The 112,124-nt window shown below is 52.9% G+C and overlaps 7 protein-coding genes and 1 long non-coding RNA gene across 8 annotated transcripts; 3 read left to right on the top strand and 5 right to left on the bottom strand.

The window, feature by feature from the left end:
- Positions 1–20,204: 20,204 nt before the first annotated feature.
- On the bottom strand, positions 20,205–21,132 carry LOC109249155 (putative methyltransferase-like protein 7A). The gene is given in 2 exon segments (XM_053895705.1): positions 20,205–20,717; positions 20,720–21,132. Coding segments are annotated over 2 exon segments (654 nt in total). The 5' UTR covers positions 20,910–21,132; the 3' UTR covers positions 20,205–20,253.
- Positions 21,133–26,811: 5,679 nt separating this feature from the next.
- On the top strand, positions 26,812–41,172 carry KRT7 (keratin 7). The gene is made up of 9 exons (XM_019419452.2): positions 26,812–27,248; positions 28,708–28,919; positions 31,026–31,086; positions 32,293–32,388; positions 34,095–34,259; positions 35,233–35,358; positions 37,573–37,793; positions 40,399–40,433; positions 40,836–41,172. Exons 1-9 carry the CDS (start codon positions 26,919–26,921, stop codon positions 41,000–41,002), a joined length of 1,413 nt encoding a protein of 470 aa, XP_019274997.1. The 5' UTR covers positions 26,812–26,918; the 3' UTR covers positions 41,003–41,172.
- A 1,262-nt stretch (positions 41,173–42,434) lies between these two features.
- Positions 42,435–48,442, bottom strand: LOC109249146 (keratin, type II cuticular Hb1-like). The gene is made up of 9 exons (XM_019419442.2): positions 47,797–48,442; positions 46,847–47,055; positions 46,156–46,216; positions 45,098–45,193; positions 44,682–44,846; positions 44,285–44,410; positions 43,811–44,031; positions 43,629–43,660; positions 42,435–43,143 (listed from the first exon to the last, which is right to left on the bottom strand). Exons 1-9 carry the CDS (start codon positions 48,355–48,357, stop codon positions 42,968–42,970), a joined length of 1,647 nt encoding a protein of 548 aa, XP_019274987.2. The 5' UTR covers positions 48,358–48,442; the 3' UTR covers positions 42,435–42,967.
- Positions 48,443–53,047: 4,605 nt separating this feature from the next.
- Positions 53,048–60,820, bottom strand: LOC109249159 (uncharacterized). The gene is made up of 3 exons (XR_002072462.2): positions 60,362–60,820; positions 56,610–56,783; positions 53,048–53,940 (listed from the first exon to the last, which is right to left on the bottom strand). It is a non-coding gene; the product is annotated as an uncharacterized LOC109249159 (long non-coding RNA).
- Positions 60,821–60,985: 165 nt separating this feature from the next.
- LOC109249294 (keratin, type II cuticular Hb1-like) lies at positions 60,986–65,931 on the top strand. Its single transcript, XM_053895338.1, has 6 exons — positions 60,986–61,008; positions 61,259–61,397; positions 62,010–62,135; positions 63,683–63,903; positions 64,884–64,915; positions 65,432–65,931. The coding sequence occupies exons 1-6, from the start codon at positions 60,986–60,988 to the stop codon at positions 65,593–65,595; spliced, it is 705 nt and encodes a 234-aa protein (XP_053751313.1). The 3' UTR covers positions 65,596–65,931.
- A 4,968-nt stretch (positions 65,932–70,899) lies between these two features.
- Positions 70,900–76,412, bottom strand: LOC109249148 (keratin, type II cuticular Hb1). The gene is made up of 9 exons (XM_019419446.2): positions 75,998–76,412; positions 75,048–75,256; positions 74,199–74,259; positions 73,350–73,445; positions 72,969–73,133; positions 72,569–72,694; positions 72,095–72,315; positions 71,800–71,831; positions 70,900–71,501 (listed from the first exon to the last, which is right to left on the bottom strand). Exons 1-9 carry the CDS (start codon positions 76,364–76,366, stop codon positions 71,257–71,259), a joined length of 1,524 nt encoding a protein of 507 aa, XP_019274991.2. The 5' UTR covers positions 76,367–76,412; the 3' UTR covers positions 70,900–71,256.
- An 8,913-nt stretch (positions 76,413–85,325) lies between these two features.
- On the top strand, positions 85,326–92,175 carry LOC109249141 (keratin, type II cuticular Hb6). The gene is made up of 9 exons (XM_053895704.1): positions 85,326–85,755; positions 86,497–86,705; positions 87,494–87,554; positions 88,308–88,403; positions 88,620–88,784; positions 89,061–89,186; positions 89,440–89,660; positions 91,265–91,296; positions 91,428–92,175. The coding sequence occupies exons 1-9, from the start codon at positions 85,387–85,389 to the stop codon at positions 91,586–91,588; spliced, it is 1,440 nt and encodes a 479-aa protein (XP_053751679.1). The 5' UTR covers positions 85,326–85,386; the 3' UTR covers positions 91,589–92,175.
- A 6,702-nt stretch (positions 92,176–98,877) lies between these two features.
- LOC109249152 (keratin, type II microfibrillar, component 7C) lies at positions 98,878–105,798 on the bottom strand. Its single transcript, XM_019419451.2, has 9 exons — positions 105,338–105,798; positions 103,566–103,774; positions 102,444–102,504; positions 102,218–102,313; positions 101,467–101,631; positions 101,066–101,191; positions 100,592–100,812; positions 99,878–99,909; positions 98,878–99,398 (listed from the first exon to the last, which is right to left on the bottom strand). Exons 1-9 carry the CDS (start codon positions 105,719–105,721, stop codon positions 99,211–99,213), a joined length of 1,482 nt encoding a protein of 493 aa, XP_019274996.2. The 5' UTR covers positions 105,722–105,798; the 3' UTR covers positions 98,878–99,210.
- Between the last annotated feature and the right edge of the window lie 6,326 nt (positions 105,799–112,124).

Below are 112,124 nucleotides of genomic sequence, written 5' to 3'. Positions count from 1 at the left end.
TGGTCTCTGAAGGTTTGCAGTGCTCTGGAGGGAGAAGCTTCCCTTGAGGAAGAGCGGACCCCTGCCAGGTTCTCCCCGGAGACTCCTGCTCTGATGCAACCTTATCTGGGGCCTCTCTGGCAATCAAGGCAGGAACTTGGACTTGGGGAGAAGCTGCTGATTTTTGAGAATTTCGTTGCTTCTCAAGAGAAACAAGTTGCAGGAAGAGAGATGTGACTTCGATTCTAGAGCTTTTCTTGGCACTTCTGTAGGGCAGGGACTCATATCCCGGCAAAATGGGCTTAATTAACAGAGAGAGGGACTCACAGCTAGTGATGACTGTGGAATATGAAGCTTTCTGAGAACGTTTGCAAAGCAACACATAAACCAAGGACAACTGAACACAAGGAAAACTCTGGTCTAATTGCCAAGGGGACGCGGAATAAGCGGTGGTAAGAGCTGGGTGGGGTTGGCTGGGGAAAGCTTCCCAGAGTGGAGTGAGGGGTGTGTGTTGACCAGGCTCGGGAGGGACAAGGCTTTCCTTGGGGTGCGGGCAGGCAGGGGGAGCAGCAAGCGCCTCGCATCCCAGCAGCATCATTATTCTGGAACCTGCCAGTCCCTAGGAGCCGTGCCCCAGAGCCTTGGCTCAGTGACCTGCTACCCTGAGAATTTGCCCTGCCTCCTGGGTGGGGATTGTCCGGCCTCACGCCTGCCCAGCCCACCTGGGGCCACTTGGAAATGACAAGGAAATATGGTGCGGCCTTGAGCCAGGTTCTCTCTCCGGGAGTGTGGCCCAGGTCTGCCTGGCTGTCTTCCCTTGGGATGTCTGGGGAGAGAGATGAGGGGGAAGCATGGAGCCCCTGGGGAGGCGGAGGGGGATTCTGAGAAGTGCAGGGGGTGCTTAATCAGGCCTGCTGCCTCCTTCTCAGGGGGGCCAGGGTGTTAATGGGGAGATAGCAGGCCCACAGTCAACCTGTCTCCATGCTCGGCTGCTTTGGGGCTGGGCCTGGGCCTGGGCCTGGGCCTGGGGCAGTGTAGAGAAGTACCAAGTTCACAGAGCTCCTGAGCAGGAGAAGCCCTCAGTCCAGCCCCTTCCTTTACAGAGAGGGACTGGAGGGCAGGGGTGGGGAGGGGAGGATGGACTGGTGTGTGTGTGTGTGGGAGGGAGGGGGGATGAGGACACAGCCAGGATTGGAGGGAGGGTGCTGTCATGGTTTTCGGGGGTTCCCTGGAAGGTGGCTGGCACATCTCAGCCCACAGTGCAAGGTGGGGGCCGCGGTACAGCTGGGCACTGGCACTGGTGTGGTGTTTGAGGAGGGAGAGGGGCAAACCCTGGAGGAGATGGGGCAGAGAAGAAGGGCCGAGCTGCTGGAAGGTGGGGGGCTGGGTAGGAGCTCCCTGGTTGGGGGTGGGGGAGGCATGGGCAGGGGGCCCGGGCTGAGATGACAGTGAGGTGGGGAGCAGAACGAGTACCCTGAGGGACAGAGCTCTGGGCCCAGGTTGAGGGCTTCACCTTGGAATCAAGAGGCAAATGGAGCCTCTGGTGGTCCAGAGCCCCTGGTGACCCTTCACCCCTGGGATGGAATCAGGAAGGCCAAGGCCTGGGCTTACCACCAGGTGTCCCCCTGCTGCCTTCCACGGGCTGCCGCCTATCCAGCTGAGGCTGGGCGGAGGGCATTTCGACCTCAGTCATGGATTTTGTGGATTTTGCGGTGGGTGGAGGGGAGCTATGGGGAAGGAGTGACTGAGGATCAAGACACGGGAGAACACGGGACCGAGTTCCTGCCCAGTCCTCACCTCTAAGGACGCCCCGAAACTGGGACAGAGGCATCTACTTGGGGCTTCATAGTCACTTTATAAACTCGCACTTAGCCTCAGGAATGATAGGATTTGGCCATTCATCTCCCGCCCAACAAACTCCATGCTTTAAAACAGTGGCATCCCGCCCGGGGGCCAGCAGTTGGGGGCAGGGAGATGCTGAAAGAGATGCTAAGGGAGAGACTGACGCTTGGGGAAGAAGAGGGAGCCTCTCCTCCCCGTATCCGTTGGTCTAGGGGATTGCGCAGTGGGAGGGGGCCTGGGAGGAGGAGCTTGGACTATGGGTCACTAGCCAACTGCCGCACACGGAGGCCGGAGGGACCTGGCGTTGGAGCCCTTCGGGGACAGCCCTGTTGTTGGCCCTCGCAGCCTTCCCGCCTTCTTGTCCTTGGGCTCTGTGCCCAGGCCCTGCCATCAGCACCTGCTCCCTGAGCCAGCGCCTGGCAGGCACAGCCATGAGATCATGGGGTGGGGTAAGCTGGCAGGTTCCTGATCTTCACTGGAGCTGTGGCAGGTGCATGGCGGAGCCCTGGGCCCGGCGCCTCCGTAATCTCCCTCCTGGCCCCATCCCCTTGCAGGGAGGCGGCTTCTCCCAACAGCCAGTGTAGTCTCGTCCGCCTCTGTCCTCAGACTCCAACAGAGGCGGAACACCGGCTTGTGCCTTGTCATGAAGGCTTGAGGTTAGACTTCAAGAAGGACTTCCTATTCAAGAGCCGGGCAAGTGGGACAAGGGAAGGAGTTCAAATTCAGGACGCGTGTCAGCAATAAGTGTAGCACTCTTCATTCGGGGCTCATTCTGCGCTTGTTTGGGGGGCTCTGCGCTACGTGCTTTGTGGGCAGCACTGTGGCCTTCACCATGACACCGTAGGACCTGGAAACTCAGGCTACAGCTTTCACCGCCAGTAAGTGAAGGAGCTGGTACTTGCACTCAAGTTTCCGGCCTTTTGATAAATCACAAGCATCCAGGGAGTGGGGCTCCCGAGGGCTCATTCATTCTTCACTGAGCGTTCAGGGGTGAGTGAGACGGGGTTCTCGAGGGCAAGACTGGGAGGTCAAACAGGCAGGAAAGATAAGAGGTGAGTGCACATTCCAGAGGGTGGAAGTCAGCCACGCAGAGGTGGGTGGGCCTGTTTCTGTTTGGCGCCTCTTGAGTCAGAAAGGAAGCAAATGCATCAGAATTGCAGCTCTAGGGAGGAGGGCGAGGCAGCGAGATCTTTGGCTTCCAGAGCTCCCTGTCATCGGCACATGAGGGACATGTTCTCTGGACAGTGGGAGAAGTCGGAAGGGCTCAGTTTGGATGTGGGGAGATGGGCGACCTGACATGGGGGTCTTAGTGCAGATGCTTGTGTGTGTGTGTGTGTGTGTACACACACGCGCGTGTCCGCAGTCTCTAGTGATGCACCTGCTGCCCCTGCTGACTCGGAGCCCTCCCGTGGCATCTCTTCTACCACAGACACTCCAGGAAGAGCGTTCTGGAACATAGTCTGTACTTGGGTGCAACGCTGTCTTGACTGGGGACCCTTCTTGTTCCCCAAATGTCCTTCAGCTTATTCTAGTCCTGATACCCCCTCCCTTACTCCCAGGAAGTTTTCTCTGTCCCTTCGTCAACGATCCCCATTTTCTTCCCCTTTCCTAAGGATAAACTGGGGTCCAGGCTTTTAGCTACTGGTGGGCAGAGCACCCAATTCCGCCTTGACTCATTCACCCCTCTGTTCCAGGACTGGACTCACTGTGGGGAGCCCAGACATGCTTAGAGCACGGATTCATTCATGGAGAAGGGGGATACAGGGACAGCTCCCGGTGTGTAACTGGGACCAGCCCTCCGGTGTGTCCTTTCAGGTGCCATGTTGGCTGCTGGCTCCTGCTTGAACTTGGTGTCCAAGTCTGTGCCCCACGTCAGTGAGTCTGGTGTTAGATCCTGTGTTTTGAGGCCCAGTGGCAACACACACAGTCAGAATCCTAAGATGACTGGGCCTGGTGGGACTCTGGAGACCACCAAGGCTCATCAGTCTTTCATTTACAGAGAAGGCATCTCCCAGAGAGGGAAGGGCCTTGTCCAACATCACAGAGTCGTTTGTGGGACACATTGGGTGTCCTGGCCCCCATGCCACTACTCTTGCCACCATGTCACATTGCCTTCTTAATCTTGACACCCCTTACTCTACCTCTCTCTCTCTTTTAAGGCTTTTTTAAAAAGTCTATTTATTTATTTTGAAAAAGAAGAAGAGAGAGAGAGAGCATGAGTGCATGTGTATATGCATGCCAGCAGGGGAGAGGCAGAGAGAGAGAGAGAGAGAGAGAGAGAGAAAGAGGGAGAAGAATCCCCAGCAGGCTCTGCACTGTCAGCACGGAGCCCCATGTGGGGCTCGATCTCATGAACCGTGAGATCATGACCTGAGCAGAAATCAAGAGTCAGATGCTTAACGGACTGGGCCTTCCAGACGCTCTCTCTCCCTCTCTTTTTTCTCTTGCCCTTATACTTTTCTTACACTGTTCTCTCTAAAGTTAGCCCATCTGTCTCCTGCCATTCCTCAAGGCCTGGCCTGGTCCCCTCCACTCTGGAATTCACCTGATCTCTCTCCTCTACTTTCTTCTGCCCCATTAGCAGCACGTCCTGCTAATTCCCATTCCCTAATTGTCTGTAACACAAATTAATGCTTTATTACTTGATGCTCTAATGACCTGGGTTCTAAGCAACCGTGTGACCTTGGGCTAGTTACTTAGCCTTCTTAATCCTCTGTTTTCTCATCTGTAAAATGGGACAAGCATTTGAGCTTGCGTGAATAGCAGAAGCAAGCTTGGGGGGCTCGACTTGGAAAAAGTCCAGATAGAAATCTGAGGTGTGGTGGGTGTGGGCGGGGTGACGGCAGAAAGGCAGGCAGGGGCCAGGTTGTGGGGCACCTCGGCTGGGATAGGTTATGCTATTGGCAGTGAGGAGTCCTTGAGGCTTTTCTGGACCCCCCCCCACCAGCTAGAGTTTGGGGTGGCCATGAATTGGGGTGGATGGAAACACAGAGGCTTTGAAGTTGGCCGACCTGGATTTGCATTTCGGCCCTCCCACTGGTTAGGTGTGTTGCCTAACCAGGGTGATTGCTAGAGCTCTCTCAGGTTCCTTTTCCAATCTGCAAAAATAAGGAGGATGCTACACCATAGACTTGTGGGAAAGAGTAGGTGCAAAAACATCTATAAATTGCTTAGCGTGGAGTCTTGTACTTAGTAAGTGCTTAATGAGAAGTAGCCATTAGAACTGTGGGCTGTCGTCATCCAACAGCACCCGTCTGCCCGCATCTTGGCCTGGCCTTGTCGCTGGGTCTGTCTGGGCCCAGGGTGACGGGCTCATTCCTCATTTGCCAGCCGGGAAGCTTCCCAAGGGTGGGGCCTGAGTGCGTCATCTCCCTGCTCTGGCAGCTCCAGAGAGTGAAGCGGGGGAGAGCTCTTGAGAACAAGGTGATGTTGCCCTTTGGAGCCCCTAGGGGGGGCTCTGCAGAGGCCCAGAGACCTGCCGGCAGGTGGTGGGAGGGGAGTCTCAGGCGGTCTTGGCCACCCACCATAGTGTCCCAGAGGATCGAGGCGTGCAGGGAGCTTTGTGTTGATGAGATGTGCACCCAACTTTCTCACTGTCCAGCCAACTGTCCCGGGCATAGACCTCAGGGCCTCCGGCACTGCAGTGGGCCTGTGAGGAGGGGCAGGCTTAGTGCCCAGAGAGGGAGCATGGGAGGGGGGAGGGCAAGAGGAAAGTGGCTGCCGGTTACCCACCCCCCTGAGCATCTCCTTGGCCTGCGCTGGTGGAGAGGGGCGCCACAAACACCATCATTGAAACAGAGTCTAACCATTATTACACAAAACTTATAAAACACCTACTAAGTGCTGAGCAGTGTGCCAGGGGCTGAGGACAATCGTTTGGCAAAGATTGGGTGGGTCCTGCCTGCATAGAGCGGGACTCAGAAAGGCATTCAGAGGGGGAGCACGGCGGGCTACAGGAGCTGTGAAGGCTGCCCTCGAACCCCCCAGAATGGTGATGTGAGGCTGTGTGGAGTAAGGCTTAGTGGAGCCTTGCAGACTGAGCTGGGGGACCTGAAAGCATTTGTGTGGCTGGAGGGCCCTGGGGGGAGTTGGGCTGGGAGTGGGTAGAGATGAGGCCAGAAAGTGACCCAGCAGTCTTGGCGACCACATTGAGGAGTGTGTACTGTGTCTCAAGGGTAGGTGGGAGCCACTGAAGGCTTTTTAGGCCAGGGAGAGCTGTGGTCAGATGCAGGGTCTGCAGTGCTACGGGAATGGGGAAGGATGGGGTGATCCGACTTCAGGTTTCATGGAGGGAGGATTGAGGAGTGGGTATGGATCTGGGGGCGGGGGCTGAGCCAGGCTGTGACCCTGAGGCAGGGAGCCAGAGCTGGAGGAAGAGCAGGCCAGGGTCCCCACCATGGCCTTGACTCTATCACCTCTCCCCTGTAAGCCTCAAAGGCTGGTTTGTTCCACAGGCCCTTAGATAAGACAGGTCGCTTCTCAAAACCTTAGTGTTCTCATCTGAGACATGGAGAGTGGGGCAACTTTCTCCCTGCCACTTGGAGTAGCCGATTAAGAACACGCTTTCTCTACCTGGGCCTGGTTCCAGGGCACAGAAACCGGAAGGGGAAGAGCCCATGGACAAACAGGCCTCCGCTGGCCACACAATGGCTGGGGGTGGGCTCTGGGCATGCTCACTAAGCTCTCGGAGTGCCCTGGGAGGGGCCTGGGGCACGTCCAAAGTGAAAAGCAGTGGACGCGGTCCTGGCTGAGGCCTCCTTCTCTCCTTGCGGCCTCAACTGCTCTCTCATTACCCAGGCTCCCAGGGCTGGGAGGATGGGGAAGATGGGGTGACAGTTTAGGCACCTGGACTCGCCTAGCTCCGAAAGTCTCCAAATCTCTGCAATTTACTGCTCCTCTTCTGACTCCGCAGAAGCAGAAATCGGAGGGAAGGGACCCACCCAGAGCAGACCAATGGTATTCGGACGATAAGAAGAACTTCCAGCTCCATCTCAGGGGTCCCTGCTTTCTCCCCACCCCGGGGGAGCCGCTGAGTGAGTGAGGTCGAGAGATGCCCTGACCCAGTGCCCCCGCCTCTGCCCTCCTGGGGCATCTGCCACTCGTGTTTCCTTGGAGGTTGTCCTCACATGGGCCTGGGGCAGAATGCAGCCCCCCAGGGGGGATGCTGCTGGCAGGGCGAGGTGGACGGTGGTCTTGTCTGACTAGCCCAGGAGAGGGGAAAGGGAGGCCTGCCAGGACGGCTCCTGGTTCTGGAAAAGGCACTCTCTCAGGCTCCTCGTGCCATCTCTGCGAATCCTCTTTCCACTTTTCTTCTTCCTCTTCTCTCCCACAGCCCTCCTTACTCCTCTCTCTCTGGTTTCCTTTCTAGCTCCCTCTATTTCACTCTTCTTCCCCTTATCCTTCCCCTGGCTCCTCAGTCCCCTCCACACCTCCTCTTCCCTTTCTCATCTCCTCCTGTTCCCCTGGGCTCAATTCCACTCACTTGCCCCCCCTCCCCCCCACTCTCCCCTTCCCGAGTTCAAGCTGTCTATTCCTTTCTCTTGGAGCCCCCTGCCCATCTTGGCAGGAGGTCATCCCAGATAATGCAGGGAATCAGGCTGTCTTCTCTCCAGAATGTCCCCCTTCTCCTGAAGACTAGCAGGCCGCCTGCAGCCCCACGGTGCCACCTGCTGCCTCAGGCCAGCAGGAGGACTGTGCCCTAGGCGAGCTCTCCCCCTTTGGAGCTCCCGTCTGTGGCAGCGGCCCCTGCAGGCGAGGTTGGGGATCACGGCTTCCTGCCAGCTTCAGCTCCCTCACTCCTCCTGTTCACAACCCAGGAATCCCAAAGTCCACACGTGTGTGTCCAGGGTGCACATGAGTGTGGGAATCGTGTGCGGAACACAGGGCATAACATGTCATTCATTCATGCAGAAAACGGGCAGAAATCCATCCATCCCCTCCCCCCCCCCCCCACCTCCAGGATACCAATGAAATGTGGCAGTACGTGGTACATGGTACATACTCAGGACATGACAGGGATCTCCTCCCTGATTGCCGACAGCCGCCCTGAGTCCCTTCCACAGCTACCCCTGGACTAGCTATGAGTCAGCTACTGCTGGGCAGCAGGAATCCCCAGGTTCCCATTCTGGAGGCATGAGTCAGGCCCAGTTTGGGGAGGAGAAAGGTCACACTGGGGTCAGATGCTGGACCCAGGCAGGAGCAGACACGCGCCTGGCTGCCACCTTATCACGATGGGATGGGATATATGTGATGTCCGTTGCCAGTAACTGGGTCCCAAGGGCTGGGAGGGTAAGGTCCTGGGGCTGAACTGAGCACCCCTACCTCTGTGGGCTGATGGTGTTGTTGACTTGGGCTCTGTGATATGCAGATGCTTTTCAGATAGAACCGCCTGAAAAGGGCCCAGCCAAGTCCTAGAAGGCATTGTGTTCATTGTTGCTGTTGCTGCTCCTGGGGGCAGAACCCCTAGCCCTGGGGATGGGCCCAGCCTGAGGACACCCTCACTGCCCTCAGAGCTCCCAAATCCAGCTCGCCAGATCTGAAGCTCCATCTTGGTTCCTTGAGAACCTCTCTCCTTTATCTAGATTCTAGCAGTTTCCAGTCAGGGCCCATTGAGCTTTCTTCAGGCTTTCGGGAATATCTATGATGGGGAAAGCCTACTTTCAACTCCCTCCTATACTCCTGATTCTGGGCAGGGGATCTGTCCTTCCTTGTTGCAGCAAACTGACCATTCAGCACAACGGACAGCGACCCACGTGGGTGGGCCATGGTGGGGAGGCGGGTCTGTGAGCCTAGCAGTAGTCAATATTTTAGCCATGCTATTCTATCCCCAGTGTCAGCTTCTTATCTCCAAGAGCCAGAACATACTGGTTTCTTAGGGCAGCTAACTATCCATCTCTCAGTAATTATTATTATTATTATTATTATTTTTAATATATGAAATTTATTGTCAAATTGGTTTCCATACAACACCCAGTGCTCATCCCAAAAGATGCCCTCTTCAATACCCATCACCCACCCCCCCTCCCTCCCACCTCCCATCAACCCTCAGTTTGTTCTCAGTTTTTAAGAGTCTCTTATGCTTTGGCTCTCTCCCACTCTAACCTCTTTTTTTCTTTTTCCTTCCCCTCCCCCATGGGTTTCTGTTAAGTTTCTCAGGATCCATATAAGAGTGAAAACATATGGTATCTGTCTTTCTCTGTATGGCTTATTTCACGTAGCATCACAATCTCCAGTTCCGTCCATGTTGCTACAAAGGGCCATATTTCATTTTCTCATTGCCACGTAGTACTCCATTGTGTATATAAACCACAATTTCTTTATCCATTCATCAGTTGATGGACATTTAGGCTCTTTCCATAATTTGGCTATTGTTGAGAGTCCTGCTATAAACATTGGGGTACAAGTGCCCCTATGCATCAGTACTCCTGTATCCCTTGGGTAGATTCCTAGCAGTGCTATTGCTGGGTCATAGGGTAGATCTATTTTTAATTTTTTGAGGAACCTCCACACTGTTTTCCAGAGCGACTGACCCAGTTTGCATTCCCACCAGCAGTGCAAGAGGGTTCCCGTTTCTCCACATCCTCTCCAGCATCTATAGTCTCCTGATTTGTTCATTTTGGCCACTCTGACTGGCGTGAGGTGATATCTGAGTATGGTTTTGATTTGTATTTCCCTGATGAGGAGCGACGTTGAGCATCTTTTCATGTGCCTGTTGGCCATCCGGATGTCTTCTTTAGAGAAGTGTCTATTCATGTTTTCTGCCCATTTCTTCACTGGATTATTTGTTTTTCGGGTGTGGAGTTTGGTGAGCTCTTTATAGATTTTGGATACTATCCCTTTGTCCGATATGTCATTTGCAAATACTTTTTCCCATTCCATTGGTTGCCTTTCAGTTTTGTTGATTGTTTCCTTTGCTGTGCAGAAGCTTTTTATCTTCATGAGGTTCCAATAGTTCATCTTTGCTTTTAATTCCCTTGCCTTTGGGGATGTGTCAAGTAAGAAATTGCTGCGGCTGCATCTCTCAGTAATTAAACACACGATTCTAGCCATTCACATACACGGATTAGCATGAGGTGCCCTAGAGAGCCTTCGCAGGCAGAAAAATGGTGGGAAGTGGTGTAGTGATTTGATTGATCTCTGCCACCCCAACATGAAGAAAGTCAGTTAAAACACATACAGGCAGGAAAAAAAAAATCATTCCTTGAACACCTGCTGTGGACCAGCCCTTGTTAGGGACTGGGAGGGAGTGGGAAGAGTGCAACATGAGGTTGTCCTTGCATTCTTCTGGCCTTATGGTGGCTCACAGTTGCACCGAAGAGGTACGCATCAACAAACACGTATTTCTTTCCCATTTATGAAATTTGCAGAACTATTTCTGGGAAATTATCAAACCTGTTAAAGACATGCAAAAATGAAGTGGCAGCTTTGCTGGGTGGAAAGGAAAAAACCCGCCTAAATCCTGCGTGACTAGCGTCTGGAATGCCTGCTTTCAGGGAAGCCCTCTCCTGGTTCCCCTGGCTGCTGCACCAGCAGGGCCTCTGCCTGCTCCTGCTGGGGACACAACCCAGGGAAATGGCACAGAGGTCCAAGGACAACAGAATTTGATGACTTTATGGATTAAATACATACTGATGTGTCAACAGTGTGACGATACCAGAAATCAAAGGTTATATTCTCTCTCCACTCTCCCTCACTATCTCCCCTTCTCTTCCTTGGGCTCCTCATTCTCCGAGCCTTTGGGGCTTTATAGGATGAGCTTAGTCCTAGTAGGGTGTGGAAAGAATCCTGGCTTGCTTCCTCTCCTATCCCAAACCCTAGAGGCCATAGCTTCTAACATCCTCCTGAATGGTCAGTACTGAGTTTCCTTGCATAAACCATGGCTCAAGCTGCCATTCCAGCCCTCCCCAGCCCTACCTCCAGTCTGATCCTCTGGACAGAGAACTGTTTGCCCATCCCACGCCTGGCAGCCTGACCCAGACCGTCAAGATGAACAGGTTTGGCAGATCAAACTGGCTACAGTCTTTGTTTTTCGCGAGATAAAGCGTCAGAGTTTTGGCCACAGCTGAAATAAACTTTTGCATTTATTTTCTTTGGAATCATTTTTAATGTATGGAAAAGCAAGAATAGTACAAAGAAACAAATTTTTTGGTCATTTGAGAGTTAGTTGCTGACCTGATGTCTCCTTACTCCCAACTACTTTAATGTGTATCTTCTACAAACAAGGACATTCTCTCTCTCTCTCTCACTTAGCCACATTACAGCCATCAAAATCAGGAGATTAACATGGATACATCACTGCCATCTGATCCTGAGACCCTATTCGAGTTTTACCAGTTGTCCCAATAACGTCCTTTTTAGCAAAAGGATGCCATTCAAAATCAGGCCTTAGTGTATTTGGTTGTCAGTCTTCTTGGTCCCTTTCAGTCTGGAATAGTTCCTGAGTCTTGATTTTCATGACCTTGACACTTCTGAGGATGATAAGCCAGCTATTTTGTAGAAGGTCCCTTGGTTTGGGTTTGTCTGATGTCTTGTCGTGATTAGACTTGTGTTATGCCTTTTTGGCAGGAGTATCGCAGAAGTGATAGGTGCTGAATTCTATCACGCAGTGCACGATTTCAATTTATTCCATTTCTGGTGATGTTGACTTTTTTTTTTAATATTAAAAAACCTTTTAAATTTTTTTTTATTTTTGAGAGACAGAGACAGAGCATGAGCAAGGGAGGGGCAGAGAGAGAAGGAGACACAGAATCCGAAGCAGGCTCCAGGCTCAGAGCTGTCAGCATAGAGCCCGATGCGGGGCTCAAACCCACAAACTCCAAGATTATGACCTGAGCCGAAGTTGGACGCTTAACTGACTGAGCCACCCGAGGCCTCCCTGGTGATGTTAACTTTGATGACTGTCTTCCAGTTTCCACCACTGTAAGTTACTTTTTTCCTCTTTGTATTTAAAATGCACTTTGTGAAGGAGCACCTGGGTGGTTCAGTTGGTTAAGCGTCTGACTTCGGCCTAGGTCATGATCTCACTGTTCCAGAGTTTGAGCTCTGCGTCAGGCTCTGTGCTGACAGTTCAGAGCCTGGAGTCTGTTTCAGATTCTGTGTCTCCCTCTTTCTGTGTCTCCCTCTCTCTCTGCCCTTTCCTTGCTCGCACTCTGTCTCTGTCTCAAAAATAAATATAAAAATTTTTTAATGTTTTTATTTCATTTTTGAGAGAGAGAGAGAGAGGGAGAGAGAGAGAGAGAGAGAGAGAGAGAGACAGAGTGTGAGTGGAGGAGGGGCAGAGAGAGAGAGAGAGAGAGAGAGAATCCAAAGCAGGCTCTAGGCTCTGAGCTGTCAGCACAGAGTCTGATGCGGGGCTCAAACTCACTGACCATGAGATCATGACTGGAGCTGAAGTCAGACGCTCAACTGACTGAACCACCCAGGTGCCCCTAAAAAAATTTTTGTTTTAATCCCCTCCATTCTTGAAACACTTCCTAACTTTCTGGATGAAGATAATCTTGAAACATTTTGTGACATCTTTGCTGCCGGCACTGGAATTAGCCATTTCTCCAAGGAACTTTGGTTTCCTTTGTGGGGGGAATGGTATTTAGAAATCATGATCTGGGCTGATGGCTTTTGAAATCTTGTCCATGAGTTTTTGACCCTTAAGACAGGAATGAGTGTGCCTTCAAGCTCCAACATTCTAGACCAACATTCTAGATCAGTGATTCTAAACTTGTTCAGGTAGTGGACAATGTGGAGATAAAGAGACTTTTTTTAAAAATGAAATTTATTGTCAAATTGGTTTCCATACAACACCCAGTGCTCATCCCAACAGGTGCTCTCCTCGTTGCCCATCACCCACTTTCCCCTCCCCCCACCCCCATCAACTGATAAAGAGACTTAATGGAAATATATGATATATAGAGTAAACATAATATTTTATAAAATCTAAAACATCATCAATGGAGAAAGTAAGGGACTATATGTATATATATGCATATGCGTATATGTATACACACATATACAGTTTAAATCTATGTAGTTTCTTTTTTTAAGTCTATTGTGATTTAAAAAATTTTTTTTAAGTGTATTTATTTATTTTGAGAGAGAAGAAGAGCAGGGAGGGGCAGAGAGAGAGAGAGAGAGAGAGTAAGACAGAGAGAGAGAATCCCAAGCAGGCTCTGCACTGTCAGTGCAGATCCCAACGTGGGGCTCGAACCCACCAATTGTGAGATCCTGACCTGAGCCGATGTCGGACGCATAACCAACTGAGCCACCTAGGCACCCCAAAATCTATGTATTTTCATGTATTTGTCTATCTTGAAAGTCATGAGCACGCTTATACCTTCAATCTGAATCTCAGTACCGCATGGTTCATTCTAGTTTCCTTCTTCCAGCATTCCTTTGTGTACAACCAATCTCCCCTCGCAGCCACTGTCCTCAGCACAGATGTCTTCTGTGTTGGGACAAGAAACTCCCCCAAGAAACCTTGGCCTGGATGCCTGCTTTCCCACCTAGTAGCTTTGGAATTGGATTAGGCGGGAAGAAAGGAAGCCCTCTCCTGGTTCCCCTGGCTACTGCACCAGCAGGGCCCCTGCCTGCTCCTGCTGGGAACACAACCCTAATCTCTTTTCTTTGTTCCCTCAGACCTAGTTATGGTAGCTGCTTCCCCTTGGGCCCGTCCCGTCATATCTCTTTTTACCCTTTCAAGTGCCCGGTCAACACTCTACACCGGGTTAACAATTCTTTACATTGAGTTCTCTCTGTTCAAATAGTGTGACTGCTGTCTCCTTATTGGAGCCTGACTGACAGAGGTGGGCCTTGAGCCCTGATGCGCAGAGGCTCATGGGGTGCCTACGTACTTTCTCCCCATGTCAGTGTATGTGGAGATAGCGGGAAGAGATAGCTCCCTGCCAGTGGGCCTGTGGGAGCTGCAATGTTGGCCAAGAGAAGGCAGCCCCTTCCAGAGCATTCTGGGTCTCTCTTGTTAGGTTTCAAACAGGAAGTGTCTAGCTGGGCTGAAGGACTGTTGACTGGAGAAATTCCAGCTGGAACGTTTGGCGGCTGTATGTTCCTTGAAGTCAAGGGCATCTCCTGGAGACAGGAATCTATTGAAAAGAGTCTGTCCTCATAAATTTACACAAAAATTTTGTGTTTGATGCATTCAATGGTTACACAACAACTTTCATGTCAACTTTTTTTTTTTTTTACAGATTTTAAATAAAACGTTTATGTTTGACAGAGATAGAGAGGGAGAGAGGGAGAACACGAGTGGGGGAGGGGCAGAGAGAGGGAGAGGGCGAGAATCCCGAGTAGGACTCCATCCATGAACCATGAGATCATGACCTGAGCTGAAACCAAGAGCTGGACACTTAACCAACTGAGCCACCCAGGCTCTCCTCCTGTCAATTGTTTTTAATAAACATTAGTGAGCACCAAATTAAGGTCAGATGCTATGCCAGACAATGGGGATGTGCAGATAGAGTCACCAGTCCTTAGGCCCTAAGATCCCGCTGTCTACTTGTGGGAGACACTCGGGTAAAGAAACCGACAGCTTCCAGTTAAATCTGGCAGATTGAACACACATATTTAACTCTGCTCCCTTCTGAAACCCACGACACTGAGGTGAGGTTTGTTTATTTTAAAAACTGAGGGGCACCTGGGTGGCTCAGTTGGTAAGCATTTGACTTTTCATCTCAGCTCAGGTCATGATCTCACAGTTCGTGAGTTCGAGCCCCGCATCGAGCTCTGCACTGATGGCGTGGAGCCTGCTTGGGATTCTGTCTCTCTTCTCTGCCCCTCCCCCACTTGTGCTCACTCTCTCTCTCTTAAAGTAAATAAATAAACATAAATAATTAAAACAAATAAAAATTTAGATGTTGTTGTTTTGAAAATGAGAATTGGTTTTGACACGATATATTATGGATCAATTCGTGCGTAGTATGCATTTCAGGTTTCCTCATGCACAATTTTGTCTGTGAGGAACGTGGATGAACACAGCAAACTGCACCCAGTCTAACTGGGTCGTGTAGGAATAACAAAATGCGTACAACTCTAACATCTATCCAGTGCCGCCCACCCACACCAGGTGGGACCACCCTTCACTGGACTTCAGATAACCTTCCTCTCGCGGGTAACTTGCAGTAACCTCACCATAGCTAACAAGCTGCAACCCTTCCCATGCCCACGTCCACAAGCCAACTGAGTCTCTTTCCAGGTAAAATGCCTAATTTATTGTAGTCTTTATGTGTTTCTTAACCATTTCGTATGTGTAAAACCGTGCTACCATTTTCATTAGGTTCTTATCTTTTTTTAACGTGTCACTGATGAAATTTTTAAGTATTGTGCTCCGAACCCTATTTTTTCCCTCATAAGCCCTGTGGTCATGTTGCAGGGTTTTGCACGGTGGGGTGTTTTTTAGGAATGCTTATGTTGTGTTATAGCAGAACCGATTACACATAAGACCGAGAAAACAGCAAAGGAGATGATTGTAGAATGCTTCTGGAAGCCAGAAAGTAGAACAAATCGTAACTGACTGTGAGATAATACAAAAAAAAAATGTGTATTGCTCTCTGATCCCAGTTTCCAGCACAGAATTCCTAAAACCCTTGTAAATTTCTAAGGGACAAGAACATTAGGACAGCTCCTAAGCCCTTGTAAATTCTGTTAAAAAATTTTTTTTAAATGTTTATTTATTTTTTAGAGAGAGAGAGAGAGAGAGACAGAGCACGAGTGGGGGAGGGACAGAGAGAGAGGGAGACACAGAACCCAAAGCAGGCTCCAGGCTCCGAGCTGTCAGCACAGAGCCCGAAGTGGGGCTTGAACCCACGAACCGTGAGATCATGACCTGAGCCGAAGTCGGGCACTCAACTGACTGAGCCACTCAGGCGCCCCAAATTCTTAAGTGATAAGAGCACTAGGGAGCATCTTTTATTCTATTGAGGCGACTCTGGATGGGCTCCCGGATGGCTGCTTGATGGGGGCTGACCACAAAACCGAGCATGATTAGAAACTTGCAATTTTCAGCCTCACCCCTGTCCTCTAGAGAGGGGAGAGGGGCTGGAAATGGACTTAATAATTGATCGTGTTTATGTGAGGAAGCCTCCATAAAATCCTAATAGTCAGGGTTTGGGGGGACTCCCACGTTGGTGGACATATTCACTTACTGGGAGGGTGACATACCCCAACCCTATAGGGACAGAAGCTCCTGGACTCAGGACCCTCCCAGACTTTGCCCTTTGCCCTATCTGGTTGTTCATACATATCTTTTATCACATCCTTTTTTTTTTTTAATGTTTTTATTTATTTTTGAGACAGAGGGAGACAGAGCGCGAGTTGGGGAGGGGCAGAGAGAGAGGGAGACACAGAATCCAAAGCAGGCTCCAGGCTCCGAGCTGTCAGCACAGAGCCCGATGTGGGGCTCGAACCCACAAACCGTGAGATCATGACCTGAGCCGAAGTCGGACGTTTAACTGACTGAGCCACCCAGGTGCCCCTATCACATCATTTAATAACCTGGTAAACATAAGTGTTTCCTTTAGTTCTGTGAGCCATTCTGGCAAATTGAATCCAGGGAGGGGGCCGTGGAAGCCTCAGATCTCTGAAGAGGGGCAGCCTGGTAGGACCGAGCCCTTAGCCTGTGGGAGCTGACACCATCTCAAGTCTAGATAGGGTCAGAATGGAGTTAGGTCACAGGACACCTAGCTGGTGTCACAGAATTGCATTGTATGGGAAAGACTCCCACACCCTGTGACTGGAAGTGTCAGAAGTGAAGTGCTCTGTGTGAGTAGTAAAGGGGACATGCAGGAGGAGAACTGTAAGTTTTTTTAAACACACTAATTAAGGCAAACAAGTTGAATGTTGAGCCAGTGGTGGGAAAGAAGAGGGCTACACAGGAAGCAAAGGAGGAACCAGAGGCTGGGTAGAAGCTTATTTGCCCAGCAGGGCCAAGACCCCCTCCACCCCCGAGGCATCTCAGTGAGTAGATCCACTCCTTCAGGGCAAGGAAAGGACTCAGCCCTGGCCACTGTGCAAAAGATCTGGGGAGAAGCCCCCTAAACCTACTGACAGTGGTCGCCCTAGCGAGGACCCACTGTGCCTGAGCTGGGACAAAACTGCCCTTATCTGTTCATACCCGGAGCCCCCGGAGAACCTAGAAGCTCTCTCCAGTTTTCAGGCAAGGAGAAATGTCTACCTGCCCCTTCGCTGCCAGCCTGAAGAGACAACACCGATGTGCACAATCAGAATCAGTGCCTCCTACTGGGGAAAATGGGAAGGGAACAAATAGAACTTGAAAACAATGTGCCCCCACAGAAATACTTCTTTTTTTTTTTAAGTTTATTTATTTATTTATTATAGTAATCTCTACATGTGGGGCTTGAACTCACAACCCCAAAATCAAGAGTTGCATTCTCCTCTGGGGCGCCTGGGTGGCTCAGTCAGTTACGCAACTGACTTCGGCTCAGGTCGTGATCTCATGGTTCGTGAGTTAGAGCCCTGCGTCTGGCTCTGTGCTGACATCTTAGGGCTTGGAGCCTGCTTCAGATTCTGTGTCTCCCTCTCTCTCTGTCCCTCCCCTGTTCATTCTCTGTCTCTCTCTGTCTCTCAAAAATAAATAAACATTGACAAATTTTTTCTTAAAAATTAAAAAAAAAAAAAAGGAGTTGCATTTTCCTCTGACTGAGCCAGCCAGGTGCCTGCCCCCAACGGAAATGCTTCTTCTTCTTTTTTTTTAATGTTTATTTTTGGGAGAGAGAGGCAGAATGTGAGTGGGGGAAGGGTAAAGAGAGAGGGAGACCCAATCTGAAGCAGGGTCCAGGCTCTGAGCTGTCAGTACAGAGCCCATCGTGGGGCTCGAACTCACAGATCACCAGATCATGACCTGAGCCGAAGTAGGATGCTTAACTGACTGAGCCACTCAGGCACTCCAGAAATACTTCTTTTTAAAAAAATTAAAAAAATTTATTTATTTAGTTTTGAGAGAGCAAGGGAGAAAACACAAGCAGGGGAGAGGCAGAGAGAGAGGGAGAGAGAAAATCCCAAGCAGGCTCCGCACTGACAGCGTGGGGCTCAAACTCATCAACCGTGAGATCACGACCTGAGCGTAAACCAAGAGTCAGGCGCTTAACCGACTGAGTCACACAGGCACCCCTCAAAAGAAATACTTTTATGAGGATTCAACCGCATATTGCTAAGAATGGTCTGGGACTAAGAAAGAGGTCTTGGCAATTAAGAAAAAATCTTGAGTTTAAAATTCAATAGAGAAAATGAAAAGTAGAACAAATATTGCTGAGTGACAGGTGAAGTCTTCTGGGAGATCAAATGGGGGAGCTATCTTACAATATGGAATACAAACATGAAGAAAATGGAAATTATGAGTGTAAAGATAAATGCGAGGATGCCAAAGCTAGGGGGATCTTCTATCTGAATGGCAGCTGTTCCAGAAGAAGAGAAAAGAACAAATAGAAAAGAACTAATAAAGACAGAAACAGGAGAAGAAAAACTTCTCTGAGCTAAAAGAAAGACTTGAGTATTAATGTAAAAACTGTTCTTTGAATGCCTAGCAAGATTAGTACAAACAAGATATATACCTAATCATTTCCTGGTGAATTCTCAGGACTTAAAAAAAAAAGAAAGAAAGAAAAAGAGGAAAAAAAAAACCAAAATGAGAATCCTAAAAGTCTCCCTCCATAAAAACAACAAACAATAAACACAGGTGACCTGAAATGGAAAGAGAAAGAGAATCAGACTATCGTCTGCAACTTGAAAATCCTCAGGCTCATGGGACAATGCTCCCTTACCACTTCTGGGGGAAAAGACTCAGATTCACAAATCTTGGCCAAAATATTATGTAAGCATGAGGGAGGAGACATTTTTCAGACCTTGCAAGGATGTCTCTGTGAACTGTTTCTCAAGAAACAACTCAAGAAGGTAGTTAAGACAAATGAAAATTAAATTTGAAAAAACACAAAATAACCTCAAGGTAGAGAAAGGCAAAGAGAATGGGAAACAGTGGAGAGCAGTAAATCGACTAAAATCTGTAGCAAATAAATGGATGAGATAAACAGATTCTAAGCTATGTTCTATATTAGCAAAGATCTTTGAAACAGGACACAAGGGGGAAAACTTTTAGTAATAGGTTGAACCTGAAGTTGCAGATTATTTCAAAAATTTTTAATGTTTATTTATTTTTGAGAGGGGGGAAAGAGAGAGAGAGAGAGAGAGAGAGAGAGAACGAGCAGGGGAGGGGCAGAGACTGAAGGAGACACAGAATCCGAAGCAGGTTCCAGGCTCTGAGCTGTCAGTACAGAGCCCGATGCTGGGGCTCGAACTCACAAACCATGAGATCATGACCTGAGCCAAACCAGATGCTCAACCGACTGAGCCACCCAGGTGCCCCAGAATGTAAAGTTACAGATTATTTCAACCAAGCCTCAGCTATGGGATGGAGACACTGATGGGGTCAAGAGCAAAGAGGGGAGGAGGGTAGGGAATTAAAGAGTTAGGGGTCCGGGATCAGGGAGAGGGATTTAGGCAAATAAAGGAGAACTTGCATTCCTCCCCCCTCTCCATGTTCTTCTTTGATTTTTTGAATTCTCTTGAACAGTTGGGATGCACTAATTAATTGCCTTCATAATTAAAGACCATGGAGTAAGAAACACTGAAAAGTTAACAGTGTTCAAAGGTGTAAGGTGAGGCCATGTCTCTAGAGAAACTGCTTTCCCCAATTCTTCCTTTCTTTCCCAAGGTAGTTTTTTCACAAACAAAAAATGACTGACCAGAAAAAAGGCTAGGCCATGGTATGCACATAACTCCCGAGGCCCCAAAGTAGAAACCGAACATGCTCCATAAATAAAGATAGCTATCTGCATCCTTGCAAGTTCTCCTTTGTTGGAGAAGGGCTATGTTCTGGCATGCCCTGTGGGGGGTTCATTGTTCTCATCTTTAGAAGACCGAACTCTGTGATAGGACTTGGAAGACACCAGAGCAGTGGCACGGGGAGAAGCTCTCTGGCCTAGTTCTTCTTAACCTAGAGGTTAACGTGCCTGAAGTTTAGTTGTGTCTCTGCCATTTCTGTGAGCTATGTGCCTTTGTGCAAGTCGTTTGACCTCTCTGAGATGAATCGATCACTCCAGAAATACTGGGTTGCTGCACATAGTCAACATTCTCCAAATGTTTGTTGAATAAATAAGTGAATAAATGCGTGGCTCAGTTGGTTAAGCATCCTACTTCGGCTCAGGTCATGAGCTTGCGGTTCGTGGGTTCCAGCCCTGCATTGGGCTCTGTGCTGATGGCTCAGAGCCTGGAGTCTGCTTCAGATTCTTGTCTCCCTTTCTCTCTGCCCTTCTGCTGCTCTCTCTGTGTCTCTCTGTGTGTCTCAAAAATAAATAAACATTAAAAAAAAAGTAGGTGAATAAATGAATGAGTGAAGGGACTTGCCTAAGGTCACCCTCAGTGGGAGCTGTGCCTGAAGCCCATAGGTATCCAGCCTTGCTCACAGTGAAGATGGCTCTCCTCCACCTCCTCCTCACTCACCGGCCTCAGCACTCGGCACACCTCCTGGAGGATCTGCTCCTGGTTCTGCACGGAGCACAGGACCAGGGTGCAGACCACCACATCCATGGAGCCATCGGCCACCTGCTGCATGTTCTCCCCCGCAGCCACCACGAAGCGCTCGAACTGCAGGTGTCGGTTCTCGGCGACGCTCTTGATCAAGAACTTCTCAAAGTTGGGGTTGGGGTCGATACAAGTCACCCTGCATCCAGCCGGGTAGAACTTGAAGTTGGCCCCGGTGCCGCAGCCCACTTCCAGCAGAGAGAGCTTCCCGGAGGGGCCCGCAAACTCCGGCAGGTTGCTGAAGAGCTCGCGCTTCTTGCTTGTCATCTGTTCATTGTACATCACGGTGAACTTCTCGAGAAGTAGGGGAACCATTTTTTGCATATCTGGTTCCACAAGCCCAGAAGGTTCAGCAGGAACATGGGAAATAGATGTACCAGGATGCAACAGCCTGAGAGAGAAGGTGGCTGAGGACTCTTGGTGTGCAGGAAAGAGAGCACAAACCCCGGGGATGGAGGAGGAGAGCAGGGTGGGGGCAGTGGCACCACCATGGGTAACGTAAGACCCTGCAGACACCCCCAGTAGCACAGAGTTAGCAAATGAGGGATAAACCCAGAAAGGGGGTGTCTCAAGTCCTAATGTTCTGGGGCTCCTACCAGAAAAGAGAGGATAGGAATCTCCAAGAGCATGGCAATGGCCATCTGTCACAATAACTTCAACATCGGCAACAACTCGCATACACCGAGTCTTTAAGTACGTTTTCTAACACTCTCTTCTTCACTACTTAAAAGAACCCATGAGACAGGCACTATTCACTTCCCATCTTATAGAAGAAGCAGCTGAGCCCCACAGAGGTGAACTACAAGGTTGTGCAGCTGGGAAATGACAGTCCAAGAGAAACCAGAAGGCCACGCTGGTGTTGTGTGGTTTCCACTAAGACCGCTGATCTCTTTTAGGGGAGTAACTTCTGACGGAGACCAGAGAGAGTACATGCATAGGGTGATCATGTGGAGAGGATTGGGACAGAACGACCTCACAAAATGTTGTTTTTTGTCACCCCTGGAGGCAGAAATAGCCATTCTCATCGTCTGTAGAAACTTCTCTGGACTAGCCTCCTCTGCCCACCTTTGAGTATCTATCCATATCCTTGCCCATCCTTAGCTCCTTCCTGCCATACAGAGGTGTTTCTCCTCTGAGCCAGGCTGGCCCCATCCGGTAAAGCCAAAACCCTAATTAATTAGCTACCGCCCCCCCCCCCCCCATCTTTAACATCTCTCCTTATGGTCTCTCTCCTTTTCCCCCACCAGCCTGCATCATCAAGTCTTTCCATCCCATGGGAATCCTTTCCTTTACCTCACTTTCCATGCAAGCCAACCCCCCCCCCTTACTTTCTCTTACTGTCAAACTGCATGAGACATTGTAGTGGGTACTCATTGTTCCCACTCCCTCGCCCCATTCAAACTGCAGCCTGCTGACACCTGTCTTCTGCCCCCACAACCCCACTGAAGTGCATGCAGACAGATGGAAAGACAGGCAGAGGGAGAGGAGAATGAGAGGGTGACAGTATTAAGAAGTGGTGACCAAAGAATAGAATGCTCTAGCTGAGGAGGTGAGAGAGGCTGGTGTCCTGGTGGAGAGACTGTCTGTCCTCAGAGCCTGGAGGGAGGAAGAAAAAGGTGGGTGGGGAGGTAAGTTTGGGCAGGGGAGTGAAGGTAAGAGGTTTTTACCAGATGGCCTGATTTTCTCAGTGAAGAAGAATGCTACGTTACTTTGTTGAAGATAAGGGGGGAGGGGGGAGGACACGAAGAGAGTGGAGAAGCTTTGCCATAGCAACTAGGAGGACTGGAAAAGCTTGTTGACCCAAAGCAGAGAGAGGGGCCCAGTAGCAGAGAGGATGTGGCTGAGCCTGGGGACTGTGAGTTGGTGGTGACACCACATCTTGATGGTATGGTCTTCACAGATGTTCTACAGTTTGGAACTCAAGCAGGATTCAGCGTTTAGGGTGAGCGGGGCTCAGCCGGGCTAGGGGTTCAGGTGGAGGAGGCTGAACAGAGTCAGGCCTCAGAGACTGAGGGGTCTGAGAGGTCCAACCTGGACAGAAAGTCTCAAGGAGGGTAGTGGGTGGGGAGAAAACAATAATGGGGTTCAGGCCTGGGGATGCTGGAGAGGCTGAAGAACCCAGCTGCTGAGTGAGATAGCTATGATCAGTCCCATAGAGTGAGGGCAGACTCTCCAAGAGATGGAGCAGTTTAGGGTCTAGAGCGTGGCCACGGGCAGAGACAAGAGGAAAAGTTTGGATGGGAACATCACTGGAATTGAGGATTTAAGGAACGGTCAGGGTGAGATGCTGGGCAGGTTATTACCTGGAGAGTGGGGGTGCCAGGCTGGAGAGGAGCCCCGGGAGCCAGGTGTCAGAGTCCCTGGTGAGTGTGAGGGAGTGGCCAGGAGGTCAGGAGGTGACTGTGGGGACAGCAGGGGCCAGCCACAGGGGAGGGGGTAGACGTGGTGTAGCTGGACAGCATGAGCCTCTTGGGTTTTAAAAAACTGCAGTGATCTGTGCCACCAATATATAAAGGCAAAAGCTCAATCAGCATAGAAAGGATTTTTTTCCCAGTAAATAGCACCTTTTGAATGTACACAGCTTAACCCACCGAATCTCTTCCCACTAATGGGCATTTGTGTTGTTGCCTGTTTTTCGCTGATGGAAACCAAGGGCAGCAGAGACCACGTGTGTGCACTTTTGGTGAGAGCATCTGTAGGATAAATTCTTGGCGGTGGGTGTACTTGGTCAAGGACAAGTGTACTCATTTTATTTGTTTGGTTGATTGAGGTAAGCACAAATGGCTTTAACTTTGAGAGCTATGCCAACTTGCTCTCCAAAGAGGATGCGCCAGTGGGTGATCCCATGAACGAGGGACAAGGCCACATGCTCGCCATCACCGTTACCAAGTTTTGCAGCCTGACAATGTGACGGGGGCATGTGACTTTCCGTATGTTATTCTTATTGTATTTCTTTAATCTGAGTGAGGTGGAGCATTTTGTTTTTCATATTTGCTATTTTCTTCCTTCCTTTCCTTCCCTTCCCTTTCCTTTCCTTCCCTCTCCTCCCCTCCCCTCCCCTCCCCTCCCCTTCCCCTTCCTTCCTTCCTTCCTTCCTTCATTCCTTCCTTCCTTCCTCCCTTCTCCCTCCCTCCCTCCCTCCCTCTCTCTCTCTTTCTTTCTTTCTTTCTTTCTTTTTCCTTTCTCCCTTTCTTTCTTTCTTTTCTTTGTAAGTAATCTAGTGGTTCAACTGCCAGAGTTCAGATCCTGGATTTTCGACATCTTAGCTGTGTGACATTGACCCATTTTCTTAAACTTGTTGTGCTTCTGTCCCCTCTCTTAAAATGGGGACGATGACATTGGGCTGAGGAGCTGTTGTGAGAACTTCAAGGGTGAACAGATGCTGTGTGCTTAGGACAGCGCCAGGCACCTGTAGATTAAGTACCCTGTGCACACTGCCAGCTCATATTATGTGCGTCTGTTACCCACTTTCCTGCTGCGTTGGCTTTTTTTTTTTTTTTTTTACAGGTTCACATAGTCAGGAAAGTAGCCTGTTGGCTGTCATTTATGTTGCTTTCTTGCCTTTCGGTATTTGATTTAAAAAAAAAAAGTATTACATTCCGTGCAGACATGATAAATATTTTTCTTTTTTTTTGTTACGATCGCAAACATTTGCATTCCAAGCTAATGAAAACTGATCATGCCTTTTTTTCTTCTTTAGGAATCAGAGGCTGTGTTTCCAGGGGATGGATGGTGAGCAATGGCTCTGAAAGTGCAGCCAGGAGCCAAAAGAACGTCTCCACCGCCTCCGCCTCAGCCTCCGTGGAGAAGAGCAGCTCATTCCTCCTGCGGGGCAGAGGGGGGGAGCTGCAGCACCACAGTGTCCCCCACCCTCCGCGGGTTTAGTGCAGCCAAACCACTTGCTGGTTCCTAGCTCTCCAGAGGCTCGGTGGGAAGCCAGGCCGGGAGGGAGGGGGCCACTGAGTGTGTGCTTGGTGGGTGTGCTTGGTGTGCTGCGCAGGGAAGGGCCGACTAGGAAAGGCTTCGGGGATTATCTTGTCTTAAGATTCTGCCCCAAATGTCCTAAGGAAGGTCTGTGAAGCCGGCAGAGCCATGGGCTGCGGTGGGAGACTCCGTTCAGATGGCCCGCCGTGCTGTGCACTCGTGTAGGCCGGAATGCGCTCGGCAGCCTCTCGGTGTGGACGGCTCCTCAGGAAGCCGTCCAGAGGGTGCTTATGTGTGCAGCCTGGCACGGAGTGCGCTTGCGGTGCCGGCCTGGAGATGCAGAGGTGGGGGGAGACAGGTGGGCAGGGCTGGAGCTGCTGGGAATACTTCAGGGAGGGGTTGGGGAGGCTGAGGGGTGGATCCGCCAAGCCTTCTTTGAATGTCCTCCCAGCTCCCTCTTGCCATGGAACGCTGGGGTTTCTTCTCTGGTGTAGAAACCATGCTCAGGGAGGGGCAGTGACTTATCCAAGGTCACGAGGCAGGTCACCGGCAGTGTTCTGGTTTGCAAAGATCTCTCAGGCCAGGCTCTACGGGAGAAGTGCAAGGGTGGCTGGGAGCAGGTCCCGTGGGGGCTGCAGGTGGGAGGGGGCAGGAAGGGTTGCAGACCATAGGTGGGGGCCGAGGGGTAGGAGCCTGGGGTGGGAGGTAGCGGGGGAAAAAGAGTTGAGAATGAACCTTGAGGGGTAAGGAAGCGGGAGTGTGTGTGTGTGTGTGTGTGTGTGTGTGTGTGTGTGTATCTGTGTGTGTATGAGTGACAGGGTATGTGTGTGAGCGTGTGGAAAGGAAACAGTTGGTCTCTTTAGCCTGCTTGGGGGTGGGGGCTGGGGGCGAGTGGGCTCCCCACGACGGCAAATATCACAAGGCCAGGAATTCTGTGTGTTCTTCAAACTACAGCTTCCAGGTTACGACTCTCTCTCCCAGACATACACACACACACACCCCATAGCAGAGTCAACCGGAGGTCTCCCTGGGCATCCCTCTGCCTCTGGCCTGAGCTGTCCCAACACCAACACAGAGGAGAGGGAGGGCGGGGGGCGTGAGCCTCTACTGAGAGGGGCTGAGTAGGGGCTGCTGCAAGGTCAGCTTCACTGGAAATCCTTATCTAACTGAAGTGAAAAGCAGGAAGGACATTCCATTCCCACCCTCCTCCACCCAGGATGGCCCCGAGGGCTTGGTCTGAGGTGACAAGCTGGTGGGCTCACTGGGGAGGGGCTGGAGGCCTGTCAGCTGTCTCTTCCAAAGGCTCCTTAGGTGGCCCCTCTAGCTGAACCGGGTCTGGGGAGAATGAGGGCGGGGCCGTACAGAGGGTGCGTGGCAAGCGTGGCTGGAGGCTCCGAGAAACGAAGCCTCTGGAGCCGTCTCTGTCCAGTGCCCCCTGTTCCAGCGCCGTGTTTCTCCCCAACTTGGGCTGGGTCTGACGCTGCTGGGACTTGTTTGGTGGGCGACACGATGAGAGCGGGGGACCTTTAAACAGGAAAATGGCAGCAGTGGAAGATGGGGAGGAGTGTTTGCGTGCAAACACAAACAAGCACGCTCACAGACCTGCCTATAGAAGTGTGCAATTGTGTGTCCACAGACACCCTGCCACATGCTGAAGACAGACTTCCACCTGTACAGGAACGTTGAGACACACACACACACACACACACACACACACACACACACGTCTCAGGTGAGCACACAGAGAAGCCCAGTGGCCTGCAGGTCTGTACACACAGAAGTGTAGACATCCACAAAGTGTCCCAACTACACGCAGGTGTCCCCTTCCTCTCCAGGGACAAAATAAGTGGATAGGAAAGTGACTTAGGGGTAGGGGGAAGCCCGGCCCCAAGGGGACCATTCCCACAGTGTCTCTGGGCTTCAGGTGCCCACTGGAGTGAGGAGAGGGACCAGAAGAGGGGTCGTGCCCCACTTGGCCTACTTTCTATATGGTGGACTTGCCGGGGAAACCAGCCAGGCCAGGGCACCTTGGGGTCAGATTACTCAAGAACTGAGCTGATCCCTCAAGGAGGAACTGAACTTGGGGGTTGGAGGCTGTCAGGGAATGCCTTTCTGGAATGCCTGGGGTGGGGAGCTGGGGGCTGACTCCCGGACTAGAACTTTTTGCCCACCCCTTCCCCCAGTCTTTTACGGCTTGATCTCTCTGCTCTGGCCTCAGGAATCTTGCCCAAGCCTCCTCCCGGAACACTGAACTTGTTTCAGATCTGCTCAGACGGCGGTCTCCCTCCTGCCACTCTGTAGGTCAGCCCGCATCCGGGGCTCTGGGGGTCTATGGCCCTGCGCCCCACTTGGGAGCTTCCGGCTTGGGCCCCAAAGCCCGGCCAGGGCGGAGAGCGGAAGCGTGGCCCGGGGAGGGGCCCGGCGGGCAGCGAAGGGTGGCCGGCGGCCAGCCCCGCCCCTACCTGTGTAAGCCGATCCGCCACCGGAGCCTAGCGGATAAAAGCGACCCGGCCTCGGGAGGTCAGAGAGTTCGGCTCCCTCGCGCCCGCCGCTAGGTCCAGCCCGGTCCAGCCAACATGTCCATCCACTTAAGCTCCCAGGTCTTCAGCTCGCGCTCCGCCGCCTTCCCGGGTCGCGGCGCCCAGGTGCGCCTGAGCTCCGTGCGCCCCGGCGGCGGTGCCTTCAGCAGCAGCAGCCTCTACGGCCTGGGCACCACGCGGGCGCGTGTGCCCGTGCGCTCCACCCACGGGGGCCCGGTGGGCGCCGGCATCCGCGAAGTCACCATCAATCAGAGCCTGCTGGTCCCGCTGCGGATGGACATCGACCCCACCATCCAGCAGGTGCGCCAGGAGGAGCGCGAGCAGATCAAGACCCTCAACAACAAGTTCGCCTCCTTCATCGACAAGGTGAGTCGCCGTACCCGGCCCCAAGCCACGCTCCGGGCCACAGCAGCCACCCCAGCCCAGCCCGCGCGCGGGCCAGGCGCCCGGAGGCCTGGCGTGTTCTCTTTCCGCCACTATCGGAAACCTTTCTCTTTCTCGTGAAGCCTGTGGCTGTTTTTCCCCTTCAGTCTCCAAGCCTCCTCTTCCAGAGAGCTGCCCAAAGCGCCCTGCGTTTTCTTCCCAGGATGTGTGCTTGAGTCTGTCAGGCAGCCGCGGCTGGCGGCGCTGGCGCGTCTGTGAGTGGGCTGCTGGCTTCTTGGGCTGATTCAGGTGGGGAGCTCCAGAGGCCAGGGCCAGGAGTTTCTCTGAGAGGGGGCTGTGTGGCGTCAGAGATGGGGTAGGGGTGATACACTGTTCCCAGCTGAGGAGGTCCTCCCTCCTCCTACTGCTTCTGCTGGGGCAGATGCTGAAAATCAAGGGCTGGAGGGAGGGAGGGAGGCTCCCTGACGTACCTGCCCACTTACCCGGTCCTCCAGACTCCCTTTGGTGGTGGAAGGGAGGCCCTTGGAGAGAGCCCATTTGGGCCCCCCCGTGGGGGTGGGGAGCACACTGAGAGGCCCTGGGGAAGGGCCATTTGGAAGCGTTTTTTCCTGGCTGTTTGGGTCCCACTGGGTTGGGGGAGGGAGTGGGGGAGAGAGAGTGATCGTTGGCAAGGAGAGGAGCAGACTTGACTGGAGGGTCTAGGAAGGGAGCGATGTAGGGCTGGATCAGGAACTAAGGGCTAGCCTAGCTGGACCCCTCTGGCCAGGGCCTCCTGCCTCCCGGGTATAGACCAGACCTTCCCTCCCTTGTTTGGCTGTAGTTCTCTCCTTTCCCCGCCCCCATGCCCTCTCCTTCATCATTCACAAGTATACGTCCTTAAGGTTCTCCTGAAGCCTCCCCAGGCCCGGAATCCTCCCCTGCTGTTGAGCGGTTCTACCTTTCTGTCTGTAGCCCCCCAGGTCCTGCTGCTCCGAGTTGCTAGTTTTGGGGAGGTTGCTTCCCACTCCCAGGCACACTGGAAGCATCCAAGGGGACTTTTGGACCCCAAGCTGAGCATCTAGTAGGTGCTCATTTTGTAGTACCCTGTCCTGAGATCTTGGAAGAAAGGGGAGGCAGAGAGAGGATACTGAGGGAGGTGGCCCAGGACAGACAGGGAGGGGGCAACCCTTCAGGGACGGTGGGGGGAAAGATCATCTGTAGTGTGGCAGGGAACATAGGTGGGAGGGGACACCTTGGTGACCGGGTAGCCCTGACCCCTGGGTCAGGCTTTAAGACACGTAAGACAGAGAGCCCTGGAGGAGGGGACCAAGGGCTGGGGTCCCTGGCTGGGGGAACGGCCCGTGGGAGCCTGGGCTGTGTGGGGTGGGCAGAGACCCTCCCAAGCCCAGTGTGGGCAGCACGGCCTGCCCCTCATGAGCTTCCTCCTCTGTTTTACTCTCAGGTGCGGTTTCTGGAACAGCAGAATAAGCTGCTAGAGACCAAGTGGACCCTGCTGCAGGAGCAGAGGTCGGCCAAGAGCAGTGGCCTCCCCAGCATCTTTGAGACGCACATTGCTGGCCTGCGGAGGCAGCTTGAGGGGCTGCAGCTCGAAGGAGGCCGCCTGGAGGTGGAGCTGCGGAACGTGCAGGACGCGGTAGAAGACTTCAAGAACAAGTACTGACCCCAGTGTGGTGTGCCCTGGTTGGGGCGGGGGGTGGGGGCGTGCACCCGTCATCGGCTGATCCTCAGCAGGCCTTCTCTGGGCTTAGGGGTCAAGTGTGTAGCCGCTCAGTACAGCAACCCTTGAAGGGAAGGCTTTGACCGACACATTCCCTGTCTCTTCGTTCCTCTCTTTGTTCCTGGGGGCTGTTTCCAACTTACTCCCAGGGAAATATCCCCGCTCAGCCCTGACCCGCGCTGTTCTCTCTGGGTGCCTGACCAAGGCTCCAGGAGAGGGTAGGACAGAGGTGTCCTGTGACTGGTGTGCTTCAGAACGTGTGCGACCCTCACAGAATGTTCTAGAAAAGCTCCTCTGTTTCGGTGAGGAGTTAGACACCAGAGAGATTCAGGGTCCTGATGGAGATCATGTGGCAGGTCACTGGGAGAGCTGGGACTTGAATGTCGGGCCCCTGACTCCCAGGAGGAGACACAGAGCCGACTTGGGGCTGAAAGAAGCAAGGAGAGGGAGGGATCGTTGTGAGCCATGGGAGGGTTGCAGAGGCTGAGGGGTGGCTCTGGTCAGCGCAGGAACCAGAGAGGAGGCTGTGGTGGGGCGGGGGCGGGGGGGTCGGCGGTGGGCAGGGCTTGCAGGGACCTGGAAGACTGGGGGTTTAAGGACAAGCCTTTGAGGTGCCCACTGAATTCTCTTTTGTCACCGAATGGAAACCGAAGCCAGAGGCTTGGGCTGGGCCCCACCCTAGCATACTTGCCCAGTGGTGCTGGGAGTAGTGAGTGAGTTCTGTGCTCTGCCCTGGAGGTGCATGACTAAGCCGAGCAGGGCCACTGGCTGTGACCGGAGGTAGAACAAACAAAAAGGCCTCTGTGGAGGGTGCCCACTCCCCTACTTCCCTAGAGCGACAGCCTAGAGCGACAGTCAACAGCAATAATCCCACAGCAGGTGGAGACAGACAGGTGCAGGGCAACCAGCAAGCCTCTGTTGTCATGTGTGTGTGTGTGTGTGTGTGTGTGTGTGTGTGTGTGTATTTGCACGCGCTGACATATACCCTCACTCCAGAGCCTACATGCCAGGTTGAGCTCAGGACTGGGGCCCAGGGAGGCCTGGAAAGGGCACATGGAAGGGCCCAGTGAGCTCCGATTTGTGCGCCCTCTGCTCTCAGTGGCATGGTGCTGAGGCAAGAGTGAACAGATGGCCTTCAGGATATTTCCACAACTATTCTATAGAACCTCAGGGAGCGGGGCGCTGGGGGTCTGGGCTCCTGGAGGGGCCTGCTTGCTCCCCATCATAGCTGCCCTGCTGCCCTCCTGTAGCCCTCGGGCCCTGCTGAGTTCCGGTTTCTGACACCTTTTTTAAAAAGTTTCCAAATAAATGCTGGGTCAGGCTCCAGTGCTCTCTTGCTCTGTGTCCTGAATTGCCAGTGTCCTCCTATGGGTGGGGCTGGCCTCTTGGAACAAGGAGGGATGGGGGGGTTGCCCTGTGGGAGTAGGGTTGGCGCCAGACCACCTAGCTGGGGCCTGGTTCTTCCCCAGAACTTGGCTGCACCCTCTTCCTGATTTCATAAATTGCCTCCGCTTCAGGCTCCTTCTTTGCCTCCTGAGGGTGGGATTAGGCAGTGGTTAGGGCATGGGCCTGGAGTCAGACTGCCTGGGTTTAAGTCTGGGCTTTGCCACTTAGCAGCTTAGTGACTGGACAGATTATGTCCCGCTCTGTGCCTCCTGCTGATCGTGGTACCATTGTTACAGGGTTGTCGTGAGGGTTAAGTGAGCTAATCCGTGGGAAGCACCTAACAGCGCAGGCCCCATTTAAAGGGTCCCTAAGCATGGCTATGACTATTGCTTTTTTGCTCCTAGATTGTGCAGTTTTTGTCCTTTACTTTATATACATTTCCTCCTCTCCCTCCTTTCATCCTGCGTGGAGATTCCTAGCCTTAGGAATAGCTATAAGGGAAAGTCAGGGACATTTGGTTTCACAGCTGACACCCAATTTCCCAGGCGTGTCATTAAGGAGGGGTGAAGCCAATGCAGGGCAGAGTTCCACACCTGGAGAGGAGGGGGGACAGAGGCAAAGCTGCACCCACACCACACACCCTCCTTCTCCTGCAGGTACGAAGATGAAATTAACCGTCGCACGGCTGCTGAGAATGAGTTCGTGGTGCTGAAAAAGGTGAGGGGGCAGACAGGCTGGTGTGGGGGGCATTGTCTGAAAACACATGGGCCAGGGGACCACGTGGCCCTCTCACCTGAGCAGCCAGCCAGTAGGGACCTGTGGCCAAAGTCTGGCCTGAGTACTGGAAGAAGGGAGTGATGAGCCTGGAAAAGGACAGATCTGGAAGCCAGGGCCTCATAGCACAGTCCGTCCTGTGTACTTGTGTATGTGTTTGTGTGCACGTCTGGTGAGTCACTAGACTTGTTTTTGGCCTCGAGGGGTTAGAGCTAAGACCAAAAGATGGAGGTTAGAAGGGGAGATTTCAAGCCCAAATAGGGAAGTGCTCTATCACAGTCAGAACTTTTCATGACAGACAAAGGTTGGCAAATGGCAGGGCTGAAATATTTGCTGAAGGAATGCGACGGGCTGCCTGAGGCAGAGCGATCTCCCTGTCCCTGGAGAAGTGCAAGCCAAGGTTAGAAGGCCTTAGGAATATCTTACAAGGGCTTGATTTCAGATCCTGATTCAGTCCACTCTCTGGGCAACTGTGTTCACGGCCCACCCACGTGAAGACAACCTACCCCAGGGTGCTGGGCCTTTCAAGATTTAGGAGCTTTGGGGATGAATAAAAGCGAGCCTTACCCACGGGAGTTTGGGCACAGGAATGTGTGGCTCCCCAGTGTCACCTGGGCTTGCACTGTTACCTGTGGCTTACCTGTATCACAGTCACCTAAGCTGCGTTTAGGCTGGAGGTCCTCCACATCTACGAGCCTTATCTTGGAGTCTAGATGATTTTGTGCTCTTCTATTTCATAAGAAGTTGAGGCTCACGGAGTTGAGGTGGTTTGTGCAAAGTCACATGGCTAGTAGGTGGTAGAGCCAGGGCTGTGTCCAAACCACCAGTCAGGAGCTGGGAGAGTGCTAGGTTTGGGGCTGGGGGCTGCTTTGGGCTTCTGGTGCCGGGAAGGCAGACACCGGTATGGTGCCTGGAATGATGCATGGAAATGATGTTCCTCACGCAGCCTGGGAGGGCCCAGTAGAGGAGACGTCCTGTGGCCAGGTCACACGGCCTGGAGAACTGCTATGTTTCTTGGCAGTGCCCTGGTGTTTGACCCTGTGGGTTGGACAGAGCTGGCTTGCTCCCATCCCGGCTAAATGGTCCGTGTATGAAGCCATGGTGTCTCTCTACCCCTTCTTGCCACCCCCCCCCCTCCTCGCCCCCCAGGACGTGGACACTGCCTACATGAATAAGGTGGAGTTGGAGGCCAAGTTGGATGCCCTGAATGACGAGATCAACTTCTTCAAGACCCTCTATGAGACGGTAAGGACCTTGGATATGGGAGACGTGTCATGTCTTCCATGTCTTAATCAAGGGGTTTACCCCCTGCCTCTGGGCCGTCTTGGTGTGTGTTGAGTGTGTGTGTAGGACTTATCCTCTTCTTTAACTTTTCTGGATTCAGGAATCCATGGTGGGCAGGGAGTTTAGGAGGGGCTGAGGGTAGCAGAGCAGGGTGGGGTCAGTTAGGATTGGCCTTCTAGAAACATGGGATGACCATTTGTTAGGAGGGGTGTTGGGAGGGGTTGGAAGGAACCAGGAGAATGTCTAGGGAATCCTGGGCTGTGATGGAGTTCAGAGGTGGGCTGGGTGGGGTGGGCAGGGGGTCCTGAGTCAGGAGAGACTGTGGTGCCTAGGAGTTTACGCCCGGAGGGACTGGATGGGTGGCCCCCAAGAACAGGCCACTGTCTACCCCTGTGGTCTCATTCTCTCCTTCTTCCCCTGCCATGGGCTTTCAATTCTTTTTCCACTTGGGGATTTAGAAACTCTCCATTCCTATCAGTGAGAATCTCTGGCCTTCAGCAGAAGATAGGATGGCCAGTCATCTGGCAGGGCTGGTCTGCGACTTTATTATATATGAGGTTAATTATAGACCACTTCTCAACTCCTTTCAGTCTAGCTTTTGTGAACGTCCAGCCTCCATTAGCCCCTCAGTGAATTTCCACGTGTGTTAATGCAGGGGCTGGCTCCTTGGGGTTTCCTTCGGGCATTCTGATCTCTGTGCAGCCCTTCATACGTCTGTTGCATGTTATATATATGTACGTCTATGTACGCATGCGTGCCTACGTATACGTATATGTGTAGTTAATTATTTTCCTCTCATCATGAAAGAAGTACATGCTCATGGCCAAAAATCCAGAAAATTGAGTAAAGCACAAAACAGGTCATTTATCTGTGCTCTTATCATCTTGGTACCTACCTTCTCAGACTTTGCGAACTGTGCCTATACACACAGAGAGATACAGAAATATATATTTCATTTTATTTTTATTTTTTAATGTTTTTATTTATTTTTGAGACAGAGAGAGACAGAGCACGAGCAGGGGAGGGGCATAAAGACAGGGAGACACAGAATCCAAAGCAGACTCCAGGCTCTGAGTGGTCAGCATGGAGCCCGACGTGGGGCTCAAACTCACGAACTGGGAGATCATGACCTGAGCCGAAGTCAGACGCCCAACTGACTGAGCCACCCAGGCGCCCCTAGACATATGTATTTTAAATAAAAACAGGAGTGTATTTTTTTTTCATGTAATGGTGTACCATAGCTATAAGTACAGCCATATCATCCGTTTTGAAGGCTGGAGAGAGTTCCGTTATTGGGTGGGATATTTTATTTTACCCACACCCCCTAGTGATCCACTTCATGACCGAGCTCCTGCCACAGCAGAGCTCCCAGAAGGAGACATTACCGTTGACCACATTCTGTCGCTTCTCTATTGGCTGTGATCCCACCAGACTCTTTTGTTGAGAAGTTACTAATGGGCTCTCTGGGTTGCCACGGGTGGGCGGACTATTTAGCACGTGCTGGGTCTGTGTCCCCTCGCTGCCTGGTGACCCACACCCACTTTGCCTTCCTCTCCCTCTTCTCCCTTTGCCTTCCTCTAGTGTGGCAGTGGGGGGGTCCCAGGATGGGTTGTGGGAACAGGGTGGGGTCATGCCCCAAGTCCTGACATTCTGTCTGGTCCCGGCAGGAGTTGGCAGAGTTGCAGTCCCAGATCTCGGACACGTCCGTGGTCCTGTCCATGGACAACAGCCGCTCCCTGGACCTGGATGGCATCATCGCCGAGGTCAAGGCCCAGTACGAGGAAATCACCAGCCGCAGCCGGGCTGAGGCCGAGGCCTGGTACCAGACCAAGGTGTGAGGCTGCTGAGGGTACTCTTTCCTTCCTGGCAGGATCCTCGGTGTCAGCTTCCCTTACTCCTCACCTGTCTCCAAGCCTCTGGGCCTGGGTCCCACTGTCCTGGCAGGCACCAGTGTTAAGTCTAAGGTACTCTCCAGTGCCTTGGGAAGAAGAAGATGTGAAGGCCAAGTCCCTCCCCAGGAAGAGATCCCAGCCTGATGGGGGGACAGGGCAGAGGAACCTGAAGCACAGAGAGGTTAAGTAATTTGCCTAACTCCACACAGCTAGTAGATGCAAGAGTAGGGACTAGATCCTGGGCCCTAGGCTTCCAGACCGGGGAGGTTTAATCATTGCACATGCCGTGTGGAGGCAGGGCGGCTGACTGTGCAGGTGCTGAGGGAGTGTGCTGGGGTAAACCAGTGTTCTAGAAGAGGGAGCCTGAGGCAGCATGTAAGAGCAGCAGAGGGATGTCTCTGCTGAGATAGGGAATCATCCGTGGGACATAGGTGAGAGCACAGGCATGCCAACAAGGTGACCTGGGTTCAGACTTGCCGTGTGATCCTTGGGCAGTGGCTCCCACTCTCCAGGACTCATTCTTCCCATCTGTAAAATGGGTGGTGCTGATGTTTTTAATAAGTGTGTTTTTAATAGGGGTTTGTTTAACGGGTGAGGATCTCAGACTTCTAGTGATTCTCTGGCACTTGGGACATGATGGGGATGGGTGGAGGCCCAGGACCAATGGCGGTGGGCCCCAGGGAGCCCTCCTCGCCCTTCCTGTCCTGACTGGGAGGAAAGCAAACCTCTGCTATACCCCCCTGCTTGCTGGCAGGGCGTGAAGATTGCTGGGGGTCAGACCGTGGCTTCCTGGGAAGATAAGCTAGGAGGTTTTATCACTCAGAACCTTGGGCCTTCAGTGGATGGGACAAAAGATGAGTTCCCTGTAATCGCTGACCACCCCCTCACCGTACATCTCTGTGTGGCCCTCCAGTTTGAGACCCTCCAGGCCCAGGCTGGGAAGCACAGGGACGACCTCCGGAATACCCGGAATGAGATTGCAGAGATGAGCCGTGCCATCCAGAGGCTGCAGGCTGAGATCGACAGCATTAAGAACCAGGTGGGAACAAGCCCTCCTCCCTGCTCCTTCCTGTTTCTTGGGGCGCGTGAAGGGCAGCCATCTGAGAATGGGGAGCAGGAGGCTCTCCCAGCCCGAAGCTGGTGCAGCTCAAGTCTCACGAGCCCGTGAGATCTCGAGGGCCCTTGTGAGATCTCCAGGAGAGAATGTTCATGGCCAGGTCCTGGCTCAGGCCAAAGGGAGGAGAAGAGTCCTAGCTGGGCACAGAGCCTGTGGAGGGAGCCTCAGACTTCCCAGCCCGAGAAAAACCATCATTCGTTACCAAATTCGTTACCAAATTGGTACTCTCCTTGCACCTCTCTCCAGGTGCAACGTGCTGTACCTGGGAGCTTGCAATCTGCAGGGATTCATGGGACCCAGGCCAGCAGATACCCTTAGTGTGGCTCACAAGGTCCTGTCCCTCACTTCCTACCACTGCCTCTCACCGTGCTCCAGCCACACTAGCCTGCTTCTTGTATCTTGTGTTCGCCAGACACGTTCAGGCTTCAGGGCCTTTGCACTTGGTGTTCCCTCCGCGTGGAACGTGGCTCTCCTAGCTCAGCACGTGGCCACCTCTTCGTCATCCCTGGGGTCTTGGACATAAGTCCTCTTTTCAGAGGTGGCTTCCTCAACCACCAGCCACTCTGTCAGCAATGTGTCTGAAGCTTCCTGAAGCATCTATCACTATCTGAAGTTTTCTGTCTTATTAATTAAGTAGTTGGCAGTCCCCTACCCTCACTGAAATATAAATAATGCCTGGAGAGCAGGACCCTATTTGTCTGACTCACTGCTCCTTCTCAGCACGGGCTGGGGCAGAGGCTTCCCATGATGACAGGCTAAAGGGAGGATGTGTAGCCGGCAAGGGGCAGATGTTGAGGAGCCGGTGGACGGGGGTGGGGTCCAGGCCCTGGCCAAGGTGTGGGGATAGACAGGGCATCGAAGCCTCAGCAGGTGTCTGCAGTGGGGAGGCAGGGGAGGTAATCGGTGCTGCAGCTCCAGAGAGCTCATTTCCAGCTGAGCTGGGGGGGATGGGATGTGCGGGTGATTTACCCAGACATGCCCACCCCTTGGAGCCCTGAAGGCCACTTCACCTGAGGGTGGAGGCTGCCTCCTGGCACAGATGCAGGACTGTGCATCACTGGTGAAGCAAGGCGGCTTCCAGGCCAGGAATAACGTGTGGTGGTTTCCCAAACCCTGCCACATCTGGTTCTCCTCTTGTCCAACAGGGCAGAGCCAGGCCCTGGAGTTGGGGTGACCACCATCGAGGGGCCCAGAGGGGGCGGTATGGCCCTGACCAAGGGGGCACCAGTGTGGACATGAGAGGGTCTCCCGGGAGGATCAGAGGATGGGGAAGGCTGGCAGGGAGGCAGAGCTCACTGGAGACAAGGGAGGGTCCGAGGCAGGGAGTGGCCGGTAAGAGGCAGGGCGAGTGCTGGGCTGCTGGGTAGGGGAGGGAGTGGCAGCTCTCTGAGCTGCACGAGAGGAGGCCCAGGACTAGATAGGTTCCTGGGGCAAGGACTAGCTGCAAACAGAAGGAATGTTCATTCATGCTGGGCCAGAAGTGGCATCTGTCGCTTGGATCCATTGTGGATCCGACCAACCTGGCCAAAACCAGGGGGGCTGTTGATCAGACATTTTAGGTCTGGGGTTCCAAGCAGTGTCTCTCTGCTCCAAGTCCCCCTGTTTCTGGGCCTGTTTTGAAGATGGTTTTTGTTCTTGCCAGCTGCCTGAAATTTGGGGACTCAACGAAGATCCTGTGGCTTTGGATCTCCTCCAGCTGGGGACTGGGGGGATGGGCACGTGTAAATCCTAATAGCATTTATTATTTTCTAAAAATTTTTTAACGTTTACTTATTTCAGAGAGAGAGACAGAGAGACAGAGCATGAGCAGGGGTGGGGCAGAGTGAGAGAGGGAGACACAGATTCCGAAGCAGGCTCCATGCCCTGAGCTGTCCGCAGAGAGCCCGATGTGGGGCTCGAACTCACAAACTGTGAGATCATGACCTGAGCCGAAGTCAGACGCGCAACAAGACTGAGTCACCCAGGCGCCCTGACAGAGCCCATGTATTTAATCCTTGGGATTCCCGGGTGCTGGGGGAGTAGGCTGGTGCCAGGAAAGCCACTGTGAGTGAGTTGCCCTGGAGCTGGCCGGGGAGGCAGGGAGGCAGTGACTGGCGAGGCCTGTCCCCCAGCTCACAGCTGCACTATCGCTTAAAGTGTGCCAAGCTGGAGGCTGCCATTGCAGAAGCCGAAGAACATGGGGAGCTGGCCCTCAAGGATGCGCGTGCCAAGAAGGAGGAGCTGGAGGCCGCCCTGCAGCGGGCCAAGCAGGACATGGCCCGGCAGCTGCGAGAGTACCAGGAGCTCATGAACGTCAAGATAGCTCTGGACATCGAGATTGCCACCTACCGCAAGCTGCTGGAGGGCGAGGAGAGCCGGTGAGGTCACAGAGGCCAGGAAGGGGATCCTTCTGGGGCTCAGTGGGGACTGGGGCTTGCCATTCATTCGTCCGCAGACATTTCCTGTGTACTCTTTTCTGCAAGGCACGGGGCGGGGGGCGGGAAGTGCAGGGAGGGTATAGCTGATGCTTGCTTCTTTGCCCCTGATGAGATGACCTGGCAGTAGGAAAGACCACGTGGTGTAATGCTCAATGAGAAAGTTGGAATAATAACAGCCACTTCATATGTGTGGCCAGGGTCATCTTATTTGACCCTCACAACACATTCAGGTAAGCAGGGCAGGTACTGTTTCTAGTTTACCGAGGGGAAACTGCGGTTCGGTTTTATGACTTGAGGGGGCAAGTCAGGTGTGCAGTCACGCTCTGCTGATTCCTGGTCCAAGCCTCGTCCATGATGCCAGGGTGCTTCTCACTGCATAATTGAGTGCCAAGTCACAGGATATTGACTGAATGTCATGGGGTCCCCGAGATATTTGCATACCTGCTGCCAGAGAGCAGGCCGGGCTGGGTTAGTGTTACAGGAATTCTTCGTGAAAGACTTGGAACCTATGTCCGTGAAGTTGGGCCTTCGTTCTCACCTTGATGGGTTGGTCGATTCATTCAGTCAATTTGCAAGGCTTTAGAGTTGTGCCTTGGGCGAAGGCTAGGGTTTGGAGAGGGTGAGAGGGAACAGCGTGGGCCAAGTCTTGGAAGTAGGACTCATCATGGCTTGCCTTATTGGAAGCCAGCACGGAGATAAGTAATATGTAAGACGCGCTTCTGCCCTTGGGGAGCTTGTACATGGGCCGAGAAGACCAAACATTTGCAGAGGAAGTACCTAGAGACCACTCACTTGCATTGGTAAAATGCTGAATTTACACAAACTTTTTCTTTTGGGAGCATTATTCTGGAGGGGCTGGAGAGAGAGGCTGGAGGATGAATGGAATGGAGAGGAAGGAATTGGAGAATGAGAGAGTGCTAGGGTAGAGTGCCTGGAGGCAGGGAAGAGGAAGAGAAGAAGCATGGTTAAGGATATGAGTCGGGGAAGGAGAGGAGGAAGGGTCTCTGCCATTACAGTTGACCCGTAACCTACCTGGGTTGGCACCCAGGCTTTGTGGGAAGAGGAATTGAACACCAAAGGCCTCTGGGAAGAGAGAGCAGCTGATCTGGGGCACAGGGCACCTCCAGAGCCCAACTCTCCCAGCTATGATGCCTGTCTCTGCACCCTTCTCCACCACAGGAGCAGGGACAGCACTCTCTTGGGAACACATACCGTGGGTCTCTTTTCCTCATATAGCCAGAGGTGGGGACCCTTAGAATGGGGCCTGATCCTTTTCCTTCCGTGGGCAGACGAGCAGGCTGAAGGTCAGGGATGGTGAGTGACATGGCCAAGGTTACGTGGAGAGTGGAAACGTGCCCCCTTGAAAGCCTAATCTCAGTGTCGGTTGCTACCATCGGGGCTTAGATCCTGGTTCTCTGAGAGGAAACGGTCCTCTCTCCACTCTTAGGAGACATGGAGAGGGACTCCTTGTTTTTTTTGTTTTTGTTTATCCCTTAACCCCTCGACTCTTCCCAGGGGCAGGTCTAGGATTTGTGGTCTTAGGAACTCATGTACTTTGGGGTGCCTTCTTTTAAGAATACAGAGTTACAAATACACAATTGCACAAAAACAAATATTTAGTTAGGATGAGAAAAGAAAAATCACACGAATCGCTAGTCTTAGACATTCAGGTCTCTTCCTTCTGAGTTCTTCAGGCATGGCACCAGAAACTGTTTCATGAAATCACTGCCTAATTGCAACCTGGCTTCCCTCCCCACCCACAACTGTTAGCAACTCCCAGCGCTTGAAGGGCCCAGTTGAGCAAGGGGCCTGGAAGCTTCCTGGCATATCCTTTTCTTGAACTTGGCCTTTGCTCCGCCCCCTTCCTGGACTTGGGGGTGATGAGGCCAGCTGGGCTCTCCTCACTCCTTCTACCAAAGTGAGGTCTCCCCTCCCCACTGCAGAGTAAACTCAACCCTAAGGCCAAGGGCTTGGTGACAATGGAGTGAGTCACAAAACAAACACATCGTCCAGCTGTCTCCCTTGGCTTTTCTATTTCCAGTATAGGCTGCTTAAAGCCATCCCGACCACCTTCTGCTCCGTCCTCCGTCCCTGCCTCAGCGACCCTTGTGAAATCTCCAATTCACTAATTATTTCAATACAGACTGAGCAATTACTACATGTCAGACTTCACACAAGGGGCCAGAGATCCAAGAATCAATAAGCCACAACCCGCTTTGAGGATTTTATGATTTGGTTAGGGGAGGCAGCTGTCTTCATAAATAATAACAGTTCCCATCCACCGAGTCCTGTGTGCCCAGGGCTCTAGGTAAATGATATTATTAAGCCTTCACAAACAAGTCTGAGGTTGGGACTAAGTTGACCCCAGTTTAGAAGTGAGAAAATGGAGGCTCTGAGACATTGCCCAAGGTCACGTAGCCTTCCGCAGTGGGGACAGAGGAAGGAATACCGGTCCTGCCTGGTGCCTGGATGGAGGGGCCTGGGACTGCTTCCTCCAGCTCTGAGGAAAGAGTCACTCTCACAGGTCTCTCTCCTCTGCCCCCAGGTTGGCCGGAGATGGAGTAGGAGCTGTGAACATCTGTAAGTCCTTGGCTGTGGCCATTTCCTGCGCTGTCCGGGCTAGATTGGGTCTTACAGGATAGCACATGGGCTTGAGGGCCTGGCCTTGTCTGGGACAGGAGCTTCTTTCCCTCACCAGCTTTTAGCAGGTGCCCTGAGGCTCCCAGCCAGTCGGGCTCAATGGCCCAGGGAAGCCCTGCAAGAGGGCAGAGTGGGGCGGGGGAAACCCGTGGTGCATTGTCCCTTGCATGGTCCCAGGCTCCTTCTGGGCCTGCTGGAAGAGGGTGGTGGGGGGTGGGGTCAGGCAGTGGGGAGGGGGAGGGGCAGGTACTGCAGGAGGGGAGGGTGGAGTGAGGGGTGGGGCCTCAGGTGGTGGGCCGGTGCTGATGAGCCCTCCTCCCGTTTCTCTCCTTTCTCTCACAGCCGTGGTGAACTCCACCGGTGGAGGTGGCAGCGGGCTGGCCGGGCTGGCCTTCAGGGGAACCATGGGCAGCAATGCCCTGAGCTTTTCGAGCGGCGGAGGGCCCGGGGCCATCAAGTCCTATTCCACCAGGACCTCAGCCACCACCCACAGGAGCGTCCGAAAATGAGCTCTGCTGTGTGGAGACCCACAGCCCTGCCCCCCCTCCCCCCCAAGGTCACAGGAGGACTCCCATCACGGGTCCCAAGAGGGCCAGGCAGTCTGAAAAGTGATGTCAGAATAGCTTCCAATAAAGCAGCCTTTCGGAAGCCAGGGTGAGCCCCATCCTGGCCCCTGGGATCCTGGCTTCATCAGCTGGTTGGGGAGGCATGGGGAGGAAGGGGCCCCAGAGAGGATGGCGTCTGCTGTGAACACGGAGAAGCCACTTGTGCAGGTGACTGGGAAAGCACACTGGTGACCTGGTGGTGGTGCTCTGAGGGGCGTGGCTCTTAGCCGGTGTGAGGCCTTGGCCTCCTCCCAGGGCTGGGACTGAGTCCAGCTCCTCTCCTGAAGCCCAGAAACATCCCAGGAAGTCTGGCTCTGCCAGGAAGTGGGCGTTGAAGCCTTCTCCTGCTGGGAGAGTGGAGGGCTGTTTGCACACCCCCACCCCCATGCCCTGTGCTGCCAGAGTTCATTCCTTGCTGTGAGAAGGCCCAGACATTCAGCTGCCGCAGGCCTGGGTTTCAGATGCACCAGCCAGCTCGCGCCCTTGGCCCTTGCTGGTGCTGGGTCTGCCCGGCCCTCAGGTCCTGGACGGGCTCTCTGGGTCTGGGATTCTGTGCGGGTGATGATGGCAGTGGGAGGAGGCCTGTGTGTGTTTGGGAGGGGGAGGGGTTAGGAGTCCCAGAATCTGGACCCCCTGGCAGGAGGCTCTGTGCCTGGGCGGTGGCTTGTGTGTGTATCTGGCTCCCTGGTGGGGGGAGGGGCATCTGTGTGTCAGCTGCTCCATAAGAGCATCTCTGTGTCTGGGGTCGGGGGTCTGTGTGTCTGTACACATGTGGGGGTGTTTTTAGGGTCTATGGGGATATCTGTTCCTGCAACAGCACATATGATGGATGGTGGGGAGGGGGTAGTGGGGAGGTCTCTTGTGTCTAGGACACCTGGGGGGTGATGGCGGTGTATATGGGGGGGCTATCAAGAGAGTGTTGGTTTCTGGGGGAGGAGGAGTCTATATTCGATGCCACGGTCAGGAATTTTCATATATTGAGGTGGGGGTGGGACAGGGAGTGGGGGAAGTGGACTGTTGGTGTCCCGCCGTGAGTGATAAGGTGCCCTCCTACAGGTGTCAGGAGAGCCGGGCCCTGCCCCTCCTGGCTGTCTCCTCCTGGTTGCCTTTCTCTCCCTTTGCTTCCAGCTCTTTCTCACGCTGTCTGGGTATTTGGGGCTAACGGCCAGCCCTCTGCAGCCTTCAGGAAGTGTGAATGTGGCACTCGGGCAGGGTGCCTCCCAGATAGTCCTCTTTCCCCTTTGGCTGTGAACAGCTTCTCCGTCAGCCTCTGAGGGGCCCAAACCGGGCTGGACGTCCCCATGTGTAGGCACAGACAGGAGCTTTTCTGAGAGCATTATGTATGATCCATGAGCTTTATTGGCAATGTGGACACTAAGCACGAAGGGGAGGGAGCCCAGGCGGCCGCCAAGAGATGTCCTTGTGAAGCCGAGGCCTCAGTCACTGCCAGGGTTTGGAAGGCAGGGGAGGCCCAGTGGAATAGAGGCACGTCCACAGCCCAGGGGACCTGGGACCAATCTGTGCCTTAGAAGCCACAGGTTTTTGTGCCAGGCCAGCTCCCAGAGCAGCCCGAGCAGGTCAGGATTGGCTCCCTGCCTAAGGCTGCTTGGAAGGCAGGCATTTAGACTCCTGGGGCCAGCTGGGCAGGGAGGCCGGCCCTCTCCGGAAGGAATCCGCCCCCCTCCCCAAGAGCAAGAGCGAAGGAGGGGGAGAAGGCGGAGAAGTTGCAAGAAGATAAGGTTGCAGGGTGGACGGGTCAGGCCCGCAGGTTCTCCAAGCCCTTCCGCTTCAAGCCCCAGGGCTAGGGCTGCTCCGGGACCCGCCGCTGGAGGTAGGGGTGAGAGCCGAGTATTTACACGGCGGGAGGCGCTACGCGAACCGCACCAAGGAGCTGCCGCTGCACTTCTGGCCGCAGGGCGCGCACATTCCGGTGCTCACCGCCAGGTTCCCGCTGCAGGGGGCGCTGCACGCGCTGCCGGTCACTGGCCGCGAGCCGGACACGCAGAGGTCCCCGCAGACGACCCCGCCCCGGGAGCTGCTGACGCCTGCGGGAGGAGAGAAGGGCTTAGTCCCTGTGCGAGGTCTACTGGCTCTTGCTCAGAGCGCCCCCCTTCATTTCTATTCCTCTCTTCCCCCCTTCTCCCCAACACCTTCACCCCTGGGCACTCTTTCCTGCATTCAGGCTGCAAGTGTCCTTGATAAACCGTGCTCCCAGGCCCTCCCTGTGGGCAGAAATAGTTTTTTAACTCATAATCATTCACTGCCACACTCCCTCCTTCCTTTCAGGGTTTCAAACTATGGCCTGTGTTGGCCTCCTATATTTGTAAATAAAGTTTTATCGGAAGCAAGCCATATGTACTCCTTAGGTATTGCTTATGGCTGTAGCCGCTTTCACATTGCAGTGACAGAGTCCAGGAGTTGAGACAGAGTCTGGATGGCTCACAAGCCTTAATATCTGGCCCTTGAAGAAAAAGTTTGCCCAGAGGAACCCCAAGCCCTCAGTTCAGAACCCACAGCGTAGATTACTTACAGACATTTATAGCACCAACGCCTTCACACAACCTTGTGGGGAGAGCAGAGACAAAAATTAGTTCTGACCCCCACATAATCTGGATGCAAATTAGATGCAAATGATATGCAAATATGTTCCTGGCTCAAAGCACAGTGTGGGGGAGACTGAAGACATATTCTCCCCACGGGTGTGGTTCTCACCTCTGCTCCTCGCCCTCCAGCAGCCGCCTGTAGGTGGCGATCTCGATGTCCAGGCCCAGCTTGGAGTTCATCACCTCCTGGTACTCCTTGACCAGGCAGGCCATGTCCTGCTTGGCCTTCTGCAGGGCGGCCTCCAGCTCGGCCAGCTTGCAGCGGGCGTCGCTCAGGGCCGCCTCGCCCTGCTGCTCAGCCTGGGTCACCGCGGTCTCCAGCTTGGTGTTCTGGAGCCCAGGAGAGAACAGAATGGGTTATGGTCCTGGGTGTCTCGGTCCATTTCCCTCATGTGTCCAGTCTCTCCCCTCCCCCAGCTGGGGACACCCCAAGAACAGGCCTCTCCCCTTCATTAATGGAGTCCCCCTGAGGGACCACAACCAGGGACATGAGCCATGCAAATGGGCTGGATCATGAATGGTGAGAGCCAGTCGGGGCACACACTGCCTGTGTGGCCCTGGGGAGGCCCCAGGCGACCCGTACCTGACACTTGGCATTCTCGACCTCGGCGGTCAGCCTCTGGATCATGCGGTTCAGCTCGTTGATCTCCTCCTTGGTGCGGCGCAGGGTCTCCCCGTGCCGGATCACCGTGGCCTTCATCTCCTCGCACTGGGGGGGGGGGGGGGAAGCAGAGGTGCTCCTGAGCTCAGGATGCAGTTTCCCTCCCATTCAGACACCACAGATGGTCGGGAGGTTGTACAGTGCTCAGCCTGTGCAACTATACATGGCAGCCCTGCCCAGCGATTATAACTTGAGAGCTGTGTGGCATTCTGTTACTATCCCACGGGATCAGAAACTCCAGAAAAAGAGGCCTTCTTAATAAATACTTGGCTTCCCTCGTGCTGCCATGTCTAAGAGACAGGTGTCCTGTGCCCCTCACCTTGCTGCGGTACCAGGACTCGGCCTCAGCCCGGCTGCGGCTGGCGATGTCGTCGTACTGAGCCTTGATCTCGGCCACAATGCAGTCCATGTTCAGGTCCCGGCTGTTGTCCATCTTGACGATGACCGAGGTGTCTGAGATGTGGGCATGGAGAACGCGGATCTCCTGCAGATGGTGGGGAACCTGTTTACACCACAGCCTCACCCACCACAGTGTGGACCCAGTCATCTCAGCCCTTACCTGGTCTCCACCCCAGTTCCCACTACAGCCTCATGGACTGCAGCCCCCTTGCCCCAGCCCAAATCCCTGGCCAACCCCCCCTCCCCCGACTGCCCAGGGATCCCTGGTCAGTCCCAAGCCCCAGCCCCCTCTTCTAGGCTGGCTGCTTCTTTTCCATTTGGACCACGGCCCCTCACCTCCTCATACAGGCGCCGCAGGAAGTTGATCTCCTCAGTCAGGGCCTCTGCGTTGGCCTCCAGGTCTGACTTGCGGAGGTAGGCACAGTCCACGTCCTGAAGGGGAGAGGGTGTCAAAGGAGTCTTACTGGAAAGGCAACACAGGGCTTCCCCCCCGCTGCCCCCCGCTCCCAGGAGGGCACCCCATCAGGCTGGACAAACTCCCTGGAGACCTTCCTTAGCTGCTCATCCTAGTGCCTCGTATCATGGCCTTGTTGAAGTCCTTTCTACAGTCAGAGGGCTCAGAAGCAGGTTTGGGGAAGGGAGTGGGATTATGAGGTTTCCAGGCACTTTCTCCGCTACCTACCCAAAAGAAAACTCCAGAATCCACACCTTGCATTATCACTGAAACTTAGGCTCTGCAGCAAAATGGGTCGGCTCTAATGATGCCCCAGCCCTTTCTGCCCTGACACCTCATGGAAAGAAATCTAGATCTGTGGTCAGAAGAAGAGGTCTTAGGGATCAATTCTGCCTCTTCCAAGCCAGGGCAACTCAGGGTAAGACCCTTGACCTCTGTGCCTCACTTTCCTCACAGCAACCCTTGCCTTCCTCCTATGGAGGTGGTTGCAAGGACCTGGTGGGAGTCCACATGATGGCATTTGTGGCGAATCAAGTCTAAGAGGTGAGGGACGATACACCGTTCACGCCAGCACTTCACAGCTGTTGGCGGCCTCAGGATGTGGCCATCCCCTAGCATTGGTGTGCTCTTTCATCCACAGTATTTAGCAATGCCTGCTCTCTGGCAGGCACAGGGCAGAAAGATGCGGGAAGCCATCGGCCAGATGGGGGTTACCTCCGATGGAGGAATAGGGTGCCCTGCTTGAAGCAGGCAGTGTATGTACTCCAATGTCCGGGGCCACCTGGGGAGTGCTGGGGTGCTGGGGGGGGGAAGGAAATAGGGGAGGGGTTGCGCTAGGCGATTCTGGGGGAGTCGCTCAGCCTCTCTGAATTCCTGAGTGCTCCCTCCTGCCTCTGCCCTGCTTTCTGAGTTGTGGGACAAGTATTCTGGAGTCACTCGCCTTCTTCAGGGCCACAAATTCATTCTCGGCGGTGGCCCTTAGTGCCACCTCCTCTTCATACCTGGAGACAAAGGGCACAAGTTTCAGTGGCCAGAACTTTAATAGTCTGGGCTTTGAAGAGGGGGGAAAAAAAGAGAGAATGAAGGCCCAGACAAACATATTCCAGGAACTGGATCTTTTGGAGGTAGTCACAGAATCACAGAGTGTTGGACTAGAAGGGATCTGTCCATCCCATTCTTTGGGGCTCTCAATCCACTCCGTCACCCAATGCTCTTCCTGTTTTAGGGACTCTCATTCCTGATGTGGGCGCACGCGTGCAGTTTTGTAGGCTTTCTCTCTGTTTCTGGGCTGTAACTCCCGGCGGGGGTGGGGGCAGGAACCCCACACTAGTTCTGGTTCCCCCCCTTGCCTCCCCGCTCAGGGCCTAACACAGCACCTGCAGCATCGAGTAGATGTCAATAAACGTTTGTTGAATTAAGGAAATAAACCCACGCTGATGAGGTAGCTGGAGCCCCTCCCAGTCTCTCCGGGGTTTAAACTCCCAACCGGGAAAAGAAAAGTCTCCCTCATCAGGCTCCCGGTCACTGTCTTCTTCCTACTGGAAAGTTCCTCTGGTGCTGTAGCCCAAATCTATCCTGCTCTGACTTCATCCCATTTCGTTTCTTGAGACTATCCTCCGGGCCGCACTCACTTCTTCTTGTAGCCCTCCAGCACCTCCTGCACGTGGTTGAGCTCCGAGGCCAGCCTCCCGCTGTCGGCCTCCACGCACTCGGCCTCCCGCCTCAGCGTCTCGATGTAGCCCTCGAACAGGGGCTCCAGGTTGCTCTCGCAGCACTTGCGGTTCTGGTAGAACTGCCACTTGGTCTCCAGAAGCTTGTTCTGCTGCTCCAGGAAGCGCACCTGCATTCAGGGTGTGGGGAGGGGTCAGACGGCTCTTGGTGTCCCGAAGCCAATTTGGGGTGGGGCTGGGGTGATTGCTTTAGGGGCAAACTCCCAACCCCGGAGCTCAGCAGAGCTTGGCAGAGATGGGCAGTGGGAGACAAGGTGACTCCTGGATTTCCCTCCTGTGATCTCTGTCTGGATTTTCTCACTCAGGGATGGGAGCAAGGGGCTGGGCAAGGTCAGCGTCTGCTCTCAGGTAAAGGGAGTTCTCCAGACCTGGTGAGTCCAGGTGGCATGTGTATTCTGGAGGCAGGTAGAGGTCTCCGGTTGGCCTCTGGCTCCCCCTGTCTCAGTGCCCAGCCTGAGTGCTGAGCATGGGTGGGCTACAGGAAGGGTGTGATCAAGGACAGCCACCCACTGGCTCACCCTGCGGGCCTCTTCCTATTTCTTGTGTCCATTTTGGTGTCTGTGTGTGTGCATGTTCTGCCCTCTTCCTCTGACAGGCCAGTTCCAAGCCTGTCCTTGTGTCTCCGTGGGGACCTGCCTGTCTGGACAGAGGTTGCGTATAATGGCAACACTATCAAATCAGGAGCCTCCGCTCTGTATCCTGATGTCCTTGGTCCTCATGTGGCCTGGGTGTGTGTCCATTTCGTCCATGAGAGCGGGAGCTCACCTGGACCTCCTGTCTCCTGCCCCTGACTGTCTTCAGCCTAGCCCAGGAATCGAGGGCTCCGGAAGGGTGTGATCAAGGACACCCACCTTGTCGATGAAGGCAGCGAACCTGCTGTTGAGACACTTGATCTGCTCCTTCTCCTCGTGCTTCACGCACTGCGCATTGGGGTCGATCTCCAGGTTGAGGGGCGTGAGGAGGCTCTCGTTGACGGACACGCTGGTGATGCAGGGCGGGCTGGGACCGCACACGCCGCCGGAGCGGTAGCCGAAGGTGCGGCCGCAGGAGCCGGCGCGGAAGCCGCCGCAGACGCTGTGGCTTCCGAAGCCGCCGGTGAGGCCGCGGTAGCAGGAGATGCCGCGGTAGGGGGCGGCGGTGATGCAGCAGCGGCCGGGCCGGGGCCCGCAGGCCGAGGCGCAGCTGAAGGCGCGGACCCCGCAGGGGGCGGCGAGGCCGTTGGAGAGGCAGGACATGGTGCGGCGGTGGCGGCGGCGGCGGGTGGCTGGAGCCTGGGGCCCGCGCTGCGCCTTATATCGCGGCCCACTGGGCCGGCGGGAGCGCGCGGCCAACGCGTTTACGAGCTTGGAGGTCGGCCCGCGCGCCTCGTCGAGGCGGGAATCAAAGCGGGCCGGGCCGCCGGCCGCCTCCATAAAACGGCTTCACCTCCCGCCCGAGCTTTATGGGGCCGGGAAACGCCTGGTCACCTTTGCGGGCCGTGCGCCGCGGCCTCGGGGCGCCCCCCTCTGCGCCCCTCGGCTGGGACTGGGTCCCGGAGGCGCTGGATCTTCACGGGCTCCATTCCGGGGCTGGTGGGGGAGCGAGTATGTGCGTCGAAGGGGAGGGGTCTCTGAAGCCGGTCTTACAGATTCTTGTCATGACTTTGGACAAGTGAATAACCTTTCGGAGCCTCAGTTTCCTCTTGTGCGAGTTAGGAGTAATAAATAGTACCCATCTGCAAGCTCTTGGGAGGACCTAAGGAGGTAATGGACAGGAAAGCGTTTAGGGCCCTACCTAGCACTTAATAAGAGCTCCATAAATGTTTGTTTATTTGCTTGTTCTGTTTATTCTACCATTGTTATTTTGCCATTCATCCTATGTCCCTTTGGGCAAAAACTTTCCCTTCTCTGTTGCTCAGAACTCAGCTCATGGCTCCTTTCCTAGTAAGTGTGGGGCCCCCACTCCCTAGTCCCCCACATTGCTTCCTGTACCCCTCTCCACTCTCCTGGGGGTCGGTTCAGGCAGTTGCATTAAAGGAGTGCCTCCAGTGTGTGAGGGCTTTTATGATGCATTTTTTTATCTTTACCCTCGGGCATCCTTCCAAGGTCAGTATTATTGTGCCCATTTACCTGATTGGGAAGGTGAGCTCAGAGTGGTCCAGTGGCTTAAGGTCAAGCGCAGAAAGCTCTATGGAGGAGGGGATTCAGAATCTGAAAGGAGGCTTCCAGCCCTCCTCCATGCCAGCCCCTCGGAGGTCTGAGTCTTTGGGGGCTCAGTGAGGGTTGCGTTCTTCTCCTAGGAGGGAGCCCAGGCTTCTAGGCTTTGGGCTCTTAGAAAAATAGGCCCAATCCAAAACCTTCCCCTCAACTGGGGCTTGGTCATGGCCACCAATTCTAGAAAGCCATAGCCCATTATAATGGAAGTTAATTATATGTCCAATTATGAGCAGGGGAAACTAGAATGTGAACTCAGCAGGCAGCATTAAAGAAAAGCATGCAAATCATCCTTAGCTTCCTTTGCTTTTAAATATAAGTTGTTATTATGCAAAGGGTAATTAAATCCTGGAACCCAAGAGGTGTTCCTGGCCAGCTCTGACTGGTGTTGGGCTGTCTGGCAACCCATTTTTAGAGAGTGCCCCTCTGCCCCCTCTGCCCCCTCTGCTGTCTTTCCCAACACTCTTGTGGGTCTGAATCGCTTTGGTCTAGACTTGACTTTGCAGGGCTTCTGCCTAACCTTAGAGCTGTCCTCTGGGTGGGGGGTGGGGTGGGGTGGGGGGTGGGGTGGGGTGGAGGTGGGGGTCCAACTCCAGTGTCTTATGCTTCCACTCCCAGCTTTAGCTAGGGTTGCCAGTAGTGTTACTGACGGCTTCGGTACAGGTAGTTCTACTCCAGTTTTTTCCAGGGAATGGTAGTATTGGACACGTCTTCCCTTGGTGTCTCCCTCACAAGAAGAAACGGACTTACCCTGAAGCATGGAGGATTTCTTTAATTTATTAATTAAAAAAGGTTTTTTTCAATGCATATTTATTTTAGAGAGAGAGAGAGAGAGAGAGAGAGAGAGAGACAGAGTGCGAGTGGGGGAGGGGCAGAAAGACAGAGGGAGACCACAGAATTGGAAGTGGGCTCCAGGCTCTGAGCTGTCAGCACAGAGCCCGATGAGGGGCTCGAACCCACGAACCAGGAGATCGGGACCTGAGCTGAAGTTGGACCTTGACTGACTGAGCCCCCCAGGTGCCCCTTATTTATTTTGAGAGAGGGAGGGAGACGGCGGGGGTGGGGAGAAAGTGGAGGGGCAGAGGGGGTGATAGAATTTTTAGCCGCCTCCATGCTCAGCGTGGAGCCCAGTGTGGAGCTCGATATCATGACCCCGGGAAAGAGGAGAAATGGGTGCAAAGTCTCCCAAGCCCATTAAGGTGACAAAATGGCCACTCCACGTGGCCAGGCCGCGTTTATAAAAGGGAGGGGCAGTGAAGGAGGGGTCAGAATCCTTCTCCTCTCCCTCTGGCCTTAACTCTTCTAACCTAGCTCACCATAACCTGTGGATCATCTTGCTTTAGCTCCCCTAATGGGGTCCTCAAATCCAGCTCCCGCCGGATCACTTGAAGAGACAGTTCTGGCTACACCTTCACCTGTACCTTGGCCTGTGACCCTGCTGCATCACAGCTGTCCCCTGCCCTAACCACGCGCAGGAGGTGCTGGGGCTACAAGAATCGAGTCGGTGCGGGGGAAGGTCTGGCCTTGGGAAACTTCTTCCTTCGTGAACCCACTTTGTGCTTTTATCAGCATTAGAGGCAGTGACAGGCAGACACAGGAAGGGAAGAAAAGCTGAAATATCAGCTAAGAGCCTCTCCCCATTGCCTTATGAACGGAAGATAGGGGCCCTATCCCTACTTGTCCACCCACCCTGTGGACCTGTTCTGAGCGCTTAACTCTATTCCAAAATTATGCTAGCTACTAGGGGTGCAAAGAAATGACGTCACCTCTTCTCTACCGTTCACACTCATTGGTGCATGTTGCTAATTCCACCCACCGTCCTGGATCGAAGCTCAAGCTCGGGCAGTCAGTTTATTCTATTAGAGTAATAACAAAACCAAGCTCTTTAGAATGAGTAATGCTCGTTTAAGTTAAGTACTATCAGAGATGTGGGTCAGAGGGATATTTCAGACATCCTGGGGGCGGGGAGGTGATAGGTCATGTTGGGGTCCTGTCTGCTTCCTTCCACTACTAGCCAAATCTCTGATAATTTCTCTTGATCCAAACCCCTTTCCCTGTGGAGGTAGGAAGAGGAGGTCACTTTGGGGACCACTGCAGAGAATGAGCTTGTCAGAATCAAGCCGGTGAGTGGGTTTGCGTGCAGCAGCCCTCAGGGGCATCCAGTACTCCATCCATCAGTTAATAAGCTCATATTTTATTTCTACCCATGGAAAGGCATTTTCTTCCTTATACCCCGGGATACCCACAGGGCAGAGATTCTCTGGATCTTCCTTTACAGAGAGGCCCAGCGAGATAAAAGAATTCCCCAAAGTCACATACTACGTTTTGCTAGAGTGAGAGGGAGAGCTTAGTTCCCCAACTCTTGACTTCTGGATCTGTGCCCATGACCGGCTCTGTAGGGCTGGAAATGGGATTGGAAATTTCCCAGGGTTGGCCTGGGGGAGGTAGAGTCCCCTGGAAAATCTCTGCAACAACTAGGAACTGCCTGTGCATTGTTTCCAGGAGCTTAATTGTGCCTACGTGCGCAAGGGAGACCAGGAGGCCAATGCTGACGGCCTAGTGGAGGAGATCAGCTTCCAGAACACCGTATGGGGGGAGGTGGGCACTGGCAGGGAGGACATTAGTCATCCGTCTTCACTCTGTCCCAGGCCAGACTTTGAACAGAGGAAGCAGACAGAGGGGTCTGCAGGCATGAAGGCTTTGAAATGGTGGCTCTGTGTGTGTGTGTGTGTGTGGGAAGGGGGAATGTGAGCTCTGTTCTACCTGGCTCTCGATGGTACAGGTGATATGAATGGCTGTCGGCCCCACAGGAAATGAGAGTCACTGAAGCCCGCATCTCAGACACCTCAGTCATCACCAAACTGGATAACAGCTTGAACATGGGCTGCACTGTGACATGGGACCTGAACATGGGCTGCACTGTGACTGAGATCTAGGCTAACTCTGATGACATTGCTAGATATAGCCGGGCTGGGGCTGAGTCCTGGTGCTGCAGCAAGGTGAGGGGCATAGGACACCTGCCTCCTAGACATGGCAGTGGGAAGGATGCCAGGCGTATATTAACAAAGCCTCTTTTGTCTGGGGATTCTGATCCCTAGAGATGGTAACAGAAGGGCACACAGCTCTGAGGTTTTAGTGGCTGGGCAGGACTAACATGTATGGTTGCACAGGCTGAGCCCTGTACAACCTCCAACCATCTGTGGTGTCTGAATTGCTGGGACACCCCATCCTGAGCCTCGGGAGAATCTCTGCTTCTCTTTAATATGGGGAGATGAAAGTCATGGTGATGTGGCATGGGGAGACCCTGCCATGGAGGAGATTACTGCGCAGACCGCGTGATCCAGAGGCCGACTAATGAGGTTGAAATGCCAAGTTTCAGGTGTGGGTCATCTGCCCCCCCCTTCCGGCCCCCCATCACATTTGGGGCAGTGAGTGCCCCAAATGGATTTCACCATTCATGATCCAGCTCGTTTGCATGACAAATGTCCCTGGTTGTGGTCCCTCAGGGGGACTCTGTTAATGAAAAGGAGAGGCCTGTTCTTGGGGTGTTCCCAGCTGGGGGAGGGGCGAGACTGGTACATCCAGGAAATGGACCGAGACACCCAGGACCATAACCCACTTTGTTCTCTCCTGGCCCCCAGAACACCAAGCTGGAGGGACCCTCCCTGCCCTGAGGGGAGGCCAAGGAGAATACTTTTAGCTGAGGTCTACTGCCTGATTTCCAATACGCCTCTTGTATAATTTAGTTAGGGGCAATTGCTTGTGGGTAAATGTTTAACAACCAGCTCTCGGAAGGAAACAAAAGTCCCATTTACAGGGTTTGCCAGTTTCGGTGGTGTAAAATCTTCCGGCATGGCCGGCTGTGACTGCATTTAGGGTTGGCTAGAAATGTGTCAAACAGGCTCTGTGAACTGGTTCCAGAATACTGTTGGTTAGAAGGCAGGGTAAAAGGAGGCCTCACACTGAAAGGGCAAATAGAAAGATTCGGGGAGACTGGATTGTTCATGATCATGTAGCCCGTCAATGTGGGTGGGGAGGCAGCCCGGAGCTGGACTCCTGGGCAGGTGGAGGGATCTCTGTGTCCTGCTGCATTTGGCGGGTCCCACTTCCCAGAGGAGTCTGGAAGAGCCTGACCCTTATGTTCTTTTGGAACCGGGTTGGGGAGATGCTGAGCCTTTGGGGGGTCTGTACCCCAGATCTTCTTTTCTGACCTGGGAAAACTTGAGTGATTCCTTTGGTGACTGGGTTCAGAGCTGGTGACCACGTTACTTCTGGGACCACTGTCGGGAGCTAGTGCCCAGTCCTAACACTGACCTTGGGTCACGAGGGGAATAACTCCTCATGCCATACCCATCGGAGTGGAAGTCTTACTTTCCCATTGTTGGGAGGCTCTCATTTTCTCCTTGTCCAAGCACATGTGTCCACGTTCAAGATGTCAAATACCTCTCTGGACTAAAACAGGTGTTTCATCAGCTTGGTTGTCCCCAGGGAGGTCTTCCTGAAGTCAGTGACGGAAGACTAGATTAAGAAGGGATTGAGATTAAACCACCAGATGGACTCCCTTCCAGTAAAGGCAGGGACAGGCCACAGGGAGGCTCAGGTAGGCTTTCTTTATCCTTGGAGATGTGAATAAGCAAGAACTATCTCAGCCATCTGGGTGCTCTTGGCTGGTAGGGCGGGAGTTCTGGTCCCCACGCTGCCAAAGGTTCTGACTTGTTATCGTCCCTGTGCAGGTGTCAGCCGCTCTCAGGAGGAGTTGTATGTGGGGGATGTCTCAGTCACCCATTTCTGTGGCATCAGATCCTGTAGGATGGAAGTTTGTGGCAGCAGGTTAAGAAGTGTGAAGCTGGCAGGGTTTGATGAAACACCGAGCCTCTGGCACTCTCGTCCTCCCGAGGTTCCCAGCTGGCTCTCTCTCCAGCCTGGCCCTGGTGGTGGGGTGTAACCCTTTGATCTCACTCTGGCCCATCTTCCCTGCTGTCCACTTCTCATTTCTTGTTGTGTGGGACTCTCCCTCCTTGTCTCCTGCCTCCCTGAGGCTGAGAAAGGGTATCGGGAGGAGAGGCACAGGAATATATTCTGTTGGACGATTCTGGGTTGTCTGACCCATGAAGGGGACCGTCTCTCAGCCCCCACCCCTTAACCTTGCCCTTCCCTGAACTCTTGCTCTTCCCTTCCTTTCCTGAATCTTCCTTCCCTCCTTGCTGTCGGTGCTTAAGATAAAGTCACATAGTTCCTGTCATGCTTTCGATCTTTCTGTCCATTATTTCAGTCCTAGGAAGGGTGGGTGGGATCTCCGGGTGGGGGGAAGGCATTCAATGTGGTGGGGGCTGCCAAGGCCAGGCCAGCTATTTATTTGATTGAGTGTCAAGGCTGGGGACATTGAGGATGGGTGTTCTGATGGCTCTGGGCTCCCTGAGGGAGTGCTTCAGTGCCAGGAAGCTTCTGGCCCAGTGTTGGCTCATAGCAGGCACTCAGCCATGTCAAGAGGATAAATGAATTCATCTCTAAGGTTTCCAGTTTCCCACAGGGCATCTTCACTTGAATATTGCCCTGATATTTGGAATTCAAAATGCCTTAAAATCAGTTTATCAGTTCCCCCTGAACTGATGCCCCTCCATCAGCTTTCCTTCTTTCTGCCAGCTCCTCCTAATATCTCCAGCTTAAAACTCTTTCATACCTATTTTCCCCACCCAACGAGTCACAGAATCCTGTCTATTTTTTTCCGTTGAAAAATGCGACCAGGACCTTCTTTTCTTGCAAAATGTCAGACTAGGAACTCTGAAACATCCTTCTGCCATTAGTCACCTAAAATTGTGGAAAATATACTTAAAACTACATTTTAATGCATCATTGAGCTAGCAAGACGGTATGGAAAATTGTCAAGAAGAACAAAACGAGAATTTCTTGGATCTAAAAGTGTGGGAATGGAAGTGAAAAATTCAACGAAGGGGCTTGGCCAAAGACTGACGATGTCAGAGGGTAGGGTTGGTGTCTTGAAGACAGGAGTAGAAGTTTTCCAATCCAAACAACAGTGAGAAAATATTGAAGAAAAAGTAACAGAGCCTCAGAGACCTAGAATCATCTAGCATATGTACGCTTGGGGTTCCAGAAGGAGAAGAGTGAGAGTGACGTGGAAAAGTGTTTGAAGGAGTACTCTCTCCCATATTTGGTGAAAAACATCAGTTTACAGAGCCAAGAACGCTTGTGGTGCCCAAGAATACTGGCTGCTTAAGGCAAAAATAGTGATATTGCTTGTAACGTCTGTAGAAGCAAAAGATCTGGCAAGTGACACAGACGATGGGGAGGCGGGTCACTGAATTGCACTGTTTGTCATGTGTGCACTTGTCGGTTGCCAAGTGGGGAGCAACACAGTATTAACTCTAAATAGACTTTGATAACTAAGGGAGTATGTATAGCATTAGCTCTAGAACAATCACTAAAAACAAACATTTACTATGATAAAGTAAACCAAAAGACTTCGACAGGATAAATGATATCAAATATTTAAAAGTTATTTGATGGACTCCAAAGAAAGCAGAAAGGAACAACAGAGGAACAACAACAACAACAAAAACCCCACGTGAGACAAATGAGAAACAAAGAACAGGATGGCTGACTCACATCCAATCATATATAATTACATGAAATGTTCCTGGAAAGAACTAATCCTTCAATAACAAGAAGACAAACAATTCAGTTAAAATGGGTGAAAGACTTCAATCGGCCCTTTACAAAAGAAGATGTATTAAGGGCCAAGAAGCACATGGGAACTTGCTGATCATTATTAGTCATCAGGGAAACCTACTCTGGGAAAAACTCAACACCCACTGGAAGGCTAACATTCAAGAGACTGACGATTCAAAGCGGGGAGCGGCTGGAGCTTTCATGGAGCGTAAAATGGTCTAGTCACCTTGGAAAACAGTTTGGCAAGTTCTTATCAAGCTGAACATACGCTACCAAGTGACAAAGCAAGTGCACTTTTGGATATTTATTCAAAAGAAATGAAAAGCAGGTTGAAATAGAGACTGGTACATGACTTTCATATGACCTTTATTTATTAAAGCCCCTAACTGGAAACAGCCCAAATGTTTTCAACAGGTGAATGGACAAACTGAGTTATAATTATACAACAGAATATCACCTAACAACACAAAGGAATGAACTCCTGATTCATAAAATGACATGGATGAGCCTTAAAAACATGCTGAGTGAAGGGGCCCCTGGGGGGCACAGTTGGTTAAGCGTCTGACTCTTGATTTCAGCTCAGGTCATGATCTTGCCCCGCACGTTCGAGCCCTGCATCAGGCTCTGCACTGACAGTGCAGAGCCTGCTTGGGATTCTCTCTTTCCCCTCTCTCTCTGCACCCCACCCCCCCGACATTGCTCTCTTGCTCAAAATAAATAAATACATTTAAAAAGATTTAAAAAACCATGCTGAGTGAAAAAATCAGACACAAAAAAGCACATACCGAATGCTTCTATTCATATGAAATTCCAAAAGTGGCAATACTAATCTACAGAAATTAGATCAGTGCTGGTCTGGGAGTTGGACTGCAGAGGAGCATGAGGGAACTTTCTGAGATGATGCAAATGTTCCGTATCTTCATTCAGTGGTGGTTAAGTGGGGCACGCATCTGATGCATCTGCCAAAACCTGTTGAACTGCATGCATGTGTGCATTTTATTGTAGGTATATTTTATCTTAATAAAATTAATAAAATAATGACTTAAAAACCCAGTCTAATACATATGGGAGAAACCTATACCTACAGAAATATAAACATTATGTGAAATGCAAGATAACAAAGCAGCTCTAACTAAATGAAGAGCTATGTCAGATTCATAGATGGGAAGTTTTATTATCATAACGATATTAATTCTCCTTAAACTGATATACAGAGTCAATGCAACTATGATCAAATTCCAAATAAGGATTTACATAAGTCTTAACAAGTTGATTCTAAAATTTATGGTGAAGAATAACAATCAAGAATAGTCAAGGCGCTATATAAGAATACACGGCGGGGGGTGGGGGGAGTGTAGGTGGCTCAGTCGGTTGAGCCTCGGACTTTGGCTCAGGTCACGATCTCATTGTTTGTGGGTTTGAACCCCGTATTGGGCTCTATGCTGACAGCTCGGAGCCTGGAGCCTGCTTCAGGTTCTGTGTCTCCCCCTCTCTCTCTGCTCCTCCTCCACTCATGCTGTGTCTCTCTCTCTCTCTCTCTCAAAAATAAATAAAAATTAAAAAAAAAGAATACGTGGGATAAAAAAGCATTTGAATGGGTATTTGCCCTTTCAGAGGTAGTTATAAAGCTATTAATTCAGTGTAATATCCACTTAAGAAGAGACAAATTGACCAATGAAACAAACTAGAGAGCCCCTAAATTGACGTATATTTTATATATATATATAGTAACAATATATATAATAACACGTATATTATACATATATATTATATACACATTAGATGTGTTTTTATGCATAATATTTTTATTATAATATGTAATACAATATACTTTATATAAAACATGAATATATTAACAACATATATATGTGTTATGTGTAATGTACATAATATATGTCAATTTAGGGGTTCTCTAGTTTGTTTCATTGATCAGTTTGTCTATTCTTGTATGTAAATATTATATAAATATAGTAACTATATAGAAATATATAACTAAAGTTATATGTAATATATAAAGTTATATATATAGCTAGATCTGTATCTTTTTTTTTTTTTTTTTTTCAACGTTTTTTATTTATTTTTGGGACAGAGAGAGACAGAGCATGAACGGGGGAGGGGCAGAGAGAGAGGGAGACACAGAATCGGAAACAGGCTCCAGGCTCCGAGCCATCGGCCCAGAGCCTGACGCGGGGCTCGAACTCACGGACCGCGAGATCGTGACCTGGCTGAAGTCGGACGCTTAACCGACTGCGCCACCCAGGCGCCCCTAGATCTGTATCTTTGATATGCCACAGTAGTGATATTGCAGAGCAGTAGTAAAGAAGGGACTATGGCATTGGCTATCCACATGGAAAAAAAATGAAACTGGATTCTTGCCTTCTATTATACACAAAATCAATTCCAAGCAAACTATAATTATAAATTTCAAATGCAAAACTTTAAAATCTTTAGAAGAAAACATTAGTGAATGTCTTTCTTTTTTAAATTTATTTAGAGAGACAGAGAGTGTGTGTGGGCAAGCTCTAGCAGGGGAGAGGGGTGGAGGGAGAAAGAGAGAGAATCCCAAGCAGGCTTTGTGCTTGAGTGTAGGGCCCGATGCAGAGCTTGATCCCATGACCCTGGGATCATGACCTGAGCCGAAATCAAGAGTTGGATGCTCAAATGACTGAGCCACCCAGGCGTCCCTCTCTTTCTGACGTTGGTATAAATAAGGATTTTTACGCAAGGCATGATGAATGCTTAATCTGAAAGAAAAGATGGGTAAATTAGACACTAAAATTAAGAACTTTTATTTATCAAAATATTCACAAAGTGAAAAGACAAGCCATAAATTTGAAGGTGATATTTGTGATACATATAAGTGACAAAGTATAATATCTAGAAGTATAAATTTATATAGAAATATAAAAAACACTTAGCATCTAGTAAGAATAAAGCAAACAACCCAACAACAAAAACATGGGCAAAAGGAAATCCATACAGGTAATAAACACTTAAAGAGATATTCAGCCTCAATAGGAATCACGAAAATGCAAAGTAAGATCAAAAATAAGACTGATTATATCATTTCATTATTGAAAATTAGATGCGCCAGAGAAGATACGAATCTTTTATGTATTGCTGATCAAAGTATAAGTCTTTATTATATGACTTTGGCAAATAACTTTTGTGTTGTAATATTCACTATTTGATTCAGAAATACCAGTCCTAGATGTGTATCACAGAAAAATCCTCACACACATCCATCGGGGACATTTAGAAAAATGTTCGTAGCGCCAACTTTGTAAGAGAAAACAGAACAAAACAATAATAGAGTTATATAAAGTGTCGTGTGTTCACGTAATAGAATACTATGAATCCTAGTGAAGGACCCTTAGTTCTACAATATTAGAAAAAAAAAAGCAAGTCCTTTTGTAAGTGATATACTTAAAAAACCCAAAACCCCAAACCCAACCAAACAAGAAAAACTAAATAATAATAATAATAATAATAATAATAATAACAATAATGTTACAGGTACATGCATGCATGTAATCAAACTAGAAGAAAAGAAAACAAGGAATGATGAGAAATTCAAGGAAGTGCCCTCCCCACCCCCCCAGATCAAGAAGCAGAAACAGGCTGGGGAGGCAGTGTGTAGGCATGTGTAAATTATTAGGGACGTTTGGTTCTTGTGCCTATAAGTGGCTTCATGGGTATTTCATTTTCATTATATTCAATACATAATAAAATCAACACACTATTTATAAGAAATGAAGTCTCAACATAAGGTCCTGTTGAAAACCTAAAGATAAAACATAAAGCCATACAAAGTGAAAGAACGTGTGCAAGTGAGTGGTTTGAGAGAACGCATCGCGCGTAGTAGGAGTGAGCAATTCTTCATGAAACTTATTTCCATTTAGGTGCATGAGCATGTAGGTAGGTACGGATTCACGATATAAAATCCGTTTGTTATTTTGAGCTGTGGTTAAACAATAGTTTGACTGCCAGTAGCCCAAACATCTTCTTGCCAAAGTACGACAGCAGAAACGTACCTACAGGTTCACACCGGCATTGTTTGTTAGCACAAAAACAAAGGTGCACAGATGTATACCCGCAGGGGAATGGAGAGAGAATCACACACTGGGATACTACGCAGCAGTGACAAATGAACTAAGCTGTACGCATCAAAAGCTCACATACAGAATGTCGGGGAGGGAAAAGCAAGTCATAAAAACAACATAATCCTATTTTTGTAAAGCTTAATGTTAGGCAAAACTGAACAAATGCTGAAGGACTCATGCACACCGGAGGCTAAAGAAAAGCAAAGGAAAGCTCACTACAAACCCCAGGAGAGTGGTTACTTTGGAGATGGGATAGGGTCAGGGACCGAGGATGCTATGATCAGGAAGGGTCCCACGTGGGGCTTCGAAGGTACTGGTGGGTACACAAGGATCTGTTTTTATTACTGTTGCCATTTAAATCATTAAATGTAGGTTATATGCACACATTCTTTTGCACGTATGAGAAGTTTATAAAACAGAAAGAAAATGCTGACCAGCGTGTGCTGTCTGGTCCCTGGTTCCTCCTGCAGTTTAGAGGCTCCATCCTGTCCCGGATGTCTACCTAGTCTTGGCACTGGAACCCCAGCCCCGGTCTCTTTCCCTCCTGTCTGCCTTCCCTCTGCTTCCAGACGGGCCTTCCTAAACTGCATCGCACACCAGGGTGGTGGTCTGCTCAAGCACCTTCTGTGGCTCCCCATTTCTCACCCCATAAGCCCAAACTCCTTGGCTCTGCACATTTCCCCCACCTGAAGGATCCTTCCTTCCCTCTCCTCCTCTTTCCTTCAAGGCCCATTCCAGGCCAGGGACCTCCACTCTCCCACCTGGGCTGACAGAACAGCCCCTTCCGGCCCCTGTCAGAACTCTGCAAGGTGAGGTCACAAAGCCCCCTGGGAGGGAGCAGCTTTGTCTCCAGAGGCGAGGATTCTGGGAGCTCCCTGGGCTGGAGCTGGGCTTAGGTGCGCTCCGGAGGCTTGGAGAGACGACAGCTCTTTTCATCATGGTGAGACTTGTCTATGTGGCACATTGGGTCACATGGGATGAGGGGGTCTTGGACTCTGCCCAGATCTGTTGGACCTAGCCAGGCACAAGCTTGTCTGTTGTGTCTACAGCTTTTGGGAATGGGACCCGGAAAGGGTGGCCTGTGGGAGTCTGTTCATATCCATTTCCCATACCCCCTCTGCCCTGGAAAGCAATTTGCACTGGGTTTGGCGTGAACAGTTCCTGTTGTCTGGGTTGAAGAGTGTGTGTGACTTTAATGTTCCTCAGGGTACAGAGCAAAGAACATGCACTTAAGACACAGTCTAGCTCAGCTCGACTGGCAGGGTCACTCATGTCCCACTGGGTCCCTACTTCCTCGGACAGTAGATGTAATGAGCTTCAGCTTGCCCAAGGAAGGATAAGGGAGACAGTAACACCCACCTGGCCTACTTCACGGTGGTCTTGAGCCCAGGTGAGACGGTGGAGATAGAAGACCTTGAAGAGAATAAGGCCCTGTGCGTCAGTTACCGAGCCCAGGCGGTTTATGGGCTGGTATGTGAAGACAGGTGCAGGAAAGGGAAAAGGCCCCTTGATTTTGTCCCTTCTAGATAGCTCTCCCCATAGTGGCCTTGGGTTTAGCGAAGGAGCTGGAATCTGGATCCCTGTCGCTGGTGAGTAGCATTCATCAGCTTAAAGGAGTTTCTTTATATTCAGAGATTTTCGAAAGTACTTTTAAATTAGGAATCACCGCTGGATCTTTAAAAATGGTGTTTGTATTAATTGCCATGATCCTATGTGAATGACCATAACTGATTTGCTAGAGTCTAACTACCCCTGTTGCCTGGGATAAACCCTATGTGATCTCAGTCCAAGGACTCGACAGATTATCGGCCTGTGTTGTTCTTTGTGCCATCCCTTCGACATTACCTTTGGCGTCTCTAGACCCGATAGAGCATCCTCCAGTGTGCCCGTCAACCCTCGGCAATAGGAAAGACGATCATCCCCATTTTCCAGACAGAGAAACAGAGTAGTCAGATGACCTGCTCATGAGGGAAGGTGGAGGGGTTGGTCCTGGAGCTGTCCTGCGGGCTTCGGTTGAGTGCCCTTGTTGGCTGTCCTCCTCGCCCTGACCCTCCCCTGTCCTGTGCTGCCTCTGCCCCACAGTGCGAGGAGGTACAGGCGACCGTGCAGAAACACACGCAGGGCCTGCGACACAGCAAGGAGGAGCTGAACAGGCTTAACCAGGCCATCCAGCGGCTGACTGCAGAGGTGAACAGCGCTAAGAGTCAGGTGAGGGGTGGGTGTGGCGGGGGGGGGGGGGATGAAGGGTGGGAGGGTGTCCATTATCTATGACAGCTCGACTAGTCGTCCCCCTCCTCTGGAGTAGATGGGTAGAGTTTCTCTTTGTGAGTGTCCGAGCAAACGGAAGTGTGGCTTTACACGTGTACATCACGCTGCCTTTGCCTGGGACTCTGTAGTAGTTCAGAGGCATGTAACTGACCCGTAGGTAAAATACGTATAAATCTGTACGCTTGTTTGCCTATCAGTTTTCATGCACACGTGTGATTTTGTATCTGCATGCTTTGTTTGTCCTACATAGCATTAAACTTCAGCCCTTCTTTGGGAATCGCAAGATGTTCCGCAGAAATCCGGTTTTCTGGGTTCTCTTTAAATAATGCACGGAGTTGGCAACATTCTGCTAGGGAAGGGAGGCTTCTGTCTTCTCTGTCGCCTTCACACAAGGCCGTGCTCCTTTTGTGTGCATCGACCCCACCAACCTGAGCTGCGTCCTTTGATGCAGAGGCAGTGGGCTCTTGCCATTTTCTCATCATCTTGGCTGGTGCTGTTATTATCCTTGTGGAAGGCAAAAGGTACCAACACCCGTGTCTCTAAATTAGAGATGTGAGAGGCTGAAACTGTGAAAGAGGTCCTGGTGATTGTGGGACACTGACAATGTGCGGATTTCTTTCTGGAACTGGATACTATTGCTAGAGGGTTAACATTTGGCCTTCACCTTGGGATGCCTCCAGCCAGGCCTCTGGAGGCATTCGGGTTTGCAGCTCAGGCTCTAGGCTTAGGAAAGAGAGGTTCCCACATGGATGTTTTCTTTCTTCCGACTTCTCTGCCTCTCAATCTCCCCTCTCTCCTCCCAGCTGCCCTGTCAAGCCCCCTGGGCTCATACTTTACCTGCAGAGGGAAGGGGTTCTGCTCCCTGTTTCCCCTGCTTTCTGTGGATACAAGTGTCTGAGGCTCTGAGAGGTCCTCCCTTCTTCAGAAACTGATGACTGTGAGGAGGGACAAGCTGTTCAGGTTCAAGGGGGTGGCACAGTGAATGGATGGGCCTGTCATGGTTCAGTCTGCCACCGGCCTCTGCTGTTCTGATCACAGTCCCCCCATCCCCCACCCCCAGTTTCCTAAGCAGCAAGCAAAGCTCATCAAGGCCAGCGTTTATTATTGTTCTATTTCTGCAGAGACTACGGAGGCTAGTTTCTGGTGAGGAAAGGATATCCTTCCTGTTAGTTTCCCTGATGAAATAATAAACCTAGCATTATGTGCTCAGGAGCATTTGATGCTTCCTGGATCCTAGCTCCTTTGAGAAGAGTTACCATATTAGACGTGAAAGGCTCTGTCTCAGCCATCTCGGATGGCTGGTCCCAAATCTCCACACTGGGAGCTGGGCAGACACAGACACATTTTTTGGAACAGGAAGGCCCATTCCATACAGTGATCTTTAATCCCTCATTGGCCCTCTGGCCTCCAAGAAGGGTCTGGATCTTTGATGGGGGAGGGGGTGGGGGCCAAGGATGTCCTGTCCGTGCTCTTCCCTTCGCCCCCAGCCCTGTGAACTAGACAGAGCCAGGGAGCCACGAGCTCTGCAGGAGGAGGGTGCCTCAGACAGTGCCCAGGGCAAGCTGGCCTGGCTGGAGGCCGCCCTGCAGCGAGCCAAGCAGGACATGGCCCGGCAGCTGCGGGAGTACCAGGAGCTCATGATCGTGAAGCTGGGCTTGGACTTCGAGATCGCCACCTACCGCAAGCTGCTGGAGGGCGAGGAGAGCAGGTGGGGGCTGGGCAGTGCTTTGGGTGTGGCCACGGCGAGGAGTGCAGGGGCCCAGGGAGGTCACCATCTGGGTCCTCACCAGCTGGGGAGGGGGGGTGGTGGGGAGAGATGACCTGGGGATCCAGGGCCTTGTTCTCCTGGAGCCAATTTCTCCCCACCAGCTTAAGGCCCTTTAGGGCTTTAAGGAGCACCCTTGGCACCTGGGATGGGACGACACATGGTCACACACCCCCAAGGGCAGAGAGCAGGGGCCAGTCTGTCCAGTGAGGCAGCTGCAAGGACCAAGGCCTAGCCAGGGGGAATAATGTCTCCAGTTTGGAGTGCCTTCTCAGTTCTGCCCTTTTTGCCCCGAAGGCAGGGTTTATGGGAACAGGCAGGGCCTGGCTTTTAACCTCAGACAGCAGTAGAGACCCAAGGGCTGCTAGCTCCAGCTGGGTACCCCAGGCTGAGGGGAGGGACAGGGAACCCACCATGCAACAGGCATGCAGCATTTATTATCTTTCAACCCCGCAAAACCCCTGGGAGGGAGGTGCTGTCATCCCCATTTTACAGATGGGGAAACTGAGTCTCAGGGTAAAGGACCACCTCAAGGACACACAGGTAGAAAGCGACTGGGTGTGGTTTGACCAATAGTCTTCAGATGATTGAGCTATCTCCTCTATAGTGTCCTTTAAAATGTTCCCTTCATGGTCTCTCCTTTTAGGCTAAGTTTAGGCCAAAGAAAGCGTCGTTAGCCTTCTCCCTCCTCCAAGAGGTCATCGATAAAATCGGACTATCTGAATTTAAGGAGGAAAGATCGAGTTTAAGCTCCAGAGGAGTCTGATGCAAAAGGGCTGTGGGGATCTGAGAGAACCAGGGGCATGTAGATCTCTCTGCCCATCTGGGGAGGGCCAGGAAAGTTTTGTTTTGGAGAATGAATTATACCCAGAATTATACCCAGGAGGGATGTTCACTCACCTGCTTCCTCCTCCTCTCTACAGGCTTGGTCCGGGATTTGGGGCAGGAAGCTTCAGTAAGTAAATAATAGACATAGCTTGGGTTAGAGGAGTTCAATCTTATCCCCTACACCCCTTTGTGTGCATTCTCTTGGGAAGGGATTTGGGATTTGGGATTGCTTCCTCTGTGTGTCTCCCTTTTGTGGGGGGCTGTTTATTCTCTCGGGGGTGATTCTTTGTGTGTGTTGAAGGGGGAGGTCTTGTGGTCTGTTCTTTGGGGGCAGGTTCTGTTGGTTTGTCCTGGGGTGTGGGAGGGTGTTCTTGTGGGTCTGTCCTTGTGGAAGAGACTGTTTGATTCTCACGTGGGGAGAACCTGAGTGTCCGAGTTCAGGGAAGGGGGCCTTCTGGAGTCTGTTTCTTGGAGGAAGGGGTCTGCACCAAGACCCCTTGGTCTTTGGGGAATTTGCACCTCTGACTCCTGGAGAGGAGGAGGGTCTTTGAGGCTGCCCTCTGGGAGAGGAGTCTGTATGTCTGTCTTCTGGGGGCGGAGCGGGAGAAGACGGTTTCCCCTCTGACAGCCGCGCTTTGCTCAGCCCTGGGCAGCGGGCTGGGCTCAGCCTCTGGCCCGGCCAACCTGCTGCCTCCCCGAGCGGGCTCCGGCGCCCTGGACACGAGCGCCCCTGGCGGCGGCTGCGCGCTCTGCGGCTCCCCCGGATGCTTCGGGGGCTTTGGCTGCAGCGGTGCCCGCAGATGTTGAACCTTCCTGCCATGCTCTGGAGAAAAAGAACCCTAGCTTCTGCCCCAAGGACTTGACCCTCTGTCTCAGACGCCCTCTCCCACGGAGCTAGCCGTCACCTCATCTTTCCCTCTTGCCTGCCCCCACCCCGGAGCGTAAAGTCTTGGAATCTAGTTTACCGGACTAGACTAGTGACTGTCCGGTTTCCAGGGTGAAGATAGCCCGGATGCTGAGCCACTGAGGAGGCTATGTGGTTTACCTGGACCCAGCACCCTGTCCCTCTGACCTGCCCCCACCCCTTCACTTTTATTTTCCTAGGACTCCTCCTTTGCAATAAAAGTTCTTCAGTGGACTGAGCCACTGGGCTGTTTGCGCCTGGATTCCTCAAGTTAGGTACAGAGCCAAGACGAAACTGGCTGGATTTGGGGGTAGGGAAGCTGGCTGGATTTGGGGGTAGGGGAGAAAAGGAGCGAACACTACCAGGAAGCAGCCCTCCCCTTGCGGAGTGTGGGTCCACATGACTTCAGTTTATGGTGATGTCACTGAACCAGGATCCTGAGGTTGGTGGTGGTGGTGGGTTGACAGAGGACCCTTGGGGAAAGTGAAAGAAGGGGTTCATTCCTCCTCAGACCTGCTTATTCCCCAGCCTGGGGCCCGCATTCCACCATGTCTGGTTGCTGAGCGCTGCCTTCATTCATCCAGTCACTCGCCCTACAGACACTTACCGAATGGCTTCTGAGGGTCAGGTGCAGTATTGAGTGAGCCAGGCACTCTGGTTCTGGCCCTGCACAGGACGTTCTGGTGGGGAGGCAGGCCCAAACCAGCCCCAAAGAGAATGGAGGAGGTGGGGATGAGGGCAAATCACCCTCTGCCGGCCTGGCAGGGGCACTTGAGGACAGGCTCCGGGGAAGACGGCCCTCGAAGATTCTGGCGGGGGGATATGAACACAGCTGGGTGGCCCAGGCCTGGGTTCTAGTTTAACAAATGACCCGATGGTGGGCTGGGAGAACATGTCTTTGGAAGCAGATGGAGCTTCTGGCTCTGCCTCTATTTCCAGGTCTATGGTGTTGTTTGCTGTGGGTTTTTACAAGGCAACTGGACTTTGAGGGGCAGAAGATAGGCCAGTTTGCGGGGGGTGGTGCGTGGCCAGAGAAAGGCTGGATCTCTGGGCTCTCTCTTTGCCACACAGGCCCGAGAGAAGCTTCCACTCGGTGAACTCACAGTCTTTTCTATTGCACAAAGGGTTACATCATCAACACATGCGGGGAACAATGGTTCCTGCTTTCTATGTCCCTGGGTGGGGTTAAGGTGCGTCATTGGCCAGAGGCCTTGGCTTTACCTTTTAAGGTACACTATGTCTGCTGTGTTTTCCTGGGTCCCTGCCCAGAAAACAGGTATCCAAAAAGGCCCCCTTCCTGGGTAAACAGAACTGTATCATGCAAGAGGAATGAGACCGAAACTTGGCATAAGGACTGCCACGCAGCAGGGGGGCAGGGGACACGGACCCAATGGACGCACACATCAGCCCCATTTGGCCAATTCTGACCGACACCAACTGTATAAACAAACGTTCTTACCGACACTCTCAGTGCAAAGCAGCTGAGAGCCGAGCTGCCCCTTTGCGAGATTTTGCGGTTGGGCTCCAGGTTCCCTGCATTTTGCTAGGAAGGTAATGACGTTCTGTGATCTTCAAGGTCAGGTTTTGCCAGCTCCTGCTGTGCTGATAATGTCAAGGAAAGGACTTGGAGGGAGGTGCCAAGGGAACTCTCACCTGGAGTCGTTGGCTGGGTTTATGGTGAGCATTCTGCGGTCCACACCACGGAGGGCTGGCTGTTCACGTTTTCCCGTTTCGAATCCCAAGCCTGACGTCAGTCCAGATCCCATGGGCTGCTGGGTCAGGCTTGCGTGTCTTGCGTGGGCCACCAGCCATGTTTGTGGTTTGGGGACTGATTCTCTGAGTGGCTTCCCTGGCCACGGGCCACATTCCAGCCTGGGGTGGGAGAGAACTATGTGGTGCATTTATAGAGAGTCTTACCAGCCTATTTACAAGCTTTGTTAGTCAAGGTGACTTCTGAAGGGAGGTGGGTGTCACCAGTTAAGACATCACTTCTCAGCAGAACAGGACCACTAGAGGGTCAGCCTTCTTCTGCTCCGGCCTGCCTCATACTTGATAGCACTTAGACGCGACAGATGTGACTTAGATGTTGGCATCTCTATATAAGCCCCTCAGAGCCAGTGACTGTCTTGTCAACCCATCCCTAGGGCCTGCCATGCAGTGGATATGAACGGATGAATGGGTGAACGGGTAGAGTGAGGCTCTGTGGTCCTGTGTGGTCAGCTCTGTTCTTGGACGCATTGGGTCATTCTTCCACCATTAACCTGTCTCACCCCATGGAAACCCCTCAGGAGTCTCTGGATGAGTCTACACACAATCCTTCCTGATGAAATTCCAGCTGCAATGTATCAGCCAGGCCAGCCTGGAGTAAGGAAGGAAGGGTCTGGATTCTGTTCCCAATCTTGCTGTTACCCTGGCCCAAACACTCCCTGTTTCTGAGTCTCAGTCCTGCCCTTCCCAGATCTAACTGGTGAAGATTCACCTGTCCCTTTTCATTTTCCTCCTTACTGAACCTCTCTGCACCATAGTTGACCGGTAAAACGAGAATAGTCCCTGTCACAGGATTGTGTGAAAAATATATTACTATATGCAAAGTCCTTAAAACATAGTAAGAGTTACATAAATGCAATGAATATCTCAGGTACTGGAGTCTTGGGAAAGGCTTTGAGCACCTTTAAAAGAAGGCTCTACAAGTCTAAGGCCAGCTGGTCTCCTGCTGCCCCAGCTGGAGCTAGAGTGTCTACAGGGCAGGAGGGGAAATAGGGAACCCCACGGGTTAGAGCCGGGGCTCCCTGGCCAGAGGGCACCTCCCCAGGATGACACCCAGCGGCACCTACCCTCACCACTCCTGCCTTAGCCCGGTTCTCCGCCTCCTCCCCCATCAGCACATAAGTCCACCTGTCACTCACACTGTGGTACCCACAGAGCTCCCCCCTTCAGCACGGACACACAGGCATGCGCACATTCACACACACACTCACACATGTAGGAATGCTCACAGTCTCTCTCACACACACACAGGTGCTTCCACACAGATGCCCGGAGATGTGCACGTACCTGGATGCGATCATATTGTTCTACTCACAGACAGCTGCTCACAGACATGAGCTCTGCGGAAGGAAGGTATAGCCAGCACGCACACCGCACGGCTACATGGCATCTGGGGTCCCCACCTCCCCCCGCCTCTAGCTCCTAGTCCTGTCCCACCTCTCCTGAGGACCAATGGAGCTTTTATATCGGTAAGGGGCCTCAGCAGCCATCTGGTCCAAACATTTTATGTCACTAGTGAATACACTGAGGCCCAGAGAGGGGAGGTAACTTGCCACAGGTCACACAGCGAGGCGTTCCGTTTTTGTCACCGTTCTGCATCAGGAGTATTATGTATTTGATTCATTTACTCTTGCTCCGCTTCCTGAGCCTTTCCAGGAGTGGGAACTGGAAGGAGGCTGAGAGTAAGTAAGGCCATCAGGGCCCGGCTGGGCTGATGAGACCAGCGCGATGGGAAGGGAGGGGTTGGTTGGCAGAGATGAGAAGTTCATTGGGTAGTTTCTGAACTGGGGAGGGATGGAGTGATGGAGCTGGGGTTTGGGCCTCAGGTCTGGACTCCTGATGGCCTGCTTCTGAGCTGTGTGGTGTCACAGCACAGAGAGCTGGTTAGAACAACTGCATGGTCTGGAACTCTCCCAGGGTCCTGGCCTGCTCAGAATTCCATCAGGAGGGGAGAGGGGACATACTAGTGGGTGGGGGGGCCTTGGATTGATCCTCTACCTTAAAAGAGCCTGGTCTTTTCAGACCACTTGCTTCTGGGCTCTCAATATTATTTATTTCTATTGCTCTGAAGGATGGGGGTGGGTTTAGATTTCTGCTACAGTTTTCTGGGCCTGGAAGTTTAGAGATTTGCCCTGCTGTACAGATATGTATTCAGGGACTTGCCTTCGCCATAGCAAGATGGAGGGGCCATCTCCTTACTTTCTTTGCTACTTGTAAGATCCTCATAGTGTCACGGGGGAAACAGTTCTCTGCACGTAGGAGCTCAATGGCCCTGGAATATGTGGAGATTTCTCTCTCTATTTGCTGTCTCTGATCACACAGTAATATGAGGGAAATGTAATCTGTTTATTTATTTATTTATTTATTGTTAAAAATTTTTAAAGATATTTATTCACTTTGTTAATGAAAAAACTTTTTTAAAATGTTTATTTATTTTTGAGACAGAGAGACTGAGCATGAGCCGGGGAGGGGCAGAGAGACAAGGAGATACAGAATCCGAAGTGGGTTCCAGGGTCCGAGCTGTTAACACTGAGCCTGACGCGGGGCTCGAACTCACGGAGTGTGAGATCGTGACCTGAGCCCAAGTTGGACACTTGATCAACTGAGCCCCCCAGGCGCCCCTGTAATCATTTACAGATGGGCACAGGAGGCTGGCCATAGCCCTGGTCCTTGGAGGGATTTCCACTTTATATTCTGCAAGAGAATAGGGCTCATGACAAGCGCATGTCATGATTCTTTTGCTGCAGGCACCGTCTGCACACGTTACGTATGAAATGCCTAGTCCTCCCATCTACTCATGAGGTAGGCGCGCTTTTATCTTTCTTACTCTAGAGATGTGGCAACTGAGGCACAGAGAGGGTGAGGAAATTAACCAAGGTCACTCAGCCAGGAAGGAGCAGAGCCCCATTTTGGACCCAAGTCATCTGGCTCCAGAGTCTATGTCCTTACCTCTGTGCCACCTCATTGTCTTGCTACGTGCTGTTTTCTATCCTGGAGGTAATTTATCAGCTCTGGCAGGTCTCCAGACCCCAAAAGGACTCCATTCAAAAAACAAAAAGTAGCCACATCAAAGGCTTTTTGAAAGTTTAAGTCATGTTCATATAGTTACCCTTTAAGGAATTCTAATAAATTGCTCAGGCATGAGTCTTCCCCAACAAAGCAGTGAGTGATGTTTCCTTAAGTTTTGAGTGACTGATGAATCTAATTTTCGTTATCCATCAGTTGACAGATATGCACAGGGAGGTTTTCTGGGAGGCAACAGTGTGTTAGTGAAATGACCACTAAAGGTGCATGCAGGGTTCAAACACCGGCTGGACCATGGAAGCTTGTGGGGCCCTGCCCCGGTTACTGACCCCAGACTAGACCTTTTTCTGTTCCACGTGACTTTGGGGACTCTCCCAAACCCTGACCCTTGAGGATAACAGAGGTGCAGACAAGGCTCAGAGGTGGCTACACTGATTTATTGGAAACACAGATCAAGACAGGTGAACATGACAGAGGTGGAAGGGGAGTGGTTGGGGGTGGGATATGGCCATCAGCCCCATGACAGCCTAGGGTAGGACCTTGTCCTGGTCCTCTGGGCCCCTCAACCCCCTTCGTATGGGCGTCAAGGGGACTTTTTAGGGGTAGCCTCTCCCAGCACGGGGCAGCAGAGCCGAGGAAGAGGGGATCACACATAGACATGAGAGGCCTGGAGTGGGACAGACCTTTCAAAGTGCCAGAGAGGTAATTGAGAGCTTGCTCCATGGGGAGGCTGGGTGGGAGAGACCCCAGGCCCGAGGCGTGAGTTCGGCCACCTAACATTTGCGGCAGCTGCTGGCGCAGGACCCCACGCCGCAGGAGCTGATGCCGCAAGAGCCCACACCGCCGGTGCCCAGGCCACAAGACGTGATGGAGTTGCAGGGGCCACAGGGCGCGCACATTCCGGTGCTCACCGCCAGGTTCCCGCTGCAGGGGGCGCTGCACGCGCTGCCGGTCACCGGCCGCGAGCCGGACACGCAGAGGTCCCCGCAGACGACCCCGCCCCGGGAGCTGCTGACACCTGCAAAACCCAAATGCTCATGAGAATTCTGGGGTGGGGGGGGGGTGGTGAGCCATCAGCCTCCCAGATGATGCAGATCCCCGGGCCCTGAGCACTGTGTATTAAAGTCAGGAGAATCTTTACTTACAATGTTAGGCCCAAAGCTGTGGTCTTTCCTGCTCTCTGACCCCCAATCCCTCCTGCTGTGATGCCAGCCCACTTTATGATAATTAGCTATCAGTGGAACCCCACCCTCCAGACTCTGCTACCCCTTATAGGAAGGGAATAAATCCATCCACACAGGGGCTGTGTTACTCACAGACATTCACGGCCCCAACGCCTTCACATAGTCTAGAGGGAAGAAGAAAAAGGCACATGACTGACTCATCCAGAGTTTCGGATAGAGCTCCTCCACACCTTGGGGCAGGGTCCACAAGTGGTCAGGGTGGAAGCAGAGGGTCTGAGGGAACAGCCCTCCCAAACCGCCCCCGTCCCCAAAGTGATGAATAAGAGGTTTTCCTAGACCGCTGGCCATTGCTGAGACAGAAGAAAGGATGGAGTGTATTCAAGGGGCAGGAATGGGCAACTCAGAGCCAGGCTGGGTTGAGCCTCACCTCTGCTCCTCGCCCTCCAGCAGCCGCCTGTAGGTGGCGATCTCGATGTCCAGGCCCAGCTTGGAGTTCATCACCTCCTGGTACTCCTTGACCAGGCAGGCCATGTCCTGCTTGGCCTTCTGCAGGGCGGCCTCCAGCTCGGCCAGCTTGCAGCGGGCGTCGCTCAGGGCCGCCTCGCCCTGCTGCTCAGCCTGGGTCACCGCGGTCTCCAGCTTGGTGTTCTGGGGCCCAGGAGAGAACAGAGTGGGTTATGGTCCTGGGTGTCTTGGTCCATTTCCCTCATGTGTCCAGTCTCTCCCCTCCCCCAGCTGGGGACACCCCAAGAACAGGCCTCTCCCCTTCATTAACGGAGTCCCCCTGAGGGACCACAACCAGGGACATGAGCCATGCAAATGGGCTGGATCATGAATGGTGAGAGCCAGTCGGGGCACACACTGCCTGTGTGGCCCTGGGGAGGCCCCAGGCGACCCGTACCTGACACTTGGCATTCTCGACCTCGGCGGTCAGCCTCTGGATCATGCGGTTCAGCTCGTTGATCTCCTCCTTGGTGCGGCGCAGGGTCTCCCCGTGCCGGATCACCGTGGCCTTCATCTCCTCGCACTGAGGCGGGGGGGGGGGGAAGCAGAGGTGCTCCTGAGCTCAGGATGCAGTTTCCCTCCCATTCAGACATGACAGATGGTTGGGAGGTTGTATAGTGCTCAGCCTGTGCAACTATACATGGCAGCCCCGCCCAGTGATTATAACTTGAGAGCTGTGTGGCATTCTGTTACTATCCCACGGGATCAGGAACTCCAGACAAAAGAGGCCTTCTTAATAAATACTTGGCTTCCCTCGTGCTGCCATGTTTAAGAGACAGGTGTCCTGTGCCCCTCACCTTGCTGCGGTACCAGGACTCGGCCTCAGCCCGGCTGCGGCTGGCGATGTCGTCGTACTGAGCCTTGATCTCGGCCACAATGCAGTCCATGTTCAGGTCCCGGCTGTTGTCCATCTTGACGATGACCGAGGTGTCTGAGATGTGGGCGTGGAGAACGCGGATCTCCTGCAGATGGTGGGGAACCTGTTTACACCCCAGCCTCACCCACCACAGTGTGGACCCAGTCATCTCAGCCCTTACCTGGTCTCCACCCCAGTTCCCATTACAGCCTCATGGACTGCAGCCGCCCACCCAACCCAAATCCCTGGCCAATCAGTCCCAGGCCCTAGCCTCCTCCTCTAGGTTGGCTGCTTCTTTTCGACCAGGACCATGGCCCCTCACCTCCTCATACAGGCGCCGAAGGAAGTTGATCTCCTCGATCAGGGCCTCCGCGTTGGCCTCCAGATCTGACTTGCGGAGGTAGGCACAGTCCACATCCTGGAAAAATGGGGTGTCTGTGAGCTCAGAGGACCCCGGTGCTCATTACCCCAAACACTCCCCTCTCTTCTCTCCCATTCATGGAGGCCAAGGGAAAGGACTCCCACTGTTCCATTCCCATGCCATCCCAATACTTTCTGACCTGCCTGGGGTGGGTTTTGCAACCTCCTGCCCTTCTGAGAACAAACTCCTTTGTGCCTGAGATGGGCCGCCAGCCTTTCTCTCCTCTTATGGTCCCAGCTCTGCTTCTTACCCTCCCTATCCCAACAAGCCTGCCAGACTGACTCCTTGCTCGCCACCTCGACCCCTCCCTGTCCCCTGGCAGTCCTCCAAGACCACCTGGTCACTCCGGGTTCAGCTCCATCCTCCCCAATACCCGGGGACCGGGCCCCTCCTGTTGGTCAGACTTCCCCCAGTGCTAGACAGGACGCTGTCCCTCAACAGAGAGACTGGAGCTGCCCTGCCTCCATGGGGTCCCCGCCAGAGACCACAACTTCTAAAGCACAGTGGGACATCCGCCGGTCAGCCCAGCCATCCCTCGCCCCAGGGCAGGGTGTAATGCACAGTCCAAGGTTCTTGCCCTTCATCGGCGACCTGAATGAGCCTTCCATGACCTGACCCCTGGGATTTCCCAGCCCGATTGGGCCAGGTCGTGTGCCCCACGTGGAGGTTGAGACCCTCTGGGTCTCCCCAGGAAGAGTCTGTCATTCCGAGATCCCTGGTGTCTGTGCTTCCGGATCCCATGTCACTCACCTTCTTCAGAGCCACAAATTCATTCTCAGCTGTTGCTCTCAGAGAGACTTCCTCCTCATACCTGAGGCAGAAGAGGGCAGAGAGGGAGGTCAGGGAAGGGCGGGTCTCACCAGAGGCCGTCTCCCTTTCACATCAGTGGAGGGGGCAGTATTAGTGAGCTCCCAACAGCTGGAACACAGCAAATCTGCTGGCTCCGTTCTGTCTGGTTGGATCTGGAACGGGTCTAGGATCCTGTCTCGACTTTAAATTGAGGGGTCCAGAGAGCTAAGGTGTGGGACCTCCCAGCCCCGTTCCCACAGCTGCTGTGAGGTCACCTTAGGAGGCACATAAGGACTCAACCCCAGCCCCATGCTAGGAGAGGACAGTGTCACCTCTGGGGCACGGCAGCCCCAGCCTCCCCTCATCTGGCTGTCCAACCTGGCTCAGGTGTGGGGGCCTATGACACCCGTCCCCCATCGGCACTCAGCACCCCAGGCAGTGGCACCCGGGGCCCCAGGGCCTGTCAGTCCCGAACCACCAGACGCTCAGGTGCTACAGGTGGGAAAACTGAGAGGTCAGTCAGCAGGAGGCAGCCAGGGAGCCTGCAGAAACCTCCTCCCCACGGGGCCTGGGGGACAGCCTCCAAGAAGGGAAGGCTGAGTAGGGGACAGAGAGGTCTCCTGGGGGCATCCCGGCCCCACCCTGAGGCAGGCATCTGGGCAAGAGTGGCGCAGCTGAGATGACCCTGCCGCGCAAGTCCCCGGCCTGCATGGCCCCTCGTCCTTCTGGAAAATTCTTCTCAAGTCTAACCCAACGGGCTCTAAGCCAAGTCCATCTCCTGTGCCCAGCGTCACTCCGGGCCGCACTCACTTCTTCTTGTAGCCCTCCAGCACCTCCTGCACGTGGTTGAGCTCCGAGGCCAGCCTCCCGCTGTCGGCCTCCACGCACTCGGCCTCCCGCCTCAGCGTCTCGATGTAGCCCTCGAACAGGGGCTCCAGGTTGCTCTCGCAGCACTTGCGGTTCTGGTAGAACTGCCACTTGGTCTCCAGAAGCTTGTTCTGCTGCTCCAGGAAGCGCACCTGCATTCAGGGTGTGGGGAGGGGTCAGATGGCTCTTGGTGTCCCGAAGCCAATTCGGGGTGGGGCTGGGGTGATTGCTTTAGGGGCAAACTCCCAACCCCGGAGCTCAGCAGAGCTTGGCAGAGATGGGCAGTGGGAGACAAGGTGACTCCTGGATTTCCCTCCTGTGATCTCTGTCTGGATTTTCTCACTCAGGGATGGGAGCAAGGGGCTGGGCAAGGTCAGCGTCTGCTCTCAGGTAAAGGGAGTTCTCCAGACCTGGTGAGTCCAGGTGGCATGTGTATTCTGGAGGCAGGTAGAGGTCTCCGGTTGGCCTCTGGCTCCCCCTGTCTCAGTGCCCAGCCTGAGTGCTGAGCATGGGTGGGCTACAGGAAGGGTGTGATCAAGGACAGCCACCCACTGGCTCACCCTGCGGGCCTCTTCCTATTTCTTGTGTCCATTTTGGTGTCTGTGTGTGTGCATGTTCTGCCCTCTTCCTCTGACAGGCCAGTTCCAAGCCTGTCCTTGTGTCTCCGTGGGGACCTGCCTGTCTGGACAGAGGTTGCGTATAATGGCAACACTATCAAATCAGGAGCCTCCGCTCTGTATCCTGATGTCCTTGGTCCTCATGTGGCCTGGGTGTGTGTCCATTTCGTCCATGAGAGCGGGAGCTCACCTGGACCTCCTGTCTCCTGCCCCTGACTGTCTTCAGCCTAGCCCAGGAATCGAGGGCTCCGGAAGGGTGTGATCAAGGACACCCACCTTGTCGATGAAGGCAGCGAACCTGCTGTTGAGACACTTGATCTGCTCCTTCTCCTCGTGCTTCACGCACTGCGCATTGGGGTCGATCTCCAGGTTGAGGGGCGTGAGGAGGCTCTCGTTGACGGACACGCTGGTGATGCAGGGCGGGCTGGGACCGCACACGCCGCCGGAGCGGTAGCCGAAGGTGCGGCCGCAGGAGCCGGCGCGGAAGCCGCCGCAGACGCTGTGGCTTCCGAAGCCGCCGGTGAGGCCGCGGTAGCAGGAGATGCCGCGGTAGGGGGCGGCGGTGATGCAGCAGCGGCCGGGCCGGGGCCCGCAGGCCGAGGCGCAGCTGAAGGTGCGGCCGCAGAATCCAGATCCGCAAGTCATGGTGCTCCTGGAGGTTCGGGTAGCAGAGTACAGGACCGAGGTCTGGAGTCTTGTGCAAACTCCAATGTGCTCCGTGAGGCACCTCAGTCCTATTTATGCTCAGATCTGAAGGGCTTGGCTGTGCATTTCGGTCAATTTGTGCTTTATGGGCTTGGGCGGTTAGTTGAGTCCAACCCCTCTTTAGCACATGCTTTCATGGTGGAGTGGCCCGCACCCTCCTCAGTGTATAGGATGCCAACCTCTGGGCTGTAGGGGGACTCAGTATGTTTCATCTTCAAAGTGCCCTGCCAGCAGTCTATGCACTCATCTGAGGAGACTGGGGAGAGAAGGGCAGGGCAGGAGAGGGAGGAAGGGGGCCAGGAGAGGAGAGGAGAAGCAAGGCCAGAGGCTGGGAGGTTCAGGGCACCTGTGTGTGTGTGTGTGTGTGTGTGTGTGTGTGTGTGTAGTGGGGTGGTCAGGAGGGGACTCAGGAAAGACTGAGGTGTTAACAAGTAACATCCAGAAGTTTCCATTCCAGTAGTGGCCATCGTGCTACTCTACCACAAATGTGCATTCCCCCCATCCCCGGACTGTCTAGCGGGCTGCTGAGATACATCCCATTTTTCCTGTCAAGACAGCAGCCAGCAGTTTATTAAATATGTGTGTTTTTTTTGTCTTTTTCAACTTTTATCATGAGAGTTTCTGAACATCTGGAAACGTTGAAAGCGTAGCATAAAAACACCCTGAGATGTTCACTGAGTTACGTAGATTCAAGAGTGGTTAACACTGTGCCAACCCTGCCCACATATTTGACAGTTACAGAAAGTATGGCACGTGTAGAAAGCAGGACCGTACCACTGCGCGTGCAAGAAAATTAACAACAGTTGCAAAGAATCATTTACTAGCCGTTCAATTTTCAGCCTTCCTAATTGTCTCAAAAGTTTTAAGAAATCGGTTTTATGTGACTTGTCTTGTGGCTCCGTCCCTTATATTTAATTTTTTTAAATGCTTATTTATTCTTGAGAGACAGAGCATGAGCAGGGGAGGGGCAGAGAGAGGGAGACACAGAATCTGAAGCAGGCTCCAGGCTCTGGGCTGTCAGCGCAGAGCCCAATGCAGGGCTTGAACGCACAAACCCTGAGATCATGACCTGAGCCGAAGTTGGTGCTTAACCGACGGAGCCACCTCGGCCCCCCTCCATCCTTTCTTTATATTTTAAAGATACTGGAAGTTAACTCTAGAGTTGACCTGTTCAGTGTGGCATCCTGTAGGCGTATGCGGCTGTTTAAATTTAAATTGGTTAAAGCTAAATAAATTGACAATGGAGTTCCCCAGTTGCAGGGGCCACATGACCACAGGACCACTGACTACCTTACTGGATGGCGCAGGTACAGAACATTTCCACCATCGCAGCTTGTCCACTGGATAGTGTTGGTCTAGAGGCTTGTCTGGGTTCAACTGACATGTTTTTGGGCAGAATACCTCATGAGCAATGCTATATGATTCTTATTATGTCACCCCAAGAAGCACAAAAATATCAGGCTGTTCCAGTATCTGTGATGTTAAATCAGATCACTTGCATACATTTCCCCTTTGTAATTAGAAAGAACAATGTAGGAAAACAAATATCCTATTTTCATAAGAGGATATTTTCTTGTCTTTTTTTCTTTTGGCCACCTACTATCTGATATTTTATGTTGTAAGCAATCTCTAATTCTCCCATCAACCATACGAAGTATGTATCATTATCCCCATTTTACAGATAAAGAAACTGAGGCTCGGGGAGGTTAAATAACTTGCCCAGTATCTCCTAGCTAGTTAAGTCATGGAGCCCAGGAGAGGCAATGCCTTCTCACCTACATGCTGTGACAACCCCCAGATTTCCTACTCTCTGAAAATTTTCAAGAGGGGTAGGAAAAGTTGTTTAAGAGGGGATATCTGTGGAATTTATGGCTGGGAAAAATCAGTCTTGGGCAGATGGGCAGCATCACGGGGGGGTGGGATGGTTAGAACCAGGAGGGGCCAGTGGTATGGGAATGTAGCACAGGAGCAACGTGAGGCTGGGGCTGGGGATCTATAGGGTCCTGTGGCTGAGAACTGAGCGGTTTTAGTTATTTGTATACCTCTGGTGCACTGTGAGTATCTTGACAGAGGGTACTGTTTCTACTTACCCACAAAGCCTCCCACTGCAGGGGAACAGGTCTAGAAGAATTCTCTCATAAAGTACAGAGATTTGCATTATTAAATGAAAGAGACGAGAAGCGATGTGGCCGGCAGCCCCCTGTAGCTGCCGTGTCTTAGAGGTAAAGGCAGGCAGGGCAGCTTGGGGAAGGAGGAAGGGGGGTGGGGCTGGCGGGAAAGGAGAAGGAAGGAGGGGAACAGACCAGGGCTGGGGGTAGGGCTCTGTGTGTTTGTGTGAAACATTCAGGGCTGAGGCCTTGTGACAGGACAAACACGGACTCGTGGACTGTGTCGGCCATCTGGCTGTCCAGGAGGGTGTGGCACCTGCTGTCACTTTATGTGTTTGGGGAGCTGGGCCAGCACTTCCGAGACCCTTTATACCCTCATTGCCATTCTGGACACTGCCCACAGTTGAGCCATGGCAGTGCTCCCAGCAAACCAGTTGGCTGGTGTCCTGAGGAGAAGCGCTGTGAGTCAAGGTACATCTCACACATGCTTTACCTTCTCCACCAGTGTAACTCCTTATAAAAATGACATGCATAAACATGAGCTAATTACTAATAGCTGGCCCTTCCTAAGCAATTTTAAAGACACCAGAAGCAATTTAAAGAAACGAGATATAAGAAAATCAAATTTTCACCATTTCATTGAATTTCAGGCATTATTAATTGCAGCTAATTTTTGAAGACCTGAAAGGACATTCGTTCTGTATGTTTTCTTGGAGTAAAAAAGCTTGTGGTGGGGGAGGGGGAGAGAAGAGAGGGGGAGGGTTGGCTGAATCACCACCATAGTCTTGGCTCTGGCAATATGGGTTTTATCAAGGGTAAAATTGTTTTTATTGAGAACTATGTTACCCACACAAAAGAACGTATAGGCGGTGTACCTACCCCCTATAGGAAGAAATGAAATATACATGTGACTTAGTGCTTCTTATAAGCCTCATTCTGGTTGTATCCCATTTCTTTCTGGCCTAGGGACAACATCTCTCTGGGATTTTGTTTACTCATCCCCTTGCTTTTCTTAGCAGTTTTAGAACCAATGTATGCATCCCTAAACCGTAAATTATTTAGTTTTCCGGTTTTTAAAAATATTTATTTATTTTGAGAGATCAGAGACAGTGTGAGTGGGGGAGGGGCAGAGATGGAGGAAGAGAGAGAATCCCAAGCAGGCTCCATGCCGTCAGTGCAGAGCCCAACGCGGGGCTCAGTCTCACAAACCGTGACCTGAGCCGAAATCAAGAGTCGGACGCATAACTAACTGAGTCCCCCAGACGCCCCATAGTTTTCCAGTTTTTGAAGTTCATGTAAATGGAATTGCATTGTGTGTATTCTTTTGTGTCTGGCTTCTTTTTTTTCAGCGTTGCTTCCTGTCACTGTATTGTGTTCATACTCATTGTATGAATATGCCACAATTAATTTATCTCTCCACCCTGATGGCCTCATGGTTGTTTCTAGGGTCTGTATTATGAACAGAGTGGCCATGAACATTCTTTCCGTGTCTTCTGGCATATCTGTGGAAGGGTTTTGCTAGGGTATGTGGTTATTTTAAAAAAATATGCAAGTAGGTATATGCTTAGTGTCGAAAGCCATTTCATGAGTCTTCTTCCAAATTTAAAAAATCATAACATCTCTTGATGTTCATCTTACCTCCTACTAGATGCTATGCTGATTGCCCAACATGCACTAATGCATTTAATTTTTACAATTACCCTCTGAGGCAGGTGTCAGGTGAGGACACTGAGGCCTAGAAGGTTAAGAGTCTTGCTCAGTTTGTGTCGTTAGTGGCAAAGCTGGCACTCAGAGTCTGCTGGTATGTTTGATCCCAGTGGAAGGGATGAACTTATCTCATTGCCCCTCTACCATCGTTAGAAGTATTACACAATAGATGGTGCTGGTATATAGCACATTAACACACACTCTCACTGATCCCTTCCCCCAGGACCCTCTTCAGGGTCCCTTACAGTGCTCTTAGGGTTCAGGGCCAGAGGATAGAGAAGAGCTCACCCTTGTTTGTGGTGACTTCCAGTTTTAAGAGAAAAGCTGGACACATATGCAGATTGTGAACAAAAATGCAAACCTTGCAACACACCAATGAGCACAAATGTTTGGTTCGTGGATCTATTCCAAGGGCTTGGCACATAGTAGGTGCTCAATAAATATTTGTGGAATGAATGAAACGAATGCCAGCTGCCTATTAAATGCTGAGTAATGGAACCATCAAAGCTTGGTCGTTAATTGTGCAAAGCTTTCTGGTAGGGTGGGGTGGGGATCAGATGTAGCAGACCAGAGGGCAGCCATTCCTGGGAGTGGGGGATGGGTAGGGAGACATTCCTGGCTGGGGCCTGAAGGAGGAATGAAGTGAGTAGACGTGTCCTTGACCAAAGCGACATCCTTGAACTGAACAATGATGAGAGTGGTCGGGAAAGCCAGCCAACAAGGGCAAGAATCTTGAAAGCCATGGGACAGAGACTGAGGGGTAGGATTGGGGAAGGAAAGAGAGAAGTGGATGGGAGGTGGATTTCTAGGGAAAAGAAGGGAGAAGATCCTTGATCTTAGACCATTACTCTCTAGGGCTACTTGGAAGGACATAGACCATCTGGGGGGTGAAGAGTATGGGAGGGAGGGGAGACTGGGAGAGATGAGGGAAGGGCTTGAGGAGATGCAGGGGTTCAGCCTGCTTAGTGGGATGGATTTCATCAAGGGCAGAGTTCCTGAGTCAGTCTTCATTTCCCCATTCCCCCGGGCAGTCCACAAGAGCCTTTGGCCCCGCCTTCCTCTGGTGAATTCTAATGGATAATTGGCCACTGTCCCAGGCTGACTTGGCTGAGAAGGCAGGACTCTGACTTGGGCCTCTCAACTCATTAATCCAGTCATCCTGCCTGCTGGCTGACCTAGGGTCAACTCCCTCATATACAGCCTGAGTGTTATGTAAACAGCCATTCCTTCACTCCTCAACTCCCCTCACTGAAACTTGGCCTGCACCTGCTTTCTGTGAACAGAAAGTATGAGCTGCAAGGTGAGAAAGGGCACAGCCCCTTAGATACCTGCAAGCCTGGTATGCAGATGTTTTGGTATCCTCCAGATGTGGAACCTACAGGCTGCCTCCCACCTTGTAGTTTTGAAGCAGAATCCCAGAGATGCGACTAGCCCTGCTTCTGAGGGCTCTGCCTCAGTGGGCTCTCCACTGTCATAGCATCTTACTATCTCTGCCTCTCCCACAAGGTCCTCCAAGTTTCCCTACTGTCCACTTTCTGAAAAACTCCATGCACACTTTTTACACCAATACTGCCCCACCTGCCTCTTTACTGGCATCTGTTGTCACCCTTTCCAGGGGGCCTTTCTTACCTTTCGCATCAGACTAGCTGCATTCTACATTGCCCCAGAATGGGCACTGTCAGTGGCACCTGGGTGGCTCAGTTGGTTAAGCATCTGACTTTGGCTCAGGTCATAATCTCATGGTTCATGGGTTCGAGCCCTGCTTCGGGCTCTGTGCCCGAAGCTCAGAGCTTGGAGGTGCTTTGGATTCTGTGTCTCTCTCTCTACCCTTCCTCCACTCATGTTCACGCTCATGCTCTGTCTCTCTCTCAAAAATAAACATTAAAACATAAAAAAAAGAATAGGCAGTCTCAGTTGACATTGCATTTCTGAGCATCTGATGATACAGCTGAAAAGGAGCCCTCTTCAGACTTCCAGCCTTTCTCACAAATGTGGGTCTGTCTTCCCAGTCAGATTGGGAACTTCAGAATCCATGTCTCCTTCTTTCTCTTAGTGCCTTCCTCCCTTTTTCCAAAATTAAGACAGACTTCAGCATATGGCAGAGATGTAGCCATCATAGAAACCCTGAATTCCCCAGCAAGATGTTATCTCATCTAATCCATCATCCATGTGGGGGAATCTGCCTTTCAACATTCTTCACAGGAGAAGGATGTACTGAAGGGAAGCTTGAACAAGAACTTCCTAATGTTAAAACCACCAGATTTGCCCCTTTTTTCCAGGCATCCCTTGAAACAAGATCCACTTAGGCTAAAAGAAGAGCCTCTAATCTCCTGATATGAAGGTTTTTTTGTCACCCTGTTTCTGTAAACACCGTGGCTACTCCAGAATAAAGGGTTTTTCTCTTTTATATAAAACTTCCCTAAATGGGAGATATAATGCAAGCACCTTTTTAGGATACCATGACTACCTGCTTTCCTTCTGGGACATTTCCCTCAACTCCAATTTCCATCTGTCCAGCTGCAGTGAAAATCTGACTTCTCTTGCTCTCTTTGGAGTTCCATTGTACCTGGATGGATGGCATAACCCCCACCCTCAACTTCATGCAGTCTACTAACCAATCAGGGGGCTTCAGGATCAAGAAAGAAGCAAGATAAGTGAGTATGTCATTGATTTATGGCTGAGGATTTTTGGTGGTCTGTTAAGGCCAAGTTAGAAATACAAATTTATGAATTATTAATAGATAACAGACTTCTGGGACTGTCCAAGCCTCTTTTCATCCAGTAGTATAGTTGCCTAAGGATTGCTGACATTGTCCCTCTGCCAAAGAGGAGAGATCCTCCCTGGGACTTCCCTGGGGGCAGTTGGTCTAGAGTGGGGTTTGAAGGAGGGGCATTTGATTTTGGGTTCTCTTCCAGGATAAAAGAAGTAACCATGGCCAAAGGTCTCAAGTCCTCCCTGTCCCTTGGACTGAAATCATAGTAGAATAATAATAGTAGATAACATTTACTGAGCACTTGCTATGTGCCAGGTGCTGTGTTAAGCATTGTTCATGTACAATTTAATCCTTTTACTAGTCCTTTAAGATAGACACCATTAGTGGGGATTTTACATTGGTGGTTTAGGAATGTGGGTAGGTACATTCTACCAAACCTGCTGATATATCTACAGCAGCAGCATTAGCAGCAATAACAACTACAAATATGATTACATAATTAGAGTGTCAGGCTCTATTCTAAACGCTTTACATGGATTAATTCTTTTAATCCTTACAACAGCTTTATGAGGTGGATATTATTATCCCCATTTTATAAATCATGAAATGAGGTACAGAGAGGTTAAGTAATTACCTGAGGTTACATAGCTAGAAAGTGGCAGGGCTGGACTTTGAAACTAGGCAGTTTGGAATCTGGGTCTGTGTGCTTAACTGATATGCGATGTATTTACACTTTTTATTTTCAATCATATTAAGAAATGATTTTATGTAGTCATGAAGCACACACATACATACACACCACATACAGTTGAGACAAAAAGGAAATAAAATGTTTTTTTACTACATATGTTGCACTCTGCTATTTTCTATTCCACTCTGCTTGATTTTGTTCTAATCTACTTCATTAAAATTCTGTTTGCTTCTATTAGTGGGCCACAATGTGAACTCTGAAAAAAAGGCTGCCCCAGAGCCTCCTGCTTCTTAATGATTATAATAAAACACATATGTACTGTGTTCTGGAGTTTAATGAGCACGTGGACATCTCTGTAATTTTCCCAGGCAGTGCTGGAAGGAAAGACTTAATATATTTCCCAGAGGAATGAAGTGCCTTGCCCCCAAATCACACAGAGCTGTTCATAGAAGAGCCTTGATGTCCATCCAGCCCTGTTGGGTTCAAGGCCCACACTATCCACACTACAGGCGGCACATGCCAACATGGATCTGTTTTGACATCTGCCAAGATTACTGACAAACTGCTGTAAAGGGAAGGGGGTTACAGGGTTGGTATAGCATAGGAAGCAGCACAGATCTGGGAGGGGGGAGGTGGAGGCAGGGGGCTGGATGCCCTACTGATGGCTCTGTCTAGATTGATTCTATTATATTCTGAGCAAAATGCTATACAGCTCATGACAGTAGTGTCTACCCCATGCTTTCTGGGCCCTAGAGGAAAATGGAAGTTTGAGATGAAAACCAGACATACTTATCTTTTCTTGGAGCCTTGCTGGAAATAGGTGGGCATTCCTGAAGCCAGCGAGCCACTGTGTGTCCCCTTAGGCCCCATGGAAGATTTTGAGGAAGGGAATGCCTCCTCTTTAGCATAGGCTGGACAGAACGGTCTCATGTTTTGGCCTCGGGACTGGTCTGTGTGCAAACTGAGATGGGCGAGTGTACACATGAACAAATGAGTGTGTGTCCATGTGTATGTGTGTGTGTGTGCGAGAGAGAGAGAGAGATTATGGGTGGCAAGGCCAGTATGTGAGTGCGTTGTGTGTGTGTGTGTGAGAGAGAGAGAGAGGGACAGAGAGAGTCATAGAGACGGAATATGTTGATAGGTGTAGGTGAGGGCTTTGGGGGCTGGCATGGGGGTATTGGGCCTTTGGCCAGGCAGATATGGGCTATCGGTGTGAGGGAGACCGCCAAGCGCACCCCAAATTTCACATCATCTTCTGTAGATCTCACATTCTCCCAGTGTCCCAAGGCTGGTCCAATCAGCACCACGGACAGAGGTGGCGGCTTCGTGAAATGGGGCGGTACAGGAACTGTAGCCCCGCCTTTCTCCTCCCTCCATTCTAACCTGAGTCATTGCTCCCCATCATCGAATCCAAGAGTTCCACCGAATGCGTAAAAGTAGTGTACGGGGAGGGTGTGAGAGAGGTGAGTTGGCCTTTTGAAGATAAACATTGTGCAGTTTTGGGTAAAAGGCCATAAACATCTGGCCGCATCTGGCCCTCAATTAAGCACATAAGGGAGGAGCCAAAGCAGCTAAACAACCCAAGCCAATAAAGACATCTAATTGCTCCTAACTCGTGGACGCAGTAGGCTCCCCGCATATATAAAGGGCCCAAAGATGTCCAAGACCTGAACACTTCAGTCACCGTACCCTCCATTAGTACGTCTCCCTCCTCAGAGCCTCCTTTGCCCCAAGAAGCACCATGACTTGTGGATCTTACTGTGCTGGCCGCGCCTTCAGCTGCATGTCGGCCTGCGGGCCCCGGCCAGGCCGCTGCTGCATCACCGCCGCCCCCTACCGCGGCATCTCCTGCTACCGCGGCCTCACCGGCGGCTTCGGAAGCCACAGCGTCTGCGGCGGCTTCCGCGCCGGCTCCTGCGGCCGCACCTTCGGCTACCGCTCCGGCGGCGTGTGCGGTCCCAGCCCGCCCTGCATCACCAGCGTGTCCGTCAACGAGAGCCTCCTCACGCCCCTCAACCTGGAGATCGACCCCAATGCGCAGTGCGTGAAGCACGAGGAGAAGGAGCAGATCAAGTGTCTCAACAGCAGGTTCGCTGCCTTCATCGACAAGGTGGGTGTCCTTGATCACACCCTTCCGGAGCCCTCGATTCCTGGGCTAGGCTGAAGACAGTCAGGGGCAGGAGACAGGAGGTCCAGGTGAGCTCCCGCTCTCATGGACGAAATGGACACACACCCAGGCCACATGAGGACCAAGGACATCAGGATACAGAGCGGAGGCTCCTGATTTGATAGTGTTGCCATTATACGCAACCTCTGTCCAGACAGGCAGGTCCCCACGGAGACACAAGGACAGGCTTGGAACTGGCCTGTCAGAGGAAGAGGGCAGAACATGCACACACACAGACACCAAAATGGACACAAGAAATAGGAAGAGGCCCGCAGGGTGAGCCAGTGGGTGGCTGTCCTTGATCACACCCTTCCTGTAGCCCACCCATGCTCAGCACTCAGGCTGGGCACTGAGACAGGGGGAGCCAGAGGCCAACCGGAGACCTCTACCTGCCTCCAGAATACACATGCCATCTGGACTCACCAGGTCTGGAGAACTCCCTTTACCTGAGAGCAGACGCTGACCTTGCCCAGCCCCTTGCTCCCATCCCTGAGTGAGAAAATCCAGACAGAGATCACAGGAGGGAAATCCAGGAGTCACCTTGTCTCCCACTGCCCATCTCTGCCAAGCTCTGCTGAGCTCCGGGGTTGGGAGTTTGCCCCTAAAGCAATCACCCCAGCCCCACCCCGAATTGGCTTCGGGACACCAAGAGCCATCTGACCCCTCCCCACACCCTGAATGCAGGTGCGCTTCCTGGAGCAGCAGAACAAGCTTCTGGAGACCAAGTGGCAGTTCTACCAGAACCGCAAGTGCTGCGAGAGCAACCTGGAGCCCCTGTTCGAGGGCTACATCGAGACGCTGAGGCGGGAGGCCGAGTGCGTGGAGGCCGACAGCGGGAGGCTGGCCTCGGAGCTCAACCACGTGCAGGAGGTGCTGGAGGGCTACAAGAAGAAGTGAGTGCGGCCCGGAGTGACGCTGGGCACAGGAGATGGACTTGGCTTAGAGCCCGTTGGGTTAGACTTGAGAAGAATTTTCCAGAAGGACGAGGGGCCATGCAGGCCGGGGACTTGCGCGGCAGGGTCATCTCAGCTGCGCCACTCTTGCCCAGATGCCTGCCTCAGGGTGGGGCCGGGATGCCCCCAGGAGACCTCTCTGTCCCCTACTCAGCCTTCCCTTCTTGGAGGCTGTCCCCCAGGCCCCGTGGGGAGGAGGTTTCTGCAGGCTCCCTGGCTGCCTCCTGCTGACTGACCTCTCAGTTTTCCCACCTGTAGCACCTGAGCGTCTGGTGGTTCGGGACTGACAGGCCCTGGGGCCCCGGATGCCACTGCCTGGGGTGCTGAGTGCCGATGGGGGACGGGTGTCATAGGCCCCCACACCTGAGCCAGGTTGGACAGCCAGATGAGGGGAGGCTGGGGCTGCCGTGCCCCAGAGGTGACACTGTCCTCTCCTAGCATGGGGCTGGGGTTGAGTCCTTATGTGCCTCCTAAGGTGACTTCACAGCAGCTGTGGGAACGGGGCTGGGAGGTCCCACACCTTAGCTCTCTGGACCCCTCAATTTAAAGTCGAGACAGGATCCTAGACCCGTTCCAGATCCAACCAGACAGAACGGAGCCAGCAGATTTGCTGTGTTCCAGCTGTTGGGAGCTCACTAATACTGCCCCCTCCACTGATATGAAAGGGAGACGGCCTCTGGTGAGACCCGCCCTTCCCTGACCTCCCTCTCTGCCCTCTTCTGCCTCAGGTATGAGGAGGAAGTCTCTCTGAGAGCAACAGCTGAGAATGAATTTGTGGCTCTGAAGAAGGTGAGTGACGTGGGATCCGGAAGCACAGACACCAGGGATCTCGGAATGACAGACTCTTCCTGGGGAGACCCAGAGGGTCTCAACCTCCACGTGGGGCACACGACCTGGCCCAATCGGGCTGGGAAATCCCAGGGGTCAGGTCATGGAAGGCTCATTCAGGTCGCCGATGAAGGGCAAGAACCTTGGACTGTGCATTACACCCTGCCCTGGAGCGAGGGATGGCTGGGCTGACCGGCGCATGTCCCACTGTGCTTTAGAAGTTGTGGTCTCTGGCGGGGACCCCATGGAGGCAGGGCAGCTCCAGTCTCTCTGTTGAGGGACAGCGTCCTATCTAGCACTGGGGGAAGTCTGACCAACAGGAGGGGCCCGGTCCCCGGGTATTGGGGAGGATGGAGCTGAACCCGGAGTGACCAGGTGGTCTTGGAGGACTGCCAGGGGACACGGAGGGGTCGAGGTGGCGAGCAAGGAGTCAGTCTGGCAGGCTTGTTGGGATAGGGAGGGTAAGAAGCAGAGCTGGGACCATAAGAGGAGAGAAAGGCTGGCGGCCCATCTCAGGCACAAAGGAGTTTGTTCTCAGAAGGGCAGGAGGTTGCAAAACCCACCCCAGGCAGGTCAGAAAGTATGGCGACGGCATGGGAATAGAACAGTAGGAGTCCTTTCCCTTGGCCTCCATGAATGGGAGAGAAGAGAGGGGAGTGTTTGGGGTAATGAGCACCGGGGTCCTCTGAGCTCACAGACGCCCCATTTTTCCAGGATGTGGACTGTGCCTACCTCCGCAAGTCAGATCTGGAGGCCAACGCGGAGGCCCTGATCGAGGAGATCGACTTCCTGCGGCGCCTGTATGAGGAGGTGAGGGGCCATGGTCCAGGTCGAAAAGAAGCAGCCAGCCTAGAAAAGGGGGCTGGGGCCTGGGACTGATTGGCCAGGGATTTGGGTTGGGTGGGCGGCTGCAGTCCATGAAGCTGTAGTGGGAGCTGGGGTAGAGACCAGGTAAGGGCTGAGATGACTGGGTCCACACTGTGGTGGGTGAGGCTGGGGTGTAAACAGGTTCCCCACCATCTGCAGGAGATCCGCGTTCTCAATGCCCACATCTCAGACACCTCGGTCATCGTCAAGATGGACAACAGCCGGGACCTGAACATGGACTGCATTGTGGCCGAGATCAAGGCTCAGTACGACGACATCGCCAGCCGCAGCCGGGCTGAGGCCGAGTCCTGGTACCGCAGCAAGGTGAGGGGCACAGGACACCTGTCTCTTAGACATGGCAGCACGAGGGAAGCCAAGTATTTATTAAGAAGGCCTCTTTTGTCTGGAGTTTCTGATCCCGTGGGATAGTAACAGAATGCCACACAGCTCTCAAGTTATAATCGCTGGGCAGGGCTGCCATGTATAGTTGCACAGGCTGAGCACTGTACAACCTCCCAACCATCTGTGGTGTCTGAATGGGAGGGAAACTGCATCCTGAGCTCAGGAGCACCTCTGTTTCCCCCCGCCCCCCCGCCTCAGTGCGAGGAGATGAAGGCCACGGTGATCCGGCACGGGGAGACCCTGCGCCGCACCAAGGAGGAGATCAACGAGCTGAACCGCATGATCCAGAGGCTGACCGCCGAGGTCGAGAATGCCAAGTGTCAGGTACGGGTCGCCTGGGGCCTCCCCAGGGCCACACAGGCAGTGTGTGCCCCGACTGGCTCTCACCATTCATGATCCAGCCCATTTGCATGGCTCATGTCCCTGGTTGTGGTCCCTCAGGGGGACTCCGTTAATGAAGGGGAGAGGCCTGTTCTTGGGGTGTCCCCAGCTGGGGGAGGGGGGAGACTGGACACATGAGGGAAATGGACCAAGACACCCAGGACCATAACCCACTCTGTTCTCTCCTGGGCCCCAGAACACCAAGCTGGAGACCGCGGTGACCCAGGCTGAGCAGCAGGGCGAGGCGGCCCTGAGCGACGCCCGCTGCAAGCTGGCCGAGCTGGAGGCCGCCCTGCAGAAGGCCAAGCAGGACATGGCCTGCCTGGTCAAGGAGTACCAGGAGGTGATGAACTCCAAGCTGGGCCTGGACATCGAGATCGCCACCTACAGGCGGCTGCTGGAGGGCGAGGAGCAGAGGTGGGTACAATAGCCTATTTTCTCTCCCAGCCCTGCCTGGGTTCCCAACGTGCCATGTGCCCTCTGGCATCACTGGACTCCCATTTCCAAATCTCCCCATCCTGCATCTTTACAGGTAATTTGAGAAAGTCCTTTCAGTTTGTTTCTAGCCTCCTTTTTAGTCAGTCATGCCCACTTATGTGCTCATATGAGATTGGTATTTTTGCAAATCTGCCTTTCAGAGCCAGGAGTCAGGCCCTAGTAATTGTTTTCCCGAAAATCCTAGTCTGGGCTTTCAGCCACCCTCTCTTGAACGTGTCTTTCCCCTCCTGGCCTTGGTTGCACATAATCCAGCATTTAGCTTTTGTCTCAAGGCTGGCCTTGGCCCCATTCGGGAGTTCATATTTATCCTGTAATGACTGACTCAATGGGGGATTTTATCAACTCACAGTTATGTATCGTAAGCACAGTGGGCCGCCCTAAGTGGTCATCCATTGCAGTAGGTGGGGCGGAAGGTGGACAGATAGCAGGGGCATGTCCCTTGAGGCAGCGGTGTCCTGCTCTGGGCATTTTTGCTTTTTGCTAGTGTTGGAGGTGGCAGGGCTGGAGGGCAGCTGACCATCTCCTATGTATACAACACTCCTAGAATGTTGCCCCTTGGTTGGTCAGGGAAGTTTCATTAGTGGACAATTCCACAGTGAAGAGTATCTCAGGATTGAGTTTGGAAGGCCTGGCGTTAGCTTTGGAAACTGAGAAGTCCAGCCCTCCACCACATAGGGCTCGTGGAAGCGGGGAACTCAGAAGCTTTGGTGTGGGTCATCTATGAACCCTGGGCATGGAGTGAGTAGGTGGTGGACTGCAAATTCTCCCCACACCTGAAGCTGACTTTGTCAACCCTTTGCCATGATGCAACCAGAGGGACTCCCGTTCCCTTACCTTAAGGAGTTGCGTTGTGTGGGAAGGGAATGAGGGTTGAGTGGAATTAGGTGGCCAAAATTATAGCCTTGCCTCTATCACCGGTTATTTCCTCTCCCTGGGCCTCGCTTTCTCCACCCGTCAAATGAAGGAGCTCATGGAGACAGCCTGTTCTAAATGGGCCCTAAAATCCCATTCATTCATGCGACAGTTGTTTATTGGCCAAACACTGTTAGGCACTGTCGATTCTTCAGTGGGGAAAAGACAAGACAAAATGTTCTGCCCTCTTGAGGCCCACGTTCTAGTGACCGCAGTCAGACCAGATTTAGGAACTTAAATCTGCACTTCCTCGAATGCGTTTACAAGTCAATCGGAACCAACAGCAATCATAGCAGCCGACAGGTCTGAACTGCTCACCACGTGGCAGGCACGGAGCCCTTACGCGGGTCCCTGGATTCCACCCTCACAGGGGATCTAGGAGTAGATACTCTCGATCAGGAGGCAGGTGGATTGGAGGGCAGGGCAAATCTGAGGTTGCTAGCCAGCCAGGCGCACTGGGCATTCTGTCTCCAGAGCCCTCGTGGCAGCTGGGCTTCCCGATTGGTGCGTTTATAGCCCCTTCCCCAAAACAAGTGCCCAGAAGGAGGGCACGGACCTCGCTGTCGCCTCTGGCCCATGGCACCGACCTCTCTCTTTTCCTTTCCCAACAGGCTGTGCGAGGGCGTCGGCGCTGTGAATGTCTGTAAGTAGCTCTTCCCTTCCCGCCTGCTCCCGTCAGGGGAGCCCCAAGCCTTCTGGGAGGGACGTGTTCGCGACCCCCAAGCAGCCTGGCCGTGGCCATGCCTGATGCGTTCTCCTCCCCCTCCCATGCAGGTGTCAGCAGCTCCCGCGGTGGCGTCGTCTGTGGCGATCTCTGCGCCTCAGGTGCTGCCCCTGCTGTCACCAGCCGCGTCTGCAGCGCCCCCTGCAGCGGTAACGTGGTGGTGGGCACCAACTCGTGCGGGGCCTGCAGTGTGGGCTATAAGAAGTGCTAAGAGGCCGCGGCGCCCCTTCCAGCGCGCAGCCACGTCCCCCTCCGCCCGGCCCGACCCCGATCGCCCCGCCGCTGCCCCACGACCGCCAGCTGCCCGCCCCCAACAACCAGTCGCCAGATGTGCACCCTCGGCACGTCCTCCCTGGGTGCTCCCTCTGCGCGCCACCCCCCCGGGCGCCCTGAGCCCTATGCACCTGGGGCGGCACCTTGGCTTCTTTCCGTAGCCTTTCCTAGTAGTGGATTTATCATCTTGAGGATTCATCCTTTCTTCTGCCTTCTGTGTTGTTTGCTGGATTCATTCGTCCTGCCCGACTCCCTCACCTAAGCTTGCGGGGACAGGGCAGGCCCTAGACTCTCCCTGTCTCCACTTCCTGGGAATCTGCCAGTGCGCTGGATCCTGTGGAAGGGAGGTGGGGAACACTGACGGTGGTTTTCCTGTAACTCTGTGAGGCCCATGGCCGTGGAAGGGAAGAGCATCTCCTTGCAGGGCTGCCTGCAGAAGCTTCTGAAAACCCAGCGACGTAACTGTCAGCCCCTTTGTCTTCGTTTCACTCTGTGTTTCCAATAAACTAACTGTAGCGTATCAAACCCGGTGCCTCAGAGTTTTCAAAGTGCCAGGGCTGTCCTGTGATAGGAGCTCCCTGCCAGAGATTTCCTCAGGACCCCTCCAGCCACTTAGTTACTACTGGCACTGGGTACTCCCCTCTGATCTTGAGCGACGCAAGCCTTGGAGACACAGAAGAAGACCCAGCGATGCAGGGAATCACATGTGGTCATGGATTTCTCTAGACCACGATTTCTCAGCTTCAACAATATTGACATTTGGGGCTGGAGCGCTCTTTGTTGGGGGGCTGTCTTGAACATTGCAAGGTGCTTAGCAGCATCACTGGTCTCTACCCGCTAGATGCCGGGTGCACTCCCCCACCCCCATCCATTGTGACAACCCAACATGTCTCTAGAAATGGCCACGTATGCCGTAGGAGTTCTCCACCAGGGTGATTTTGCCCCCCACCCCCCACCCCAGGGGCATTCCCGGAGAGGAAAGAGCATGAGGAAAGGTGTGAAGATGAGAACAGAAGGAAGGAGTGTGAGACAAGCAGTGTGGGGGAGAGAAAGGGCACTGGGGTTGGAGTCAGACTAGGCTTCTGATTCAGCGTCCTGCCTCTGCCATTTCCCAGATGTGTGACTTAGGTCAAACTGCTTCCACAGTCCGAGCTTCCCTTTCTTTCCCTCCCAAGATCCCCCAAAGTTTCATCAGGTCATGACATCAGCTTGAAGTTCAGGATCTCACTATTTGGATCAGATCCAGGTATGCACAAGGCTCTTGGGACATGGTTCCTTGGTTGCAGCACCACCCCCCCCCCCATTATGGTTTATCTCTATCTGAAGACCTGTGAATTAAGAGTTTTTATGTCTACCACACACCTGTCCTGCAACGGTGAGATGGGGGTAGGATAGCCACAGTGGGCACTCCCATTTAGAGGGAGGAAAAATTGGGGGCACTGAGAAGTCACTGGTTCTTAGCAATTCCAAGTATGGTCAGCCAGGCCCTGCTACCTCCTTCCGTTGTAGAGTGTCATTAGTGCCACTTTTGCTCTCTGGAAGTGGTCCTCCTCTGTTCTTGGCTCTATCCTTTGGGATCTTGGCTCCGTTTTCTGGATCGCTCTTTCTTTTCCATGACAAGTGGCTCATGTTTTCTTAGCCTGCTTCCTGTCTATAGGAGGTTGGAGACCAGAGGACTGTTTTCATCTTGAACTATCTCTATTTCTTTTCGTGAGAACGGCTGTAGTTCTTTTAAAAATGTTTCTGGGGTGCCTGGGTGGCTCAGTAGGTTAAGCGTTTGACTTTTGCTCAGGTCATGATCCTGCAGTCTGTGAGTCCAAGCCCCACGTCGGGCTCTGTGCTGACAGCTCGGAACCTGGAGCCAGCTTTGGATTCTGTGTCTCCCTCTCTCTCTCTGCCCCTCCTCTGCTCATGCTCTGTCTCAAAAATAAATAAACTTAAAAAAAACTTAAAAATGTTGTTTTTGGTGTATCAGAATTTGCTGGACAGAAGCTATCCCCATAAATCTCTTTGAGATAGGCTCCTCTCAACCTTAGACTGAGAGTCACAATGCTTTAGGACAATACCAAAGATTCTTGGAAGCCCTGTTCCTTAGTAGACAGAATATCTCTGATGGCGCCTTTCAGATGCTTAGAAAACTTTTGGTCCACAGAGTGAGTCTAAGAGGCCATGAATTAAATCTTTTTGAGATCTCAGCAAATGATCTAACAGCCAGTGTTCATCTGGCTTTTGCTTGAGGGCATGGTTTACTGGCAGGGCTTTGAATTTGATCTTTGTTCTGCAGCCATTTCTTACTTTGAGAACCTTTTGCTGACTGGAAAGACTGTCCTTCTGAGTTGTGTTAAAAAGCCGAACATTTCCCTCCACAGTCCATCTCTGTCCTCTTGTGTTTTATTGTAGGCAGCTAGGCACCTTGGTCATTCTACCTGGAAACCCTGGCCAGATCCCCAGCTCCATAGATGTCCTTTGTACCTTCCTTGTCACCACAGGCAATAGTACTGCCAAACTTGTCACCACTACATGATATGGGTCACCTTTTACAGCATCTAGTAATAACTTCTTCATTGTCCATCCAGCTTTCTCTAATGGTCTCCTGGAGGACATTCAGACTATGCCTGATGCCTGGTCCCAGAACCAGTCATGACCGAACCCAGGTTTGTTTGTCCGACGTGCAGCAAAGCCGATCATTGAGACGTTGAGTATGCAGAAAGGACAAGGTTTATTCAAGAGGCAGCCAAATGAAGAGACAGGATGACGGCAAGCCTCCAATCGACCTTGGTGAAGGGGGAGAGAACAAGTTTTTTACAATCATAGGAGTTGAGGTTATATATATATATGTATACATATATATATATATTAATGGAAAGGCAGGGAAACTTATGACTATTCATGAAAACAGATCGAGCGTGCTCCCTGAGCAAACATGCATGTAACATACATCCCATGTTCACTTGGGGGTGGACTCTTAGCATCAGAAGGAGGCAAAATTCAGCCCCTAATGTAAGAGGTTATTTCAGGACAAGGAGCAGGGACTGTGGGCATGCTCCGAGAGCGGGTATAAACCAGATGGGTTCATTGTCTCTGGTAAGGAATGCAGGGCTTTGCCTGTTCATGGGCAGGAACCATATGAGTTGACCTTGAGTCTAGGCTTCTGCAGAGACAGCTAGCGTATTTGTTAGTGGGGACAGAAAAGACACAGTAGCTGATTAGGGAGAAACAGTTCTCTGAAAAACAAGCTTTTGACTTTCTGTGAAGTTTCTATCTCCTGGTTTGACAATGTTACAGGTCTTAGGTTTTCTCGTGGTAGCACCCTCCTTCCAGGTACGGATTTCTTCTTCACTTATCTATGGCTGTTCACAAAGTATCCCCACACTTAGTGGCTTAAAACAACAATATTTCTGATGGTCCCTGGGATGAACCCTGGATGATTCTTCTGTTTCATATTATTGGCTGGGGGCTCGGGGAGGTCCAAGTGGCTTCACTCATGTGGTTGATATGTGGCACTGGCCACTGGCCGAGAGCTCAGCTGGGGCTGATGGCCAGGAGCCTCTGTCCTCCTCCACATGCTGCCAATCCTCATAAGGTCTGGGTGCAGAAACCCAAGAGTGCCACTTCCACCACATTCTATCGGTCAAAGCAGTCAGAGGCCCCGCCCAGATCCGGGGGAGGGGCAATGAGGATTGATGGGGAGTGAGTAGCACGTACAGAGTGGGGAGGAATAGCTGGGGGCCATTTCTGAAGACAGCCACCACAAGAGGATTCAGTGAGACCACGCAAATAAAAGTTTAGAGTGCAGTGTGGCACATAATTGATACTTGACAGCTGCCATCATTATTGTTATTACTGTTACTGTGGTATCATAATGGCACAGCATTTCGAGCCTGTAAACAGCAGGAGGCAGGGTAGGGTTGTTGAAAAACCTGGGTATTGCAGGGCACCTGGGTGGCTCAGTTGATTAAGCGTCCAACTTGGGCTCAGGTCATGATCTCATAGTATGTGAGTTCGAGCCCCGCGTCGGGCTCTGTGCTGACAGCTCAGATTCTGCTTCAGATTCTGTGTCTCCCTCTCTCTCTGCCCCTCCCCTGCTCACACACACACCCCCTCTCTCTCAAAAACTAAACATTTAAAAAAAAAAAAGAAAAAGGCTGGGTGTGGAAAGTCTGGAATTTTGGGGGTTCCCGTCCTGGTTTAGTCACCAAGAGTGCGTGGTCAAGGCTTTTCAGCTTCTGGAACCTCAGTTTCTCCATGTTTTGGGGTGATAACTGAATGAGCACTCACTCCCACTGCTGGGCAGGGCCAGACAGACGCTGAGGGACTGTGACTCTGGGTATGATCACTACCACAGCTGGCCTTACCTCAGGCTTGTCAGCCCACAAGGGTCTGACATCCAGGTAGCTCATGTTCCTCACAGTCAATGCAGACTTTCCAGAGAGGAGGCACAGGGCTCTCTGTGAAGCCTGGAATTGGCCCATGCCATCTACCTCTGCAAGATGATGTGAAAAGTGCCTGGAAGGAAGTAGGAATGAGGAATGATCGCGGGCAAAGCTTTTCTGGGGTGGAGTTGGGGGTGGGGGTAGGAGTGGGCCGTGAAGGAAAAGTATAGACAGGAAGGGCTCATCTTAAGCTTTCTGATGACACTGGAGAGCGGTCCCCCTCCTCCCCACCAGCCTTAGGACTTATTAGAGTTCCTGGATTTTTCCATGCTCTTCCCTTGTCTGGAGCACATCTCTTCCTCCTGGTTAACTCCTTACTTATGTTTACTTTCTTGCCGTAAGATGTAAGCTTCCTGGAGGACAGGCATCTGTGATTATTTCCATCACTTCCATGAACCCTGGCTTGTATAACAGTCCTTGGTACATATTAGATGCTCTATAGTTATTTGTTGATTGAATAAACAAACTCTGGCTCTTTCTTTAGGTCTCGGCTTCAATATTACTTCCTTCAGGAGGTAGCCAGCTTTCCCTGGCTAATGTTCCTCCAACTATGCTTCTCCTTTGCTCCTAGTACCAAGGCCCAGGCCTCTTTGTGGCTGTACCTGTCGTTGTTGGAGAGGTGGCAGTTGTGATGGAGGAGGTGGGGCTCAGGGACCCAGGAAAGGAGGCTCTAATAGACGGAGAGTATGCAGCGTCAGTCCTGCCTGGTGCCTTGAACTGGCAGGGTGGAAGGAAGGCACATCCCGTCCAGAGGCATGGGGTCTCTCTGGGATCCTCTGGGGCACCTGGATGACATCTCAAGGCTGGCAGTCCTTATAGTATCCTCCGTAAGTCCCTGGGGAGGGAGTGTTATGATCCCAGAGCAGAGTTCAGAGTCACTGCGCAAGAAAGTCAGAACTGGAAAGGCCTTTGCACAGCCCCTGGGCCAGCCCTCACTTGACATGTGTTCAAGGCATCCTGAGCCAGAGGCAGGGAGGAAGGCAGGGGCGACAGGGAGTGGGGGAGAGGAGCTGAGATCAGTCAAAGCCAGATATATAGGACTGGTGTGCTGTGTTCAGGAGTCTGGACTTCATCCTGAGGGCAATGGGGACCCACTGAAAGGTCAGACTTGTGTTTTATAAAGACCTCTGGCTGCTGTGGGGTGTGGGCTGGGAGGCAAGAAGACCGGCACTCGAGCCAGGATGGTGAGGGCCTGGAATGTGGGTGGTGGCAGCAGAGAGAGAGGAAAGGGATGGTTTAGAGGGGTACTTAGGAGATAGAAAATGAAAGCACTTGGGGGTTGATTGGTTTTGAAGGTGAGAATGCAGGCATGGGGAGATTATAGGTCTGGGCAAGTGTGTTAATGATCTTGACAGGGGACACAAGAGGAGGCTCTGGTGGGCAGAGAGCGAATAGTGAGTTCAGTCCGAAGGTCTGTTGGCTTAGAAGAGTCTCCAGAACTGCCAAGTGGAGATGTCTTGTAGGAACTGGGGCAAGTGGGTCTGAAGCTGGGGAGTGAGGTCGGGCATCGGGAGAGTCATCCGGACTCGGAAGTGCAGCTGGGGGATTTTAATCAAGGAGGCCATTAACTGTGGTGGTAACTGCAGGCCAGAGACCGATGTCATTGCCCAGGCAGTGTGTGCCGAGAGGTGAGAGAAGGGCCCCAAGGCACCTGAAAGTTCAAGGGCAAGGTTGTCTGGGTGAGGGATATGAGCCAGGGAGAGGTTCGGCCTGGGAGCAGCTGAGGGCCTGAAACAAGGCAGAACAGGCAGAAGAAGGTAGTGGAGGGCCTGAGACTCAGGGCTCAGGAATGGGGAGGGACAGAGGGCCACAGGGAACCTAGGGGGCTTGGGTGAGGAACCGAGAGGGCCCCAGGGATTCCAGGAGGGAGTGAGGGAAGGTAGCGGGTCCTCGTAGAACAGCTTGAGGAGATGGGTGGGAAGGAGCAGGGCCTGGAGGAAGAGTGGCCAGCATGGGGGCTGGGGACAGCTGGGGCAAAGGGACAAATGAAGAGGGTCAGTGAGAAGGAAGTAGACTGCACAGGAGGGCTGGGGTCTGAGGAAGGCTATTCCAGGCCTGGCTCTTCCTGAATGAGGTTAGAGGCCTCTCAAGCTTTTCCTCCTGAGAACTCCTCCACTCTTCCTGAATGGAGAACAGGAGAGATCAGGCCATGCAGGGGACAGAGGAGCCCTCTCAGCCTTAGGATTGAAGCTCTGAGGTATCTGAGGATGAGAGTAGTGTGGAGGGGAGCTGAGGAAACGAGTAGATGGTATGCTCTTACCAGCTACGGGGCTTTTGAGGAGGCTGTCCCAGGTGCTGAAGAGGTGTGTGTATGGGGGGGTGGGTGGGAAGGATGGGCAAGAGGTGGGTGTCAGGGGTCTTATCTCTCCTTGTTTGATGGGCAGCAGTGGGAATGGGGTGGGGTGGGGTCCAAACTGACACAGGGCGGCCACCTGAGGTGGTTGCTGCTGTGCTGTGTGGGTGGGTGGTCATGGTGGTGGGGAGGGGAGAGAGTGAGGGTGTACCAAGAAAGTGGGGTGTATGTGAGGGGCAAGGAGGCTAGAACCAACTGCCCCAACTGCCTTCCAGCCGACACCATGACCTCCTTTGGTTCCCTTCAGAACCAGTCAGAAGAAGAAGTCCCAAACTACCTGGCCAGGGGAGGATGCCACTGTCTGGGGACGGGCCCTGCAGGTGTCCAGGCCCTGAGACAGCTCAGATCTGCCCCAGTCTTCAAAGGCCCGTGGGGCCGGGGCGCTCACCGGTCAGTGGACATGGGCTCAGGCCAAGAAAGCAAGATACCACAGCACAGAAAGCAGGTCCTCCAGTTTATTGGGAAAAACAGGAGACAAGAGACCAGAGAGGCAGGGGAGGCCTCCAGCAGTGCTCCTGCCAGGGAAGGAGAGCCCTTCTCCCTGGGAGGGGCCAGAGGCCAACACAGCAGAAGGGAGGGGTCCATTCCCAGGCAGCAGCCCCCTCCAGTAGGACAAGTACGAGCAGAGGAGTGGCTGATGGGAAAGAGCCGCATGGTGTATTCTCAGAACACGAGGGGAAGAGCTACCGAGGCACCGCTGTTCTCAGCTGGAGGTGGAGGCAGGGGCACATCTGGCAGGCAGGAGGGGCTTCTCTGGCTCTCTCTTGGGGATGCCTAACACCTCCCCAGCCCGCAGGAACCCCCTCCACAGGTGGTGTTGAGCTGGCCGCAGGGCGCACACATTCCGGTGCTCACCGCCAGGTTCCCGCTGCAGGGGGCGTTGCACGCGCTGCCGGTCACAGGCCGGGAGCCGGACACGCAGAGGTCCCCACAGACGACCCCGCCCCGGGAGCTGCTGACGCCTGTGGACACAAGGGCACAGTCGGGAGGTCTTGCTGGTGGCCACCCCATCTGGCCACCTTCCTTCGGCCTCTCTGATCTGCCTAACCCTCAAGGGAAGGACACAAAGGGCCTTCAGCTGCATGGAAGGAACCTTCGTCGGAGAGCCAGGAGCCCTGAGTTCTGAGACTCATTCTGCTTTGCGACTTGGGCAAGTCCCTTCCTTTTTCTGGTCCTCGGCTTCCTCACCTACACAAGGTGGCGGTTGTATTGAGTGACATCTCAGGTTCCGTTCTGCAGTGACCTGTTATTCCCCTACCCCATGTATGCTGGCCAGTTCTTCCTGCAGGCTAACCTTAGCCGCTCCTGCTGCATGACCAACCTACTACCATTTACTGAGGGAATTAATGGAAACGCTCCCCGCAGTGTTTCTATATGCTCACAGCCAGAGAATTCTTGTTGCCAACAGGAAATTTTCCTTTTCAGGGCTCAAGATACTTACAGACATTCACAGCTCCAACACCTTCACACAGCCTGAGTGGAGAAAAGGTAAGAAAGGAAAGAGAAAAGTCAGGATGAGATCCTCAAATTTCCTCTAGGCGGGAAGGGATCATCTCAGGTCTATTTTTGGTCTATATTTATGCCCTTGTATACCTTTTAAAAAGTATCTTTCTGGCAGTTTCAGCAATGCCAGGCCACACTATTTGGCAAGCAGAGCATGGGCTGGATTTCAGCTCTTATTTGCTCTTCAGGTGGCTGCCTTTGTGCAGTGCATAGCCTGTACAACCATACATGGCATACTTGGATGGGTCCAGCTTTAGGAAAGGGAAGGTTCTCTTGGGCAGTCGCATGAGGCCAGTGTCACACTTTGGCCTGCAACTCCACCCTTGAGCAAGGTAACCTCCTAGAAACCAGGCAATGAGTGGATCTTGAAAGACTTGAGGATGGAAAAATTTGAGGATGTTCTAAACTGAGAGAGTGGGTATCTTGGTTCTGGACCTGGGTTCTCTGGGACTCTAGACCTCACAGTGACACTTGACCTTCATTTTTCTCTCTGGATGCTATGTCCAAGATCCAGTCCTTTGAAACTTGGGATTCCAAGACCCCAGAGTCTAGCTTGGGGTCAGTTCTTGGGACTGAGACTGGGATATGGAGGAATCAAAGGTGGGCAGATCTAGGCAAGTGTAATTCCTGGGGCAGCTGGGTTGGGCCTCACCTCTGCTCCTCGCCCTCCAGCAGCCGCCTGTAGGTGGCGATCTCGATGTCCAGGCCCAGCTTGGAGTTCATCACCTCCTGGTACTCCTTGACCAGGCAGGCCATGTCCTGCTTGGCCTTCTGCAGGGCGGCCTCCAGCTCGGCCAGCTTGCAGCGGGCATCGCTCAGGGCCGCCTCGCCCTGCTGCTCAGCCTGGGTCACCGCGGTCTCCAGCTTGGTGTTCTGGGGCCCAGGAGAGAACAGAGTGGGTTATGGTCCTGGGTGTCTCGGTCCATTTCCCTCATGTGTCCAGTCTCTCCCCTCCCCCAGCTGGGGACACCCCAAGAACAGGCCTCTCCCCTTCATTAACGGAGTCCCCCTGAGGGACCACAACCAGGGACATGAGCCATGCAAATGGGCTGGATCATGAATGGTGAGAGCCAGTCGGGGCACACACTGCCTGTGTGGCCCTGGGGAGGCCCCAGGCGACCCGTACCTGACACTTGGCATTCTCGACCTCGGCGGTCAGCCTCTGGATCATGCGGTTCAGCTCGTTGATCTCCTCCTTGGTGCGGCGCAGGGTCTCCCCGTGCCGGATCACCGTGGCCTTCATCTCCTCGCACTGGGGGGGGGGGGGGGGAGAAGCAGAGGTGCTTCTGAGCGCAGGATGCAGTTTCCCTCCCATTTAGATACCACAGATGGTTGGGAGGTTGTACAGTGCTCAGCCTGTGCAACTATACATGGCAGCCCTGCCCAGCGATTATAACTTGAGAGCTGTGTGGCATTCTGTTACTATCCCACGGGATCAGAAACTCCAGACAAAAGAGGCCTTCTTAATAAATACTTGGCTTCCCTCGTGCTGCCATGTCTAAGAGACAGGTGTCCTGTGCCCCTCACCTTGCTGCGGTACCAGGACTCGGCCTCAGCCCGGCTGCGGCTGGCGATGTCGTCGTACTGAGCCTTGATCTCGGCCACAATGCAGTCCATGTTCAGGTCCCGGCTGTTGTCCATCTTGACGATGACCGAGGTGTCTGAGATGTGGGCGTGGAGAACGCGGATCTCCTGCGGGGGTAGGAGTGGGGGAAGAAGCAGAAGCAAGTTATCTGTGCCTTTTGTCACTCGCTGATGCTGATGCCTGTACTTTCTTTGACCTATTTGGAGCCAAAGTCTCCTATGCGGAGCTGATAATCCTCTGATGAAATTGTAGGACTTTATGTACAGTTAAGAAATTCCTTTTAGAGGAAGATGCAACCACTTTTCAAATGCTTGCTTCAGGGACATTTAGGCCCCTGTGAGCCTGGGCTGCTTCCCGCTCTGCCAGAATGCTGTGGATGCTTCCCAGGGCCCAGACCCTGTGTCAGGCCCCATTCACATTCTGCTGGGCCAAGTCTATAAAAGAAGGCTATTGGTTGCCAGAGAAAACAGCTTAAGGCTGTGGGATGCTTTGTGTGGGCTGGCCTGGGGATTGCCCTCTCTTGCCCCTTACTAATCCCGTCCCCTTTTTGTTCTCCATTCCTCTGCCTCCCTTCTTCCCTCTCCTTGCTCCCCTGCAACCTTCCAGCCTCAAGCCTGGGTTTCCAAGTCAGCAGGCCTCTGGGGGGCTGGGGAGGGGGTTGGGCATGCGCACCACAGCTGAGAGCTCCCTCACCTCCTCGTACAGGCGTCTCAGGAAGTCGATCTCCTGGATCAGGGCCTCCGAGTTGGCCTCCAGGTCTGACTTGCGGAGGTAAGCGCAGTCCACCTCCTGTGTGGGGTTCAAAGGGCTGTGAGGCCAGCTGTCCTCAGGGCGCTCTGAGGGCTTGGCGGCAATGTGGCGGGGCAGTGAGGAGGGGACAGCCAGGGACTCAGGGTGGGGCTGGGCTTCTGGCACTCACCTTCTTTAGAGCCACAAACTCGTTCTCCGCTGTGGCCCGAAGTGCTACCTCTTCTTCATACCTGAGGTGGGAGGGAAGAACAGGACGCTGCCTGAGCAGCTCTCAACTTGGCCATGAAGCACGCCTGATTCCTAGACCCTCTCCCTGCTCGTCCCTCCGCCTCCAGAAGACGTGGGGCAGGACCAAGAAGAAGTCAGGCTGCCTGTCCAGGCCTGCTGAGATACACTGGAGAACTGAAGTGCCCATTCTCACATCACCTCTGATCTTTTCGGTGGGGATGGGGAGGAGGGCAGGATCTGGAACCTTGGTGTGTGCACACGTGCATGAGTGTGTGTGCAGAGGGTGGGGGAGTATTTTTTTCACCCAGGGCTCCATTTTCCTTTCTTCTGCCCCTGGCTTTGCTATAGATAATGGGAACCCCTCTCAGTCATTCCCCCTTCTGGGCTCAGCCGGTACCAGTCAAGCCTGCCACTTCCTCCTGCTCTGTGGGCAAGGCCAGCTCCAAGCCAGAGGCAGGGAGTTTGGCGGTCTGGCAAGTTCATGGCTGAGAGTGCTACTAGCCACCCCTGGAAACCAGCATCCTATAGAATACCCAGTGTGCACCCTCTGTATCCTGTGTCACACTTTATGACAGATGGCCTGTGCCGTGACCGTATCAGACCTGCTTCCCAGCAGACTGCAAGCCCCACGAGGACAGGCACTGTGTCCACGCCTTGCCCCTGGATTGCCTGCACCCTTCTCGGTGTCTGCCTGGCACCTGGTAGGCACTCAGAAAATGCTGGTTGAGTCAAGGAGTAAACTTGAGAAGCAACGTCCGGGACCTTGAAGGCTAGATTCAAAGGCACCGGGGGTGTTAATTTTTCTGGGGTCGTAAGAGAAGTGTCTGGTAGATGGAAAAAGGGAGAAAATATCACTTCCCTGACCTGCATATGGGAAGGCCAGGTGAACTCCATCTCCCAGCGGGCCAGGACCCACCTGCAGGCTCCATGTGCCTCCAGGAAGGACAGAGTACAGATTCTTCCCCATCCTCAGGCAGAGTCCCAGCCACAGACCCAGACACTGCTCCCTGCGCTGGGAGCTTCCTTCAAGCCCTTTCCTGAGCCAGCACCTTCCAGCACTCACTTCTTCTTGTAGCCCTCCAGCACCTCCTGCACGTGGTTGAGCTCCGAGGCCAGCCTCCCGCTGTCGGCCTCCACGCACTCGGCCTCCCGCCTCAGCGTCTCGATGTAGCCCTCGAACAGGGGCTCCAGGTTGCTCTCGCAGCACTTGCGGTTCTGGTAGAACTGCCACTTGGTCTCCAGAAGCTTGTTCTGCTGCTCCAGGAAGCGCACCTGCCGCCCAGAGGCAGAGCCTGAGAATTTCTTCTTACAGGATGGGGGTGGGGGGCAAGAGGCGGGGATCCCAGCACCAGCACCTGCAGGCCCCCAACTCTCAGACCCAGAGTCCTCCCCGGCCGGTGTAATGTCAAAACCACACCAGGGCTTCATCAGCTCCTCTGGAAGTCCTTCCTGAGAGCCCGCTTCCGTCTTTCCTGGGCCATTACGGGCTGCCACGGAATGTGCTAAACTATGCCGAGCCCAGACTCTGCTGCTGCACGTGTCCTCGGGCACAGCAGCTAACCTCTTTGCGGAATGGGAGGCTAATGCTCACTTCACTAAAGGGTTTAGTGAGCCTGGGCACCTGCAGGCTGGACAGCTACTACACAGGGCAGCTGTGGTTGTCGGCGTGCAGATGGGCAGGCTGGCCTTTTTAGAAAGGCTGCCTGCAGAAGTTGAAAAATAATGTATGTGCCAATCATTGAAACCTTACAACAACAAGGCCATTAGAATGATAGTCACCCGGGATTTGAGGGCAGGCCTCCTCTGTACTCCAACCCTCCCGTTTTACAGGTGCAGAACTGAAGGCCCAGGGATGTTAACCTGACTGCCTGAAACCTCACAATGGCAGAGGAAAGACTCAAAACTCTGCCCCACAGAGGGCTCTTCTCTCGCTAGAATAATCAGACTATTGGGCCTCGGGTAAATTTCACCTCCATCTCCCTGCCACGAGGCTGGCCCGGCCGGTCCATTTCCTCATTCAGATCCCTTTGTCTCGAGACTGCTACAACCCTGCTAAGTCTTTTCCGGTACTGTCCTTGGTGTTTCGTGTTGAAACAGACTGTTTCAAAGTCTGTTGAAAAAGATTTCCAGACTTTTTGGGTCCTTCCTGGTGAGCATCTCTGTAGAGTGACTTCTTTCCAGCCTGGCTCCAGAGAGCCCTCCCCAGCCCCAGAACTGCTTTCTAGTTGGAGAGTTCTCCCTCGTCCCCTCATGGGGAAGATGGCTGCAGACTTGAGCCAGACACTGACATCTGCTGATGGGTTCAACTGCGTCCAGACCATATACTGCCTGCCCCCCTATAAGGCCCACAGAGTGGGGATTGTTGTTCACCCCTGGATCCTGAGCCCCAAGGCTTGGATAAACCACTCTGGCCCCGACTCAGCAGCCAAATAACCAGGTAGCAGAGGAACAGCTCTGTGTGATCTACGACCGTCCTTCCAGGCAGTCTTCCACTATTGTGTGGGGAGGACCCCCTTCCCACGTAAACGGCTATCTGACCTCAAAAGCATTGACTACCCACCTGGCAGCCCTGTGCTCATGAGGAGATGTTCTCTCTCAGCACTAAAGTTTCTGTGTCTAGTTCTGCTTACGTGGTTTCAATGTGTCTTCCCCATCAGATAGGCAGCTCCTGATTCTAGTCTTTCTGTCTGTGTCCTAGGGGTGTGACTGCTTCCCCTTTTGGACTTGGCTGGGGATTTCTGTGGGCAAAGGCCTGTCTCGGACTCCCTCCTCAGTGCCCCGCTGGAGTCCTGACCACGGTTCGGGTTCAGGGACGGTGTGATCAAGGACACCCACCTTGTCGATGAAGGCTGCGAACCTGCTGTTGAGACACTTGATCTGCTCCTTCTCCTCATGCTTCACGCACTGCGCATTGGGGTCGATCTCCAGGTTGAGGGGCGTGAGGAGGCTCTCGTTGACCGACACGGTGGTGATGCAGGGCGGGCTGGGACCGCACACGCCGCCGGAGCGGTAGCCGAAGGTGCGGCCGCAGGAGCCGGCGCGGAAGCCGCCGCAGACGCTGTGGCTTCCGAAGCCGCCGGTGAGGCCGCGGTAGCAGGAGATGCCGCGGTAGGGGGCGGCGGTGATGCAGCAGCGGCCGGGCCGGGGCCCGCAGGCTGACATGCAGCTGAAGTTCCTGGGACCGAATCCGCAGCCCACGGAGCTGAAGCCACAGGTCATGTTGAAGATAGGAAGGTGTGGGAGCAGTGGAGAAGTTGGCAGAGGACAGAGCCAAAGGCTTGTGCTCCCTGGGCTGTGGCAGGCCCTTTTATGCACCAGGGGCAGCTGGCATTAAAAGGGGCAGCAAAGAGACAATAGCTGTGTTTTATTGGCTTGGCATCACCCCGGCCTCTTAAGAGCCAACCAGGCTTGCCTCTTCAGTGTAGCTGTGTCAACAATCCACAGCCACAGGCCTGTTTCATCTTCAAAGCTATTAACAAGCTTCCTCATGGCCTCTCCCCCTCCCATTGCTACTGGAAGCGGAGAAAGGGAAGGGGTCCTGGAAGCATCAGTTGGACTCGACGCTCTGACTACGGGGAATGGGTGCAGGGACCTGGGGTGGAGCCTGCTCTCGTTTCTGGAAGGGTCATCGCTGGGCTATGGGCCTCGGACCTATGACCTGGCCTCAGGGTGGATGGCTAGCGTGCCCCAAGGAGCGGGCTGTGTCCCAAACAACTTCTTGTTCTAGGAGGCTCCTTTGCGTTCTTCTGTCACTCCAAAGTGTGTCCCTTTCTCCACTGTCAATATCAGTCTCTCCCGACCTGTTCCTACCCAGAGCCTAGTCAGGGAGGGCAGTGGGGGTACAGGTTTGGGAGGGAGTGTGGTCTCTGCACTTTGGGTATTCCCAGGAAGACGGGCCACCAGACACCAGCTGGGACATGGGAGAAACTGAGTCAGAGAGTTCACGAGAGAACCGGGGCTGTTCTTCGGAGTTCTGGGTCTTGTTGCTGGGGGATTAGGGGGCAGGAGTAGGAGTGTAGAATTACCCAGAGCTATAGAGATTGATCAGGGAAGACCACCCGGAAGTGGGTTGAAGAAGGACTGGGGTGCGGTGGGGGCAGGGTTGGGAGGAGATGAGAAAGGAGTCTGGCTTGGATTTGGAGGCCAGGCTGTGTAATCATGCACTCTCTCATTCATTCAGAAAATTCTTATGTGTGCCAACTGTGCACCTGCTAGGTCCTGGGAATCCAGCAGAGGCCTGAGGTATTTGGAGGTGGGAGAGGGCGGCATGCGCACAGGGGTGGCAACAGTTGGCCAGTGGGGAAGGAGGAGAAGCCAAAGGTGGAGAGAAGGTCCTGAGATGCTTAGACTGAGTTGGGATCTGATACGGGGCTCTGGGGACGCTTTAGGTTGTCAGCAGGGAAGCTGAATGATGAATATTGGTGGGTAAGCCCCCACTAGGAAGGATGAAAGGTGCTGGAGATGGGGGGAGGGAAGTCACTAGCGTCCTGAAATGGCATCACTTCCTCTCCTCCGAGGACTCACGCCATGAGAGGAAGTGAGGGGCTCATGTGGCCATCCCAATGGCCAATTTCTCATGATTTTCCCCCTCAACGCTTTGGGCTAGGACCACTGATGGCTTTGGTGGGTGGACAGTGGGACCAAGCCAGGAGGTTCCTCAAACCTGTGGATCTGAGCTCATAAACCCTTCCAAGAGCAAGATTCTTGACTGCCTTTGTACTTGAGCATGGCTCCTTTGATGGACCTGTTTACCGACCAGCCACAAGCACATGCTGACCTAGGCTGGGCTAAAAATAGCCCTCTATGCAAAAGGGCCTCCTCACCTATTGCCCTCCTTAGTCCTCTCAGGGCAGGTGGGTCACTTATGTCCCAGGGTAAAGGAAGGCCCGTCTTTTCTGGGAAGGCAGGTGATGGTGCTATGGAAATCTGTCAGGGGCAGGGTAACATCTTAATGTATCCTACTTCCAGCCCCTCCTCTTGGGCCCTATGGAAAAATTTTCGTAGACTCTCGCGTGTGGAGTGGGAGCTCTGCGGGTATGGGCTGTGGGGTAGGGGCTTCTGGGGTGAGAGACACCCAAGAAGGCAAGGCCTGGGGAGGAGCTGAGTGGCTGGTGGTGGGATTTTGGAGCGCTTCTGTGGGAGGCGTGGCCGGTGGGTACTTTCATGCTGAGTGTTGGCTGGGTTACACATCTACCAGACATCCGAGGAAGAACCCGCTCTTTCGCTCCTCTTGTCTCAACTGGAAGTGCTGAGCACCTGGAAGGTTCTCAGTGCATGCCCAAGGATTACATGGGATTTAATTCTTGGTAAAACGCTGAGGGAGGCAAGGCGCTGAATCTCGCAGGAAGCACTCTCTGTTGCCGTGCTGGTGATTGCACCTCTGCGCTCTGACCCATGCCATCTGTTACGACCCACTGGGCTGGTGTCGAGTTGCATGCTTCAGTGAGGGTCTCAGTGTAGACACACCCACTTCCTTGGGCTGGGGGAGCCATGAGTGTGCCCAGACCCCTGTCCTGACTGGAGATGATGCCAGTGTGGACTCTGGAGATAGAAAGGCATGGTCTGAAGCCCGGCTCTACCGCTGACTAGCTTTGTGACCCCGGGCAAGTAATGGTTCCCCAGTTTCCTTACTGGTAAAATATGAACGGAGGTCCATGCCCGGCTGGGAGGGATTAAATGGGTGCCTGGAGGTGGGAGGCGCCACCCGCACCTTCACCCCATACTAACAAGGTGACTGGTCTTGGTTAAGCAGGCCCTTGCAAGGCATAGTCTACACCGGCTGTGAAGTACCATTCTTGGTAAGCAGAAAACAGCCCAACAGCTTTACAAGGCAGTCACGGCCACATCAGAAAGCTTTAATCAGAGCACCTATTTGTAAATGGCTGAGAACAAAAAGAATTGCGAACTGGGTGAGCCCTTGAAAACAGACTTAGACAGGAAGCCGACAAAGGGACAGCAGCCCAGCAGGTTGCTTCCGTCCACCTGGGCTCCAGGCCCTAACTGTGGGCTATAAAGGCTCTGGTCGAGCCCCAGGCTGGTTGGGTCACCCAGGCCTGTGCCCTGAGCCTGCTCCCCACACAGCTGGCCTGGGTCGGCCTGGGGGCTGACTGGTCCCTGCTGCCCGGAGTGACTGCTTGCCCTGTCCTTCTGGACCTTTGATTCTGGCCTCCCTCCCTCCCTCCCTGGGATTGTAAGAACCCCTTGTCCTTATTTATAACTGGGGTTTTCTGGCTGTCACCTGCCTGTCTGGCCCACTGGTTCTGTTGGCATTTCTTGTTGCCTTCATATCAGCGAGCCTTCTTAATGGATTTTTAAAAAAAAATGTTTTATTTATTTTTGAGAGAGAGAGAGTGGGGGAACATGAGCAGGGGAGGGGCAGAGAGCGAGGGGGACAGAGGATCCGAAGCAGGCTCCGTGCTGGCAGCAGTGAGCCTGATGCGGGGCTTGAACCCACAGACTGTGAGATCATGACCTGAGCTGAAGTTGGGCGCTCCACCGACTGAGCCACCCAGGCGCCCCTCCCCTTAATGGAGTTTCGATAAACAACATTTTGATGAACACGTGTAAGGTATATCTTCATGCACGTAGCCGCCAATTTCTTTAGGAATATGGACCTCCCGGGCCTTGTGAAGATGCGACGAAGTGGTGCGTGTGACGGCACACGGGACACTGGGGCTGAGCGTGCACCCGCCTCCTACCCGGCGTGGGGGATCTCCTGTGCCTTGGTTCTCCAACCTCGCTGCCTCCAGTTTTGTCTTCTGGCCTTGAACTCACAACACACCGGCCCGTGAGCTGGAGCTGACGAAGCGTGGCACCCTTATGTGCTCCACAGGTGTTTATCAAACACGTACTAAGTACCTGAGGGTAGAAAGAGGAGTTTAATATACATCCCTGTCCTAAGGAGCTGACTGCTTGGTCAGGTAGGTTTGTAAGCAGGCACAAGTTACGTGGCAGTACTTAGAGTAGTTTTTCGGGTCAGTGCACGAAGGACGGTCGATTGACAGAGTGTGTCTTGTCTCAGCGGCCCAGGGAGGAGCTCTCCGTGAGCTGGCGCAACCAAGGAGGCTATGGGAAAGGTCAGGGCAGCGGATGAATACGGGGAGAGCTTGGAGGGTGTCACACTGAAGGATGAACTTCAGGCACACTCCCGTAAGACTGGGGGCAGGGCAAGAATGCCTACTCTCAAGGCTGTGCTTAACGTACGGGAGTTCCTGGCCAAGAAAGTAAATATGTGTCAGCATGAGAGGAGAGCTGGCATTGTTTACACAGCTACAGGGAAAACAAGGGGAGCCTGGGTGGCTCAGTGGGTTAAGCGTCTGACTTCCACTCAGGTCATGATCTCACGGTTTGTGGGTTCGAGCCCCGCGTCGGGCTCTGTGCTGACAGCTCGGAGCCTAGAGCCTGCTTCGGATTCTGTGTCTCCCTCTCTCTCTGCCCCTCCCCTGCTTGCATTCTGTCTCTGTCTCTCTGTCTCTCAAAAATAAATAAACATTAAAAAAATTAAAAAAAAAAAGAAAACCAAACAAAATCAACTGATAAACTATAGAAATAATAAGACAAGAGGAGCAGTGGCCTTGTGTGCAGCAGAAGGAAGCTGGGCCAAGCTGGATGATAGACTGGACAGTGACAGGGGACAGCGGGTAAAGGCAGATTAAGGCAGTTAGAAGCGGACGTACTTACAGACCACACAGGGTTGAGTTAGAACATGTCAAAACCATTCTGCTCCGGTAGATCAGACACACTCCGAATGCGCTGCTGCTTCCTTTCCAGTCGTGAGCATGTATGTGAGGGCATCACACGCATTGCCTGTGATGTGGAGAGGGACGGAGGGGGTGGGGTGGGTACAGAACGAAGGGAAGAGGTGAACAAAGCCGAGAGGGGCTTCTGTGGGCCAGCAAGGACGCCGTGCCGAGAGCAGGAGCATGCCACAGCCTTACCCCTCTGCCCAAGAGGTCCAAAAGCGCAACTGAAGATAAGATAAAGAAAGTGGGGGAGGGCCTAGGAGATGCGCTAGGAGGGCTTTGCTGTGCCAGCCTGGGGACAGGGCTGAGGAACCGTCGGATGCTTTCTGCTCGGCCTTTGGTGCCCGGGCACGTGTGTCTTGGAAGCAGATTTTGAGCGAGTTAAGACTGTCAAGGCATAGGATAAACTGGGGGAGGGAAGCCTGGCATACAGATCTGTTAGGAAGTTAACACATGGGGGGCGGTGGCTGCGGGCCGCCAGGGAGGGTGCACCATGGGGTGCTGAGTACTCGCAGGGAAGCTGCTGGAAGCGTGAAAAATCCAGGCAGGGAAGAAGAGCCGGGGAAGCCACACTTTGTGCTCATTAACCTGGGAAGGCTTCCCAGAGGAAAGGGGCTTTGGGTGGCCTCTGCCGCCAGGGTAGGGCGCCCTCTAGTGGAACAGTGTGGCAGTCCTGGCAGTCCAGACACGTCTCTTCTAAGGAGCTTCTGCAGCAGTGGGGTGGGTGACTCACACAGCCCTGTGGGTTTCTCTGAGCCTCAGAGCTCAGGGTTTTGGTTTGTGAATTGGACCGCACATCATGCAGGTGTGATGCAGCTGGATGGGCTCCAGGGAGAAGACAGGAAAGGGCTAATTATAAGTGTTTCTGGGCCAAGTTTTCTTCCTGTTTGTCTCCTGAAAGTCCTCCTTCTTGGCAAGGCTTCTGAGCTGTTGGACTCGGGGAACCCTGCAGGGGGCGATGTCCCACTGCGCCCCCCGGGGCGGGGGGGGCCCACCCCAGCCAGGTAGCTGCTTCCCTGTCCCATGGAGCAGGTTGGAAAGCCCTGGGAGTGGCTTTTAAGTAGGGCCCGAAGCTGAGCCCCCTGTCACTTCAGCCCACTGATTGTCCTCTTTGGGCACCCCATGACATCAGCCCTGTCCTCACTCAGGGCCTGCCGGTTCAGCTGCCTCATGTGTGCCCTCCGCTCTTCCCCCCACTCCAAATCAGCCTCCTCTTCCTCAACTCTCCTCACAGGGATGGGTCTCGGGTCCCCGGAGCCCTTACACCCCTGAGAGTGTCTTGGCCAGCACTGGTCCCCTAGAAGCAGCGAGGGGGCTGTGACCGGTCGCTCTCCCTCTTGTGTGGTCTGAGCAGCAGAGGGCAGGGCTGGCCACTGCCCTGGACACCGTGCGTCTGTAGGTGCCACCTGAGGATGCGGGAGCTCCCTGGGACAGAAAAGTGAGCTGTTCCTGCCGAGCACTGCCCAGGCTGCAGATGTGTGAGTAAAACAAACTTTTTTAAATTTTGAGAGAGAGAGAGTGTGTGTGTGTGAGATGGGGAGAGACAGAGAGAAGGAGACACAGAATCTGAAGCAGCCTCCAGGCTCCAAGCTGTCGGCACAGAGCCCGACGCAAGGCTTGAACTCACGAACTGTGAGATCATGACCTGAGGCAAAGTCAGACGCTTAACCGACCGAGCCACCCAGGCACCCCAACAAATGTTGGTTGTTAAAGCTGCTGAGTTTCGGGGTGGTTTAGTACACAGCTACGGTTCCCGGAACAGACGTCTTGGCTAGATTTCATAGTCTGCAACCGCTTCCTATGATGAGACTCATCTTATTCCAGAATTTAAGACATTTTAAAGTCATGGCACAATTTCAGTTTTTTTTTTAATTTTTTTT

This window comes from Panthera pardus, unplaced genomic scaffold (assembly GCF_024362965.1).
Source record: "Panthera pardus isolate Hobbes unplaced genomic scaffold, ASM2436296v1 HiC_scaffold_6, whole genome shotgun sequence".
Lineage (NCBI taxonomy): Eukaryota > Metazoa > Chordata > Mammalia > Carnivora > Felidae > Panthera > Panthera pardus.
Note: the sequence above shows the minus strand (reverse complement) of the source record. Positions and strands in the feature narration are given on the sequence as shown.

Excerpts from the sequence above, each read along its gene's own strand:
- KRT7 (XM_019419452.2), top strand. The coding sequence starts at position 26,919 with ATGTCCATCCACTTAAGCTCCCAGGTCTTCAGCTCGCGCTCCGCCGCC. Across the intron at positions 34,260-35,232 it reads AGGCCTGGTACCAGACCAAG|TTTGAGACCCTCCAGGCCCA; the intron begins GTGTGAGGCTGC and ends GTGGCCCTCCAG. Across the intron at positions 40,434-40,835 it reads AGTAGGAGCTGTGAACATCT|CCGTGGTGAACTCCACCGGT; the intron begins GTAAGTCCTTGG and ends TTTCTCTCACAG.
- LOC109249146 (XM_019419442.2), bottom strand. The coding sequence starts at position 48,357 with ATGGAGGCGGCCGGCGGCCCGGCCCGCTTTGATTCCCGCCTCGACGAG. Across the intron at positions 44,032-44,284 it reads TCGAGAATGCCAAGTGTCAG|AACACCAAGCTGGAGACCGC; the intron begins GTACGGGTCGCC and ends CCTGGGCTCCAG. Across the intron at positions 43,144-43,628 it reads CGTTGGTGCTATAAATGTCT|GCGTCAGCAGCTCCCGGGGC; the intron begins GTAAGTAATCTA and ends CTCCTCCCGCAG.
- LOC109249294 (XM_053895338.1), top strand. The coding sequence starts at position 60,986 with ATGGGACCCGGAAAGGGTGGCCT. Across the intron at positions 61,398-62,009 it reads CCCAGGCGGTTTATGGGCTG|TGCGAGGAGGTACAGGCGAC; the intron begins GTATGTGAAGAC and ends TCTGCCCCACAG. Across the intron at positions 62,136-63,682 it reads TGAACAGCGCTAAGAGTCAG|CCCTGTGAACTAGACAGAGC; the intron begins GTGAGGGGTGGG and ends CTTCGCCCCCAG.
- LOC109249148 (XM_019419446.2), bottom strand. The coding sequence starts at position 76,366 with ATGACTTGCGGATCTGGATTCTGCGGCCGCACCTTCAGCTGCGCCTCG. Across the intron at positions 72,316-72,568 it reads TCGAGAATGCCAAGTGTCAG|AACACCAAGCTGGAGACCGC; the intron begins GTACGGGTCGCC and ends CCTGGGCCCCAG. Across the intron at positions 71,832-72,094 it reads CTGGAGGGCGAGGAGCAGAG|ACTATGTGAAGGCGTTGGGG; the intron begins GTGAGGCTCAAC and ends TCTTCCCTCTAG.
- LOC109249141 (XM_053895704.1), top strand. The coding sequence starts at position 85,387 with ATGACTTGTGGATCTTACTGTGCTGGCCGCGCCTTCAGCTGCATGTCG. Across the intron at positions 87,555-88,307 it reads AATTTGTGGCTCTGAAGAAG|GATGTGGACTGTGCCTACCT; the intron begins GTGAGTGACGTG and ends CCATTTTTCCAG. Across the intron at positions 88,404-88,619 it reads TGCGGCGCCTGTATGAGGAG|GAGATCCGCGTTCTCAATGC; the intron begins GTGAGGGGCCAT and ends CACCATCTGCAG.
- LOC109249152 (XM_019419451.2), bottom strand. The coding sequence starts at position 105,721 with ATGACCTGTGGCTTCAGCTCCGTGGGCTGCGGATTCGGTCCCAGGAAC. Across the intron at positions 102,505-103,565 it reads CTGGAGGGCTACAAGAAGAA|GTATGAAGAAGAGGTAGCAC; the intron begins GTGAGTGCTGGA and ends CTCCCACCTCAG. Across the intron at positions 101,632-102,217 it reads TGAGACGCCTGTACGAGGAG|GAGATCCGCGTTCTCCACGC; the intron begins GTGAGGGAGCTC and ends CTACCCCCGCAG.